Genomic DNA, 142,599 nt, shown 5'->3' with positions numbered 1-142,599 from the left:
CCCCGATGTCGCTGGTGATGTCCGAGCACCGAGGAGCGAGGAGTCCCCGGCATCGCTGGCGATGACCGAGCACCGAGAAGTGAGAAGTCCTCGGCGTTGCTGGCGATGTCCGAGCACCGAGGAGCGAGGAGTCTCTGGCGTAGGCGGCGAGGTCCGAGCATCGAGGAGCCCGCGGTGTAGGCGGCGATGTCTGAGCACCGAGGAGTGCCTGGCGTAGGCGGCGAGGTCTGAGCACCGACGTAGCTGACAACGTCCGTGCGGTGAAGTGTGCCCACTTAGTCCTCGAGCACGAAGAATCCGAGGGCCAAGGAGTAACCGGTGTCGCTGGCGATGAAGCACGAGCGACGAACAATCTGGTCGACTGGTCGGCGGCGAAGTGAACATTGAGTAGAAACGACCGGCGAATAGTCTGATCAACTGGTCGGCGACAGAGTCCATGAAACAAGCAGTCCGACCAGTTGATCGGTGGAGAAGTCTGAGCACCAGGTGGTCCGATCACCTGGACGATGATCCTACAATACAAACATGTAGAACAGGTAGTACATGATGTACAAATAAATAAACTCCAGAGAAAAATCAGCAATGGTGATGAAACGGCGTATGCAATTCAGCGATCAGTTGGCGTGAAAATATATTTATGTTTAATATAAACCGCCTGAACAGTTAGTGTGTAGCTGAGTCTCCAGCCCTAGCTAGCCCATAGTCCATAACATCGAGCGTGGAGCCCGTGCATGTGTAGGAGAAATAGGCGTGACCAAGGAGCCGCTGCCGACCACCCATAACGCAGAGCGTAGAGCCCGTAGCACGTGTAGGGAGGAGCCGGAGATAGGGCCGTCTCTGGAGGCGTCCGAGCATCAACAGGACTGTTCAGGGGTTCGGAAAATCATTTGAAGAGAAAATATGGAGAAAACAGTTCGGAGAAACATTATGGCGATATACAGAGATTGGAGAATATTTAGAAGAATATTAAAGCGTGACTTAGCTTTAGACGGAGCATCTGGTCGGCGACGTATGGCGTTATCTGGTCGACGTTGACGGCGAACACCTGGTGGGCGGTGAGTTGTTGGTGAAGGCGACCTCGGAGGTGGTTCTGAGATTGGATCTGCTATCATAGGGGCTGGTATAGCAGCGATAAATCATCGTCGTGGACTAGCATGGATCTCCACGAGATTGACGATGAGAACACGTTGTTGATTTGAGGTCCATCTGGCTCGCCATGGATCAAGCGCACACCCCTACCTAGCGCGCCAACTGTCGATAGAATATGCTCGGTAGTCCACCGAGGGGGTATCCCGCGATGGAAGATTTGTCGGTGGGGGTGTGCATAATCAGGAACCAGATGGTGACACAAGGCGCAGAGACAACGATTTAGACAGGTTCGGGCCGTCTGATCGACGTAATACCCTACGTCCTGTGTCTTTGGTGTATTGTATTAATATGTATATAGATCCGATCTGATAGATCCTATCTGCTAGGGGACTCCTACCTCTCCTTATATACTCTAGAGGAGGTAGGGTTACAAGTAAAGTAGCCTATTTGGTACTATACAATGTCTTGCGGTGCACACCGAGTAGTGCCGTGCACACCTTAACCTTGTGGGCTGGGCCACCCCTGGGGGCACAGCCCATGTCTTGGGGGCCATACCCCCATAGTGACACAAGCACATGATGTTGATGCTCCACAACCTCCCCCTCAAGTGGTTGATAGAAGAAATTCACCTCTAGTACAAGCTCATCCATAAGATCTCATCATAGGGAGTCCATCAAAGGGAGTAATGACTCGCTCTCAAAAGCTTGCTTTATTTATTGAACATCACTCTTTTGTCTCTTGCTTTGAGCCTACTAAGGTAGAAAAAGCTCTTCAAGATCCAGATTGAATAAATGTCATGCATGAAGAGTTGAACAACTTCACCCGCAATGAAGTTTAGACTCTTGAAGAGCGACCACAAGGTGCAAGAGTCATTAGAACCAAGTGGGTGTTCCACAACAAGCAAGATGATCAAGGTGTTGTTGTGAGAAACAATGCAAGACTAGTTGCAAATGGGTTCTCTCAAGTTGAAGGGTTGGATTTTGGAGAGACTTTGCACCAGTTGCAAGACTAGAAGCCATTCGTATCCTCCTCGCATATGCATCACATCATGAAATGAAATTATATCAAATGGATATGAAAAGTGCATTTTTAAATGGTTTTATAAATAAACTAGTCTATGTTGATCAACCTTTCGGATTTGAAGACCCTAGATATCCTAATCATGTTTATAGGTTGTCCAAGGCGCTATATGGGCTTAAGCAAGCCCCAAGAGCATGGTATAAATGCCTTTGGGATTTCCTCATTAAGAAGGGCTTCGCCATTGGAAAGGTCGACATCATACTATTCACCAAGAAGCTTGATGGATATATCTTCATTTGTCAAGTATATGTTGATGATATCATCTTCGGATCATCAAATGAAGATTCTTGCAAAGAGTTTGGTGAATTGATGTCGAAGGAGTTCGAGATGTCAATGATTGGAGAGCTTACATTCTTTCTTGGTTTTCAAGTCAAGCAAATGAGAGAAGGGATTTTCATCTCTCAAGAGAAATATACTAATGATCTTCTCAAGAGATTTAAAATGGATGAATGTAATCCAATCAAGACATCAATGCCAACTAATGGACATCTCGACCTAGATGAGGGAGGTAACATGGTTGATCAAACTCTCTATCGCTCTATAATTGGTAGCTTGTTATATTTAACCGCATCTAGGCCCGACATCATGTTTAGTGTGTGTATGTATGCTAGATTTCAAGCTAATCCTAAGGAAACTCATTTGATTGTCGTTAAAAGAATCCTTAGATATCTTAAGCACAGACCAAGCATTGGCCTTTGGTATCCCAAAGGAGCTATATTTGAATTAGTTGTCTATTCCGATTCGGATTATGCCGGTTGCAAAGTTGATAAAAAAAAGCACATCCGGAGGGTGCCATTTGCTTGGTAGATCACTTGTGTCTTGGTCCTCCAAGAAGCAAAATAGTGTGGCTTTGTCCACCACCGAAGCGGAATACATTGCCGTGGGTGTTTGTTGTGCACAAATACTTTATATGAAGCAAACTTTGCTAGACTATGATGTAGTTCTAGAAAAAGTATCTCTTTTATGTGACAATAAGAGTGTAGTAAAATTTGCTAATAATCCGGTTCAACACTCTCGCACCAAACACATAGATATCCACCATCACTTTCTTAGAGATCATGTTGCTAAGAATGATATTTTACTAGAAGGTGTAAGGACCGAGGATCAATTGGCGAATATCTTTACTAAATCGCTAGATGATGCAACATTTTGTAGGTTGAGGAATGAGCTCAATGTGCTTGATTTTAGCAACTTCACTAGAAAATGAGCTTGTGTTGTCCCTTGCATTGCATTGTAATATACAACATGCTTACTTTATAGTAATGCAATTAGGGCTTGTCTAACATGGTTAAGATAACCGCCGAAAAGCGTGTGAAGAAGCTTAACCTTGGATCAAACTTGACAGGCATCTAGAATTACTTTCAAGTATTGCATTGAATATGCATAAATATTGTTCTATCGTTACTCTTTAAACACCCTTTTATTGCCTATTTTCTTAAAAGGAATTATAGCCTAAGGCAAAATACTTTGAAAATTTTGAGGGTTTGAGAGAGGTGACTCACATCAGTCCCAATTGGTGTTTATTTGGATCTTATTGAAGTTGGGACTCGATTGAGAACAGGCAGCTCGAAGGACTTTGAAAAATTGCTGAAAAGGAGCGACCGGACGCTGGATCGGACTCTGCTCCCCTGCGTCCGGTTAGTTCACAGGTGGTGAACCGCTGCTGCGAAGGAGTGACCGGACGCTAGAATAGTGTTCTCCTTGCGTTCGGTCAGAAGGTGATCCTGCGTCCGGTCAAGCGAAGAAGACAAAGACGGGATCGACCGGACTCTGACTTGTGTCCGGTCAGTGGTGATCAGACGCGTTCGATCGCGACTCTAGGGGATTTGGACCTCTTTGGAGTCGATCGGACTCTGGGTGGCAGCGTCCGGTCGTTGCCACCAAAGCGTCCGGTCAATAGTAATCGTGCGGGATTCCAACTCTTTTCCATTTTCATATCTATTCCGTCGGGGGACCCCATATAACCGTAGCGCCGCACCATGACCTAGCCCGTATCAACCCACACTGACTTTGCCACTCTTGCCTGCGTTGTACTCGTGCCCTAATTGTCACCTCCAGTGCCGCCGTGTTCCTCCACCGCGCCCGCACTGCACCTCGCCGCGCCAACGCCGCTCCCGCGCCATCTGCCCGTGCACGCGCCCCGCTCCCGCGCCGCCGTTGTGGGTCCACCAAATAATCAAAGTAGCACTACAATTCAAGCTAACTAGAAACTACCAAATAATCAAAGTAGCACTACAATTCAAGCTAACTAAGTACCTACATTGCATATTCAAAAATTTTACCTGTCCAAGTCAATGCAACGATGAGACATGGACGCGAACGCCGAGACCAGAGCAGGACAGGGACGCGGTGGACAGGATCAACGATGAGGTCATGGCGCGTTGGGAGCAGGGGCCGTGTCACGACCGGGGTCATCGGAGGGAGCGCCTATGCGCGCAGCGAGCCAGGATGGACGAGGCGACGCGAGCCGGGAGGGGCGGCGCGCGGCCGGCACGGTGGGGGCCAGCGGACCCATTGGTGGGGAAAACCCAGAAGGATGGGATCAACTAACACCCAACGCACAACCACGTCCAAACTTTGGAACTGGCACTTCATAGCTGATCTCACATAGTTCTCCCACTGGTCTGCACACCCAATTGGGATCATCTTCCTTAGGATATTGAGAGGGGAACCTAGGTGAAGTACACCCTCCACTACGATGCCATCATCATCATCATCAACTCCATGGCAATATAGCTCCTCCCGAGCCCTTGCAACCAACTCACTAAATAAAGGCTTCTCATTGAATAACACAGGCACGCTTTACATCTCAACAAACTCGACATATCCATAGCAATCTCTTTCCACGGTGCCTCCATGATATATGCTCACTAGGTTGTCCATCTAGTAGTTCAAACATAAATTGAAATACGATTCGTTTAGTCCAAAGTAGCTGCTATATAGTAACTCTCTAATAGATACTAACCAACTACGCCCTAAATAACTATGTCAATAGCTATCTAACTATATTTATCTCACTAACTAAACCAACTAGCTATCTAATAACTATATCTATATACCTATGTCACTAGCTATCTAACTATTTTTATCTAACTATATCTATCTCACTAACTAAATCAACTACCTACATCATCAAATTTACTAGAAACTACCAAATAATCAAAGTAGCACTACAATTCAAGCTAACTAAGTACCTACATTGCGTATTCAAAAATTTTACATGTCCAGGTTAATGCAATGATGCGATGCGGACACGAACGCCGAGACCGGAGCAGGATGGGGACGCAGTGGACAGGATTGACGGTGAGGTCGTGGCGCGCTGGGAGCAGGGGCCGTGTCGCGGCTGGGGTCACCGGAGGAAGCGCCTATGCGCGTGGCAAGCCAGGATGGATGAGGCGGCACAGGCCAGGAGGGGCGGCCGGCACAGTGGGGGCCAGCGGACCCATTGGTGGGGAAAACCCAGAAGGATGGGATCAACTAACACCCAACGCACAACCACGTCCAAACTTTGGAACTGACACTTCATAGCTGATCTCACATAGTTCTCCCACTAGTCTGCACACCCAATTGGGATCATCTTCCTTAGGATATTGGGAGGGGAACCTAGGTGAAGTACACCCTCCACTGTGATGCCATCATCATCATCAACTCCATGGCAATGTAGCTCCTCCCGAGCTCTTGCAACCAACTCACTAAATAAAGGCTTCTCATTGAATAACATAGACACGCTTTGCATCTCAACAAACTCGACATATCCATAGCAATCTCTTTCCACGGTGCCTCCATGATATATGCTCACTAGGTTGTCCATCTAGTAGTTCAAACATAAATTGAAATACAGTTCGTTTAGTCCAAAATAGCTGCTATATAGTACCTCTCTAATAGATACTAACCAACTACACCCTAAATAACTATGTCAATAGCTATCTAACTATATTTATCTCACTAACTAAATCAACTAGCTATCTAATAACTATATCTATATACCTATGTCACTAGCTATCTAACTATATTTATCTAACTATATCTATCTCACTAACTAAATCAACTACCTATATCATCAAATTTACTAGAAACTACCAAATAATCAAAGTAGCACTACAATTCAAGCTAACTAAGTACCTACATTGCGCATTCAAAAATTTTACATGTCCAAGTCAATGCAACGATGCGACGCGGACGCGAACGCCGGGACCGGAGCAGGACAAGGACGCGGTGGACGGGATCGACGGCGAGGTCGTGGCGCGCTGGGAGCAGGGGCCGTGTCGCGCCCGGGGTCACCGGAGGGAGTGCCTATGCGCGCGGCGAGCCGAGATGGACGAGGCGGCGCGTGCCGAAAGGGGCGGCGCGCGGCCGGCATGGCGGGGACCAGCGCGGGCGTGGGCTGAGAGGGGCGGCGCGTGGGACGTCCAGCGCTTCGCTCGGCGAGGCAGTGCGAGCGGGCGCCGACGCGAGCGCAGCTACGCGCGGCGGTGGGCGCTGGCGGCGCTAGCTCGGGAGCGGTAGAGAGAGAGCAAGAGAGAAAGGAAGGGAAGGCCCATACGTAAGAGTGTAAGACATGGCTTGGCGCCAATAACCACGGCGCCAAGATCTACGACGCCAAGCTCGACGCTAAGATCTACGGCGCTAAGCTCGGCGCCAAGATCTATGACGTCAAGGTGGCTGCCAAGTCACCGCCATGTCTGCGCCGAGCCCAAGACCTAGGCGCCAAAATCTATGACGCTGAGACGTGTAAGCTCGGCGCCACCAACGATGGCGCCGAGCTAGGGGTCCAGATTTTGAAAGCATACCTCTACGGGCATATTTGTAAAAAATTTTCAAAAAAAGGGCTAAAAAAAAAATCGGTAGAGGATGCGACGCGTCCTGATGTCCGTGGGTCCATCCCTCAGTGGCAGCTGCGGTAATTTTCAACGAAACAGAGCAGATGGGGTCGGAAGGGAGAACGAATCGGTGTGAAACCACCCATCTCCGTTTTTAGACTTTACAAAGGTATATATATAAGGGGAACGGTTCCCCTCCGATTCTTTGCGCTGGAAACCGTTTGCAACCGTTTCCACCGATTCTTCCTAGAAACGGATCCGATTCCTCCTTCCAAACGCACCCTTAACCAATTCAACCCGTTTTCATCAAACTGGAACCACCAATTCAGTCTATATCAGGGTTATTAGACGCTTACCACAATATACCCCCTACACCTTTTAGATATTCCACCAAAAGAATCACCGATAAGAGCTTAAACATTGTCACCCTGATTTTTGCTACTTCCATAAAATGTTCACGACAACATGATGATTAAACTCAATCCTAGCACTTTAAACAAACTGGGCCTCTCATGGCTCTACATATAAAAAAACAAAATTAATTAAGTGTGGTGGGGCGTTTTTTCATCAAAGCTAAGCAGGGGTGGACGAAGCAGCAAAACAGACTTATGGGGGAAATCTCAAACTCCAAGCGACATACGAGTGGTCTTAGAAAAATTCCTTAATATAGGCTGTTCAAGTGCTCATCATATGGAAGACACTATTATCTCTCCCAAAATAAATAAATTAAAAACTTTATTGCTCAAACGACATCATGCGTCCTCTCACCAAAAAAGAAAAGGGTAAATATCTGTTATACTATACACATCACAAAAACATTAATCCATTTCCATCTCGATATTCATTCACTTTATAATCTCTAGATACAATAATCGAGGGTTTATGCTCGTTCAAAACTGCAAACTGCTTAACAAAGCCCAGAATTTCCATACAAGGAAAACTGGAGGGCCATGTTCCACGACAGACATTATGATAGGCTTGGTGCCAGTTCAGATGCACTGCTAGCAGAGCCAATGGGCTCTTGTAGGGCAAGGTTCAGCGGAAACATCTCACACTGAGCAATATGCGCCATGAGCTGGTCCATCAGGACCAGCGCAGCCATGGATTCCACCATAGGAACAGCTACAGAAGTAACAGAATAAAAAAACATCCGATCATAGGGACCAAAAGTGATGATAAAAGGTAGGAAATTTTTGGTGGAGCCATTACCTCGAGGGACAACACACGGGTCATGGCGCCCCCTTGCCAAAAGTTCAAGATCCTCATGCTCCCTTGACACAGTATTTTGTTTCTTCTGGAAAAGTGAAATCAATATATCAGACAACTGGCTATAACTTTTCACAAGTAACAGAAGTGTAGCTGGAATCATGTAAAAGATAACTATACCATACTGCCATTATTGAATACAAAAGAAATTGCAGATGTTGAGCCGAGTAAATATTCTAACATTCATGGTAGTCACAAAAAAATCTGTTTTTGATAAATTAGTGGTTCCAACTGTATTCACAGCATTACTCTGTATTATCATTCAAAAGGCATTATATGGTAATTATGCCACTGCTAACATTTTAAGGAAGCAAAGAAAGGAAGTTTTGAACTGAGATGCCTTACTCCGATAGTTGCTGTTGGCTTAAAAGCCACTTTGAAGTAAATAATTTCACCGTTCGATATCCCTCCCTGCATGCACATACAAGTAAAAAATAGTAAGTCCACAATTTCATACGAACTGCAACTATATCACACAAAAATGTAGAAGTAGAGTAATAGGATTTTAGGATAAAAACCTGAACACCGCCTGAGCGATTAGTTCGTGTCCTCACATTTCCAGCCTCATCCATATAGAACTCATCGTTATGCTCACTTCCAGTAAAGTCCGTACCTGGGCACAAGTTATTAGGAATTAGTCAAGCTGTAGAGTACGCTGCATAGCCCATAACCTATTTGCAAACAACGCCAACTAGTCCTGTGCAAAATGTACATGATTCCTTTTGTATTCAAGGAAACAAAATGATTCCTTTTTCCTAGAACATAAATGAAAATGATTCCTTACCAGCAAACCCACTGCCAATCTCAAACCCCTTGCTTGCAGGAAGAGAAAGCATAGCTTTTGCCAGTTCAGCTTCAAGTTTGTCAAAAACAGGAGAGCCAAGACCCTACAAATTGTTGTTGCCCCAAACAAACCAGTTATCAGATTCAAAATAAAATTTGAAATGGATGATCAACCTTAATGGATACGATGCAATCAAATCTAAAGCAAAATAAAAATAACCATAGAGCTTCAACACTTACACGAGGAACGTTTCTTGCAATGCATGTGACGACCCCACCAATCGAATCTCCTCTAACTCGTACTTTATCAATGGCAGCAATCATCTTCTCTGCATATTCTGGATCAGGACATCTAACGATGTTGCTCTCTATCTGAAATTTACAAGAATAAGATAGAATTCAGCAAATAACCGCAAAGACTATCCCTGTAATGCTTTGGAGGGGGAGGTAGTGAAAAGAAAATACCTTTTCCAAGGTTACAGTCTCATAATCAACTGCATCTTCTGGAAGTACGACTTGATGCACTTTAGAAACAAATGCCAAGATCTGCATGTAGATGATGTTCTTCCATCAGGATTATATATAAAAGGGAGAGGGAGGGACTGCATTTTTGCAGTGGAAATGAAAACGCAGAAGGAAAGTTTATTACTCTAGGTCAAGCAAGATCTGAACTACACATAACAACATGCTTGCCATATTTAGGTCAAGCAAGAACCAGGATCCAAGTCCAAGCAATCTGAGGAGTGCTGTTTAACCAGGGTCTAACAATGTTTGCTCTTATAGATTTTACATATAAAAAATTCCAAAAAATTAAGCTTCTGTTTTTTTAGTGTTGCATTTTTCTATGGCGAAGTAACCAGGCTAACTACAATGGTTGATCACAAGAGTATAATGGTTCAAGAAAAAGGTTGCCAAGTAGGGCACACCTCCACTCCTGATTTGAGCTTCAGAATTTTCTTTGCAAGAGCTCCTGCAGCCACCCTGCCAATGGTTTCTCTGGCCGATGACCTTCCGCCTCCCTACCATTCATCAAGCACAAATATTTTAATTCAAATATTAAAGTCTGAGAGTCATTACTTACATAAGTTCCAGCACAAAATGTATAAGAACTGGTTGTACAGTGCAATAACTACATTATACTTATATGTGCATAAAAAAAAGGTACCTGCACAGCTCTAACACCATACTTGAAGTCATAGGTTGCATCTGCATGGGATGGTCTGTACGCCTTAGCCATTTCACTGTAATCCTGTAGAAGCGAATATGTTTATGAAACAAAATATAGTACTGACACTCTCCCTTCTAAATGTTCAGCTTCCATAGCTTCCATTCATAAAGAAAATATATATCCAGAAAATTAGATACTTACACCGCCTCTTTGATCTGTGTTCGGGACAAAGACGTGAATTGGTGTACCAGTGGTCATCCCTGGAGAGAAAAAAACCCACCAGAATTATCATGCTACTGAGAGAAGCTAATGCATTCTTAGTTCCAGAAATTTTGTCCTCTATTCTAGAGGTACCATACCTTCATGTGTCCCAGATAGAATTTTGCATGTATCAGTCTCCTTTCTTGGGGTGGTTATTCTACTTTGACCCGGACGTCTGTATAAATCAACCTTTGGTATCAGTGAACCTTATAGAAATGGTTTAGCAATATATCGAGGAAAAATCATCCTTTGGCATTGGTGAACAACAAAGAAATAATCTAGAAATGTATATAAGGGTATGCTACAACCGAAGCACACCAGTATGAGTTTGAATACATGGCATTCCACATGTTACTAACATTTTAGTGAAATGGTAGTGATATTATCCCAAAAAATTCTATATGAGAACTGTATTCTGCTAGAATATAGCAAACATACATACTTATGAAATAGTAACTCCAGAAGAGACACACCTTCTATCGAGTTCTACTTGCATGTCTGCCTCAGTGAGAGGAATTCTGGGTGGGCAGCCACTGATCACACAACCAACGCCCCCTCCATGGGATTCGCCATAGGTTGCAACCTGGAAGTAGTTCCCGAACACATTTCCGGACGCCTTCACCTCTGTTCTCAAAAGCGCACGGTGTTAAGTGTCGGCACTTTTTCCATTCTTGTTCTAATAAAATGCCAATCATGTACTAGTAGCAGGTTCATAAGCCATTTGCTAGAGTATCATAAGAATTGCAGCATGAAAATCAATGATGAAAAATGACAAAGATAGCAAACTTTAGAACCAGTTGGGATACCCACTAGATCTAAAACACTAATTAATTGAATACTGAACTAAGCCAACTAGCACCAGAATCTTGGAATCCTATATTCATTTGGGATCATTCCTAAATGAATGACAACAACAAAACATGTCCATGCCGTCATCATAAGGCAGGTTATTCTCTCTCCAGAGACCAGAGGGGAAGATTTTCAGAACCCCTCTTACCACCAACGAACGGACACGCTGCAATCCACCGAGTTGCAATTAAGCAACCCCCAGGTCCCGCCCGGGATTCCCAGCACTCTCCAGCCCCATTGCACCACAAAACGCGCCGTGCCTATCCGCTCAACGCCGTGTATACGAAACAAATTCCAGTAAGTAATATACGAGGTGAAGGGGAGCATCCACGCGGACCTAGGCGAGCGGCGCGGCGGCGGCGGCCGACGGAGAACCGGAGGGACGCGGGGGCGGACTCCGGAAGCGCGCCTATCCCGCGGGGGAGGAACCGCGTGGACGCCCTGGCGGCCACCGGCGGCTGCGACACGGGCGCGGCCATTGGAGACGAGAAGGTTTGGTTGCCTGGTTGGTGAGGGAGAAAGAAACGGTGAAGTGGAGGGAAGGTTGCAGGGAGTGGTTTAATACACGGCGCGGAGTCGCCACCTACCCCGTCGTCGGGGCCTCCGGTCCGATCCACCCGCCCGGGCTGCAGCCCCAGCACGGCAGCACCACCTACTACGACTACGAGCTCCGGTTCCGCTCCGCCCGGAATCGCCACAGCCACACCTGCCCGTGCCAGGGGTTGCAATTTTTTGACTTGGATGCTGACCCCACCGGTCAGCGGGATCGGATCGGATCTGGTAACAACAACCAACCGTCTTGCAATTGCAATTGCAAAGACCTGGGATAGAAAACAAGGATCAGTCTGAAAACAAAATTGCTTCCACGGTCTGATGCTCCACTCAAATTGGTTGAATTTATTTAATTCATACCAGCAGTAGTCAGTAGACATAGCGATAGCACACGCAGTCCTACAAAAAAAGGTTTAACACATGCCTAATTTGACCGACGAAACAAGTAAAGAAACGTGACGCCAGCAGCAGATTGGGGCACGCCACTGCAGAAGTGCAGAGCGATGGCCATCTTGCGTGTTCTTTTTCTTGGATAGCGATACAGATCCATCCATCCGGACGCCACTCTCACGCGTTTGTTCGTCCAACGACCCTCTCCGTTATCCGCTCATCTGTTCTAAAAAAATCACTCCCAACATGCCACACTCCGCTCCGCTCCCACATGTGGCGCTCGACGGCCAGCCCTACGCGGCTCGCGGTGCTCGGCGCTGCCTCCCTGCCGCATCACGCAGCAGGAGTCGCCCACCCGCCGCTTACCAGTGCCGCCAAACCGCTGCCTACAAGCACCGCCGGGCTGCTGCCTTCAACGAACCCCACACGTCGACGAGCCTCCATTCGTCCATGCAACAAAGAGATGTTGTGATTTGCTGAAAACACCTGTTGCAAGCGTATGTTTTAAGTGTTTCAGATATTTTAAAAGTATGTTGCAAGTGTTTAAGATGAATGTTGCAAAAGTAAATCAAAATGTTGCATATGTAGCCATGGTTGTACACGTATGATGCAAAGGTCTATTCCCAATGTTTCATCTGTGTTTTCGGACGTATGTTGCAAGTGTGTTTATTTTGGTGTTGCATACGTTTCACAAATATGTTGCAAGTGTTTTATCGGGATAATGCGTATGTTTGTAATGATTTTCAAGTGTTTTCATGTGTTTTTGTATGTGCTTCAGAAGCATGTTTCAAATGTTTTATCGATCTTTTTTTTTATGTTGCAAGTGTTGCATCTGGATGTTTTAAAAGTAAATCGGGCAAGTACAGCGGATCTCCATCTGGTCAATGTGGATCAAATTTTCCGGCGGTGTTTCTCGCCTCCATGGTGGTGGGCAGACCACGCTCCTGCAGCAATGGTCAGCGGCGACTTGAGGCAGGATGGTGCCTCCGGGCGGCGTGGGCCTCGCGTGGGAGCGCGAAAATGGAGCAGGAAGTGGACTGCAGGTGCGATCGTCAGGACGCCCCGTCCGTCCGGACGTTCGGGCGCTAGCGAGACCGATTTTTTAAACAAACGCCACCTTGCATGCTCTACCCTGCAGAATAATTCTCATTCTCGCCACCAGCCTCGTTGTTGCAATTGAATGTTTGGAATTTTCTTTCTCTTGTTTCCCCCACATGGTGACGCCAAATTAAATTACACACTAGTAAGGGATAGCACGGCCGAGGTTAGAATGAACCTTGATCGCACGAAGAACACAACAAATTGATGAAATCAACCGAGGGGTCGGTTAGGTCGATTTTGAGCCCGTTCTTCACGTGGCAGACGCCTATAGCATTTGTGCAAACAAATTTCGTCCCCTTGCACTGGACATGGTGTCTAAAAGAAGTTCAATCCATCGCACTGGACGTGCTACCTAGTTTAAATTAATCCTTGACCTGCTGAGAATCAACGGAGCTTGAGGGAAAGCGTGGAAACGAGGACCAATCCAATGACACGATCCAGTGTCTAGATTTCTTCATTGAAACTCGACGATATACACGTCGGAACTCGGAACTACGACTTGCGAGGCTGCGACCAATCAGTTTCAGCAGTCACCACTCGCCACAAATTGAAATTGGGGAGGCAGGCCGCGGGCAAGATTGGCAGCGCCGGTGCCCCTGCGCTAGCTTCACCTTCACAGCATTTGTTTAGGCCGGACAGCAAACGGCTGCCTAGGCCACGCATTCCTCTGGGCCTGTGGGCATCACCTCACTGCGTCTGGCTCTGGCCTGAAAATGGAAATCCACGGCGTAGGCCTTGATTTGCGGCCCGCCATCGGCCCGTTAGATAGTATAGACAGCGAGCGTAGCGCGCACGGCACGCACGGCCAGCGCTTCAACTTTTAATGCCCAGAAAGTTTCCCAAAAAGTGTTACAGTAGTTATTACATCGAATCTTGCGATACGTGCATGGAGTATTAAATGTAGACGAAAAAAACTAATTGCACAGTTTTGTTGAAAATTACGAGACGAACGTTTTGAGCCTAATTAATCTATAATTGAATACTAATTACCAAATAAAAACGAAAGTGCTACAGTAGCCAAATTACCAAAATTCGCGACTAAACACAGCCGGACAAAGTGCTTGCTGAAGTTAAACAGAAGCGGAGAGCGCTGATATTTACGAGGGCCCTCGGCTCCGTGGGAAGAGCACTGCGCATTGGACACAGAGAGAATTATTCTTTCGCCAGGCAGCTGGGGATTTATCATACGTGACAACGATGGCGATGTGGTGCTCACACGCCAAGAGAGGATCAATCATTTGCTCAGCGCTTTTCACGCGGAAGTTATTGCAGGGCTGCAGAGTGTCCAACTGCGCTGAACTTGAGCATCAGTAGATTAATCCTGCTAACTGGTGCCCTTATGCTCCAGCAATTCGGTGATGCCCTGTGCAAGACCGGAGGGAGGGCTGGTAAATGAAATGAAGTCTTTAGTTGCTTAAATTTTTTCTGCTTTTGGGTGCGTATTCAAGAGAAGAAGAGAATGTAATAGTCCTGCCCATGTATTGGCAGAGCTGGGTTTCGAGTGTGTTGAGGGACAAGAGCTGATCACTAGCTCCATCCAAAACAATGCTGATCACTAGCTCCATCCCAAACAATATAAATGTTCTTGTTGCTGCTGATCGTTTGGCAGACGAGTAATGGATATCCCAGTTTTTTTTTAAAAAAAAAGGATACCGTGTGCCCGCTGCAAAAGCAGCATACGCCTATTTTTGGAGGGTTCTTCCTCTGTGAAGAGGGGCCCAACAATTCAATGTAAAATTTTATGTTAGCCCATTTAAAAAGATCTATTCTTTCTGTGAGGAGGGGCAAGTTCTATGTTAGCCCATCTAAAAAGATCCATTTTTGGAGGGTTCTTTCTCCTTAAGTAGCAGAGCAGCCCAACAATTCAATACAAGTTTTGTGTCAGTCCATCTAAAAAAATTCTAAAATAATGTGTGCAAGATTGGAGTTCGTCCTGGTATGTATTACAACAGTTACGTTCTTTCTCCTTGAGTAGCAGCCCAACAATTCAATACAAGTTTTGTGTCAGCCCATCTAAAAAAATCTAAAATCATGAGTGTAAGATTGGAGTTCGTCCTGGTATGTATTACACAGTTACGATCTGAAATTTTGTAAATTTATTTAAAAAAATTCACTGCAATTAGCACTTAGCAGCATACGTGGCGTTTGGATATAGGAGGTTTGATAAGGAAACGAGGGCTAGGATAGACTTGACCCATAGATAGGGAAATACCCATGTTTGGATAATGGAAAAGGGAAATGAAGTGGCTTGAGATAGGAAATGCAGTTGCCATATCCCAGTGATCTATAGTGTGCATTTTAGAGGACCCATGTAACCAATAGTTTGTCTATATTTGTTTTGCCTATGGAGATTTGTACAAGGCAATCGGTACATCAAAAATCAAATATTACCACTTTCCATACCTCTACTAAAAACATATACATACAACAAAATAATCAATGAAATGGAATTAAATGTGGCTTGCCTATGCAAAACAAGTAAATAACCAAACACTGAGAAACTGCATATTATGCTAATTTGGGTTGTGCTACATAAAGCCTAATACAGGCTAAGGCTAATACAAACAACCAATCAAACTCTTAGCAACCTGGTAGACGCCATATTAGACTCCATTTAAATCCAACTTACTAATAGTTAGTTGGTAAACATTAATTGGGATCTAAATAGATACAGCTAATAGGCCAGCTAATTGTTAGTTAGACAGTCAAGTGCCAACCATTTTACTGCTACTCTGTTCCAAATTATAAGTCGCTTTGACTTTTTTGGTACATCAAATAAAAAATTGGATGAACTAAAAAAGTCAAATCGACTTATAATTTGGAAGGGAGGGAGTAGTTGCCATAATCTAGCATGTAACAGATTGAAAGACACTTTTACCCTGTCACATATCTACATCTACATGCTATATCAATAGCCTCTAAAAGGTGAAGGACATAATAGACACAATCAATAATACATGTATCTTCTAGCTCTAGATCCAAACATCTAGTTAATAGGTAACTAGCTAATATTTGCTACAAGTTATTAGCTACTAGTGGATCCAAATAGGCCTTTAGTCTTGGATCAATTTTGGAAAGTTGGTTGGCTTTTAGGTTATAGTCCCTAAAAATAAGATTGGCAGAAGAAGAAAAATATAGCTAGAGAGAGATGGATCTCGGAGTTATTACAATCCGAGATTCAGAGCTTAAATTGCTAGTTGATTTGTACGATCTAATAGATTAGAATCAACTAAAGCTTTCAAAGTTACGATTTACATGCTCGAATTGATGCAAAAATATATAACCCACGAGGTACGATGCCACCTCTTCTTATACTGTGATAGTGGGTTGGGAGTTCTGCCAACCTAATCCAAAAGTATGCTCGCTAGTTCAGGCCTTGTTTAGCACGTCTCTAAACGATTTCGTCGCATTGCTACAATGCATGAAGCAAAAAAAAAGATTCTACTGACTTCTAGTTAATTTTGAGAGGAGAAAAAAAAACTCTAACAAGCCAAAGAAGTAATCCTTTATATATATTATAATATTTTTAGTAAAAGAGGGGACCATTTGGACGGACCTAGGCGAGCGGTGCGGCAGCGGTGCATGGCGAAGCGGAGGGAGGAGGCAGGGGCAAACTCGAGGAAGGCGCCGATCCCGCGCGGTGCGAGCCGTGGGAATGCCCTCTGGGACACCGGCTGCAACATGGGCGCGGTCATTGGATTGGATGGTGGCTACTTTAGCCCATGTGCTGATGATAGTTGCCGCGCCAGTGTGGAGTGTGGACGGGGAGAGGAGCCGTGGAAGCACAGAGGGCGTCTTACGCCCGTCGCGGGGTGGCAAACTTGCCCCTCGTTACATTCAGCTTCACTATCGACCGTGTTAGGTGCACATGTGCCTTGTCCGCAGGGACGGAGCTAACGGCAGGGCAGGGCGGGCTCCAGCCCCTCCTACGGCTCCCAGGCACGTGGAGCCCCCCTGAAGCCCCCCTAAAAATTTTACGTATATATATGTATAGAATAGGAGGGGCTGATATAGGAGGGGCTGATATGTTTTGGGCCCAATTTTAGGAGGGGCTGATATATGTTGGGCCTAATTTTATAGAGAATAGGGTATTATTAAGTCAAATCCCAAGGCCCAGTAGCCAATAGTGAATAGTGAAAGAAGGTAAGAAACCCTATCAATCCCACATTCCCACCGTAACCCCTGCCCTTCCCCCGATAGCCGTCGCGAGCCTCCCATCCCCGACCCCAAACGGACGGCGGCAGCTTCCCTGTTCCCTGGTTCTACCGGTGACCGGTCTACCCCGACTCCCCAGTCCCCACACCACGAGGACAGACAACGGCAGGCGAGCGGACACCACTACGGTGCGGGCGTAGGCCGCGCAGCCCGGCGGCCTGCAACGGCGCAAGCAGGCACGCCGCTCTCGGGGACGCGGCGGTCGGCGGAGCAGCTGAGCAGGACATCAGGTGATTTTTCAATTTTAACTGTGAATGTGAGACCAGGAGTCTGTGATTGAAAGGTTGAATGTTTGATTCATGATAGATTTCAATTTTTAGTTTTTCAGTATGTCAAAAAGAACTTTGCGCAACTACTATTCAAGTTCAAGTGGCAGCGGCTCAACTGCACATACTAATGAGAGCACAAATCAACCCAAGAAACCTAGGGAAGAGTTTAGTCATTCAAACCTAATTGCTGACCCTAGAAAGCACAAACCAATCAATTCTTATGAACCAGATATTAGAGACCAAGTAAAGAGAGCATATGCTTTAAGTGGTCCAACCCAACCTCATGAATTTCCATTTCCTCGCAAATGTATGGGTGGTGAATGGAGATCATTTCAAAAGACTTGGTTTGATGAATTTGATTGGCTAGAGTATAGTGAGTCCAAAGATGCTGCTTATTGCTTATATTGCTATCTCTTCTTTAATTCGGCAAAGGCTGAAAAATTTGGAAGTACTGTCTTTGCACATCAAGGTTAGGTGAATTGGAAGAACGCTAAGGATACTTTTCATAAGCACGGTGTTTGCAAGACTCATGCATAGGCTAGACTGAAGTGTGACGACAAGAATCAAAGGACAAGTGTTGGTCGAAAATTAGTTGAGGTAAGCACGGAGGAAGAAAAACGATGTGAGATTCGTTTGACATCTTTAGATGTTGCAAGATTTCTCATATCGCAAGGGGAACCTTTTCGTGGAGATGATGAGAGTTCTACTTCTCTCAACAAAGGTACATTTAGAGAGATGGTTGACTGGTATAAAGATAAGGTAGATATAGTGAAGGACGCATATGACAAAGGTTCTAAAAATTGCCAGATGGTATCTCCTGATATACAAAAGGATCTTGCAAAAGCTTGTGCAGAGGAAGTCACAACTGTCGTTATGGATGATATTCGAGGTAGAAAATTCTCGGTGCTTATTGGTGAGTCTAGAGATATATCAATAAAAGAGCAAATGGCAGTGATTCTAAGGTTAGTACTCCACAATTACAATTTATGCATATATTTTATTATAATTATTTCTACAATTATACTAACACATAAACAAATGTGCCGTGCAGGTTTGTGAATGATAAAGAGCAAGTGGTGGAGAGATTTCTTGGACTTCAGCATGTTCAGAGTTGTACAGCTATTGCATTGAAAGAAGCTTTGGTTAGTATGCTTTCAAGTTACAATTTGTCTATCTCTATGCTTCGTGGGCAAGGGTATGATGGAGCTTCTAATATGAGAGGTGAATTTAATGGGGTGCAGAAATTGATTCGTGATGAAAATCCTTATGCTTTCTATGTGCATTGTTTTGCCCATCAATTGCAACTAGTGATTGTTACTGTTTCGACTTCTAGTGTAGACATTGCAGATTTCTTTAACTATGTTCCTTTAATAGTCAGCAATGTGGGTGCATTTTATATGAGAAAAGATGCCTTGCTTGCAAAGCATCATGATGTGTTGCTAGAAAAGATTGAGAAGGGTGAGATTATGACTGGAAGAGGTTTAAATCAAGAAAGTAGCCTAGCTAGGCCAGAATATACTAGATGGGGTTCACATCTTAAAACTTTGCTTCGTATTTTGGTGATGTGGGAGGCTATCATAGATGTGGTTGAGATAGTGAAGAAAGATTCCATTAAACCAACAAATAATGGTGGAGCTTTAGGTTTAATTGGAAAAATGGAGAACTTTGATTTTGTGTTCATCCTGCATTTGATGATAGAATTGTTGAGCATGACAGATATTTTGTCACATGCTTTGCAAATGAAGGATCAAGACATAGTTGAAGCAATGCATTTGATCATGGGTGTGAAAGATAGCTTACAGGATATGAGGGAAAATGGATGGGAGCCATTACTCAAAAAAGTGAAAACATTCTGTGAGAAGAATGAGATTGAAGTGCAAGATATGGATAAGGAAATAAATGTTAGAGGTACATCTAGAAGAAGAAAACAAAAAGTAACAAACATGCATTACTATCATGTTGAGATTTTTCTTGTCGCCATTGATGCCATCTTGACTGAGCTGAATCATCGGTTCAGTGAGCTTTTAACCCAAGGAACTCCTTCTCTAATTTTGATGTGGACAAACTTGTGAGGCTTGCTGAAATTTATGCCGAGGATTTTGATATTGGTGAGCTTGTTGTTTTGCCTAGCCATCTTAGACAGTTTGTCAACCGTGTTAGAAGAACTCTAGAATTTCTTGGATGCAATGAACTTGGAAAAGTTGCTGAAATTATGGTCAAGACTAATATGAACACATCTTATAAATTGGTTTATCGTCTCATTGAGCTAATCTTGATACTACCGGTGGCAACGGTTTCAATTGAGAGGATATTTTGAAGTTATTTAGAAAGATTGATAATGAAAAGATCAAAAAGCGGTTTAAAGAGATGAAAAAGTGTCTTATGTTATTGCCTAAAAAATTAGTGGTACGATCTATTATCTTCTAAATTCATAATTTAGAGGTCCATATATATGTTTGACTAATCAATTTTGTCTATCTCTGTAGATTGCTACTTTGGATGAATAATATGTCAACATCAGGAGCCGTTTATTAGCTTCGTAATTGGACCTTTTGGTACGAATGAACTGCATCCTTTATTTTTTATGATGTACTTTGTGAATTTCATCGTTAATCGATGTTTTAAATATAAGATTACTTTAAGCTATTATATATTTGTTCATTGTGAGTGGTTATAATAGAGCTAAGTTGTTGTAGAACTTTTCTTTAGTTCCCCTAAATTTTTTTCTGTCCGTGCGGGCTAGGGATGCGTCCGGTCCCTCGCCGTCTCCGTGCGCAACCCCAAGTGGGTCGTGCGCGCCGAGCATGCTGCGCTGCTAGCTCCAGGCCTTGACGACCTTCGATTCACCAGGCGCCCCGCCGCGCGCTTCGACGACGCACAACTAGCCAAGAGCCCGAGGAGGCGTTGGGGAGCAATGGCAAGGCGGAGCTGCTCAGGGACACCGTTTCACGATTCACGGCAAATTTTGGTGTAAATTTCGTCGATCTCCACTCGCTGCCGGGGTGGATGCTGTAGGGGCACGTACAGTACGTCTCGTCTCACGGAGGCCGTGGTCGGGCATGTCACGGCGCCGTATGGCGTGCATGCGCTCCGCGCCTCGGCAGTCGCTTGCAGGCGTCACAGAACGGGACGGTGTGTGTGACCGGGCCGCTGTACACGCCGAGGTTCTTGGTGACGCAGACGTGGCGCACACCACGCACCACGCAGGACGAGACCCTGCGCGTGGCGGTTTCGTCATCGGCTCATCGCTCTCGGCCCCCGCGACGTGGACTGAGAGCTAGTATGGGATATCTATTCGAGTAATCGAGTCTGAGTGTATGCTTGTCATGATAGCAAGGATAAATTATCATTTCTGTCATCAACTAACTGCTGTAGGCCTTCAATGGCACATAATAAGAGATATAAAAATGCAATTCAATGAAAGTGACGATAATTTCCAGTGGCATGTAGTAGGGGATAGGTATAAGTCCCAATGGCGTTGAAGGAATTTTCTCAATTTTCTTTGGACACATCATCAGGTATCTAAGATTTTCAGTCCTCGTGCCCTGTCACCGTCCCATTAGTAGCACATGGGGGAATGGGTACCGCACCTACTGTCACTACAAGGCTCCCAACATCTATAACGACGTCCTGTAGTCCCCCGGCATGATTTGGAGCATCTTTGGAGACACGATTTGGTGCAGTCGAGCCAAGTTATCAACAAAAGGATTTTTAGAATCCAAAAAAACGGGTTGTCATTTGTAGTCGCCCAGCATGGATATTACTAATAATACCCACCGTCTATCACAAATTCACAACCCTAGTTTGACAGCAGATCGGCACAAGATAGCGCGCAGCTGAAAGGACTTGGCGGTCTGGCCACACAAATCTCTCACCACCAGGCGAGCTATCGCACTTGGAATGTTTTGACTCGCACGCAAGTAATACTCGTCGACTTTTCAGGGCATAACAGAGAAGGTACGGAATCAAGGTGAAATACAGTCATTTTTTGTACAAATTCAAGAGACCACCTTCTCTTCCCCCTTTTCCCCTGGAGGAAGTCAACCAGGCATGAGGAATCCTCCTCGCTACGCTTCTTCAGGTAGCCATGGCACACGCATGCATGATATATATGGGTACACACTCGCCTTGGCATCTCGATCTCCGACCTCCAGATAGGCAGGGCAGCAGAGGTCGGCAAAGCCATGCGATGCCAGAAGCTTACATAGGCTAAAGGTAAAGTACCGGTTACATTCCCCGTTGCTCAGATGAGAGAACAAACCTTTAGGGAAAGGCCTGAAGGCCGCAAACTAGAGCCATATAACGTCTTGGAACTGACTTTGATCACGGCTACACCTCTTCCTGCTGCGGAGCTGGGGCTGGGAGCGGTGGCAATTGGGGCGTCTGCTGCTGCTCTTCAGATTTGTTGTTCACTTTGATCTCCAGGAGACGCTCAACAGGCTGCCTGCAGATGGGGCACCGAGTGGTTTGGTACCTCAGGACCTTGGCGCATTCACTGCACATGCACTGCAGTAAAGACGGAAATAAAATGTCAGGGTTTAGCACATATGCTAATGCAACATTAAATCAGTTCTGAGAAAATGGAAGTTGCTTAGACATCAGTATGGTACTGCCCGCTTTTCTGGACCCATATTCCGAATATGGAATACTGTAGATCATATAGTTGGGACTTTGGGAAGCATATATTATCAAAAGATAACTCTGTGTTCAATCTGGAATACAGTCAAATAATGAAAACTTATACCATGTTACTTCAATAATAGACCGCTAGTTTCTAAAAAAAAGTGCAGTCCTTGAATAGATTGCCAGCAGACTTACCATATGCCTACATGGGAGGACAGTAGTATCCCTTGGCTCTGAGAGGCAAATAACACATTCTTTCCCTGGATCATTTGCATCAGCATCACCTTCCATGGAGTTCCCTATGCCATATATTTCTTGCAGTTCATACCTAGTTCCATTGACCCAAAGGATCTGGCAAACAACTCTTACTTGACAATCCCCATTTTCTTTCTTTTCAAACACGGCCTGAGTGATCTGTGAGTTAGGAGTTTTCATCTTTTGGTCATCCCCTTCTGATGGGTGATCAACAGACAATGCTGTTTCAGCTTTAACTGCAAGTGGATATACATCCATGTCCCCCTGCTTTAATAAATCTGATTCTTCAAACACTGAAAAGTCAATTCCTGTTCCTGAAGGTTGCCTGAATTTTTGACCAAGACCCTCTTTGAAGCTAACAGTAACGGGCTTAATTAGGTCTTCTTTCACTGCTGTTAGATTGCAGTTGAGCTCTTCCTTTGCAAAGAAGTAAACAGTCATGCTGTTCAAGGAAGCAAACAAAACAAATTGGTCACCTTACACAACAGCAAGAATATAACTTCTTTTGTTAGTAATAAGAAATTCAAGCAGCAAGGTTTGTCTCATGCTATAAAGATTGCAAATATCCTATATAGTAAATAGCTGTGCAGCTTTAGCACAAAGCGCTACAACCAAAAACTACGTAGAAGTATACTATGGCCTTGTTTAGTTGCTCCCACCTCTCAACTTTGGCACTATGCAAAAAGAAGATTCCCCGTCACATCAAACTTGTGGTACATGCATAGAGTACTAAATGTAGACGAAATAAAAAACTAATTGCACAGTTAGGTTGTACTTTGCGAGACGAACGTTTCGAGCCTAATTAGTCAACGATTGGACAATTAGTACTAAATACAAACGAATGCTACAGTGCACTACAGTGGCGCACAGTGAATCCGGCGGCGCCGAATTCGGCCACCTAAACGTGGCCTATGTTTGAACAAAGGGTTAAGTTAGTTGAGTAGGGAGTTGTGATCATATTATTATGAAAACTATGATTCAAGAAATATTGCAATCCATACAAATGCACAGATTCTTCCGCCGTTAAAAATTTAGGACCCCGTTACACTGTAAGATTTAGGATAAATTAAAACATCCAGGTGGCAACAACAATAAGTACCAACTTCTAACAAACAACCAACATGTTGCAAAAATGGTTGGGCTCAAAATGTTCCAAAATGGTCATGGAAGATTAGAATTAATACTAAAGCAAGGCTTATATCTTTGACCCTATAGTAACTAGTAATGCTGCTCTACAACAACTGAGGCTGCTGAAAGCTTAAGTATTTAGTACATGCCTGGTAATGAACGAAATATTTAAATGCAGGGCCAATCAAGTTAAGAATCAATGAACAGGAAATGATACACGAGAACAAAAGTGGTAGACATTAGGGCATACAGAATCTCTAGTGTTAACTGCTGACAATTCATTTGACAGCAGGGCGTCTAGTGTAAACTTGACAATTGACATCAAATTTCATTTTTTTAACCGAGAAAAGTGTGTTATATCTCCAATCAAGTTTCAAGGCACGATCACCCTACAGGTCTAGACTCTAGAGCGAAGAACTTATGCAGAAGGTCGTAGCTAGGGCTAGCATACTGCAGTGTCCTTTGCAAGGGCTAGCGCTAATCTACTAACAAGGATAAATAGATACTCGGATTGGGAAAAGAGGAGAAGCTAAACATTAAGGCAATACTGTGATAGGTTAATGCATAATGGAGAACTTATTGTTGGCTTGTATGCTTCCATAAAGAACAGGTCTCTAGACGGGGACAGGGTGCTCCCTTTGTATAGTTCTATTTAGTTTCTTTTATTAGTTACAAATTGAATTTTCAGTCAACAAATAAACGAAGGTCAACGATAACTAAAAAAGGTCCCCAACCTCAAGGACTGAAAGCATCAGCATCACAAGAGGCTGATTCCTCAAAACATCAACATCAATACACAAAGCAAAACAATATAGACAATAACAAAACAAAACAATATAGATTGCAGCAATTTCATACATGTACACATGAAATGAGAAAATTGCAAATTTATGACTCCAAACAACGTGATTCGCAAATATAGGACTCCAAACATCGTCTTCGTAAAAATAACCCTCGAAACGTTGGCTTCTTGATTTCCATGACATTTGGTGTATTAAGACTCTTTTCTCATCGAAATACATGTATTTGTTCCCAAAGTGACCCTTTTACCCTTTTGGTCTATACGGCTCTCTCATTCCAGCCCCCGACCTGTGGGCAGATAGAGTTGCTCGACTCTTGCAACGGGCTCCTCCTCCTGCTCTGCTGGGGTGCTCCACCACCTGTTGTCTGCAATCCTGTAACCAGCGAGTGGCTTGCTTTGCCCCAACCGAGCGAGGCCCCTGGGCAGTATGGTGCTCCAATGAGAGAGAACAAGTGGATCCGCTCTGCTGTGCTAGGCTTCGATCCCTCCTCGAATTTCCATGTTTTTCAGCTACTGGAGACAGAATTCGGCATAAGTGATTATAAAGTTGAGGCAGTGGAGATTTACTCATCTGAAACTGGAAGATGGATTTTTAGTGAATGTGGTTGGGGTGCGGATGAATGCCATCTCTTTGATGGCAGCATGACGTATTTAAATAGTGTCATACACTTCACTGTCCAAGGCGGTGCAATTGCTGCGGTGGACACCCAGGGAGAGGCATGGAGGGTCAACCGTGTGCGCCCGCAATTCAGTGAATGCTATGGCAATGGCTTCACTGGCCACTCTCAGGGGCGCTTGCTTTACATGTTTGATGACGACAAAGGGGATTTTTTGTCAGTCTATGTTCTTGAGGATAGAGGCAGCGAGGAGTGGACTTTCAAGCACAACATCAGCAAGGCTGATCTTTTTGGACCAAGAAAGTGGACCTGGGGGCCATACTACAAGGTAGTTGCATTTCATCCAGATGCTGAATTGATCTTCTTCTATGACTGGCAACGCAATAGACTGATCTCCTAAGGAAATACACGTATTTAGATGAGAAAAGAGTCTTAATACACCAAATGTCATGGAAATTAAGAAGCCAACGTTTCGAGGGTTATTTTTACGAAGACGATGTTTGGAGTCCTATATTTGCAAAGCACGTTGTTTGGAGTCCTAAATTTGCAATTTCTCCACATGAAATACAAATTAGATTAGAATACAACATATGTTTAATGTTAAGTGGACTGAATAAGTGAATAAGCACCTGCCGGCGACGGTGGCATCAAAGGTGAAGGCGACGAGGAAGCGGCCAGGGCACTCTTCATCAGGCTCGATCCGAAGCGTCTCCTTCTTAAGGTTGACATCGTTGCGGATAGTGACGGCCTTCTGGTGCTCAACGTAGGGCGTCGGCATAGGCAGATGCGGTCCGCAGGAGGGATACCGCCCAGCCCAGCCGGGGTAGTGGTGGGGGTGGGCGGGGGGCGGGGGCGGGGGCGGGAACTCGCCGGGGGCGGCGGTGGGTGGCCTGTGGTGGTGGTCGTACGGCGCCGGAAGGGGCACCGGCACGGATGGCGGGGGAGGCGGGTAGTAGTTCCCGTACTGCGGGTAGTACTGCGGCGGGTTGGGGTTAGGGTACTGGGGCGGGTACGGCGTGGCGGCCGCGAACACGTAGCGGTTGGGCGCAGTCTCCTGCGGCTGGGGAGGCGGCGGCGCCTGGTGGTGGTGGCCGTGGCCGTGGCCGGAGCTCCGACGGCGGTGACCAGCGGCAGCGCCTCCACCGTTGCTACCCGCGTTACCCATCCTCTCGCGCAGATCGATGCGGATAGCTCGGAAAAGGCCTCAGAATTGGATCTTGAGGCCTGGGTGCATCGGAATTGCAAACTGCCTCTTCTGCTCTTGAGAAAGCTCGCACAAATAAGCCAAAAAAGAAATCAGGGGAAAAAAGACTCGCGAAGAACTCCTCCGACTCCGAGGATCACAAGCTCAAAGGGGAGCGGGGTGGAATTGGATCCTGGCGCAAGCCTAGATCGATGCACAAACCTGGGAATGGTTCGAGCGATTCGATCGGGGTTGCGGGGGAGGAAAGGAGGAGACGATAAGGGAAGTGCTCACGCTTCTTGCTATTCCGCGTGTATTTTGGGCGTTATAATGGAGGGTTGCGCGGAAAGCACCACCACTGTCCTCCGTTGCTTTTCCGGTGGTTAAGGTTTGGCACACGCAAAGAAAATATAATTACCATGAGGTCCTCATCATTTTCTCCAAGTGCGCGCCCCGGACCTAGCTGAGGTTGCGACTAGCCATCCGAGGTCTGGTGTGGATGTCGAGACGCGCAAAAGGCCCTTACCTGGCGTGCTAACTGTCGGTGTTTCGAGTTGCCACCGACAAGTAAATTTCTAATATTGCACGTCTGGCTCGGATGATGTGCTTAGAGGACACGAGGTTTATACTGGTTCGGGCAGAATGTCCCTACGTCCAATTCGTTGCTGTTGCTCATGTTACTAGCACTGAAAGTTCATAGTAGGGGTTACAAACAGACGAGAGAGGGACAGGTCCCAAGTCTCTGGTGAAAGAAGTAAACGGATGCTGAGAGAGCTCGATTACTACTCAGTCGTATGTTCGGGGTTCGATGGGTTCATGATGGTTCGATCGGATCTAGCCTGAATCGATATGATGTGTTGCGATGCCCTTTATGGGACGTCCCGCTTTCTATTTTATAGGCCAAGAAAAAGCATGGGTTACAGCGGAGGAAAAAGAAGAACGAGAGAGAGAGCCGAAGGCCTTCAGGATCGCCGGGTCCTTTTTCTCCTTCATGCGGGTCCCGCCGACCTTGTAGATGTCAACAGGGACAACTTTGCGTCGCGGTCCTGTCCGTCACGAGCGCCATGCGCAGACGTCATATGCCGGTCATGGAAAATCCACTCCGTCCTGGCGAACGTCGTGGTGAACTGACGCACCCGTTAGTGCTCGTATGGAGGTTAGGCAGAACATCACAGTTACGCCCGACGTTGTTCTTGATGTGAATCCTCCGGTATGGCCCGCCAAGGCCACGAGTTACATCGGGGCGTGCCGGTCTCTTCCCTGGTGTCAGAGCTTTGACTCAGGCCCATACGCTTAGACCTGGAGTGGTTGGCGATGGTATGGGTCTCCGTCGGGCGAGGCAGAACCGGTGGCCTCGGGGTCGGGCGAGGTGGAAACCTCTCCCAGAGGCCAGGCGAGGCGGAGCGCAGACCCAAGGGTCGGGCGAGGCGGAGTCCTCCCCCAGAGGTCGGACGAGGCGGAGCGCAAACCCGAGGGTCGGGCGAGGCGGAGCCTGTGGCCTTGGGGTCGGGCGAGGCGGAGTCCTCCTCCAGAATCCGGGCGAGGCGAAGCGCAGGCCCAAGGGTCGGGCGAGGCGGAGCCCGCGGCCTCGGGGTCAGGCGAGGCGGAGTCCTCCCCCAGAGGCCGGGCGAGGCGAAGCACATACCCAAAAGGTCGGGCGAGGCAGTCCCTCTCCCAGAGACCGGCGAAGCAGAGCTTGCGCGCCGTGGGGGGCAGTTGGAGCCATAGTCGCGCTCTTGACTGCTCGGATGAGTTAATGTTGATGGTCATTAGCTCCTCCTCTTCGGGTACCTAGTATTGGTCCCCGACAATATGTTAATGTTGCTATGGCTGGCCACATGTCATCCGAGATTTATCTTTTAGGCTTACAATAATAGAATTTTAAATTTTAATCCCAGCAGCGTCTAAGTTTCATCCTATTTCTAACCATGTAGAGACATAGCACCATGAAGTGTACTATGAATTGGTTCATCTAATAATTGACACGGATCGTTGGAGGGATTAGCATTTATCACTAGAGAGGTTTGAATACAACTTGTTGACATCAAACTTTTATAGAACAGCGAGCTTGCTATTGGTTGTTTATGTTTCTCATGGTGAAACATGTTTACCTAGGATTGAGTTTCTGACTTGTATGGTTGTGCCCATCGACAACACCAAAGCGAGATATTTATGGTGACTTTGACAATCTTTCATAAGATGTGCACACTTCGTTGTGTTTAATTAATTAAAAGAAAAAAGCGAAAGATTAAAATAAATCTATTTCAAGGTGTATGCTAACTAAATTCCACATATTTCTAGAGTGGAACCGAAACCTCCAAGTTCAAATAGGCTGAATGGAAACTTTACTGCACAACAAATAATATCTGCAATTGAAAAAGAATGACAAAATGCCTTAAACTTGTGCTTACTATAAGCCTTCACGTAAGTTTTGATATAGTCAATATTGGAGGTGCTACTTGCATACTGTCATGTTTTTGTTTTCCATTCAAGCTTTATGAAAAGACATTTCTAGTGGGAAGTGGCAGGGTCAGGTTTGAGGCTTTGAGCCAAACCAAAGGTGTCCCTGTTCTGCTTTATACAGGTACTAGTGGCATTCGAATTATGATTAAATACACCACTTTGTTTCAGAATAAAGCTTTTGTGCAAATGCTAATGATTCATGGTTGAACAAAAGTTCGATCGAAGCCACTAGCTAGTGCAATACAGTGTTGTTGTTGTGCTTGATAGGTGAAACGAGGATGGTGACTAGACCTGCTGAGGATGCTCGTAGTATTGCATGATTAACATGCATGTACTTGGGCATAATTATTAGCATCTAAACTACGTTTTGTGCATGCCCTAAATAGGATAACTACGGATCCAGGAAACCATGGGTCCAGCCATCCTGTCAGCAAGACTTGTAGGCTAGTTCGTAGCTATTTTCCCCCCGACAAAGCATAAACAAAAACACTCACATACAGGTAAGCAACTCACTACTACGGAGGCTCAAAAAACTCACTACTACGGATACACGTACAGTCATACACTGTACCTACACCCTATGTTTATGAGCACTTCTCGAATGATAAGTTTGAAACTTGAGATTGATAAAATCATTAGTTCTCGTTGTCAATATACATATCGCCATACACTGAGTCGATAATGCTATTTCTTCATAAAATAGACAAGAAAAATACGAGAACGCAAGCCAAGCCTAGTGAAAGGACCACAGGTCTCAAGAGTGTGGTGAATTGGACACAAATTTTACTCATCCACTTGCATAGTGAACTCTTAGGACAAAAAAGATCACGCATAGCCAACAAGCTAATTATGTCCTTATTGAAGATTCACATTAAGAAGTGGATCTTTAGTTATAAAAATAAACCTATAACTAAGCACACTCATCATGAAAGAAATTATAGTTGTTACACATTATTTTAGCACACAAACAAGAGCAAAGCACTATGCTAAGACATGAAAGTGATGCAATAATGAAACAAAGGACAAGAGGCAACCGGATTTTTCCTGTTGTATCGAGTAGTATCACTTTCCCTAGTTCGCGTTGGAGCACCAAAGAGCTGCCAAGAGACTTGTGTTTGCTCCCTTGAATCACCAAGGCTCAAGTCGCCATTAGTGAATACCTCTTCTCCACTCCGGATCACCAGATATCCAACCGTGCACACCCAATAGGAGCTTCCCCCAAGAAACTCCACTACAAAGGTCATCTAGTCCTCCACTAGTCCGCTTAGGTGCTAGCAAATACCAAGAGTAATGTAACACCCTCGGTGTTACGCCCTAAACAAATTACCAAATCATGTCATGAGCATCATAGTTTATGTGATAATGCATTTGATGGAATGTGTAGATAACATTTTTGTAACTTAAGATGATCAACAAAAATGTTAAATGAGAAGCTATTCCATAACTCATATGTATCAAGTAGGATTTAAAATTAATTTTTATTGAACAAAAAACACTATCTCCTATACTTTTTGGTGCGACATTCGTCCATCGTCCTGCCTACCAGTCCAGTGCTATCTTTCTCCACGCCCCCTATGCCGTCTCCCTAAGGAAAGAAACGTCGACCCGCTCCCGTGATTCTGGCCACGCTACCACCGCGCCCCCATCGCGCCCACCCTGCGCCCGTGCCCGCCCGCATCCACGTCCTCCTCGCCACGCGTGCCCCATGCAGTAGTAAGGAGGAGGACGTCGTATCCACATCCTCCCGCCTGCAGTAAGGAGGACGGCGCCACCCGGATCCGTCGGAACCCAGAAGTGGCCGACGCAGCCGGTTCTGCCCCTCTCCCCGGCTGCTTCCCCTCCCATGCGGCACTTGGATCTGCTCACAACGGGCGTCATCCTTCGTCATCGTGCTCGGCAGCAGCAGCAACATCATCTATGCTCACAGAGTCCGGTGCTGCATCTCTGCTCGCGAGCAGGACCCGCCATCCCCGCCCGCACGCTCAGCAACAGCAACAACAGCAGCGGTACGTGCTTCCCCTAGATATGCATTGGATTCCTTGCATTGGATTGGTTGGACAGTGTACAACTCCAGATTAGGCCGGCGGCGGCGGGTTCCTTCGCCAGCCTGAATTAGGGGATGCTTGTTTTGTTCTCAAGCAGATCGTGCTGCACTTTTCTTTATGTCAGCTTGAAAGAAATACAATATTTCTGAATTGGGGATCTAAGGAATGAAAATTAATCAGCATGGCCTTTTCTTTTTGTTACTTCACATAGATCTATACAATAGTGATGGAGGCAGCACGTTCATATTAGGCTAGCTATGTTTACCATGCTTATAGACCTTAGGTAGTATTTTTTTCCCATGTTTTCTCTTGAGTGTGAATTGTTCACCAACCTGCTAACATGTGATTGTTTAGCTTGATCCACCTAGTAGGATGTATATTTCAGGTACATCATGTTACTACTAAATTGACCTAACCATGCGTGCTTGGTTGTTTCATGAACATGCTTTTACCATCTCAACTATTATATGGAATAATGAAATGATCAAAGAAAGGACTTGCCCTGGCTTTTGGATTTGTTTTCCTACTTGTACTGATTCATGTTAAGTCGTGTGATGGAATCAAGGCTTCAGACTTAGTCATGTGGTCATGTCTATCTGGTTGGAATATCGATTATAAATTTATTAGATGCAAATCAAGCTTTCTGGAATAATTCAATACAAATAGGTACTGTCAGTATGCCAACAATCAGTTTCCCTCTTGTGTAAATTGTATTATGTTTTACTATATTCCATTTTAACCTTTTCAGATTCAGATTCGAACGATTAAAGCTTAGATGGAAGGAGGAGGTGTACGACGAGCCGATGCCATGGAGGCCTGCCGCTACATCATCAACGAGCTCAAGGCGTCTGTGCCCATCTGGAAGAAGGAGGTGTACGACGACGGTGAGGTCTGGAAGGAGAACCGCGAGTTTTACAACTTCTACAGAATTACTAGAATCTTCGGTTGCATATCAGTATCATAATCATGATAGCTTCTCCTTATAAAACACGATAATACATAAGCATGTGATATCCAGATAATATGGCTAACTATTGATTGCTAAATGTGATAGCTTTTACCTGTGACATTTTCTATCAGTCAAGTGAAAATTAGGTGTAGTTATGGTTTTTGAACATCACTGAATGTTTAGCTGCAATTTGAAGAATTTTTAATCCTCTATTTGTTTGTCTTTGTAGGCCCGTAGTTTCACTTGTGTATCATTTGTAAGTTGATCCTATAAACTTTTAGATAAACATATAGACGCTAACTGCCTTCTATTTGATGGTTATTGTTTTTGTTTTACCTCATTAGACGTTTTTCACAGGTATGCCTCTGTTAAAGCAATTTAAAAAAAATCTACTGTGGATGATCAGCAATGGCTCACGTACTGGGTGTTGTACTCATTCATCACTCTATTCGGGCTCACCTTCGCTCAAGTACTCAAATGGATAAAAACAACAAACTTTCTACACAAGTGCATATTTCATCATAGCTTTAGTTTTATGTGCACATTCCATCTTACCTTCATTTCTTTGCTATTGACCATCTCTGGTTTAGTACTGCACTTCATCGTTCAATGCTATAGTGCTCTCTCATGATTTGGCTGATAAGTTTTTTGGATACATCATGAGATGAATGGAAATGCTCATCACAGGCATAACTTTTGCACTTTGTAGGCTCCCTTTCTGGTCTTACGCAAAACCGTTTCTCAATTACTGGTTAGTATTGCCATGGTTTAATGGAGGTGCACATGTATTTGAGCATTTTGTGAGGCCAATGATTGTAAATCAGCAAGTTTGTGTGCTTCTGGTATATTCCAATGAAGGATGAATCAAGTAGGCATGATGATGTAATTTCAGCTGCACAAAGATACATTGAGTAAAATGGATCAAAAGTGTTTGAGAATCTTGTTAACAAGGTATTGTATGTTTCCTGTTAAATGTACCATTCTCATTTGTGAAAATGGTGGCCACTTGGCACAGTTAGTTTGCTTGTGCTGTGAGAAGCACAACAAAGTGCCTCTATAGTCTACAGTGATGATGATGGCCTAATGATTAATGATATTGCAGTGTGGTTTTTTCTATGCATACTACGGAATTTTAATTATCAACTATCATTGCTTTGCACATTTTCCACATTCTAGGCCCTTATTCCTTAATGAAAGGGTTATTACCAGAATGAACTTTAATTTGGGGTGAAATAGCTGGGCTTTATCTTCAGAAATTTTGTAAGGACTCTATGCAACAAAGCTGAGGGCAAATGAGGGTGATCTGGAGTTTGACAGCTTGTGGTGCTCTTATGACATAGGTTCACTATTGTAGCTTTTAGGCATTATTCATAAAGTTTGCTTGTTGAGCTTAACACAAAATTGAACAATAGTTGGCTTGTTGAGCTTAACATAAAACTGAATCAGAGATTTTTTTTAGATGCAGGAAGCCTAATTTCCGGCCTTGGCATCAAAACTGAATAAGTTAGTTTATGAAAATCCAAGGGACACAATCTATTAGATTAGCAGGTGTTTTTTTATCCCATTGCCCAAAAGGTGGAAACATCATATTATTGTTCATAGAATCACAAGGATTTTGGCTATCACAGAGCTCAGTGAAAAAATATTCTATTTTATTTTTTATAAATTTTATCTTGTTTTGTATTTTACTCTTTTGTGTTTTGTTCTTTTTAATCAAATTCCTCGAATGATAGGATCGTGGAATGAGGATCGAGGAATGTGGTACGCTCCGAAACGCTCCTTGAGAAAGGGTTTTCCACTGTCGGGATGAAACTGATCCCTTTCCCGGAATGGAAACGCACGTTCCCGGGACGTGGAACGTGGCATCCGTACCACGTTCTCAATGACTGGCGCAGAGTGGCAGCGTGGAAAAGCACAAAGCAACCCAACAAGTTGTCCCTTCTACAACTTTTAGAGTTGCAGCGTGGGAAGCACTAATGGGACTACACATGGAGGCAGGGCAGGAGACGTCCTACTTGATTTCCCCAAATGATTCAGTTGATCTATTAAGATGATAGCAAATGGTCTAACGAGGACCATCTTAAATTTCGGGTTAATTCTATCAGAGGACTTGTTCCACTTCTGAATGGAGAAACATAATCTATTAAAGTGCATCTATCTATTGAATCACACACATGGATGACCTAGATATGAATGTTTGGGTTGTGCTAGATATAGTTGATTTATTTTTTAGTTTTATGATTTATCTTTGTTTCAATACTTAGATTCATGGAATCATATTATCCGTTCCGTTCGTTAAAGAAATATCTGAGTGGCCATGGACAAAGCATGGTTGCTTTTCTAGATAACGATTTCAGTAACTGTTCCCATTTGTCACTGAAATCACATGAATCAAGATTGTGGACTCACTAAAACTATTCTACAGGTGATCTGTTCTCTCTGCTCCAAAGAACAGGATGTAAGTTGTCTACCAAAAAGTACTCCTACGATATTGTTTTTCGGGAGCATTCGTCTATGGCTGTACTAACTGCATGAAAATTGTTCATTTCCAATGGAACTGCTCCAATAGTGTGGTAGAACCAGCCTAATCCAATGCCTCCCAGGAGTGCTCGTTTCCATTAGACAATAAGCACCCAAGGGAGAACACCAAATTACTCGGTTCTGTCGGGCACACCCCTAGGGGAGAACCCGAAAATCCACATTTTTCCATCAGGATCACAAATGAGAGAATAAAGCTTACAACATTATTAATAATTTCTTACATCACTTTTAATACAACATCAGAGAGTAATATGTATTGTTATAACAACGGAAAGTAATCATATTATCAGAGTTATGAACAATTTAAGTTAACAACAAAATATAATCAGATGATCAGAATTGTAGCGGAAATAAATATCAATTCATGACATGATAAAGCATTAATATATAAACTATGGCAACAGATTATAAAACTTTCATTTATAAAAACAATTCATAAGAGTTATAAATAGAGATTATGATCGCGGCATAAAGGAAATCCTCTCTGAGCCTACTAGGAGGAATCCACACACAAGAGTCATCTCTAGCATCCACCTATTACCTGCAACAGGGAGAAATAAAACCCTAAGTACTCAATTGTACTAAGCAAGACTTACCCGATAGAAGGAAAGAAAAGACTCCAAGGATATACAAGGCTATCTGGCTTATGGGTTTATTGCATTTGCAGGAAGCATTACTAAGCGTGCGTCCTTATATTCGATTTTTTTATTAATAGCCGCATTGGTTCATTAACTAACCATTCTATGTAAGCACCTATGCTACTTTCAAGCAGGTGGTAAGCAATCGGATTTCCTTTTTTCATCTTTCATCTTTCCTTTCTTACTACGATGTTAAACCGTATACAAGTCGTACCGCAACATCGGCGATTCGTGAATCAATGTCCCCAGCTGGGTACCCCAAAAACACACACCCTACTTGTACCCAAGGCACAAGCAGGACCAACCCACTACCCTCCTATCATGGGGTCTAGGTCCTCGTCCAAACTGGGACTCCAAGCCTCCGCCCCTGAGTCCCAAACTCAGTGCGGTGCAAGGACCTCCTAACCCAAAAACCACCATGACAGTCAGTCCAGAAAGAGCCAAAACCCATGACAAGAGAGTAACAAGTCTTCTAAGCGCCCATACCCAAGTATGTGCTTGGGATAATAAGTTTGTGACTTGCCTAGAGCCTTATACAACAGTCAGTCCTTAACCGACATGGATAGGGAAAGCAGTGTAACCAAGCTATGCCCCACGACCGCGGCGACACAACCTCTTACACCCATCAATACCCAAAGCATATCCCTGCCCGGTCACCATTTTTCCTTTCCACCATTTATATTTTCCAAGTAATAATAATACAGTAATATATTTTCTATCTCTCACGAGTGACAGGCAATCACTCGACTTCTACCGAAGTCCTATAGCATAGCAATCTACACGATCCTATAATACTGGTAAGACTCATAGGATAAAGATATATATGCAAGTGGGTTTCATTTAACTCCTTAAAACTTAATGCACAAATATAATTTAAACTGTAGAAAAGTAGGGGTTATGCACCAGGGCTTGCCTGGGTAAGATATATATTAAAAAGTTAGTATCTGCATCTTCAGATCATCCACCATCAACTGAATAGCAAGCCCATTGCATCATCTCTTGGAGAGAATACCATTACACCATATTCAGATTCCTAATCATCCTTCAATTGATCCGTTGATCCATCATCGTACCTATATGATATGCATTGATACAAATGCATAGATGTAAATAATCAACGACAGCTGAAGTGCTTAGAAACCCGATCACGCCTCACAAGCTAACGAGCTAGTTCTAACGATGACCGCACTTGGGCTACATATCCATGTTGTCGAAAAAGACGTTATTTCCCAATAATTATTTTAGTTATATAAACCCAAGTTGTTTCTTTATTCCATTCTATCGATTTAATCATTATTCGAAATAGGGCATCATTATTAATCTAGTAAGCTAATTATTCTGGAGCCACAAAAATTATAGTGAGTACCTAATATTGCTAGGAGCTTACTGTAAACATTTCAGATCCAACACTATTACCAATTTATCACAATAATTCCTATTAATTTATATTTTTATAATATTAAGTACCTTAAATTAATTATATAACTTCCAAGAATATTATCAAACTATATGAATAAAATATACTAACAGGTAGATCATGATTTTTGAAACTTAACAAAATTAGTTTCATCATTCTTGGGCAACTACACAAATTTATATTGATTTCACAAGTCCATTCCCGAAACTAAATTAGCTAATTGTTATATAAAACCGAAGGGACTAGCAGCCACCAAATTGGCCTAGTGGAGACCGGTGGTACCACGCCGGCCCAGCGGGAGCGCGGCAGCAGCCTAGGCGCGGCAATGACCGGCTGGCCCAGTGGGCGAGCGCAAACGATAGCCCTGGCGGCAGGCAGGCCAATGGCCCAACACAGGGACGGCGCGAGCGGCCCAGCCAGGACAGTCGATGGCCCACGCACGGCGCAGGCACGACGGCGGTAGGCCGGCCCAGCACGGATGAGCCCATAGGCATGATGCACATTTTGTAGAAAGAACCTCGTGCTTTTCTCTATTCACCCTGAGATCCACAAAAACTATTCATTCGAGTCACGTATTTTGCAATAAGCACCCTGTAATTGTTTATATTTACAAATCACGGTCCCCGAGTGACTCCAAAGTAGAGTAGCGTAGCAAGTCATGGCTGGCCAGCACCGGTTCTGGCTGAGGGACTCGCTGGCGACGCAGGGTGAGCGACGAGGCGCGCAGGCCCCCACGTGGAGACAACACGGCCGTGGAGAGCGACCCAGGGGCCAAGTCACCCGACAGTGGGTAGGGCGTGACTGCCTGCGTCGGCGTGATGCACCAATGGCGGCGCACACACTCCGGCATGGGTGCGGCAACACTGGGTAAATGGAGGGGTAGGGAATGAAGTAGAAACTAGCTAGGGTCGATCGTGATGATCGTTTGGGTTGGAGGAAGTTGGGATAGTGCCAGTCATGGTTAGCGACCATGACAGCCCAGTTAATCACCGGCAACAAAGGCGTTTGGGCATTCCTAGGGCTCAACTAGTTAAACCGGATGCCTTAAGAGTATAAGGGGCTCACCATAAGCTAGAAGGAAGGGCTGGATGAGACCATGGAGCTTGGTGATATGGTTGGCCACGTGCGGGGTGGATCCGAGCTGGCGCAACGGCGGCATCATCATCGTTCCGACGAACCACGGGAGCTCCGACGAACCTGTGTCGCAGACGAGTCCGAGGCATTAATACAGGGCAATAACACCGAGAAGATCAAAGAAAAAGAGAAGGGATAGGAGGGTTCATGGCCGAGCTTGGTGCGGCGCCCATGGTGGCTAGCGGCGACGGCGAGGCTTCGGGCGAGCTCACCGGTGGACGACTTACCCCACGATCGACTGCACTGGCAAGCTATGGACCTTAGACACCAGTGAGTGCAAGGGATTAGAGGGGGGCTCTTCGTGGATGACAAATTTGGAGAAGAGGGAGGGTGGCGCTGTGGGACACGGCAAGGCGAGGCGAAGCCATGGAGGTTTGCTCGCTTACATAAGCGGTAGCCAGCGATGGGGGCACGGCCACGACGGCGCTACGGCACGAGGAGTGGGGAAGGGAGGAAACTATAGGACTAGCATGGGAGTGAGGCGTGCAAGGGGCTCAGCATGGCCAGCAGAGGGAGCGAGAGCGCGGCTGCGCTAGTGCGCAGAGCGCGTGTACACGAGGGTAGGGGGCAAGGCCGACGACGGAGGCACTGCGGCTGCTGCAGGGATAAGCACCATGAACACGTCGCCTAGCTCGGGTGGGTGGCCTCAATTCGACGAAAACATGGCGTGAGGTACCAAGATGGGACGACACGTCCATGGTGCAACACGACAGCGGTAGAGGAAATGGTGGCATGGCGTGAATGCGAAAGGATAGCAGAGGCAGACAAGCTCAAGAGGAAAAGCAAGGAGACGCGTGCGTGCTCGCCACCAATTTCAAGCACAACAAGGGAAGCAGGATGGGACAGCACAACGTGGCTAGTAGCGGCGAGCACAGGAAAATGGGTAGGACCACGTGCACCTATTTCAGTCGCCCGGCGTAGTGGACTAGTTTAGATACGGTCGGATGGGGAGGCTTTGCAATGCCGAGCCGCGATGGCTGGACGGTGCATAATTGCAATGCTAGGCGAGTACGCTGCACACCATGCCAAAAAAAGTAAATGAAGCATGCAGAGCTGTTGCGCTATCTCTCGTCTGCTACGCGCTTTCACACCAATCACGTGAATTATGAAGCGGCTAGATGGACAACTGTGTCGCGGGTACGTTACCAATTATCACAAGGACTAAAACGAGTCTATACGTAAACATAAACATGTCACTAGACCAAAGCTTTTCAATTGAGCGTGCTTATCAAAATAAACACGTGAGTATATATATATATATATATATATATATATATATATATATATATATATATATATATATATATATATATATATATATATATATATATATATATATATATATATATATATATATATATATATATATATATATATATATATATATATATATACCTACAAATATTTCTATCGGTTTACTAATTTTGACAATTAGCAACATTTAGGCACAAGGAGATTTTCAACAAGTTTGAATTTAAATTAGATTCAAAAGCTATATATATTGTTCTATTTATTAATGGATTTTATTTTATTTATAAAAGTTGCTTTTCATGCTTAATCTAATAGAACAAACCGTTCGCTATCCATTGGCTAGGATTGTCGTTCGACATCCCTCAACACCTTTACGCACTGAGCAATTAACTTGAGCGTTTATTGGAGTCCACGGAACTAAGCCACACAGGATTCACTTATCACATTAAGTACATTTTAAATAAAAAATCCAAGAAACTCGCTTTCGGAAATTTTACTTAGGCCTAACTCGCGACGCTAAATGACCTCGTAACACCAGATTTGTTACAAATAGAACTGTTTATTTTTGGATGGATCTTCACTATGTTTCTATTTCTCGATTATTAGGTAATGAAAACATTTTTTCTGCAAAAACTTATAATTACAAAGCTGTGGATATCATTGGGGACTAATTGCCGGCAATGGTTTTCCGATGATAGATGCAGGAGTTACACCTATGTGAATATTAATGTTGTGTTGTCAATATTTTGAGACTGCAGTTAGGCTATTGGTGTAGAGAACATTAAATGGTTATCATGCAAAGTTTGATAAGTTTAAGATTGTAGAAATTTATTTAAACTTTCCATCAAAGCGGCATTGGGAGTTATGCTCATGCGAGGTACCGGAATGGTTTGCTTTCTCAAATTGAGTGTTTCTTATTCTTGCAAGCCTCGATCTCTCACCACTAAAAAGACTAAAAGTGGGCACCATTTTGGTGCGACAATCCAATGTTGGGTCATCGATCTGCCTACGTACGATCCCACGCTCCTGGCTGCATCCCACGCGCAGCATGCCATCCCCACGCACAACTGATAATTCAAAGAAATTGTTAGTTCTAAAAGGCTGAGGAATCAATTAATCTTGTTAGGGTGATATGAACTTTTATGTGCGTTTGCACAAATGTACAATACTATAAATACATACCTTAATGATTGCAAACCATCGATGATAATTTGAGCCATGCACAAAATTCATTTTGAAATATTGACATTCTGAACATCATGCTCGTATTATCATTTTTTTAACCATATAACACGTTCATGCTCAAATTATCAGGGCATTATTTGTTCCCGTTGCAACGTATGAAAAGGTCTATACAGTAGAATTGGTGAGCCTGCGATGCCACGCTCTCCGTGACTATGTTAATTTCATGAACTTTGTTTTTTTGGATTAAATGTTACTTTAACGTCGGTATTTAATTTCACATTATTGTTATCTTATCGTGCGATCTGTGTGTTTTTAGTATAAAAATTTAGTTATCCCGTAGCAACTCACGGGCAGGCTACCTAGTAGAACATATATGTAGCACTTAAATAAAGTTTGGAATATGAACTTGTAGATGATAATGAAATACTTGCCGTGGAAAAATAACATTGCTATCCAACATTTCTAATAGCCTAGAAATTCAACTTGGAATCAGGTTCAGCTCAAAGATTTAGAATATTTTCAAGTTTATAAGCAGCAAGACAATACAAAGTTTGGTGGTTTATTTTGTGAAATTGAGTTAGGAGGTGGTGTCGTGTTTTAGCTCGGGTTGGTACCCTCATATGCCATCTTGAGCATGGTGAAGATAGTTTGGTTCCTAAAGCAACCGTTAAGTTGTTATTAGCGCTTTAAATTGCATGCACGACACGTTCTCAGGTTGGCTCACCAGGTGGACGTGGTCACCAAGCTCGGGCGCTTGGTGTCACCACGCTGGTCGCGTGTGTGCACGCTGCCGTGCGTGGCCGGCCATGGCTGCCTCTGGCCTGGCTATGGCCCGGCCGCCGCTAACCCCACCGCATCGAGCTGCTGCTGCCGCCTGCCCCGCCCCGCACCGCGACGAAGCCACTGCCAGCGCCATCACCTTGTCGTTGTGTTCATGCACTGCTACCCTGCGCTGCTGCCGCTCGCTCTACCATTGTGGGCACATGGGCTGTCCTGGCTACGCTCGCGCCGTCGCCTCGCCTTAATGGCGCTGCGGCCGCGCAGGTCGCACCCCCACTTGCCTCCCTGCACGCGCACGTGGTCTAGTCACATGTCGCGTAGCGAGTGCACAGGCACGGTCGCGAGTCTGGTTGACCGCTAGCTGCCAAGGTGAGGATGGCCAAAGTTCAGACCCGTCCCTCTTTCCCTCTGCTACCGCCGTCAGAGCCGCGCTAGCATGTTAGACAGCAAGAGGTCATCTCCAATCAATTCTGTCCATCTACGGCCCCGCCAGTGAGTTCTCCAACTGTCCAACCCCACCCAGCCATGAAGCACGCACTGCCAAGCTCTAATTTAGAGCTTTCCCCGTCGTCGGGCCGATAAGGCCGTGATCGGCAGGTGTCGATGGCAACCCTCCTACCGCCACCTCGAACCAATTCACCTGCACTACTAGCTTCGCCTTGCCTTCCTATCCACTGTAACACCCTCGGTGTTACACCGTAAATCACTTACTAAAACATATCATAAGCATCATGTTTAAATGTTATTATATGTGATAATATGAACACGTGAAGCAGTGTATTTTAAATGAACCATAAAAACTTAAAATGAAATGTTGTTCGCGACTTATGAAATTATCAAGTAAGGATATTTGTGAATTTTTATTGAATGAAAACACTATAGAACATACATGAGACCTAAATAAAGTTGGAAGTCTAAGGATCGTAGTTGATAGTGAAATAATTTGTGTAGAGAAATAATTGGGTTAAGTACAAATTTCAATAGCTTGAAAATGCAACTAGAAATAGAAATCCAATTAGAACTTAGAAAATTTCTTGAACTTTAGAAAGAGTAGACATTGCTTTGTTCATCAATTTTTGTAGAAAAATATAATTAAGAAGTAGAGTAGTGTCATGGCCTATTTTAGTAGCCTAATGTACACTCTAAAGTATGGTGAAGATGGTTTGGGTGTTTGACCAACCGATTAGTTGTTTTGGACGCGTTAAAAAGCGTGCATGGCACGCCTCGGTCGGTTTCCTCGCGTAGGCACGGTCATCGCGTCCCAGAGCCAAGTCGTCGACACGTCGACCACCCGTGCACACGTGCCTAGCCGCGCTCGGCTAGCTGCTGTGACCAATAGCCCTAGCACACAACTACCCCGCTTTACTGCCACACAACTACCCCGCCGCTAGCTCCTAAACATGCACCATCACGTCGTCGCTCCTCTGTCCTGCTCCGCCAGCCGCTATCGCCGTTCACACCGCTACACGCACACCGCCACACACATGGTTGCCATGACTGGCGCTTGCCCCCTCCCTCTGCTCCGGTGGTGCTACATCGGTACGGGATCGAGGTCGCTGCCTTTCGCACGCGCACATGTCCCCGCTAGCGGTCGACCGTGCCCTGTCGAGGTGACGTGGAGCTCCCGCACGTGGCACAACGTACCAAGCCGCTACCGGCCTTGCCCTGCGCTGCACGTGTAGTTGTCCACCCTCTCACCTTGTTCTTTTCTATTGAATGGCTACGCAACACACCAAGCTATCCCCACTCTTCATCTCTGGTGCGCGCCTTTACTGACGCCAAGGATGAGTTGTGCCAAAGCCAAATCCACAGCGCCTGGTCATTTTCAATGCAATTTCTCTCGCCAGGTGCTAGTATGGGAGTCCTGCTATCACCCAGTCCTCTTTGGCCTTTAATTGAGCCTGACCAAACTCCAATTGGCTGTTTCCCTCGCCACTAAGCCGTTAAGGCCACCTTCGACCGAGGCGGATGGCAAACTCGTCCCCTAGTGTTGATTGAGCCAGCCAGCCATCCACACCATTAGCTTCGTCTCCACCTCCACGTCACCCTGCGCACCGCACTTGCACCACCACTGCCCTTCCGGCATCGCTGACGTGGCCACACCATGGCAGTCCATCGCTGGGCTTGCCATGCGCACGTGGCCAGACGCGCCTGGTCCGTTCCTAGCCAAGCCACCACCACGGGTAGCTGCGGGGTGAGTTGCAGATGCTCACCCATTGTTTCTATCACCTCTGTTGTTCCTAGGCTCATCGAAACGCGGCTACTGCCGCCGTAGGGTGTCTGCCACCGTGGAGGGAGCACCCGAACGTGTCCCCGCCCATTCTACCTCCGCTCGGTGACTCACGTCAACCCCTAGGCGAGCGTCGGTCTCTTATTTTGGGCAAGGGAGGTCCCGGTGGCCGATGGGAGCACCAATTCTACTATCGCCATGCTGGTGCTCGCGGAGGTGACCACGGGGACCTGGCCGATGCAAAGAGGGAAGACTGAGAGGGCCTTGTTGCAAAGTTTCTCTATCTAGAAATAGTCGTGTGGAGTGTGGATTGATTTGCTGGTAGCTCAAGGGTGTTTTGCAAGAGTACTAGTGCGCGCGTGGCCACCCCACGTGGGTCGGCTGCTGGCCGTGGGACGAGCTTGGCTGTTTGCGTTTTCCTTTTTCTTACCAAATTAGTAAATGCTTTTCTAAATAAGTTTTGATCTGATCTTTGATAATTAATATAAAATCTTGTGGGTGTCCAAAAATTATGAAACCAATTTTGTTAGGTTCCTAAAATTGTGCTCTATCTGTTAGTGTATTTAGTTCATATATATAATTGTTGATAGCAGCGCCTATTAAATCATTTATGAGTGTTTGGTATTATTTAGGTTAGTATTTATAGGAATTTTTGTGGCAAATTGGTAATAGCTTTGACCATAAAATTTTTATAGTAGATTCATTGTATTATTATGTGCTTGCTGTAATTTTTGTAGCCTTATAATTGGTTGAGAAATATGATAGCTAAGTACTCCTTGTTGTAGTATATAGGAAATCATTAATAAAAGTAAGAATATATTTTAGTTGCTAAGTAGCACTTGTAGGTGAAACCCTGCTGGTTTGATGGGAATGATGATTAGCTTGGTATCTTAGTCATTAGAGCTACCTTAGTGGATTAGTAGATGTATTCTTATTTTAAGAACTCATGTTGCCTTAATATTGAGCGTTGCATTGTCATTGCATGCATATAGAAAGTGAGTTTCTTGGAGTTCGTGATCGAGGGCGAGCAGGAGTATGAAGAGGTGATTGAAGAGTACAAGGAGGAGGTCCTCGTGCAGGAGGAGGTCCTAGAGCCACCACAGACTGACTGAGCTGACACCGCGCCTGCCCAAGGCAAGCCCCGGTACATAACCTTTATTTTGATTAAGCACTGAATATATATATGTGATGTGCATTTACGTTACAGGCATTTTATGAAAACCACCTGCATAATTATATCTATCCTATGAAGTCATACTAGCATAGGTCGAGTAGCTGCTATGCTTAGGCTATCGGTAGCACGAGTAGTGAAATTTTTGTATTTTGGTCCCTTTTGAAAACATTTTTTACAAAAAGACCTATGCCAAAACGTTTGCTGAAAATAGACCATTTTTAGGCGTCTTAGAACATGACACCAAGGTATGAGGGTCGGCGTCGACTGACACGACGCCGAGGTCTTGCCACGTCACGGACGACCCCGGTCGACGGCAACATGGTGGCGCATGGGGTCTGAAACGTCGGCGTTGTGTCAGCCAACACCACAGGCCGAACCTCGGCGCTATGGGACTACACGCCAAGCTATTGGCACCATCTGGCGTGTGGCCTAGGCGGCCCAACAACGCTTCATGGCCCAATAGCTCGGCGTGGGGTCACTTAACGCCGAGCCACCAGACTCGGCGCGGCCCGACTCAACGCCGAGGTCTGGACTCTTGAAGCCACGCCGCGGCCCCCTTCTTCTTCCTCCCTCCATTCTGAAACCATTGGCTCTCTGTCTCCCAAATCCCCCCACGGCCTCCACAAAACTCTAACCCCCAAATGCGACCCTAGGTGCTCGGATCTCGTCTCCCGAAGCTTCCTCGAGATAATGGTCCCTCCCCTCCTCTAATCTATCCGCGTAGATGTGCTTTCATTGTCTCTAATCATATGGAATCATGGGTGTATGGTGTTTTGGTATATGTGTATTTGCATTTGCAAAATGTATGGCTTAGGTTGATTGAGTGCATTGTTGTTTAACTATTTTATATGCTGAACATGTTAGGTTAGTTTGGTTTCTAGTTATTTTGGTCATTAGGGTTCTTTGTTTATTGTAGGTGTCATTAGGGTTAGTATGTATTTTAGTTATTTGTTGGTCATTAGATTTCAATTTTTTATGACTAGAACGTTTTGCCAAGGTACTCCTCTTTCCCCTCATTCATTTCATCCATTTAGATTCGGTTGTTTGTGTTTTTTTTTAAACTTGGCATTATAGGTTTGGTTCATGTTCATGTCATTCGTGCAATGTATGGTGGTTCAAATGATTTGGGTCATTCAATCATTTGAACCACCATACATTGCATGAATGACATGAACATGAACCAAACCTATAATGCCAAGTTCAAAAAAAAACACAAACAACCGAATCTAAATAGATGAAATGAAGGAGGGGAAAGAGGAGTACCTTGGCAAAACGTTCTAGTCATAAAAAATTGAAATCTACTGACCAACAAATAACTAAAATACATACTAACCCTAATGACCAACAAATAACTAACCCTCATGACACCTACAATAAACAAAGAACCCTAATGACCAAAATAACTAGAAACCAAACTAACCTAACATGTTCAGCACATAAAATAATTAAACAACAATGCACTCAATCAACCTAAGCTATACATTTTGCAAATGCAAATACACATATACAAAACACCATACACCCATGATTCCACATGATTAGAGACAATGCAAGTACATCTACGTGGATAGATTGGAGGAGGGGAGGGACCATTACCTCGAGGAAGCTTCGGGAGATGAAATCTGGGCACCTAGGGTCGCATTTGGGGGCTAGGGTTTCATGGGGGCGTGGGGGAGAAGAACAGAGAGGAGAGCCAGCGGTTTCAAAATGGAGGGAGGAAGAAGAAGGGGGCCGCGGCGCAGCATCAAGAGTCTAGACCTCGGTGTTGGTCAGGCCGTGCCGAGTCTGGTGGCTCGGCGTTAAGTGACCCCACGCCGAGCTATTGGGCCCCGAAGCATTGTTGGGCCGCGCGCCGGATGGTGCCAATAGCTCGACGTGTAGTCCCACAGCGCCGAGGTTCGGCCTGTGGCGTTGGCTGACACAACGCCGACGTTTTGGACCCCATGCGCCACCGTGTCGCCGTCGACCGGGGTCGTCTGTGACGTGGCAAGACCTCAGCGTCGTGTCAGTCGATGCCGACCCTTATACCTTGGCGTCATGTTCTAAGACGCCTAAAATGGTCTATTTTCAGCAAACGTTTTGACATAGGTCTTTTTGTAAAAAATGTTTTCAAAAGGGACCAAAATACAAAAATTTCACGCATGAGTAACATGTCGTTACTCACAATAGGTGATTATTATTATCACTCATGATAAAATGGTGAAAAGAAATAAAGACCGGGCAGGGATATTAGTAGGTATTAGTGGGTGTAAGAGGTTATGTCCCGTGGCTAACGGGGCATAGCTTGGTTACACTATTTTCCCTGTCCGTGTTGGTTAAGGACCGGCCGTTGCATTAGATTCTAGTCAGGTCACAGACTTATTATCTTGAGCACATACTTATTTATAGGAGCAGGGAAGGCTCGTTGCTCTCTTATCGTGGGTTTTGGCTCTTTTCAGATCGACTGATTGGGGCCGGGGATGGTGGAGGTCTAAGCACCACACTAAGTCCAGGACTCAGGTGTGGGGGCTTGGAGTCCAAGTTTGGACGGGGACCTAGACCCCTTGACAGGAGAGTGATGAGTTGGTCCTACTTGTGCCTAGGGTACAAGTAGGGCATGTGTTTCGGGATACCCAGCTGGGCACATTGATTTGTGAATCGCCAGGTAATCCGGTATGACTTGTCTATAATCTAGCACCGTAGTAAGAACTAAAAGATAAAAGATGGTGAAATGGATTTGTTTGCTCAACTCTTGCTTAAAAGTAGAATAGGTGCTTACCTAGAAAGGTTAGATAATGAACTAATCAAGATTGCTAATAAGAAACATACATACAGATTCACTACTACTATTGCTTTTCGCAAAAAGAAAACCCAGCAAACCATAAAGCTCATCATATCATTTGGAGTCAGGAAATTATTCCCACTAGTCAAGTAAGTCTTGCGAGTACATTGTGTACCCAGGGTTTATTTACCCTGTTGCAGGTGTAGCTTAAAGGATAGATGTTGTGTGGAGGATTCTTCTAGTGGGCACAGACGAATCCTTATATTCTACCGTTAGATGTTTATTGTAATTCCACTATTTAAATTCTGCACTCTGAATTTGGTACTGTAATAATGTATTTCTAAGAACTCTGGTTGTATAAAATGGACAAAGTATTATAAATTCGTTCTCATTATTGGATCCTGGAGGAAAAACGTGGATTATTCGAGTTCTCCCTTAGGGTGTGCTCGACAGAATTCGTCCAATGTAGCGTGCTTTTGGGGTGCTTAGTGTCTGGTGGAAGACGAGCCTCCGAAGGTGTCGGTGTTTTGGAACCGGGGGTCCCTCAACCAACGAGTGAATTTGTGCTGCGTGCCCCTAATCCCGGATGGTGATGCAAAGAGACACAAGGTTTATACTGGTTCGGGCAATCGAGGCCCTACGTCCAGTCTGAGAGATCGATCTTATATTCCTTGCACCGGAGTGCTCGTAGTAGGGGGTTACAAGCTAGGTGAGAGAGGGGGTTAGCCCCAGGTCTCGGCGAGGGTGGTGCGGGCTGTTTGAGGCGTTGTTCTCAAACAGCGTAGAAGTGTGTAGTTCTATCGGTGTGTTCGTCTTTCTGCTCGTTCCTCTGTCCTTAGAAATGGCCCCAGTCCCTCCCTTTTATACTCTAAGGGAGAAACTGGGACGTACACATATTGCTACCTAACGCTTTATTAATAGAGGTGGCGTGTTCGAGCCCTGTAGCCGGCCACTGTTCATGGCATGGTTGATGGAGTGCCCCCGTCCTTGTCATGCAGAAGTGATGCGCCTGTCGTACTCGGTTTTGGGCATAGTGAGGCTCCCGTACAGCTTGACGCAGGACATGGCGGGCGATGTGCTGGTCATCGTGTGATGATGTCGTAGGGGGCTACGGCTCTGCAAGTGCCGAGGCCGAGCCATCGCGGGGGGCCTGACGGACATGGATCCTTAGGCTGCTGAGCCCCCGCAGCAGACTGCCGAGGCCCTGGAGAGAATTATAGGTCCTGGGTACTGATTCCGAGGCCACAGTAGCCCAGACGTGGCTCCCCATGCTGCGTTGTTCTCGGGGCAGGAGTCGGCAGCACAGTGAGGCATGGGCGGCAACCACGCGTATAGTGGTTGGCACAGTGGCGGGTAACCCCTGCCCAGTCCTGCCTCCTGTCCCGTCAGTCGTTCTGCTGTACTGTGCCGAGCATGCGGCTGATGTCAGGGGCAGCAGTCGGCTAAGTTAATGCGACACGACGTTTTGTCAGAGGGACGGGAGGAGGAAGAGGCAGCGGAGTGCTGCCATGCCCGCCTCGCGCGAGACGGAGGATCGGTGGCCCGGCCGAGGCCTACGACGAGAGAAGGGGTCGGCCGAGGCCTTTGGTGGGGGGGTCGCCCGAGGTCAGCGGCGAGGGGGCCTCGGGCGAGTCGGAGAATTGCAGACCTCGGCGAGGAGGCCTCGGGCGAGTCGGAGAATCAGTACTTCTTCTGAGGCCTTGGCGAGGGGGCCTCGGGTGAAGCGGCCTCGGCGAGGGGGCCTCGGGCGAATCGGAGGGTTTCTCTAGTGGGTGCCGAGGCCGTTCGCTGGGCCTCGGTGGCTCGGTGCCTCCCTATGGTGGGATCCCATTCAGAGACCTCCCTGCCGGTCTCAGACACGACACAGGGCGTCCCAAGCGTTTCGCTTGCTTGGGCCTCGGCCTCGTATAGGCTCGCCCGTAGTCGTCCCTGACTCTTTTGCCCTGGGGCGGCTGTCGAAACCCCTGGGGGCCCAGCCTTCGAACCCCTGGACCGTAACGGGCTTGGTTCGCTTGTCTTTATCTCGGGTGCAGGAAGAGCCCCCGAGCCTCCGTACGGAGCGAGAGGGCGGTCAGGGGTCTTCCCGGCTTTTTGTCCGTCTCCCTCACGTCCTTTTCGCTCGGACGGGGGCTGTTTGCCGAGCCCACTCGTGTGCGAGCCTGAGCCGCTGGGTCTCGGCAAAGTTGCAGGAGGAGCCCCCGAGTCTCTCGCACGGAGCGAGAGAGCGGTCAGAGGTCCCCCTGGCTTTTGGTTCGCCCCTCGCGCGTGAGGGTCTGTCGGCCGAGGCCCCCTCGGGTGCGAGCCTAGGTCGTGGGGCCTCGGTGTCTTTTGCGGAAGGAGCTCCCTAGCCTCTGCACGGAGCAAGAGGGCCGTCAGGAGTTCTCCCGGCTTTTTGAACGACCCTCGCGCTTCCTTTTCGCTTGGAAGGAGGGTTTGTATTGCCGAGCCCCCTCGTGTGCGAGCCCAAGTCGCTGGGACTCGGCAATGTTTCGCAGGAAGAGTCCCTTAGCCTCTGCGCGGAGCAAGAGGGCCGTCAGGGATTCTCCTGACTTTTTGTTCGACCCTCGCGCTTCCTTTTCGCTCGGAAGGAGGGGTGGAATGTGCCACGCTACCCTCGGTGGGCGCGAGCGACGGCATTTCCGGTGAGCTGTTATCGGGTAAGTCCGAGTGGAGGCCCGTACCCCGTTCGCTGGGGGTCGGCTAGCGGTCCGGAGACGCGCTCCAAGAGTACCGGAGGGTTTCTCTAGTGGGTGCCGAGGCCGTTCGCTGGGCCTCGGTGGCTCGGTGCCTCCCTATGGTGGGATCCCATTCAGAGACCTCCCTGCCGGTCTCGGACACGACACAGGGCGTCCCAAGCGTTTCGCTTGCTTGGGCCTCGGCCTCGTATAGGCTCGCCCGTAGTCGTCCCTGACTCTTTTGCCTTGGGGCGGCTGTCGAAACCCCTGGGGGCCCAGCCTTCGAACCCCTGGACCGTAGTAGGCTCGGTGCCCAGTTCCTTTGCCTGAAAGGAATCGGGTGGGGGTTACCTCTCTCCCTGCCGTTAGCAACGGCAGGTGCGCCTTTTGAGGCAGCTTTTTCGGGGAGGTGAAACGGCGCCTGCTGCCGCTGCGGTTGGGCGCGACGTGGCGTCAGTCGACGGGACGTAACTGCATGCGCAATTAATGAGGAGGGAGTGGGCGCGTGGGCGGTAAGACCGGATCTGGGTAACCGCAGCGGATTTTTTGGGAAAACTTACCCGATTTCGTCGCCTGTCGGTTTCGGCTCGTCCCTACATAAATACGCAAACAGCCTCGCCCTCCCCCTCCTTACCTTTTCTGCATTCGCTTTTGCTGCCTCCGTGCCGTCGTTGAGAGCATAGAGCGGGGAGGAGAAGGGCGAGAGAGAGAGACCGAACGAAAGAGAGAGAGATTACCGCTGTAGCAGCGTCCCCCGCCGCGCAATGGCAGGTGGTCCCGTCATCCTTCCGGCGGATCCCTGGGAGCGGTCTGACGTCACCGAGGAGAAGCTGGAGTCGCTCGTGGAGGCCGGTCTTCTTCGCCCGATCACCGATCCTGACGAGCCGGAGTGGATTGCTCCGGGGAGCGAGTCGGAGCCGAGGCCGCGCGACGGCTACGTGGTGAGCTTCACCGTCTTCCACGAGCGAGGCCTCGGGTCGCCGGCGGATAGCTTCATGCGGGCGCTCCCGCACTACTATGGCGTGGAGCTCCAGAATTTTAGCCCCAACTCCATCACGCAGGCGGCCATCTTTGTCGCCGTCTGTGAGGGGTACTTGGGGATCGCTCCCCACTGGGAGTTGTGGCTCCACTTGTTCCGGGCGACGTTCACCACCAAGCCGGGGGGAACGAGGGGGCCCGGAAAGCGCAGAGGGCCGGCGGCTGTACCCTTCACGTGCGCCAAGACCGGCAGTCCCTCTATATCCCGGCCCAGCTGTCAACGTCCAATCGTCGTTGGTATGACGGCTGGTTCTACCTCCGCAACGACGGCGGAGGACTTCCCCCTTATACCGGGCGGGTTGTGGAGAGCCAACCGGAGAAATGGGGATACGGCGTCGTCAAGGCCGATCAGCCTAGGCTGGAACCGCTCTTGAGGGCCTTGGGGAAGCTGCGTGACCACGGCCTTTCGGCGGCCGTGGTCGTGGCGGATTTTCACCGCCGGAGGGTGTTGCCTCTGATGGCCCGGCGGCGGCGGCTGTTCGAGATGACCCCGGGCGATTCGATCGCCGGTGTCAAGATGTCCGCCCTCGCCCTTACCGATGACGAGACCCTGCGTCAGGGTGAGAGAGGCGGTAGACGGGAAGCCGAAGATCGACGATTTGACGCCGTTCCCGATGCGCCCGTCGCGGGGGTATGTCTCGCTGGTAAGTTGGATGTTGTCGAGGCTCTCGCGGCCTTCTTGTTTTTCGCCTTTTTTGTCTGTTGTCTTACTTTGTCATTCCTGCAGGGGATGAGAGACGTGCGGGGCTCCCCGCCGCCCGTTCCCGAGGACGCCCGGCGGCGATCCGTGAACAGGGCGCGTGCCGAGGAGGAGAAGAAGAAGAAAGATGCCAAGGAGGCGAAGCGCACGAAGAAGATCCTTGCGCGCGAAAAGCTGGACGCCCGTCGCCAGCGTCAGAGGCTCGACGGTCTCCCGTTGGAACCGTCTCCCTCGTCGTCGGTGTCAGGATTCTTCGAGCGACGGCGGCGGGCGTGAGGTGGGGACGGCCTGCCTGGAACACCTCCCTGACATTAGGGAGCTGTTGCCTGGGGCACCGGCAAGGAGCCCGACGCCCCTGGGAGGAGGAGGAGGTGTCCCTGGGGCCAGTGGCGGCCCGTCCCAGGGCCGAGGCCGACACAGCCCGAGGTGCGGGTGTCGGAGGAGCGTGCCGTCAGCCCGATGGGTTCGACAGGTGGAGGTGGAGCGGGTGACGGTGGGGGTGACCCCATTATCTCCGCGAAGGGTCGAGGAGGTGCCGGGGTCCGACGGAGGCCAGCTGGCACTGGTGGACACTGAGGCCGCGCTGCTGCCACCACCGCCGCCGTTGCAGAGGAGGCTGGCGGTGTCGAAGCGGCTGCATCCTCGTTCGCGGTAAGCGTCTTCCGTAGTACTTCTTGTTTGCCCCTTGGTTGCATGCTGACCTTGGGAGTGTCTTTTCTTCCAGCCAGACGCTTCTGGTGGAAGATCCTCCCTTGGCGCCCCGTAAGGCGCTCAAGGTGAACGTTGGCTCCTCCGCCCATCAGGCAGCGGAAGGCGCAGGCTGGCGTGCGACGTGGCAGCGGCGTCGGGCGAAGCCGTTTCGAGGAGGCGGCTGCCCAGGAAAAGGAGGCTGGGGCGTCTGCTATTGCCGAGGCCATTGAGGGCGAGGCCGGAGCCCCCGAGACCTCCAACGTCAGGGCGGTGGACACCGGGGCCATCGAGGTAGAGATGGCGGAGGCCAGAGCCCCCGGGTCCGTCGAGACCGAGGCGATGGAGATGGAGACGGGGCAAGTTTTGGCGCCGCCCCTGGTTCAGGCAATCTCGTCTGATGATTTCTCCCATGGGAAGGAGGCGGCGGACGTCGAGGCGGCTGGTACCGTGGAGCAGCCAGCCCCAGATCCCGCCGAGGGGAGTTCGGCTCTTGTCCGGCTACGGCCCGAGCCTCGTGGGTGGAACTTCCCGCGTGTTTTCTGGCGGAACCGGGCTGACCCCGAGGGGGAGCCCGTGTTCGCTCTTGAAGATACCGCAGAGGGGGGGCATTGGGACACCCTCGAGCAGTACCGCCAATTGGCAGTGCAGTCGCTGCAGACAGCGATGACTATTATGGGTCAGGACTTGCCCGGTGTCACGCGGGTAAGTACTTTCCTCTCTCAGTGCCGCGTTGTTTTCTCTCCGAGCCCCCTCGCAGTGTTTGACGTGCGTTTTTTGTTTTGCCTCCTTAGGAGCTCGAGACCCGATCCCTTGGGAAATCAGTGTTCCTGCGAAATGAGAGGGATATCTGGGACCAGCTCCGGCGCCAAAAGGGCCTGCTTGCCGATGCCCTAGGGGCTATTGTCAGCGCGGAGTGTGGAAGTGGAGGACCTCCGCCTTCGTTGTGCTGATATTCAGGCTGGAGTTGGCCGCGGCTAAGGAGCAGTCCGCCCCTCTGGTGGCCAAGATCAAGGAACTGGAGGAGGAGCGAGACTCCTTCAGGCTTTGGGCCCAAGAAGCGACGGCCTCTGCTAAGGTCACAGCCGGGCAGCTGGGTGCGGAGCAGAGCGAGCATCAGGCGACGAAAGTCGCCCTGGCAGAGGCTACCAAGGCGGCCGAGGCCTCTCGGGTCGAGGTCTCAGCCTGGAAGAGCAAGGCCGAGGGTAAGTTCCGCTGAACCATGTTCCTTCGCTCCATTTGCTCTTTTTGTCCTAGGTTCGCGCTTGACTCCTGACCCCTTGTTGCGGCGTAGATCTGGGGAAAGAAGCCTCCCAGGCGGCTGAGGCCTCCAGTCGCGGCGCAAGCGGCGCTGGATGTCGAGGTCCGGGAGCACGAGGCGCTGCGCAGCGCTGTCCGATCCGCCTGCGAGGCTCTGGACGTCGAGGAGGTCCAATCAGCTAGCTCCCTTGGGAGCCGCCTGATTAGCGTTGAGCGGCTACGTCCGCGAGAGACTCCGAGGGGCGTTGCACACGGGTGTCAAGCGCGCCCTGGCCGTCGTCTCCTCGCACTACGCCATCAACCTCGAGGCCGTCAGCGACGGCTATGTGTTGCCAGAAGATGACGAGGAGGCTGATGCAGAGGTTGTGAGGCTGTTGGAGGCGGCCGAGGCGCCTGGCACTGCGTTGGCCAAGCTGTTCGAAGAAGAGGTGGTCCCTCCCGCGCCAGCCGCCGATCCTTGAGCTTTGACCTGGGCCAAAAGGGGCCATGTAACCGGATTGAGTTAGTTGCCGAATCGTGACGTTTTTTTGTGGCCGTCGAGGCCCTTAAAGTATTTGCGTATGTGTGTTTCTTAACCGTTTTCCATTCTATTTCTAAGTCTGTGCCCTCTGTCTCGATCGCGAAGAAATCCCTCGGAACCTAAGCCGTCCTTCGGCGAAGGGTGGCGAGGGAGCTGCCGTAGCCCTAGAGGCGTGGGCTGTTCTCACGACTCGGCCGGCCCTTTGGCCTCCAGACAAGCTTTTGGTCTCTGGGTTTCTTGCGAAGGTCCCGTCGGAGCGCGAGAGAGTTTGGCGTGGAAATTTTCGGAAAACGGTTGAGAAATGGTGTCCGGGACTTAGGGGGGTTCCCCCTTTTTAGCCCCCGAGGGAGGCTCGACTTTGCAGAGGCAGAGCCGAGTCTCCCTTATTGCGTTATAGTGACGTCGAGCCCCTATCGATAGACAACCTCTCTGCAAAGAACTTCCTCGGAACCTAAGCTGTCCTTTGGGCGAAACGGTGGTGAGGGAGCTGCCGTAGCCCAGAGGCATAGGCCGTTCTCACGGCTCGGCCGGCCTTTTCGCCTTTGAGACGATCTTTCGGTCCTTAGGTTCTATACAATCGATTTGTCTATAAGGGGGTTCCTCGAAAGATTATAACAACTAAAGAACGCTTCTTTATTGTATTTCGAGAAACAATGTAAACAACGTTTGGAAATTCAAGGGTAGAAACGACGTAGCTGTTCTATGTTCCAAGCGTTGGTGAAGATTTCGCCCTTCTCGTTGGCTAACTTGTAGGTCCTGGGCTTCAGCACTTGAGCGACGATATACGGCCCTTCCCAGGGTGGGGTCAGCTTGTGGCGGCCCTTGTTGCTCTGCCTCAGTCTCAGCACCAGGTCGCCCACTTTCAGGTCCCGGCTTTGGACGCGCTGGGCTTGGTAGCGTCGTAGGGCTGGGTAGCTCGGTGCACTGTTTGGAGAAGCGCCGGATGAAGTCTCGGAGAGACTCGTCCGGCTTCTGGCGGCAGCTCTTAAGATCCCAGGAATTCCCAGGGCGCACGTAAGTGCCCTGGAAGTTCCCGACGAAGATCATAACCAAGTCGCGCCAGTCGTGGATTTGCGAGGGGGGGAGATGCTCAAGCCAGGCTCGCGCCGAGTCCGTCAAGAGCAAAGGGAGATTGCGGATGATGAGCAGATCGTCATCCGCGCCACCCAGTTGGCAGGCCAGATGGTAATCGGCGAGCCAAAGTTCCGGGTTGGTCTCGCCACTGTACTTCGCGAGGTTGGCCGGCTGTCGGAACCGGGCGGGGAAAGGAGCAACGCGGATGGCCCTGCTGAAGACCCGAGGTCCTGGCGGCTCAGGGGAAGGACTGCGGTCCTCTCCACTGTCGTAGCGACCGCCTCGGTGTGGGTGGTAGCCTCGGGCGGCTCCGTCGTCGTGGCGTCATCGCCTGCCAACTACTTCGTGGTTGCCCCATGCCTCGCGTTGGTCCCTAAGTCGATCGCGGACCGAGGGGGCCCTGTTGACCGTCGGTGCGCGAGCGGCCTCGGGACGGACCGAGGCATCCTGGCCCCCTCGAGGTTGCGCTGTGGGTTGCTCCGAAGTGCCTCCGCGCCGGCGGGAGGCGGAACTCTCGGCCTGCTGCACTGCTGCGGTCTCGAGGAGGTCGCGGAGCTCTCCTGCGGACCCGTCGCCCTTCGGTGGTGGAGGGCTCGGGCATTGCTCGGACCAGCATCGCAGCAGCTGCGACATTCTGGCTAGCGCGGTTAAAGATCGGGGGTGGCTCTCCCCCCTCGTTGTCGTTGATGCGGTGATGGACGTCGCGGGCCCTCCCTCGGGCTCCTCCGCCCTCACCGCGCCATCGCTGCTCCTGCTCGAGAGTGTCCCGAAGCTGTTGCAGAAGGAGTCGGTCCTGTTCGACCTTGGCCTGAAGCTCGCGGAGCTGCTCCAGGTCTGGGCGACGATACCCACCGCGAACGGGATCCTCGTTCCGTGCCGCCGGAGCTACGAGACGCGGAGGTGTGGCATCACCCGCCCCCGCCCGGGGCGGTGAATGGTTGCCTGTCCTTTCTTCCTCTTCGCCCGCCGTTGGCATCCCGAGCCCGACGTGGAAGCACTCACGGGATGGATCGTAAGTCCCTTCATCGTCGGAGTCGGAATAGCCGAGGACAGTAGTCGCTTGCGGCCAAGAATTGGCGCAAAGCCCCAGGGTTGTGGAGTTCGGAGAAATCCACCCCGGGCCACGCCTCGTCCTCGTCCCGAGGGGTCGGAGTGGGTGCTCAGGTCGAGAGCGAAGCGCTGGCGGCGTTCCGAGGGGTGCTCGTGAGCGGCAGTGTAAGCGTAGGCGTAAGAGGCGGTGGCATTTTCAACCCAAAGGGGTATGGGGACGGTGCCGTCTCCATATTCTGCCCCGCCGGGGTCGGCTTTTCAGGGAGTGGTGGAGCGGAGCTAGATGACTGGGCATCGGCGCAAGCCACCGGCGATTTTCCTTTGTCCAGGCTCAGGTCAGACAGGTCCCCAGCCAGGGACCCCGTACCAACAGCTGGTCGTAGGATATCAGCGTGGAGTGGCAGTGCAGCCCCGGGCTCGTGTAGCGTCGGGGTGGCACTTGCTCGCGCCGTGCCTGGCGAGCGCGGCGAGAGCGGCCACCCGGACGCCGCCTGCGCCTGGGCTGCCGGAGCGTGACTTCATCGTCGGACGGTGGGGCTCGAGGAGTGAGGAGCACCATGTCGTATTCATGCCCTAGAGACATGAACTCCAGGCTCCCGAACCAAACTACGGTGCCGAGACGCAATGGTCGTACGGGGTCTGCCATCCGGGACTTGCTAGGATGACAAGGCTGACACGCAGAGTCCCCTACCTGGCGCGCCAACTGTCGGTGTTTTGGAACCGGGGGTCCCTCAACCAACGAGTGAATTTGTGCTGCGTGCCCCTAATCCCGGATGGTGATGCAAAGAGACACAAGGTTTATACTGGTTCGGGCAATCGAGGCCCTACGTCTAGTCTGAGAGATCGATCTTGTATTCCTTGCACCGAAGTGCTCGTAGTAGGGGGTTACAAGCTAGGTGAGAGAGGGGGTTAGCCCCAGGTCTCGGCGAGGGTGGTGCGGGCTGTTTGAGGCGTTGTTCTCAAACAGCGTAGAAGTGTGTAGTTCTATCGGTGTGTTCGTCTTTCTGCTCGTTCCTCTGCCCTTAGAAATGGCCCCAGTCCCTCCCTTTTATACTCTAAGGGAGAAACTGGGACGTACACATATTGCTACCTAACGCTTTATTAATAGAGGTGGCGTGTTCGAGCCCTGTAGCCGGCCACTGTTCGTGGCATGGTTCGATGGAGTGCCCCCATCCTTGTCATGCAGAAGTGATGCGCCTGTCGTACTCGGTTTTGGGCATAGTGAGGCTCCCGTACAGCTTGACGCAGGACATGGCGGGCGACGTGCTAGTCATCGTGTGATGACGTCGTAGGGGGCTACGGCTCTGCAAGTGCCGAGGCCGAGCCATCGCGGGGGGCCTGACGGACATGGATCCTCAGGCTGCCGAGCCCCCGCAGCAGACTGCCGAGGCCCTGGAGAGAATTATAGGTCTTGGGTACTGATTCGAGGCCACAGTAGCCTAGACGTGGCTCCCCATGCTGCGTTGTTCTCGGGGCAGGAGTCGGCAGCACAGTGAGGCATGGGCGGCAACCACGCGCATAGTGGTTGGCACAGTGGCGGGTAACCCCTGCCCAGTCCTGCCTCCTGTCCCGTCAGTCGTTCTGCTGTACTGTGCCGAGCATGCGGCTGATGTCAGGGGCAGCAGTCGGCTAAGTTAATGCGACACGACGTTTTGTCAGAGGGACGGGAGGAGGAAGAGGTAGCGGAGTGCTGCCGTGCCCGCCTCGTGCGAGACGGAGGATCGGTGGCCCGGCCGAGGCCTGCGATGAGAGAAGGGGGTCGGCCGAGGCCTTTGGTGGGGGGTCGCCCGAGGTCAGCGGCGAGGGGGCCTCGGGCGAGTCGGAGAATTGCAGACCTCGGCGAGGAGGCCTCGGGCGAGTCGGAGAATCGGTACTTCTTCTGAGGCCTTGGCGAGGGGGCCTCGGGTGAAGCGGCCTCGGCGAGGGGGCCTCGGGCGAATCGGAGATTTTGGCTGAGACCCCGTTTGTCTTGCTAGTTTTTGTTTAGGGTCTGAGCCGTTTTTTGGTTTCTGCTTAGGGTACCCCTTTTTACGGTATCCGACAGAAGGTGTGTTATTTTGATTGGTTCTGCCACATCCACCTTGCGCACGCTAGAGGAACCGCTACTGCCTCCCCATCACTGTTGACGCGACTGTGCTACCATGGTGCACCGCCGCATGGCTCGACCGCACGTGGCCACCCCTTCCTCACCATCCTCCACCCCGAACCATCACCTTGTCCTAGTTTACTGGTAGTCTCCTGATGCTCACTCGCTAGCCAATTAGGTCCGTAGCAGCCCCAGCTCATCAGAGTGGTTGCGCCGCGGCTGCGGACGGCCACGCGTTGCTGCAACTCGCTCTAGCGCATCCCGCCGCCCCACATTGCTGCTTGATGTAGGCGGTTGGGACTGTAGTTGAAGGTCGGTCCGACCAACGGGCCAGCACGAGCCTCTGGTGGCCGGCGCGGTCACGCCGTGTCACCGCTCGCCGCGCCATCGTGCGCTGAGTCGCTGGGGTGCGTGCGGGTGAATTAGGGAAAGGTCAGGGGGTTAAGTGAGAAGGCCTGTGAGAGAGGGAAATAGTGTTAGTACTTAGTTGTGATTTGGAAAGAAGTTTGAGGCCTCTTTTGTATAAAGCACCAGCGCACGGGCGGCTCAGCACGTGGGCCGCGGAAGCGGGCCACTGCGCGCGCGCTGTGTCGCATGGGCCGCATGTGGCCGTGCGGGAGATTCACTTTTTATTTTCCTAAGGAATTAGAAATAGTTTTCTAATTTAATTTACTGAGCCGATCTTTGATAATTAATATAAAATCATGTAGGTGTTCCTAAAATTGTGAAACAAATTTTGTTAGGTTCATAAAATTGTGTTCTATCTGCTGGTATATTATTTCATTGTTTATATATGTTGACACTAGGAGCTATTAAATAGTATGAGAATGCTTAATATTATTAAGTTGATTATTGTCAGAATTTTTATGGTGAATTGGTGATAGCTTTGATCCTAGAATTTTTACAGCAGTTTCATTGTATTATTATGTGTTCATTGTAAGTTTTTGTAGCTTTAGAATAGACTAAGCATTAGGGTAGTTAAATGCTCTTTGTTTCAATATACATTAAATCACTAGTAGAAATAAAGATATATCCTTAAATTGCCAAGCTAAGGGTTTGTTAGTTGAACCCAACACTTTGCTTGATGAAGATGGATAGTTAGCTTAGTACCTTAGTCATTAGAGCTAGCTTAGTATGTGTATTCTTATTTTAAGAGTTATTGTTGCCTAAGTACTAAGTGTTGTATCATCATCGCATGTATGTAGAGAATGAGTTGGTGGAGATAGAGACCACAGACGATCATGAGTTCGAGGAGATCGTCGAGAGTATGAGGAGATTCTCATGTAGGAGGAGGTACCAGAGCCACTGACGACTGATTCAGCTGACACCGCGCCTACCCAAGGCAAGCTCCGGTGCATAACCCTTATTTTTTATAATGACTGAATATATATGTGATGTGCATTTACGTTATAGGAATTTTATGGAAACCACATGCATAGATATATATGTCATATGAGTCTTACTAGTGCAGGTTCGAGTAGTTGCTATGCTTAGGTTTTTGGTAGCATGAGTAACCTGACGTTACTTACAATAGGTGATTATTATAATTACTCTCATGATAAAAATGATGAAAGAAAAATGGAGATCGGGATAGGGATATGGTATGGGTTATGGTGGGTGTGACGAGTTGTGTCCCGCGGTCATAGGGCTTAGCTTGGTTACACTGTTTTCTCTGTCCGTGTCGATTGAGGACCGTCCTGTTGCTATGGATGGTAGTCAGGTCACAGACTTATTATCCTGAGCACATACTTGCTTATAGAAGCGGGAAGGCTCGCTACTGCTCTTGTCGTGGGTTCTGACTCTTTCCGGACCGACTGATTGGAGGCGGAGAAAGGTAGAGGTCTAAGCACCATACTGAGACTGGGTCTCAAGTGTGAGGGCTTGGAGTCTAAGTTTGGATGAGGACCTGGACCCCGTGACAGGAGTGGAATGGGTTGATCTTATTTATGCCTAGGGTACAAACGGGACATGTGTTTTGGGGTACCCTGCTGGGATACATTGGTTCATGAATCGCCGTTTCTGTAAGACGGTACGACTTGGCTATGGTCTAGCACCGTAGTAAGAACTAAAAGATGAAAGATGGTGAAATGGTTTTAATTGCTCAACCCTTGCTTGAAAGTAGAACATGTGTTTACCTAGAATGGTTAGTTAATAAAGTAATCACGACTGCTAATTGAACTTGATCTTAAGGACGTACTTCTAGTAATGTTTTTTGCAAACAAAAAGAAAACAACAAACCCATATTACCTATCATACCTCTTAGAGTCGGAAAACTATTCCCACTAGTCGGGTAAGTCCTGCTAGTACATTGCGTACTCAAGGTTTATTTTACCCTGTTGCAGGTGCAGCTTGAGGAGTAGCTCTTGTGTGGAGGATTTTTCTAGTGGGCACAGATAGATCCTTGTATCGTTTCCGCTAGATGTTATTTTAAATTCTGTTATTTAATTATCGCACTCTGAACTCTGATATTGTAATCTCAAGAATTCTTGTTATATGAAATGGACTAAGTATTGTAACCTCGTACTTATTATTGGGTTCTAGATGTAAAACGTGGATTATTTCGAGTTCTCACGTGGGGTGTGCTCGATGAAACTGTACGATGTACCTAACTTTCGAGATGTTTAGTGTCTAGTGGAAGACAAGTGCCTCCGAAAACGTGTTATTTTGGACGATTCTGTCACAAGTAACAAGCCTTCAGCAACAGTGTGATGAAATCCAAGGCAAGAACACCCGATGCACAATAAGTACATACACCCACCCAACTATGAATATTGACTTGGATGACCTTCAAACACAATGGAGGATCCTTACGGAGGCGATACTGGGCTCCTTTCGCACACACCCCTATTAGTTATATGAAAGGAAATTTTAATACGAGTGCCCACCCATCAATCTCCAAGCTATCCTATCCTATCCTATCCTATCCTATCAATCTTCTCGAGAATCCCCTTGAAAAGTTGATTTGAAAGAAAATTTTAGTACTTGTGGCCATCCATCAATCTTCAAGCTCTTCTGTCCCATCAATCTTCTCTTAAGAAGCTAAAAGTGTAACTCTCTTCAACAACTCTATCCTTGTTTGCACCTTGAATTGGATGCTCCACTTTGTATTTTACCATATATAGTTGCTCCCCTTGATTTTACCTCACGATCCACCACCGCTCACACACTTCATAGACTCTCTCTGCATGTTTCTAGCTTCTAGGTTCAAACAGTAGCTCAAAATAAGCCAGTGAATGCACATGTATAGTTTGTGAAGGCTTCGCTAGTCACTGGAATAGATCTACAGACGCATATATCATTAGATGGTCCTTCGTGCTCCACCTAGGTGCACCAGATCACATGGTCATAAGGGAATATGCCTCACCGGATGATTAGTCGTGGGTCGCACTAGCACCACTGGACATATGGCACAATCCAATAACTTGGCCACTCAACACAAAGACACTGGATGATCTGTTAGGCTCCATGTAGGTGTGCCAAAACATACGGTAGAACATATTACCTTGACCACCTGACACACAATAAAGTCATAGCTCTACCGGATGGTCTATTGTGAGCAGCGGCGGATCCAGGAAATATTTTAGGGGGGACTGAACAACACTGTTGCTCGATCTTAAGTCTCAGCCCTCCTACATTATAAAACTTTGCCTAAAAATTCATAGGGGCTCTACAGTAATTTGCACTGATTCGGTTTGGGTAGGGGGGCTTGAGCCCCCCGCCCCACCGCTGGATCCGCCCCTGATTGTGAGCCACCCGACCTCATTGGATCGTGCGATGCAACACAGTGTCATGGCCAAGTTCAAATAGAGCTATGAACATTGCCATCAGATGATTTGTGCATCCATACTTGAAGTCTAATCGTTAGGGCTAGAAACAAACCATGTGGCTGCAGTATGAATAATCCCTACAAAAGACATGTTAGTCACAAGCACCTGTATTCATTAATTACTAAGAAACCAAAAACACAATTTTGGGCTTAGATGTCGAAAGGTCCTTGTTTGGTTTTGATAATTAAGTGACAACCTTATGTAGACTAATATATGTTTGAGTGAGATACACATGTGATTAGTCCATAAATATATGTGTGTGAGCAATACTTGCCATAAAGGTGAAATGGCTTGGACTTGTTGCAAAGCTTACACATGTAGTGATGAAGGAGCTCATTGTATATGAGTCATGCCATTGAGTCATGTAACCTAAGGTGGAGAAGATCAAGACAAGACTTGGTTTGATGGACCGGTTGCAAGTGTGAATGACAAGTTAAGATGACTTGATGCCGATGGACCGAGACAACGATGAAGAGCAAGTGAAGTCAAGATCAATGAACCAATACAGTCATGTGATGATATGAAGTGGACCATATCATTTGTGATCACGTTGGTGCATGTGTTGCATCAACATCGGAGGAGATAGAATGGAATGCACAAGGTAATGGTATAACCTAGGGCATTTCATTTCACCGGTCATCGGAGTGTAGAGAAGTTTATGACCGGGTTTAGTATAGATGGCCGTACTATCAAGAAGAACAAACTTATTTACATATCGATCATCTAGCGACACTCGAGTGATCTAACTTTGCATTCTTGCTAGAATCGAGTGACATGATAAATTGAGTAATTAACCTTTGAAAAATGTTTAGAAAAATGCTAACATATGTGCACTATAATAAGACACTTTGTTGTTAACAATTGAGAATCAAAGGTGAGGTAGTTGAGGTGTTAGAAAATGAAAAGAGGAAGAAGGGGATCGGACTCAGGTCCCTTAGAAGTACTGGACCCCAGGCCAGCTGAGTCCGGTCATCCCTCCGCGATGGCAGGAGCGCGGCCCTGGGTGTTCGGACCCTGGCGCACAGCCTTTCCGGACCAGGTGGCGCTGAGTCCGGCTCGCAGGCAGGCAAGCGCGCAGGCTCGCGGCAGACGCTAGCGCACGACAACGCGGCTTCGGACCGAAGAGCCTAGCGGGTCCGCTACCACGCTCGCGGGTCCGATAGGCCCGTTTCTGTGGCGCGCGGCACAGCGAGCTGCGGCATCGGCCTTGGGCGCGCGTGTCGGACCGTGAAGGCTTAGCGGGGCTCTTCGTTCCCAGGCTCGCGGTGGAGTCCAACGTAGGGCGCGGCATCGGCAGGACTCGGCTCTGCGGCCTCGGTCCCAGCGGCTGGAGTCGCGACGCTGGGCGAGCTGCAGCGTGGATGTTGCGCGGCGCGGCGCTGAGGGCTCGGCCCCGTGGCCACGTCCCGCGGGCGGCTGCTGGGCGCGCGGGTTCGTCACGAGGGAGGCAGGCGGCGCGTGGGTTTCTTCGGACTCGGTGGCGCTGCGTCCTCGGACCAAGTGGCGAGCGAGTCCGGCTCTGCGGAGGGCGAGCGGCAGCGGGACGCGCGACGCGCGCGTGGCCTCGGACCGCGGTCACGCGGGTCCGGTTTGGCGGCGCGACGGCAGTGAATGTACGCGGCGCCAGGCGAGAGCGGAGCTCCGGACCCAGAGCTTGCGGTCCGGTTCTGACTCGTCGCGCGCAGGGAAGGAGCGGAGCGACGTGGCGCCTCACGGTAGGCGCTGGAGAAAACGTCGGACCCTGGTGCGGTCCGGAAGCAGGGTCCGGATCGTTTTTCCTCCTCCGGGAGCTCTGTGTTGATGCGGATCCGGAGTTGAATTGGTCCGAATCAGGGCCCAGTTGTGGGGTCCGGTTCCACACAGACAGCACGGTAAAATCATGACCGTTGGGATCGAAGCGTCGCGGTTAAATGTGGAGACAGGTAACGACATCCTAGGGCCCGGGCCTTCACTGTAGCGGTCCCGTTCCTGGGCCCGGACCCCTGAGTCCAAACCTTCTCCAAGTCTATTTTCTTGCAACGGCTCTTTTAGCCCTTGAGGCTATAAGTAATTACCTTAGCTGGCTTTGGGCTGGTTGCTAAGCACTCACACACTTATGTGGCTTGTGTAGGAGTGTCTGGATGCTCTTTAATTTACTTGTGCTTGCAAGAGTGCGAATCCATTGAGTGAGTGATTCTAATGCGTTGCTTTGTGAGATTGCATCGAGTGGCACTAGGTGTTCGAGCTACAAGCTGATGGTGCTTGTTACTCTTGGAGGTTGTCATCTTCTAGACGGCTTGGTGGCGAGTTCTCCGTCGTGAAGCACGCAAGAAGATTGTGCGGTGCTCCGGAGAAGGATTTATGAGGGATACCGTGCTCACCCCGCGGGAGCCGCGAAGAGCAATACTAGTAGAGCGTGTCATGGAGCTACCCTCACTTGTGGGTCGGTTCTTGCGGTGCCCAATGTGTAGGCTTAGCGGGTGATGCCAATTAGCCGCCGAACCACCAAGTGAGCGGTCGACGCAACGGGGACTGGCTTGGTGGCAACCAAGTGAACCTCGGAGAGAAAAATCACCGTGTCAACATTGTTCTTCTCGTTGGTTTGCATTTCCTATACATAAGCTTGTATTTACTGTCATACATATTGTGCTTGTGTAGTTGTTCTTGTAATTGCTTAGTTTGTGTAGCTAAGTAATTTGAGCTCTCTAATTTGACTTGTGTAGCCTTGTTATTGAGCATCGCTAGTGAGCTTAAGCTTTGTGCGCTTTACATCACTAGATTGTGTAGGAGCTCCTCGGTTGCCAAAGTACTAGTGCAGAGGTTTGTGTGACCTTACTCTAAAACTGACTAGGTGAGCTCCAGTTAGCCCGACACCTTTGTTGCCTAATTAGGATCTTTATAAGGTGCTCGTAAATTTAGATAGAGAGGTGTAGTCTTGGCTAGATCGATAAGTTTTAATTCCACATTTGTTTCGGTTAGCCGACGCAGTTAATTTTAAAAAAGGACTATTCATCTTTCCTTTAGTCTATCATCTCAACCCTACAGATGTGTTCACCTAAGTTTAAAACCGGATGGACAAATTATTTAGATCACAAGGAATCTACGTAGTAAAGGCATTACCGCCATGTATATCAATGGTTTCGAAGTCTGCAGATGCAAGCTAGCTTACTTATTAGCAAGTTTAATAGTTGAGCTAAGGTTGACAAGACATGTAAGCAATCAGTAGCCAAGCTTTACAGTTGCAGGCTTTAAAACTTGGCTCATCCCATCTTCTATATGTTTTTTTATTTCCTCATGCCCCCACTTTCTTTTCTGTAATTTTCTCTCCTTCTATCACCTTGTGCCACCTCATTACGTATTAGGTCATCGCACTGGACAAATGCATGCCCATGGTGCAAAAGCTGCAGAGTTGCATTGGCATTTGTGCTGCGTCGGCCGACACATGTAGCGCCGAGGTCGCTTCTCTGTCCTTGCCTCTCTTTCATGCCATCCGAAGTGTTGAGCTGTGGAGCCGTCGTTTAGGATTGTAAGTTTTTTCGTTCTCTTTCTCTGTCACGTATCAAATCTTTGGACACTATGTATAGAGTATTAAATGTAGATAAAAAAATAACTAATTACATAGTTTGATTGTAAATTACGAGACGAATCTTTTAAGCCTAGTTAGGCCATGATTGGACAATAATTGTCAAATACAAACGAAAGTGCTACAGTAGTCAAATATTGATTCCCAACCCCAATCTAAACAAGGCCTTGGTCGATATGCCAGTTACTGTACCTGCTCCAAGCATCATCGCCATCCTAGATTTCACTAGTACAAACCGCGCGCCCCTGCGCGCGAGCGCAAGTGAGTATCTTTAGGTTTATACAGGTAGGATACACATGTTACATACACTACTGATATAAATAATCAGGGTACATTAATGGATACACACTTATAGGAGCCATATTTTTCCCAGCACATATAATATCAGTAGCGAGTCTATGACTGTATCTCGTAGTATCACATGGCTAAATGAGGTGTCGTCGTCGGGCAACATCAATGCACCAAGATGCACACAGAATATATACAGACCTAATGACAATGCTGGCTAAACTAAGGAGTTCTTCATGCCTAAATGGCCATATACGGCTCGAGTCTCTTTTTCCTGGGAATCCTTGCATGTCAGCTGTGTCTATCAGCAAATTAAGAAAATAAACATAGGGCGATGCAGGCATGCAGCTGCTGGCCATGACCTGCCTCTCCCTGGCTGCCAAAATGGAGACCCTCGTGGCCTCCCTCATGGACCTACAGGAAAGGCAATTAGGAGGCCCTATTAGTAAGCAGTGATCAGCAGGTTGGCTAATCTAAAATAGTGTGAACCCACTGATCATTGAAGTGGCCTTGTTAATAAGCTGTGAAACTGGTAAAATTATTGATGAAAGGGTGACAATTCTGAAATGCTCAAAGAGGCATAGGTATTATTGAATTGTTGCAAACTAAACTGAAGAAACGTGAGTGCAAGCTAATCCTAGATTGTAATCAAATATCATATTGGGGGGAATCATGTAAGCAGCGGCTGAACATGGGAGCAGTTAAGTGCCTATTTAGTTCTCAAAATTTTACAAATTTTTCAAGATTTCCCGTCACATCGAATCTTTGGACGCATACATGAAGCATTAAATATGAATAAAAAATAAAACTAATTACACAGTTTAGACGAGATTCACGAGAAGAATCCTTTTAAGCCTAATTAGACTATGATTGGACAGTTAATTGTCAAATAACAACGAAAGTGCTACAGTACCATTTTCAAAAAAAATCGCCAACTAAACAAGGCCTAAATATACCTATAATATAAATTTAATTGATATATACTTCTCTTAAATCTAAAAATAGAACATGAGGAAGAGCGTCGAATTTTAAAATATAGGCTTCAAATCCACACACAAAACATGATATATTCCTCCCAAGTCTAAATTTGATTGATATATTCCTCCCAAGTCTAAATTTGATTGATATATTACTCTCAAATCTCAAGGTGGTTGTATCAACTCGATGTACATAACTTAGGTACAAAATTTTATTGGATGGGGCAGTCCAAAATTGTGACAGAGCATGTTTCTGGAATAACTATTTAAATGCTAAAACTGAGACAGCCTTGGCATAACACGTGATACTGTGCTCATGTAAGTATTATGATATTGTTAGTTGGCACACTGACAAAGTGATAAACCTTAAAAACAGAAACCCATGCTTGCACATTCAGGTAAAGAAAACTATGATACACCAGCAGCGTTGGACAATACAACTGCATCAGACATCTTTCAACATTTTAATAGTATTCTGTTTTTTTTTCTGGAAAAGGCCGCAAATTAGTTTTGGCTGCATCAGACATCTCTCAGCCCTGTTTTCATAATATTATTTGAATGGAAGCTAAAATGAAATATCATGTAAAAGGTGAGGCACAGGTGGTACCTTGAGCTGTAAATGGTGGTGGACCGCAAGCAACCACTTTCGACGCCGCATCGCATAGGCGTTGGAGTGCTTGGTATTACGTAGTTCCTTCATGCATAGAATATATGTCCTTTTAGGAGAGTAATTTTGACACTTTGCAACAGGATATATGTCCTTTTGTATTCATGTGTAATCTGAGAGAAGAATGTAAAATTTGCCACCATGAATAAGACAATCATATACAATGTGTTATCCAGACATGTGACTAAAGAGCACATTAGGTACAGGAAAGTATGTATTCAGGTTAGAAACTAATAAACTGGACATTAGCTACTAAAACTACAGTAGGAACTATTGAAACTGCAAAGGTAGACCATGGAAGTGATGGAACACATAATCTGGCTGTAGTGGGGATTTTGAAGAGAAGCTAAATAAATATGCATTGACACAAATTCAATCTATGTTTAGGAATCTGAAACCTGCATAGCACACCATTGGTTGTTGGATACTATTGTTCTTGCATCAAATGCCAACACATAAGAATAAGCAGCCTGTTCGTTTGGCTTGTGGCTTGTCGTAAACGATCGTAAATTTCTAGCCTGAAATAGTATTTTTCTCTCACACAAACCTAGTCAGCAGGTACTTTTTCACGAACCAGCAACGATACGAACCAGCCAACCGAACAGGCCTGAAGGCTTGCACTAAATCAGAAGATCAGAATAGATATTTAGCAACCACACAACTGTAGTGCGAGCTTACAGGTGCCATGTAATCACTGCAATAGAAACTAACATGATTTTCAATTGGTTCAACTATGAATAATTTCAGGTTTTCTTGCTGCTAGAACACTAAACTTGGGCCAAAAAAGGAAACTAAATTTCACACTAAACCCTATTTGGCTGGTATTAAAGCCGGCTGATAAATCGGCTGAAGCTGTTTTTCTGTGAGAGAAAAATACAGTAGATTCTAGCTGATAAGCCGGTTGATAAGTTCAAGCGAATAGGGATGGGTGTTTTACCATCAATTTCATACTTCCACTTTCTTCTGTGCTCCTCTTTCGTAGAGATCACCTGGTGACCAACAAAAAATTTTGGATGACAAGGCTGCATACATAGATCACTATTATGTGAACGATGAGCAAACTGGAAGGAGATATCATGAAGTATTAGTTCTGGTTATATTAGCAATTAGGGATAGAAGTGTACGACGAATCATCGTAACACACAACTATGGAAGGGGCGAAACAAATCATTAGGCACGTGTATTATCTCTGTGTCTCCGCATCCAATTCGTTTTATGTGATATATGGATGTAGTATGAAACAAAACAACAACAACCTACAGCAGTAGAAATGGAAAGGCTGTGATCCAAATATATCTAAATTTCGTGCACACTGATTTTGCTTTATAGAACATAATATTCTGATTAACTGTCAGCATAATTTAAATGGGAAAAAGTTTGGAATAGCTATGGAGTTATTTATTTAACTGAAAACTGGAACTGTCTTAAGAAAGCCTGCGCGACATCTTTCTTTCATATAGAATGAGTCATTTCATTAACCTACGATAGCAAGTTAATACTGAGATAGCAAACAACATCGGATATGTTCATGCCAAATGTGTTGAGGTGCGCAAAAAGTCTCGGTACAGCCGGGACAGAATAGTGGTTTAGAAAATGAAACGAAATGAATCAAGAGGGAAAAAATTGAACACAGTTTGGTCTCCTAGCAGAGTTCCTTTTTCCTAAGCGCAAGTGGGACTTGTGACAGGGTAAGAGGTAAGTCAGGTTTCTATCAGATCATTACCTATAAGATTGTAGGGAAATTCTGAACACGTGGTTGTTTGGCTGACCTGTTGGCTCGCTGAATAGCAGAGGCAAAATTCTTCTGAAAACTGGATGAATTAGATTGCGGATGAAGCTGCGTCCCAAGTGTGCATCTTCATCTATGACATAGTGGCAGGCGAATAGCATAGTTTATAGGTAGGTTACGAAATAAGCGAAATATTAGTGGATCGAGGAGGAATATCAATCACCTAGAATTAGAAGGTGTATAAGGAGAAATCTAGCTGAAGGCCTGTGGCTCTGGCCGTTGCAGGAACTGGACACCTTGTCACCTAAAAAAAGAAAGGAAAACATAGTACACACTCGATAATTTAGAATTTTTTAAAAAAATTGTGTTACCACCGAATATATTCTATGGACTAATCATTCAATGTGCTTGCAAGATAAAACCCAGATAACCAAGTTTTGAAACACACACCATCTTCAGTACAATATAAGGTAAACTTAGAGCTTAAAATCTGAGATGGACTGAATGGGAGAAGATAGATTCATGTCACTTCCTAATTTAGCTGGCCTACCTTATCGATCTATTTGTCGAACTTGAACGCAGATCCAATGAGCTTGAACCTAAATATAAACTGTCTAAAGGCCTCTGCACATATGTATGCAACATAGAACAGACCTGACATGGACAAAGACGATGACAAATAAAGTGTACACGTAGAGCCGTTGTTGATATGGTACCACTAACTCTGAATAAGAAGAAATTGTATTCCATTAGAGTAGCATGTGTGTGTGGTAGAGGTGGAGTAGATAACAGCAATATCATATGTTTAAGTGTTTTTACATGCTGGGAAAGCTATATAAACTCGGTATTTATAGATGCCTAGTTAGTGAACAAGAGAAAGATCTATCTGCTGTTGTGGATAGGTTGTGCACTGAAGGAGCCTTTGCTATAGACCAATGCTGGACATCTATTTTCTATATGAAGAAACCAGATTTCACAAAGCATTTAAGTCTGAATTCATAGCACATTCTTGAGGCAAATTATTATACAAATCTATTCGGTAACATTAGCACACTTAGAATACGAACATCTATTTTAATTCATAGAAACATACCCGCTGGATGAAACCATTGTATGAAAAAAGAATCTTGCAGCAACAGGTCGTTGTAAGGACGTGGCAATAAAGAAACAAGAAGAATTTTGGGAAGAAGAAAAGTGAGAGTAACCTCAGGAGTAAACCAAATGTCAAGGTTGTTGTAAGGGTAGGACAGCTTTAAAAATAGAAAGAATCTAGGCAATAAGAGTGGCTTCAGAAATAAACAAAATTGCATCATTTGATTTGTCGTCGCAAGGCACAATGGCATGCACTGAGAAATACCGTTGTCTGCAATAATTTAAATTTATGGCACATATAGAAAACATGAATATAAAGAGGAGTTGGGTGTAGTTGCAGATGAAATAGCAAGTTGCAATAGACGTAGCCTAGGGAAGTGATGTGATCCGGTAAATAAATAAATAGCAATACATATATATACATGGGCATGCGTTGGGCCTTTGAAGACCATCAGGCCTATATTCTTGGGCTACATGAGAGTTCATTTCCATCACAAGCTATACGGCCAAAAAAACATATCCACCACCTGCACTGGGCATCAGGGACTAAACAATAGTCTGGTCACCTCCAAATAAGAACAGAAGTGCAGGGCAGTACTCAAATAAAGCTGTGAAGCACAACAGATATAAATATAAAACTGTCAAATATTATGATGGCAAAAAACACTGAAGGATGCAGCTATTGTAAATCGAAAATATTCCACCTGCCATATTTTTTTTAGAAAATCCTTCTATTAGGTTGTGGCTCCTAACAATTGGACAAATTCATTCCGAGCACGGTGCAAACTGCAAGTCCAGATAGCTTGAACCCAAACATCGCAAAACCTAATATGTAAGAAGAAGAAAAGGCAATGCGGAAGATCAACGGTACTGAGGACCTCGCACTTTAAAAAAATACTGAAGCACCAAATCATCATGAGCAATGGGAAAACAATGGAAAATAAACAAATATAAGCATGGAAGGTAACTGCAGGCTTGACGCATCAAAGGTAAAATCTGGGAGGCCTAAATGTGCACGGATGCAAATATGCTTGTGATAAGATGGAAATCCAGGTAATTGCAGCAACAGCTATGGAAGGCAAAACTGGGAGGCCGAAATGTGCACAGATGGAAATATTGTTGTGATAAGATGAAAAGCAAGGTAATTGCAACAAAGGGAAATCACCATGCCTGTGCTAAGCTGAAAAGGCTTCGTCCTATTTTTGTAGCCTTGTTAACATGCATTAGAGGGAATAAGCAATAGTAAGCATAGGTTAAACGACAAGATATGAGAATCAAGGTTTGTCAAAGCATAGGGGCATAGTATAGCAGTCACAAAAAAGCATAAAACCTGAACAACAACCAATTTTTCCAGGTAGCAGTGAAGTGCAGGAAACAATACATGATTGTTGGTAGGTAAAAGTAGGCCATCATTGCATATGCCAAAGCGCCTCAGTGCATCAAGAATACAAGAAAGGAGCATATATATGTAATGGTTCGTATCACCCCATATGCCAAATGCCTTAGTTCAATAAAAGCGGAAATAGATAGAAATATCATAAAAGACCTTTGGCCACCCCACCCCTGACACGGCGGCGCAACATCAGGAGAGAGAGAGAGAGAGTAGAGTCAGAGGGGAGAGAGGATGGAATTCGAGGCGACATGGATAGGTCGGGTGAATTTCGGGCAATGTGGTCTGGTTACCTACGCGGGGAGAACCTGCGCTTGGTAAGGGGTAACAATGTCATTTAACTTTACAAAGGAGCTAGAACTCATGGAAGGAGACAACGCTGATGTTATCAAAAATCACTTCTTCTCATATGCTATGTTTTGTAAAAAGATATTTGTTTGCAACATCATCATTGGCTTTAACATATGGTCGACACAAAATGCAAAATAGCAATGGCATATGCTCAGGTTTATCAGAAGCGCGCCTCACAGGTGTTGTCGTCTGCTAAAATTGGGATAGCTACATCATCAGCAATGGCATATGCTCAGACCTAATAAAATAAATAAAGCAGCACCATAGACACACGGCCTATATATACTGAAAAGATTATAAGAGCAGCACAATGCATTCAGACATGGTCTTTTTTTGCCTGAACAAGTGACCCTATGTATAATCAAAATAAATACGTACACACAGAAAATGAATTCAAGGGATCAGAGGCATAATCAAAATGAATACCGTACGAAGACCAAGCAAGCTCAGGGAGGAAGGAATGGAGCAGAGCATGTATTTACAGAAGCGCTATCCATTCACAGATGTATGGATACGCTAAACTAATATGGAGATGGGGATGGGGATTAATGGGGAGAATCATGTGTACCATCATAAACAAGAAGCAGATTTGGGGAAAAGAACAATCTTTTGCAAATCCAAGGCACAGAGGTGTTCCCGTTGCAAGAAAACGAATGGATCTATATTCATCTGTGCATCAGTACGTAATAAATGGAGAGATGGGGATGGAGGGAAGCACCTGAATCCCTCAACCCGCAGTATAAATGAGAGGAGGGAAATAGAGGAGACTGCAATGGGACCAAGATAGAGGAGAGGAATGACCTTGCTTCACCTGGGAGACGCCACGAATGGAGCAGGGGGCGCCACTGTGTACGAACGGAGGGGACTGTAGGAGACGGCCGATGACGGAGAGGCGAAACCTGAGGTCGACACCGCTGACGAGCTGGGGCCCACCGTCTCCCCGCCTGTGCGGCACGAGGGGACGTGGACGAGGAGAAAGGCGGCTGCCGCCGCGCGAAGGCCGGCCACTGCGGAGGTCTGCCCGCACTGCCGCCCTGCCCGCGTTGGGGGAGATGGGGAGAGAGGGAGGGGAAGAGAAGAGACTGCCTGGACTAACCCGTGCGGGGGATGGAGGGGGAGGAGCCGCCGGTGCGCCGCTCGCTGGGGGGCGTCGTCGCCTCGCCTGACGCCGGCTCAGGAGAGACCGAGAGAGAGATGATGGGAAGAGTTGCGTGTGCGTGTGTGTTTTTTCTGTTTTTTTCGATGACGAGGGAAGAGAGGGCCAGATATTTTCTATGGATAGAGATTTTCGGACGACGTGGCCCGCTGCTGGCCAAGGGAAGGAATTCTGGGAGACGTGGCCACCGTAGCTGAATTCCGGGTGACATGGCCGGTGCGAGCGACGGGGCAACAACATAGGATTGAAGAGGTTAATTCTAATATTGCCCTGATCGTTTGGCTGATAAGCCACGGCTGAAAGTACTGTTAGCTGATTTGTTGTGAGAGAAAAATATTATTCGTTGACTGAAAAAATACGGCTTATAAGTCAAACGAACAGGGCAACTACCCACCATCCTAGTCCTAGATATAAAGAAGTAGTGCATGGTCTAGTGGTATCGGTGTGTGTGCGCGTGATGAAGGTTGACCAAATTCTTGACATCCTTCTTTTATGTATTTTGGGCTAGGTTTTGCCATCACCAGATATGCTCTTTCACTTAAAAAAACAAAACTAACAAAATAATTACATTGATACATTTATATCACGTAGAGTTTCGCTTTCACAAGTGGGAACAACTTAAATTCGGAGCTTGACTTTTATGGAAAAACATGTATGTTTAGGCGCCAAAAGGATTCTACCTTTTGTTCTATTTAATATGTGAAAACGATGAAGATGGATTTCTATAAATAACTCGCTCAATTCCCTCTTTCATTTTTGCGTGTAAACCATTTTGATTTTACAAGGGCAGACACAAGCACTATATTTCAGTCCATTTTCATATTTTTACATATATGATAAAAAGAGTTGGGAAACAAGCGGATTAATGTATATAGTTAGCATTATATGGCTAATAGCTATATTTATAATTCTCACTAGCAATAACATGATTTTATAGATCATTGTACATAAGCTACTCTCTCTCTTTAATATACAAATTGTTGGGTTCTTAGGCCCTTGTTCGCTTATCTTATAATTCCGTCTTTTTCAGCTTAGTTTTTTCAAGCTGGAATGATGTTTTTCTCTCACAACAAATCAGCCGGAACAATATTTCGGCTTGTTTTTCAGCGAAGCGAACGGGGACCTTAAACCCGGGGCCCCAATGAACCCACTTCCCTATAAAACCCTGGCCCAGGAGGCGGCGCAACGACAATGCGCGTCTGGGCCGGCCCAAATACATAATGACAGGCTAGGACAACGATTCGGTCCCCGACCGGAAGGCCTGGCCAAGGTGGGACCGAAGTCCGGCTCCGACCTCCTTCTCCGACCGAGGATACGCCAGACCCCTGTTCGCTGCTCTTTCCCGACCGACACGGTCAGGGACCAACTGGGAACAAATGACCAGGGGACGCCCGCTCGGTGAGGGCCCAGGGATCTGGCGGAGCAGATAAGGTAAGGCGCTCAAGTCAACCGCAATACCAAGAATCGTACCCTGCCATGCCCTGCGCATCTGCAGGACGGTGCCACCAGGCCATGCCAGACGGGCACTACAACGTTCGAGACACGTCAGAGCACAAACAGTATTGTAGGCACCGACGTTTGCCGTACCAGACGAACACGGTAGAGCCTGCCAGATGTGTCCGAACATAAATAGTATTGTGGGCGCCGACGACCGTCTCGTACCCTGACAGCGTAGGCAACAAGACTAGGTAGCACACGTACACACTTTCTCTCTTTCTCTCTGACTTGTAAGACCATCTCTTTCAACTATAAAAGGGGATGCGCTCTCTCGGGAAAAAGAAGCTAGCCGATTCGAGGACTCAACGACCTGAGGACCAGAACAACTCAATAGCTCTAGAACTCGACAGCTACACAGAGCATACGCTCCAATACTTAGCGCACGTTAGAGCACCCGTTACTCTGGCCCATTCGGTTCAGAGTCCGACCGGGCCTCTGACACCTCCCTTCTCATTCCTACTCAGTTTGTAACCCCACAGCAAACTTCGAGCACCTAGGGCTCAGGAATAAAGTCACCGACCAACTGAAACAGGACGTAGGGCACGTTGCCTGAATCAGTATAAATCCCGTGTCATTGAGTGCTAGGCCACATCCGATCACAACGCACGGCAAAACTACAAATATTTACTTGTTGGTCACTTTTCGCACCAACACAAATCTTCATAAACAAAAGAGCCCATCAATCTCTTATTTGGATAGAGTCACACATGACAAATTGAAAAGGGTAAGAAGATAATCAAATTTTCATAGGTTTCATAACCTAAAAACTATAAACCTAAAAAGGAACATATTAGTAGTCACGTCGTTTATCGTCACTTGATTGAAATCTAACAGTTCAACTAGCAGCAATATTCATCGTTTTCTTTATGACCTCTTCGATAACGTCACAAGTTCACAACCCTCTTTTCTACACACGTTAGGCTTGTTTCCTCTCATCGTTGGTGGCGAGGCTACTGCTGGATCTACAGATGCCATTTTCTCCATACAAACATGGCATTGTCATTATAAGTTTCAAAATATTGGATTAGAAGGAAGTAGTGCAACAAAATGTAACTAATTCGATAAGTTCGGAAGAAAGCCCCTATTGTTAATGATAATTATCGCTATTGCTCTACTTTGACATAGGATCACATCACCATTCTTCCATTGAGTTCAGAATGCTTGCCCTAGGGCCTCCTTACTTGGAGGTAGGAAAAGTTAGCCTATAATCAGCCTGTTCGCTTGTTGGTTTCAGCCAGCCCAAATCAGCCAGCCAACAGTGTTTTTCTCTCACAATAAACCAACACCAACCAGTCCAAACCAGCCCAAAAACCAACCAACGAACAGGCCAAATACCAGTCACCATGATAATGCTTGTCCTAGGGCCTCCTTACTTGGAGGTAGGAAAAGTTCGTCATAGCAGAAAAAGTGTTTCTCTAAAATCCTAAGTAAAGCTTTGCAAAAGTAGGAATTTCTAAAGAAATAAGTCTTGCTTAGAAGAAAAGGCAATTTGATTGTTGTAAAGCTAGAGGAAAACTCATTCTCAAGTATCCATCTGATATATGTCTACTATCCATAGCTGGTTGCATCTCTCTATTATCTCGTCAGTCGTCACTCTACTATCCATAGCTGGTTGCTCCTAGAACCTCATTCTATACTTGTCGGGATCGAATTCTCCACGATCACGAAATGCAAAATGTCATGGAGCTAGAAGCTCCTAAATCGCAGCCGAATCTAGGAGACGCGCATAAAAATCATGACAACTCTAACAAAATCCTGCGTCATTGCGTGAACACAGCATCACGTGTTCGGCTACAAAAGGCCAAAGGGCCCAGGTGTCAGACTCATCCACCCGCCGATCCACGGCATCACTCATCCGCCACATCCGCACAGGCGCAAATCCTTAAGCTCACCCAGGAACGAGCTCCCCGTCTTCCTCCCCACCACATCCCCTCCGCTCCGCTCCGCCCACCAAAGCAAAAGCAACCCACAGCCCGAGTCCCCCCAATTTCCCTTCTCATCCCCGGCGACGTCCCCACGCCCGCCGCCCCGCCGAGATCGACGTCCTCTGCGCCGCTACGCTGCCCCTCCCGTGCCCCACGCCACCTCCCCAGCTCCCCCGTACCGTCGCCCGCGCCGAACCCTCGCCATTCCGCGCCGCGAGGTATCCGCCCCACTGTACCTCTAGTGTTAATGCTTTTCGGGGGTGCGGTGGTGTGGCGCACGCGCGCGCAAGAGGGTGTGTGTAAATAGTCTACTAGGGGCAGAGCATGGGGGCGGGTTCGAAGAGGCGGGCCACCGGGGCTCAAAACCCTAGCCTCGAGTCCGACGAGGAGGAGGCGCGGCGGGTCAAGGAGGAGCTTGCCGACGACCTCAACGGATACCCTGCGGAGGAGGAGGAGGAGGACGAGGTTGTCGTGGAGGACGATGAGGTGGTCATCCCCTCCGACGACGAGGAGGACGGTGGCGGCGGGGACATCGTCTTCGTCCCCAACACGCTGGAGGAGGCCCTCGTGCCGCGGGTGGGCATGGTGTTCGACTTCTGTCGACGAGGCCTTCGCGCTATACAAGGCCTACGCCTACCGCACGGGGTTCCATGCCGTGCGCCGCACTTGCCACAACTACGAGGGGCAACGCTACCGCTCCACCTTCACCTGCACTTACGGCGGCAAATCTGGGACGGGCGCTGCCCCATCTGACGTCACAGGTACCCGCTACCCACTCCGCAGCAAGCGGGGGTCGGCTGCCAAGGAGAAGAAGTCTCGCCGTGGCACCACCACCGAGAAGACGGGATGTAAGGCGATGCTGATCATCCGGGACAAGCGGGTGGATGGAAGGTGGAAGGTGGAGTCTGTCGAATTGGAGCATAACCATCCTTGTACTCCAGATATGGTGAGGTTCTTAAAGGCGTACAGGGAGATGCCTGAGTCAGCAAAGAAGAAGGCCAAGATTACCGATGAGATGGATGAGATGGTGGAGAAGTCGCTGAGCGAGATTGCTGAGACAAGGAAGTTCCCGACACGACCCAAGAGGGGTGCTAGCGTTGGGGCTGCTGTTGGTAGCCAGAGGTTTAGTAGGCTCGAGAGTTTTGTGCAGCGTTTTGGGGAGGATGACCTCAATTTACTCAAGAAGTTCATTGAGAAGATGCAACACAGGAAACCGAACTTTATCCACAGCTGGGATCTTGATCGGGAAAGTCATGTGAAGAATTTCTTTTGGACTGATTCTAGGGCCCAGGCGCAATACCGCTACTTTGGCGATGTCATTACACTTGACGTGATGTATTTACAGCACTCACGCGCCAGCCTCCCATTAGCCACACTCCTTGGGGTGAACAACCATGGCCACCTTGTGCTTCTTGGCTGTGGTCTCCTGTCCGGCGACAGCAGGGAGAACTATGTTTGGTTGTTGAAGAGGTGGTTGAGCTGTATGAATGGCAAATCGCCAGAAGCGATCACAACCGGCTATTCAGATGTCATCGCAGAGGCCGTGGCTGAGGTGTTTCCAAATGCAAGGCACCGCTTCTGCTTTTGGCATATCTTGAAGAAGCTACATGAAAACGTGGGACGCACACATGAGAAAGAGGCAATTTCCTCAAGGTTCAAGGAGGTTGTATATGATAGCGTCACTCTTACCGACTTTGAAAAAGAGTGGGGAGCAATGGTCGACCAGTATAATCTCAAAGACAACGAGTGGTTCTCTGCTTTGTACAGCTGTCGGAAGCAGTGGGCACCTGGGTATGTCAATCATTCATTCTGGGCTGGCACCTCTGCTATCAGGAAGGCTGAAAAAACTGATCCATACTTTGATAGTGTTGTGAGTAAAACCACCCTTTCAGTTTTCCTTGAGCAATACGAGACTACTCTGAAAGAGAAGTTGGAAAGGGAAGCATATGATGATTTGCGCTCATACTATTCTAGACTCATTTTGTTGTCGGGATTGCCCTTTGAGGAGCAGCTTGTGGAGCTCTACACAGTAACCATGTTTCAAACGTTCCAAGATGAGATTAAGCAATTGATGCATGTTATTTGTAAAGAGGTAGACAGAAGTGGGAACTCAATTACTTACATGGTCAGTGAGTTAATACAGGGAAAGAAGGTTGACTATACAGTTGTTTACGACAATTCTGACAAGGATGTTTGGTGCATTTGTCGCTCCTTTCCCTCGAGGGGTATTCTTTGCAGCCATGCTCTGGCTGTTCTGAAGCAAGAGAATGTACTGATGCTGCCGTCAAAGTACATCCTGAACCGCTGGAGGAAGGATTTTAGGATACTTAATTCATCTGCAAATGCTAATTTTATGGAATCAGATAGGAATCTGGGTATTTATGATGACCTCTATTTTCGTGGCCATGAGTATTTTGAAGATGTCATTGACATTGGAGCAAGAGAACCTGAGCTGAAGGAGTTTGTGTTGTCAGCCATGAAGGAAGCAAAGGACAGACTGATTAGGCCTGATCACAGCCAGCAAGTTGATCAACGGGTTGATGTAAATATGACTGTGACTGGTCAGGTGTCTGCAGATACAAGAGTTGATATGAACATGGCATCACACACCTCAGCTCTGATTCAGGGGGATAGAAGGGTTGATGTGGACATAGCACCAAATGCGCCAGCCTTAGTCCATGGTGATACCACGACATCAAATGCCACTGCCCTGATTCATAGGGACAGAAGAGTAGAGATGAAAATGCCAACGACTCACCTTATTCATGGAGAGGGAAGACTTGACATGAACATGGCATCTCCTCACTTGATGCAGAGGGAAAGGAGAGTGGACATGAACATGGCGTCACCTCACCTGATACAGGGGGACAGAAGAGTTGATATGAACTTGGCATCACCCCATTTTATACACAGTGACAGAAGAGTTGATATGAACCTGGCATCTCCGCATTTGATACATGTGGACAGAAGGGTTGATATGAACATGGCATCCCCTCACCTGATGCAGGGCGACGCCAGAGTGGATATGAATATGGTATCAACTTCTCAGAATGGGATGCACACTTTTGATTTGGTGAATATAAACCTGGAGAGTGGCTCTTTGCCGATGGCCGCAACAGATTTTATGCAAATGCATCCACACCCAGCAGTTTACCATCCCAAACAACTTCTTGATATGAGAGATCAGGTGATGGATGCAAATAAGAGACCAAATATGGAAACTAACACTTATTTTATAGGAGGTGGCATGCATGTGGGGTAGTTTGATTGTCTACTTCTGTAATCCTTTATGTTCGGAATTCAGAGAGGGCATCCTTCCTTTACATCAACATGTAATCATGTATGTTCTTAGAGCTGGCAGTACAACTAAACAGCTAGGCTTTAGTATTGCAGATCAGACTTGACTGTTGATAGCTCTATTGTAACCTGTTACCTTTTTAGCAGTTGTAGCAAGCTGGATGCCCATTATCTTGTGCATAATGAATTACCCGTCTTATCATCTTGTTAGCAATTTGGAAGTGAGACGCCTTTAGTTGCAAGATTCTGCTGACATTTCTTGTTTCTTTTGTTGACTGATGATATATTTTTGCTGCATGCCTATCTTGCAACCTGTTTCTTATGGTTAGTGCATGTGTAATTTGATCTGCCATTTTACATTTATTGAGCCCATAATCTGTGCATGGGAAATGAAATATTATTTTTTGTTTACTATGATTATGCAACTTGATAGTCTGTTGGCAGTCTGTTATAAGTTGACTGGCTTCTCTCTCTCTTTCTTGGTAATGTGTTTCTTTTGAGACAATTGGTGAAAGATCAGGAAAGGGAAATTTTGGCTGTAGCTGTGTTACAACAAGATGTACCTTGTTAATTTTTATTGTTCAGAGATGGTGATTTTTACAGCTCTCCGTTGCACATAAAGGCTCTAGATCATCAGTGGACATGTCCTATTATTGCTTGTTGCTGATTGCTTTCTTTTTAATGAGCTGTGAGGCAATAGTTGCCCTGTTTATATTGACATACCACTTTTGATCCATTTCCAGTTAATATCGACTGCAGTTTTCCATGTTTGGTTAAAACTATTGTCCTGGACTCCTTTGGTTTAAACAAGTTGAATGTATTATGATGTACTTGATCTCTTGTTGGTTCCTTTTGGGATTTTTTCGAAATCCCATTGAAACTTTCTTGTCAATTTGTGTTCTTCTATCGATTGAGGTTGCAGCAAGATAGAAATGGATGATCATCGTTGTGACATGCACTGCTAAGGGCTAATTTGGAAGCAAGGGGAGGCACACCCAGGGATGGAAAACCCCCTCCATGAAGAACTAAATTCCATGAAGAACTAATATTATTCAAATTATTTCCTCATGGATTTCTCACTCTAGAAAAAGTCAGGGATCCCAAGGGGATTTGAGTTTCCAAATTAGCCCTAAACGGGCTCCATCAATCTGTGAAAGTATTCCCATTCCAAGTGGGCTGTCCCTTGAGGTAAGCCACTTAGAGGCTGAAGCAAGGTACTGCGAGCTGAACCATTATGCCACAAAGATTATGGGAACCTAGAAGTCTTCGTAAGTTTTTTTTTTCCTGCAGTACAAAACCAACTACATGCGAGTGCTGACTCCAATGTTGCTTGGTATTCAGGATTCCAGGTGTCTCTTGGTATGACAAAACTGTCCATTCATTGAGAAGTGTAATTCAAACATCCTTTTTTGCAAGTATGTATCATTAAACTTGATTGAAATTCAAACCATTCTATTTTTTCAAGAAGGATTACAAAAGGATCACCTTCTTTGTCATGATGGATGAATTTACATCTTAACAAGAACAATACTTTCTAAGGCTCTAAGCATACCATCTAATAGCTTGGATGTAGCAATTTTGGGAATATTTTTATTCTTTTTATTAGGACGGGAACATTTATTCCTTTTTGCCTGCTTGCCTACACAGAGAAGGTTTCACCTTCTCCCAACTGATCTTACTTCCTATGAACCAATATTAATCAGATCAGACATGTCACGAACATGCAGCTTCAACCGCAAGGCTTTTTGTGACCCCTGTGCATGGATTTCCAAAGTAAGTCGATGACACTGGCACGCTGCAGCTGCTCACTCCGATGCAAGCCTGCAGAGTCCCAGTAACACTATCAGCAACCCATAAGAATCAGTTGATACATTGAGACATGAGAATGGAGCAGCTTGTAGTTACCTCCTGAACAACTGAGAGAGCCTGAGTGCTGCTGCATTCGCCGTGGCTGTAGCTTCCACATGTGCCGCTCGGTGTCCCAAAGCTTGCAAACTTGATGCTGCTGATGACCTTGGCCATCTTTTGGGCATTCCAGGCGAAGTGCAGGTCCATATCTCTGCATCGTCTGTTGAGAAGAATTCCAACTATCAATTTGGGCTGGATGTGCCTCTGATACTTGTGCGCACACACTTCCTGTCTGCCTTATCACAAAGGATATCTTGCTTGGGTCACCACCAAATTGCTCGAAAAGGACTAGATCATTGCTGCCTGGTTGGAGAAACGAACGGGGAACATGGTACCTGTTTAACAAGGTAAAAATCCAATTAATCAATAGTCATTCAGTTCCTGCAGTTGCTATATTGTTGTGCAACATCAGAACACGCTGCTAAAGTGCTCAGCGTCACAGTGTGCACGCTTTATGTGCCATAGTTTAAAGGGCGTACCCAGTGCTGGAGAAGGGTGTTAGTGGCAAGCCTTATCCTCACCTGTGCATTGCGAGGAGACCGCGACTCGAACCCGGGACCTTTTGGTCACAGGCGGTAAGACTCTACCGCTTGCACCAGGTCCGCCCTTCCTTATGTGCCATAGTTTCAGTACTTAAAATCTAGCAGGGTGTAAATCTTCAGAAATGTAAATTGCTATTAAGACCTATATGTTACAGACAGATCTGGACATATAAAATTGGATGAAATACTAGGACTGGCTTTGCATGTAGGGAACAAAAGGAACTAATGAAAATATTATAGAGCATACTGGGGGGTGGGGTGGGGTGGGGATGTGGAAGTCTTACAAAGTCTGTGATGGCTGGCCACACTTCTTGAGGCATTTGTTTGAATTGTAGTTTCCTCTGTAGTTGCACGAGTTGACACAGCCACTCTGTGGAGCCAGATTTGTTGGCCAGTATCGACCAATGCTCTGTCCGTTCACCCATGCTTCGCCTTTCCCCATTCCCGTGAAGTCAATTGCAACAGGATCATCACCAGCAGGAGGCGTGAACTTGGTCTGTGTTTGGAGACTTGCAGTGAGCACATCAACCCAAGGCAATTCTAGGGAAATGGGTTAGCCAAACAAATAGAATGTATATATCTTGTCTTTTAAGCCCATACTGGGTATGTTCAAATGCCGTATATGGATTGGTTCCTTGGTCAGATGATCATACATTCATACTGACCTTGTACCAAATCAGTGGTTGATTGATTGGATAAGCATTGGCTGAGACCCATTCTGGTGAGGCTTCTGAAGGATCATATAGGTGCAAATCTTCTCCTCTGAGTCCAATCTGATCAAATTATGATTAATAAATGTGAATCACGATGCATCTTTGGTCAAATGGAGCTCAAAGTAGAGTTTAGGCTACCTGGTATGTCCATTCTGCAGAAGACAGATCAAGCGCACCATTTGTTCCACTCAGCTTTACTGGCCCAGTAATTCCAGCACCTACCAGGTCGAAGAATGCACCATAATTCTGTATGAACAGTGAAGGCGAGGGTAAATTTATGTTATAAATCTGTTACAGCAAGTCACATATTGCAAAATGGAGTGGCATATTTCATGTTTTCCATAGTGAAGGTTATTTACCGACAGCCCAACTGTTGCACTTAGAAGATCTATTTTGTTCTTCCCAGGTACAAGTTCAATTGGTTTCTGCCATGAGATGAGTGAGCTGCTTGCACTACCTTGTGCACTTCCTGGCAAGATTTTAGCACATATATCTCAGAACACAAATTTGATTTATGCATGAAAGACCCATGTTAAGAAAATCAGAACCACAATTAAATGACAGATGAAGGAATTGGTGCTATCTTCTCGAGCAGTACCTGCAATTTTACCATTGATGTAGACCTGAAGAACATGTCCAAGTGAGTTGACAACCAGATTGGACTGGCTGCCATTTAGATAGGGTTCATCACCTTTAACTGTGAAGCTGCACAAATTACATTAGTAGCACAACGGTTAGTAAAAATTTGTTTTGTCAGTGTACATTACCATATGCATAATTGCAATAAGGCATGTACCTTGTTGAGTACCAGAGGAAATCACTGGCATCGGCTGTGGTGTTTATCTGCTCCATCAGTCCAGCCTTTGTCAGTGCATTGTCCTTTGTGATACCTACAGGCTCTATGGCATAGCTCCAGCCAGATACGGCCAGTTCTGGCGTGATGAATGAGCCATCTGATGCCAGGTTGCTCGATTCCAAGTATCTCATTTCTAAACTCGTCACTTGAGAATTGATCTGCAATTTGTAGCCACGTATATCTGAATCAGATTAATGGTCAATCTTTCTTTCCCAACACAAGTGCAAGGAACTTATGTGTAAATTGTAATTATATGTACCTGAGCTGTGTTAAGTACCACATTCTTGCAGTCAGGAAGGATGCTGACAGACCACGCAGGGAGCCTGTACATCCTCCCATTGAAGGTGACGGTTTTATCAGATTGACCATCTATGTTGGCAAGGAATGCTGCGCAAACTGAACCAGTCTTGTATACCGCTGCCTGAAGATAGAAGAATGCAGACATCGTTTTATAGGGACCAGACAATGAAGGTAAATATTTTCTTCAGAACAAAATTTGCTACATTTCTGCAATGCTGCTGAACGTTTACTTGTTTTGTCGTCTCAAAGACACTTTTTGTTGAAAAATGAAGATGCTTTTTGTAAAGGAGGACATACCTCAGCATTTGGACCTAGAGAAGTGTATGACGGATCAGTTGCTATGAGCGCTGGTTCGCAGAGCTTTATGGCCTTGTGCACATCCCTCAAGTGCCCCCACTTTGGCTGCCTGACTAGTCCTGAATCATCACAATATTGAAATGGGGGGCAAATAAATCAACAGCGATTTTTTGTGTGGGGTGGAGTGATAAAATATGTCTCCTTGATCCTTCATCCATGCTAACGTGACATACTGACATGTCGTGATCGCCTAACATAAAAATTTGTTACGGTATTGTTATGGCCAAACATTTATTTTGCCCCGTGAAAATGTCTTCCTCACGTGGGTGGGTGGGTGGGAGTAGTTAAGGCATCGTACACAAGGATTTCAACAAGACCTTTTTTAGTATATAGATGATGAAATATTCTACCTGAAGTGTCATAACACTGCTGCAGCAGTAGCGTCAAAGGGACCATACATGTTGAAAGAGGTTCACGAGCTCAAAACAAAGGCAGGCCTGCCGAGGCAAACCGAAAGCTTCTTTAGTTCTTACCATACTCGTCGATGGGGGCATCGTAGTCGTAGCTCGTAGCGATGAAGGGTCCCCCTGAGCTGCGGTCGAGGTTGGTCCCTCCATGGTACTGCAACGACAAGATTCAGAGTTAGAAATGCTGCAGCAGGAGTGCAGGGCCGACTGGCAGCATCGATGGACGATGTGTGCCTCGTGCATTTTGGAGCCAAGCAGGCTGGCACAGCAGCTGTCATGCTGAAATGGGAGGGCAAATATCTTGCACGGTGCAGCGCAGGAGAAAAAAAGGTTACCATGTAGTAGTTCTGGAAGGTGCCGCCGCGCTGGTAGAACCTGGCGACGGCGAAGGCCAGGTCCTCGACGGGGCGGTAGGGGACGGCGCCGCCAAACGAGAGGAACCAGCCGCTCCAGTTCTCGGTCCACATCTTGGGCTTGGCGGCGGAGTTGGGCGTGAACTGGTCGCAGTAGAAGCCGTTGCAGGTGTTGATCTGCATTCACACCCCCGGCGGTGGTCAGGCGGGCCAATCCATCCATCTCAAAAAGAGGAGGCGGTCGGTGACTGAAGCAGAGGCATGATCGGGCGAGGCGAGGGGTGAAGAAGTCACGTACGAGGGGGTCCGGCGCGTCGGTCTGCTGGCACATGACCCAGGGCACGCCGGTGTCGAGCGAGACGGCCATCCCGGCCGCCCACCGCATGTACGCCTTCCCGGGCGCCCCGTACGCCGAGTCGATGTTGCCGTACTCGTTCTCGATCTGCCACGCCGTGCCGAGGGGCCGGGTCAGGACTCACTCAGGACACACACGGCAGGCAATGCAATCAAGCACGGGACGACCTGGGACAGGATGATGGGCCCGCCCTGCGACGCGTAGAGCCCCGCCCCCTTCATGGTGTCCACCACCTTGGCGGTGAAGCGCTGCATCTCCGTCTTGAAAGGCTCGTTGTCGGTGCGGAACTTGATGCCGGGGATGAAGTGCAGCCACAGCGGGAAGCCTCTGCAGCAAGCACGCACGCATCCATGGGTTTTTTTTCAGTTCATTTTCATGAAGATGATGAGGTGAAGACCTGACAGCTGCTGACCCGTAGTTCCACTCGGCGCAGACGTAGGGCCCGATGCGGAGGTGCACGTAGAGGCCGGCGTCGGCGACGGCCTTGACGAACGCGGCCAGGTCCTTGCGGCCCTCGAAGTCGTACTGCCATGTCGGTAACCTCTTTGCCGTCAGACTTGGTGTAGTGTAGGTAATACTAACCCTTTGTAAAAGAAAGCAATAACAGCACGACACGAGAAGCAAAGACGCCAGGAGGAGCAGGTAATAGTAGAAGAGAATAAAGCATAGATAGGGTGCAGAGGAAGCAAACGCCAACACCGCCCGCCCTTTGACAGACGGCGATGATGGCATGGCAGTACGGCAGGAGCATAATAAGATGATTAGGAAAAGTAAATAGACTGATGGAGAAGATATTACTGTAGAGAAGAATAAAAGCACTGAGACTAATTTGTACGTGCCTGTCCCCGGACGGGCTCGTGGATGTCCCAGAAGACGTAGGTCTCGATGACGTCCAGGCCGCCGTCCTTGGCCTTCTGGATGATCCCCGGCCACATCTGCCGACGACATGCCATGCCAGCGTCAGTACGTATCTCGCTTGCCAAGAACAGAGGAAGGAGCGTGCTTGCTGGCGCTGGGAGGAGAGCGTGAAATAAAGAGAGGAGGAAGAATGCGCACGTCGGGTGTGCTCCGTGGATAGTGGATGGAGCCGGAGACGAGCACGCGCCGCACGCCGTCGATGACCAGCGCGCGGTGGTCGTACGTCACGTTGGTCGCCCGCGTGCCGCCCGCGAGGCAGAGCAGCAGCAGCAGCGCCGGCGCCGCCGCGCCCGCAGGAAGAAGCCTCGCGGTGGCCGCCATTGCCTTGCCGCCCGCGGGACAAGGGAAGGAGAGGAGAGGTGAGGAAACGAACAAAGACCACCGCCTCCGCCGGGACTTGGCGCGTTCGGTGTACTAGCTAAAGGCAAAGCTCGCACCGCCCGGGTATTAGTAGTAGCTGGAGCCTGGAGGTGGAGTGAGCGCGGGGAGGAGTTGCTCGCGCTCGGTGGTGACTGGTGGGGGGGCGGCACGCCAGGGAAAGGAAAAAAAGAAAACTCCCCGCGCGGGGGCCTGGCCTGGATGGACGGAGTGACCGGCCGGCCACGGGACGGAGCACTGTACTGCTAGCTCCTGCTGCCGCAGCGACCGATCCGGATCCGGATCCGATCCGATCGCTTTCTGGCGTTGTTTCTTTGCCGCGCGGCGTGTTGTGGCGGTGGACGACGTGGAAGATGGGCTGGAGCTGGATGCTATATGGCTATGCTTCTCTTGAGCGTGCCTAGCCGCTGCGCCGGCGCCGCGGTTAAAAACGGGTTGTTTGTTTGGGGCTTGGGGGTCGAGATCTCTCCCGGCTTTCAGCTTTCCTTCTCCTGCCCCGGCGTCTGGGCTGGGCAAGCAAAAAGAGGGCCTGCAGCTGCTACTTGCAAGCAACAGCAAATGGAGGCTGCCGCTGTATGGGATGGAGCAAGGCGAAATCACTCACTCCGCTGCTGCGCCGGCGAGAAGAAATGGAGCGAGGCTGCCAGCCAAGGAGGGGCAGTACAAAGTTAACGGTGGCGCGTGCGATGGTTGGGTGGTACACACGGCGTGGGTGCCCCAGTAATGCTGCCACATTGGCCGCTCCCCGCCCGCATGTGCCGTCCGCATTGGTGTGGCCAGTGGCCGCCTCGCGCGTTCGCAAGAATAAACAAATTGGTTTGAAAATGGGAAGAGAAAAGGCTACTACCCCTCGCGGTCGCGCTCTCGGCTCGGTGTGCCTGCCGCCGGCCGCGAGTGGTCGACGACAGACAGGGTCGTGAGCCGTGACCGACCGGCGTTGTCGCTTGTCTCTATACCTTGCTCTGCTCTGCAGAGGTCTACTGCGCTAGCACTAGCTGTGGCCCTGTGCTCTTAAATCCGGCTTAATCCGTATCTTTTTTTTATTCGGAACAGTATTTTTCTCTCACAAATTCCCTTCAAATCATCCAAATTCCTTCAGAATTCCTCCTCCGAGCGAACAGACCCTGTATTTGAGGAGTAAAGTAAATAAATGGTTAGAGAACCGGACGGCGCTGTCGCTTCCGGCTCGCTCTCGCCTAGCTACTACTAGCAGTAGTGACGCGTATCATACGCTGCACCGCTGCTAGTGTTGACAGACAGCTGTGGCACGACGACCCCGGCCTCATCTTTGTCTGCCCTGCCTGCCTCATCGCAGTAGCTTTCGTCTGGGGTCTGAACTTGGCCGGAGTAAACGACCCCGGAGTAAAAAGGAGGGTAGGTTGTTATTAGGGCGATGGCAAATGGTGGCCGCGACGTACGAAAGCAAGGGCACACCGCAAGCACTCCTGCCGTCAAGTCAGGTCAGGGGAAAGAAAGAAACGAAACGAAACGAAAGTGGCCTCTGAATTGTGGCACGTCCACAGGCCCGGGCAGTGACGGATCCAGGATGAGATCAGGAGGGGGCTAAGTAATGGACATGTTGATTGATAATGAAGATTTAATGATAATTTATGCTTGATGCTACAGTAATTTAACAAGGAATTAAGGTTCCCAGGGGGGGCTGCAGCCCCCCCCCCCCAGCCCCCCCCCTGGATCCGCCAATGGGCCCGGGGGAAGAAGAATGATAGCGGAAGGTCCGACACGAGAGTACGACTTGGTGCTTTCATTGTCCGTACCCACGCAAATTACTTGCCCTACAATATTACTCGTAGTATATAGGAGTACTATGTACTAATTGTGGATGTGGATTTGGCTATCTGGGCCACTGCACCTTTGGGATGCTTCTTTTGTACCAAAGGTTCTTCTTTCACACACAAAACGGTTTAACAGTTCTCTTAACTTCTTAAGATAGAAAGTTGCGTCGTCATATCGCAAACATGTATATAAAAGAGAAAAGTGTGACCGACTTTGAAATAAATAGACGGTTTTTTTCTATTAAGGAGATAGTAGACATCTAAATTAAATTTGAGTTGGAGAGGACTCAAACCAAGATAGTTAGATGACACAGCTCGTACTTATTTGATGCTTTTTCCGTCGGCACTTGTGTCTCTTTTCATGGGAATCCTATGATGCAACTGCTACTCTCACCAAAGCAGTACTTGAATTTCAAGACGCTGCGTATCATAAACCGAAAACGCGAACTTCCATGAACTTCTGTGACGTACTACACACACCTGGTTCGCTGATTCAGAGTACAAATGTGAGTGTGCTACGATATTCGATTGCACTAGGAAAGGAAATGCTCCAACTTTCTGATCTCTTATCTAACTATAAATTGAAAGAAAAACGAAAAGGTACTCGCTCGATCTCACTACTCATCACTAGTCAAAAGCATGCCTTGTATTGTAGGAGTGGTATTGATCAGTGGCTATGTGTATCTTGTCCCCGTCCATCGCGTTGACCTGTCCGGAACTAGCTCTGACCCGTCCATCACGTTCACGGTGGCCACAGGACGTGTCTGCCTGCCTGTCTGTCTGTCTGTCTGTCCGAGAACTGAGAATGGCGGCACCGAATCCTAACCCACTGAAGCTCTGCTTGGCTCCAGGGTCAAATGGCACCACGTCCTCGTGCCAGAAACCGAGGAACGGCCGCGAACCGTGGTGGTTGCAGCCGCAGCTCCCAACGAAAGTTACTAGTGATGGCGGTCGGTGCTCGTTGCTGCCAGTAATAGACACATTCCATTCCATAAGTACGTCTGAAACACCACACGCTGAACCGTATCCACGTCTCTTCTTCTCTTGATTGTTTACCAACGCGTTTAATTTAGTTTTCTGATTAGCCTTATCATCAACTAGACTAGATAGCTGGGCTGGGTACGGAGGTTCGGGCGTACGTGGAAGCTGGGGCAAGACTCGATTAGTCGCGTGGGTTGGATCAGACTATCAGAGTAGACACCACACCACAGGGCTTTTGCTTGGAAGGGTTAGCAAGCCAAGCACGGACAGGGCTTAGCCACCAGGTCGGTCGAAAACACTCCCTTTCTCGGCAGGTCGTTTCGCACGATTGCACGAACGAGAGCAGCATCTATCCGCATCCCAGACGAATCCGGCAAAAGCGGATGAGCACGGCGAGCGCGCGGGTGACGCGGACACATGCATGCTTGTTTGCAAGATCATCCGGGGCGCCGCGACGCCGACACGGATGGGGCCGCCCGGGGGACCGTGACGGCCGATGGCAGGCAGTGCCGTAGCACGGCACGGGGCTGAGGGCTGAGGCTTAGCGTCCCTTGGAGGCCGCGCGACAGGACCAGCGCCGCACGGGCACGCCCCACGCCCGTTCCACTGCGTGACGGATTCGCAGCGCCGTGCGCCGAAATGGCGACCGTGACGGCATCTGACTCGCGATCGACCACCTCTCTCTTTTCGCGATGAAATGGGACGCCGAAAGGCTTATAGGCCACATTCGTTGCGTCCTCGTGTTCTTCAGTGGGCGTCGCTGAAAACACTGCCGCTGCCGCTGCCGCACCACCACTGCTGCCTGATGAGGCCACGAGCGGACGAATGAATGGATGACCAGAGAAGAAAGAGAGAGAGAGAGAGAGAGGAGAGAGAAAAAGGCATGGCCAGATCATTGAAGGCGACAGACGAGATCGCTTTGGTGGCCATGTCGCAGAAGGTATCAGAACGATATCTGAATCTGAAGGGGAGAAAAAAAAAAGAGGGACAAAACATCCGGTGTCATTGCAATTTGCACATATACATTAGAGACATTATTACCTCCGTCCGTCGCTTTTACTAGTATATTTATCTAGTTTTGGAGTGCAAGAGATGCAGTCTTCTAGACAAGAAAGCAATGTGCGAGCATATGCCTATCGTTGAGCTATCTTGTCGCTGAAGATGCCACTGTTCCTAAAGCCGAATTCCACGATGATAAGGACAACAGTGACACTCGTCAAACGCAATCTGCATTCGACGAAGCGCTGGAGATTCGAGCACAGATCACAGAGGATCACAGTGCCCAAGCAGACGTAGTTAACACAAATTGCAACGATCAACGAAAGGAAACCACTCCTTTGTGACTTATCATTGGTGGGTAGGCGCGAAAAGTAGCTGACCAAAACGGACACCATTTGCGTGGCAACTACTATTGTCTATCCTCTAGCATCCACAGTGCCTGCTTGTTAGTAAAATACAAGATGCTCTCAGAGGGCAGATGATTTGGGGGAGGACATCCTTCCCTGTGACCGAAGCCTGTGCAATGTACCTACTGCAACTAGGCGTCAACATCGGCATCAGGACATGCTACACATGCAGCACGACTGCCTGCCACAACGCGTGTTTAGTTCGCACCCTAAATCTTAAAAAAGTGCTACAGTAGTCATCACATCAAATTTTGCGATACATGCATAGAGCATTAAATGTAGACGAAAAAAAACTAATTGCACAGTTTGGTTGGAAATTGCGAGACGAACGTTTTGAGCCTAATTAGTCCATGATTGAACACTGTTTACCAAATAAAAACGAAAATACTATCGTAGCCAAATTTCCAACTTTCACCCAACTAAACACGCGCTGACTGTGCCCTCGGTGAGTACGGTACTAAATTATAATTCATTTGACTACTCGTCTTATTCAAAAAAATTATGCAAAAGATCACTTCTTTTGACATGGCTTGCTTTATTAACAAAAGTTCTTCAAGAATGATTTAAATTTGACTATGTTTATACAAAATTTTTGAATAAGACGAGCGGTCAAACTTAGATAAAAAAAAGTCAAACAAATTATAATTTAGAACGGAGGGAGTAGACCAGCAGTAGGCCATTAGCAGTCGAGTACCACCAGCGATATTAATATTATTATCACTCACACCAAATCAAGTGATGTACTATAATCTAATGAGTACAATAGTGATCTTATATATAGGCAGACCAGGCAATTTAATAGTCCAATGACAAAAGCCCCACTAGCAAAGTTATTAGGACCAGGCCGGAGATCGAACCGGTGGAGCCATCGGTTCACTGGTCCAACCGTTTAGAACCGGTTAAACCGTCGGTTCAATTGTTTTGAACCGGACGAATTGAACCGGCCACAAAAACTTTAGATATATGCTATAATTAATAATTAACAAATGATAAACAACATAAATTTAATTGCACAACTCACAATAACTTAAGTTTCATCTTCATACATAGTCCATACTTCATACATCATAGAAATATCAAATCACAGCACACTATCATTGTCACGGCTCACACTTAGTGCTCACAGCATACAACAACAGCAACACAGGCTCGCAGGTTCTTTAGTACATAATATCAAGTGTGTGATAACATACTGACATGCTAAAAGTTCCAAACAAGTTCATGCTAAAAAGATACAAAGTCACAGGCACAACACATGGTAGATGGTACTCAATAAAAAATCAAGGGATCCCATTCATCTTCAGGTGCAGCATCACAACTTGGTCCACCAACATCAAATGAAATACCATAGTAATTAAATAGATCTTCCTCCCTTTCATGGTTCCGATTATCCATAATCTCCTCACTTTCTTCTATGTCATCAGCCTCAACAACATCCAAGTCTAGCGTCAATTCTGAATTTTTTAATCAATATAGATACGATGTTAAATAAGCAAAAATTTGTACGTACGTTGAACTGATTTCACAATTGACAAGAGACATTACCATCACTGCATTGTATACTCAGTGCGGACAGCTCACTGCGAAAGGCATTCAACTCTTCAGAGTTAAGGCGAGGTGGATTGTCTTCTAAGATTCAAGCTTTATTTCCCTTTTTAATTTCTTCCAAACTTATTAGGTCATAATTTCTAGTACGAAATTTGGACCTAATGTTGAAATAGTTCAAACAAGAAGACAATATATTATTTATCAAATAGTTCAAACAAGAACACATGCTAGCAGCTAGCTGTGCAAGTGAATGAATGTTACAGAACAGGCTAGCAGCTAGTTGTGAATGAATTTAAGGAACTAGAGAAGGCCAGAAGGGGTACCTTTGACGCAGTCTCATGTTACAATGAACATTCACAATATCATTTAGCATTTGATGCTCTAATCTATTTCTTTTTTTGGAGTGCACATGCTCAAAGTAGCTCTAGCTCCTCTCACATCCAGAAGCACTACAAGTTTGGCTCAACACACGCAGGGCAAGCTTCTATAAATTTGGTGTGTTACAGCCATAAGTTTACCACCACTCATCTATGTGACAAAACAGAAGTTAGTGATGCTGAAATGAACTGGAAAAGTAAAAAACAACAATCTAGAAGTAGTGAAGTTACCAGCAAGCATGCCCGAGCAATCATTTATAGCAGTTGAACGCCCAAAATCACCTTCTTCATTCCTAAAAATCTTCATTTCTTTTGTCAAAGCACTTCTAAGGGCAATATCTTTGCCAACATATCTCTCTATGACATCAAAAACTCTAGAAGTAGTGAAGTTGTACTTCTCTCTTAGTTCAATATTATACTAGTTATTAGGATTGAACCAAAAGCCAGAAACATGGAGATTCTTATCAAAGTGCTTATCCCACCGTGCATCTATGTATTCCAAGAAAGGTTTTGCTAACTCTTTCTTTCGCTGAAATCTCTTCATAATTTCGTCTCTTGCAGCATGGAATGCTGCAAATAGATAGCCTATTGTAGTCATCGATGTTCACTATTCTTAGCACCCCGAACTAGTGGTTTTGATAATTGTCAAATAATAGCACAATTTTTCTAGAACTTTTGATCTACCATAGCTTTGGTGAACTTTTTGGCTTGTGGTTCCTTATAATATGCATAGGTTGTCCACTCATTGGAGATAACCATTGCATGCAGATCAGCCTTGTGCTTATATATGCTTTGCAAAGCAATAAAATTAGTAGCAAAACGAGTTTGGGCTGGGTGGAGAATCTCATGACCTTTAGTGAACTTCCTCATTAGATATAATGTGAAGCAATGGTTATAGATATATTTTGTAATTCCTGATGCATGAGCTACAGTAGTCTTCACTATATCCTCCTTACCAAAGTCAGACAATATCAAATTCACACAATGGGCAGCACAAGGGGACCAATAAATGGATGGGAACTCATCTTCTAACCTTCTACCAGCAGCAACCATGTTTGAGGCATTATCAGTGACAAAATGAACCACATGTTCAAGCCCAACAAAATTTCCTACATCTTTGAATAATCTAAACAAGAAATCTACAGTTCTGGAGCTATCAGTAGCATCAACTGACTTGAGAAAAACAGTACCTTTGGGACAGTAGACCAAGAAGTTAATGAGGGTCCTTCTCTTTCTGTTAGTCCACCTATCAGCCATAATAGTGCAACCAATTTTCCTCCAAGTTCTGCGGAAACCATCAACAAAATTCCTAGTTTCTGCAACACATTTTGCAAGCAATGGACCACGCAACTGATTAAAGTTTGGCCCCTTGTATCTAGAACCATATGCACACATAGCATCAATCATCGGCTGGTAAAAAATGAATTACTTGCATTAAATGGTATAGATGCATCAAGAAATCATCTTGTCATGCGCAAATCTGTCTTGTCCTTGACTACTTCTCCTTGAAGAACACTCTTAATTGTTGGTTGATCCCCTAGGCCAGTTCTAGGCTTGAAGTACTTGCCAACGCTAGGAGTAGCGGCGGGTCTTTTTTTTCCTTTGTTTGCTGCAGGTGCAGCAACAGCACGCTAGGAAGGGGCTGCAGGTGCATTAGTAGCAGAGACTTCAACAACATTATCTTGTTCTCTGGGTTCTGGCCCATATGCATTCCCTTCCTCATAGTCCTGTTGTGCCTTCTTTTTCTTCTCATTCCAATCTTCAATGTTTTGAAACATTGCATGCTCAACCTCAGGATCAACCTTTTTACATGTTGCCACATTACCTGGGTATTTGGCTAAATGCTCCTTGAAATGATGGATCCCTCCTCCTGCAAATACATCATTACAGAACATGCATTTGATCTTCTTTTTTCCTCCTTCAGTGAACTATGTACAATATCCCCATGATGGATCAGATTTCTTTCTTATCTTTACTTCTATGGTTGCCTATTGAGTAGGAGGTGTGGAATTCTGGTTACTGTTAGTGTCAACCGAAGTTGGAGTCTCTAAAGAATCCACTGTGTGTAAAAGAAAATACATATCAGTGCATGTATAACCTGATGTTTCTATCACATTATTCAATAATCAGAGCCATGTTTCAGGGAGCTGAATATAGTCTTAACAATTTAACCGTTTAACAAATCCTACTAAAGCCATATAGCCATATATAGTCATAATAATCTTATTGAATATATCAGTGCATTGACAGATAGCAATTCTCCTAATATTGACACTTTGATAGATAGCAGCCAAAGAACTCGATTTTGGACTCAATTTGATAGATACACAGATCCACAGTTGTCAACACTTTCATCATCCAATTTGACAGTTACTCAGATGCACAATTGCCTAATATCTTAACTAGAAACTAGAAAGCACTTGATCCGGTCACTACTCAGGCATAATATGCATATAGAACACAAGCTCACCATTTGCCATGTCATGGAACCGTGGATGGAACTTGAAGATGAAGCACAGTAGCAGCCGTCGGGATCTAGTTTTTGCCTTTCTAGACTCTGGGATCAGACTATCGGAGAGGCTTGGGGCAGAGAAGCAGGTAGCACCATAGCAGTCCCCCCACGCGCTACTGGCCTGAGTTTGTAGATCAGTGCGCCTGCCCCCATCGGCCGTCGTTGCCTCAGCCACCGCCGCAGCCGCCTGCACGCGACGCCGGTTGAGTAGAGCCGCCGCTGCCAGTGCTTGCCTACCCAGAGCATAGACGCCGTCATCGCACACACGAGCAAGAAGAGCTGCGAAAAGGAAAAAAATTCCCTCGCTTCAGCCGTTCAGCGTTCAGCCAGCAAACAAAACAACCCTAAAGGATCCAATTTGACTAAATTCCAATAGTGCCCCTAAGTAGATAAGGTCGTCCTCAGTTCAACGAGGGGCAAATTTGGAAAAAAATCAAAAACCGGTTCGCATAGAATCGGCTGGTTCACCGGTTCGATAAAAATCGGCCTGTTCAACCAGTTTATAGCGGTTCAATTGCACAGATGGTCTGTTAGCTGAACTGGACCGGTCTAGGCTCTGGTTCGGTCTTTTATCGGTCTACCCGCCGGTTCGGTCCGGTCCGGTCCTAATAACATGGCCCACTAGTGCAAAGCTACACCAATTGTTCCATACACTAGTGGCTTTGGGTCACGGACTTTCACACTCCTTAGATAATGGATAGCCGTGTAAGGAAAATGGACCCTTGGCCCATTTACTTTGGATTTTGGTGTTTGATGATCAACACAACTAAAGTGGACTAATAAATTTACAAGTGATTGTTTTATAGTTTAATAGGATGCAAGACGTGACTTGGACGAAGGCAACGTGATGATATGATGATCAACACCATAGGCAAGACCTTAGAAGCACAAGAGAAGACCCAAGATATCAAGCAAAGTCCAAGCATGAAGATAGGAACCAAGCCGTACGCAAGATCGTAAAGAAACGAGCTCATAGAAGTGACCGGACGCTGGAGGAAAGTGACCGGATGCTCCAATCAAGAGGCTCGACAACAGCAGCGATCGGATGCTGGACCGGACGCTGGCGGCAAACCGACCAGACGCGGGACAGTAGAGTCCGATCGAGTATAGAGAGGTTCTAGAGCGACAAAAATGTGATCGGACGTGTCCAGTGGCATGTGACCAGACGCTGGCAGCGTCCGATCAGTTGATCACAGCTCTAACGGTTGGGACGACCGAACACGTCCGATTAGGACATGATCAGCGTCCGATCAGTAGCAGAAAAGCAGAATTTTGTCCCCAACGACTACTTTCTCAGTGGGGCTTATAAATACAACCCTCAATCGGCCATTTGAGTGTGGTAGAGATAAGAAAACATATCAAGGGTGTTGATACACCATTTTAGTGATCTCCACTTGCATAGTGCTTAGTGATTCATTAGGTGATTAGCGTAGGTGCTTTGCGAAGTGCTTAGGTTGATTAGACCACCGCTTATGCACTTGCTCTAGGTTTAGGCCTAGTGTTTAGTGAGGTTTGCATACCTCTTACCACTTGGTGCTTGCGCGCACCATTGTTGTACATCAGAGAGGCTTGTAGTCTTGCGAGATCACACCAACCGTATTTGTGGTATGGCCGCCACTGTGTACCAGAGGGAACAAGACCCGTGGCGTTTCGACCGGAAGCTTGATAGTGAAGACGGCGGGGAGCATCTGGGAGAGCTTACCGGAAGGCACGTCGGAGACCCACTTGCGCGTGGGGAAGGCCCGAGGCTATCCACGGAGTTACCCAACTAGGAGCTTGGCCCTTGCGAGGGATTCCTTGCGAGGGGCTCCAACGAGGACTAGGGGAAAGCTTGCGTGCTTCTCGATACCTCGGTAAAAATACCAGAGTCGTCGACGGGAGTTTGCATATCTCTACCTTGCTCTTTAGCTTCTGCATTTATATTGATTGTATTACTCCTTTTGCGGTAGAGATAGCAACACACTAGCAAAACCGTAGTTGCACATTTAGATAGTTTATTTTTTGCATAGGTTTTGCTAATGTTAGAAAAAGAGGTCATAGTTTAGAGTTAGAATTTTAAGTTGCCTAATTCACCCACCCCCCGTATCGGAACCGGTTGGCTCAATTTGGACCTTTGGCTTAACCGCCGTTGAGCCGACGCTATTTAGAGTGGTTGTGATTGATACCTCTAGGCCTTCGCACTTTGACGGCACTAACTTAACCTATTATAAAGCTAGAATGGCTTGCTACGATGAGGCAATTGATTTTGGTGTTTGGAGAGTCACTCATAATGGGATGAAACCCATTAAGAATCCTAAAAAATCCACAAAGAATGATGAAAAAGAAATGTACTTCAATGCTAGAGCTAAAAATTGCTTGTTTGAATCTTTTAGTATGGATGTGTTTAACCAAGTGTTCACTTTAGATACGATATATGAAATTTGGTTAAAACTTTAAGAGCTCCATGATGGCACATCTAATGTCCGTGAGCAAAAACATTGTCTAACTAAATAAAATTATGATTCCTTTACAATGAATAATGATGAGCTTGTTCATGATATGTATTCTTATTTGAATCTAATTATCAATGAGCTCCATTCAATAGGATTAACAAAGCTAGATGATGCGGACATCGTGAGGAAGATCATCTCCGTGCTACCACAAAAGAAATATGCAAGCATCATCACCATCCTTCACAACATGGAGAACTTGAGCGCCATGACCCCGGGCATAGTCATTGGCAAGATAGTGGCATTTAAAATATCATGTAAGATGGGTCAAGACGAAGCCTCTTCATCGAGCAAAGGCAAAGCTCTCGCATGTAGCGAGAAAAAGAAGATGAAGGGCAAGCAAGTTGAGACAAGCTCAAGCTCAAGCTCCGCAAGTGAAGATGAAGAAGAAGATGAGAATGATGATGATGATGAAGATTCAAGTGAAGATGATCAATCCTCCTCCTCCACCTCCGACCTTGATGAAGAATCAATTAAACTAATCAACAAGGTAGAAAAGATAATCCAAAGGCTCAATGTTAAGGGTGTGCTCATCCAAATCCAAGATCTCATTTTTACCAATCAAAGAAATGAGCAAAGAAAGAGAGGATGCTATGGATGCGGTGAGTTAAGGCACTTTGTGAAAGTTTGTCCAAACAAGCCCACACCAAGACAAAGAAGAAGACATACAAGAACCAAGCCCTCACATCAATAAGGTCATGGGATGATTCTTCAAGTGAAGAAGAACACCATCACAAGAGGCGAGGGTGCAAGCACTCATCATCAAGCTCTTCTCGTATGTGCCTTATGACATAAGGTAACGAAAGCTCATCCTCTAGTGAGAGTGATAATGATAATGAAATGCCTTCTTATGATGAAATTGTGCAACAAAATCTTAATTATGCTAAAGTTTGCACTAGCCAAAAAAAAGCTCAAAAATTTAAAAGAAAAGCTAAATAGTTCACAAGAAGCATACAAAACTTTGCTTGAACAATATGAGAACTTTGCTAATCTCAATGTTGAACTATCTACTAAAATTGAGCAACTCAAGGCTAGTGCAACAACAAATGCATGCACAATCAATGATGAGCAACTTATAAAGAAAAATGAAAGATTAAAAGAAAAGTTAGCTAGCTCACAAGATGCTTAGAAAAGTTTGTTTGCTAAAATGGAAACCATGTGCAAACATTGTGATGAGCTAACTAATAAAGTTGCTAATCTTGAAGCCATTAGTACTACCCCCACCAAGACATCTAAAAAGAAAAGTTCTATCATTAACATGTCTAAAAAGGTTGCCTCTACTTCTTGTAATGATTTATGTTTAGACTCATCTTTGTGCAACCAAGTTTGTGTTGAGAAAGTTATTATAGATACATGCACACAAGAGGTTGCAAACGAGAATGAGCAACTCAAGTAAGAAATAGCTTGCTAAAAGGTCCTAATGGCTAGAGGGGGGTGAATAGCCTAATAAAAATTTCTACAACAACACTTAACAAAATGGTTAGACAATTATGAGGCGAAGCAAGTGTTGCGCTAGCCTACTCAAAATGTAAGCCACCTACCACAATTCTAGTTTAGATAGTATCTATTCACATAATAGCTATGACACTACCCTATGTTAGTGTGCTCTCAAAGGCTAACTAAAGAGCCACACCAACCAAGTAAGCAAGCTCTCACAACTAGCTATACTAAAGAGCCTAACAATTAGTTTGCGGTAATATAAAGAGAGTGATCAAGAAGGTTATACCACCGTGTAGATGAAGGAACCAATCAATCACAAGGATAAATAACAATGAAGACCAATCACCTCGAAATCAAATGATGAACACAATGATTTTTTACCGACGTTCACTTGCTAGCTGGCAAGCTACTCCTCGTTGTGGCGATTCACTCACTTGGAGGTTCACGTGCTAATTGGCATCACACGCCAAACCCTCAATAGGGTGCCGCACAACCAACACAAGATGAGGATCACACAAGCCACGAGCAATCCACTAGAGTACCTTTTGGCTCTCCGCCGGGGAAAGGTCAAGAACCCCTCACAATCACCACAATCGGAGCCAGAGACAATCACCACCCTCCGCTCAATGATCCTCGCTGCTCCAAGCCATCTAGGTGGCGGCAACCACCAAGAGTAACAAGCGAATCCCACAGCGAAACACGAACACCAAGTGCCTCTAGATGCAAACACTCAAGCAATGCACTTGGATTCTCTCCCAATCTCACAAAGATGATGAATCAATGATGGAGATGAGTGGGAGCACTTTGGCTAAGCTCACAAGATTGCTATGTCAATGTAAATGGCTAAGAGAGTGAGCTTGAATCGGCCATGGGGCTTAAATAGAAGCCCCCATGAAATAGAGTCGTTGTACCCCTTCACTGGGTACAACGCGGGGTGACCGGACGCTCTGGTCCGATCGACCAGACGCTGACCCTTAGCGTCCGGTCACGTGATTCACGCCATGTGTCCCCTGCTTCAAATACTATTCATCAGATTTCAACGGTCATCAATTGACTGAACGCTGGACCTCAGCGTCCGGTTATTTCCAGTAAGGTTCCAAACATGAATTTTTACGACCGGACGCATCCGGTCATGCCCGATCGGACTCACCCAGCATCCGGTCATTCAACGTCTCCTCTGTGCGCCTCACGTCAGCGTACGTCAGCACTGACCGGACGCACCCTGCCAGCGTTCGGTCGCAGAGCGACCCAGCGTCTAGTCATTTGACCGACGCTAGCGTCTTCGCTGATACATCTGACCGAACGCGCCGGTCCAACCGTGGCCAGCGTCCGGTCACTCCCAGTGACCTCCATCTTTTCTGTCTAGGGCGCCGGTGGAGTTTTTTACCCTTGCTCCTAAACTTCACCACCCTTGATCAAATGTGCCAACCACCAAGTGTATCACCTTGTGCACATGTGTTAGCATATTTTCACAAACATTTTCAAGGGTGTTAGCATTCTACTAGATCCTAAATGCATATGCAATGAGTTAGAGCATCTAGTGGCACTTTGATAACCGCATTCCGATATGAGATTCACCCCTCTTAATAGTATGGCTATCAAACCTAAATGTGATCACAGTCTCTAAGTGTCTTGATCACCAAAACAAAATAGCTCCTATGGTTTATACCTTTGCCTTGAGCTTTTTGTTTTTCTCTTTCTTCTTTCTAAGTCGAAGCACTTGATCATTACCATGGCAACATCTTCATCATGCTATGATCTTTATTTGCTTCACGACTTGGAGTGTGCTACCTATCTCATGATCACTTGATAAACTAGGTTAGCATTTAGGGTTTCATCAATTCACCAAAACCAAACTAGAGCTTTCACTCGCCTCACCAAGGACCTGACTCAAATGAAAGGCAAGGCAAAGCAATCCCAACTTCATCAAGATAACACCATCAAGGGAGTGAAGAAGCTTGATGAAGGACAAACCATGGTTTGCTACGTGTGCCACAAGGAAGGTCACAAGTCCTATGAGTGCAAGGTGAATAATGGGAGAGGAGCAAAGAAGAAAGAGAAGAAGCAAACAAGCAAGCTCTCCAACACCTACAACAATAAGGTGGACAAGAAGGCCTCCACTCTATACTTGTTAAAGAAGAAAAATAACAAGGTGGTGGCCATCAAGGTGAACAAGCAAGCCAACAATAGGGTCAAATGTTTTTTGGTGCCAAAGGAAATCATTTCCAACATGAAGAGCACCAAAATTGTTTGGATCCATAAAGGGAAGTGAGAAGTCCAATGGACTTCAGGGAATTTGGAGCCTTGGCAAAGTATGGGTGTATTTCATGGGGTGCATCATGATGAACAAAATCATTACCAAGTGGGTTAGTGAATACTATAGACCCAAATTTCCTTTCCCATGTTAGGTAACTAGATTCAATTTCCTTCAAGTAGTATCAATTTGCATTTCCTACAAGTGTTATTTCTTACAAATTGGTATCTTTAAGCATCTAGTTACTTATTATGCCTATGTTTGCATTTGCATACTTATATCTTTTGTCATGCATACACTAGGTATATCTTATGGTAGGCTTGCTCGGTTTTATTCTTAACCCTTGGAGCAAACCTACATGGTTTAAAATTATTTAGGAGCACGACATATAGCTTGTCTTTTGATTGTTCATCTAATATGTGCCAAAGTCTAAATTATAGATAATTTCTCCCGAATATCATCTTCGAAAATGATTCTCACATTCATGAGATATCATCTTTCAAGTGGTATTATTGATTCTAAAATCAATGTGCATGATTTCTACAAGTATCCCACACTTGTGTGCACAAATTTAGGGAGAGGTTACTCTACAAGTTGGATGCTTTGAGACTAACACCTTTTCAAGCATATCATGTGTGTAGTAGTCTCATTGTAAGGAAAATGGAGTCCCCGGAGTTAAGCATCATACTTTAAATATCCACCACCTATTGCAAGTGGTAGAAATCAAATTGGTTTCCACATGTGGTATTTCTAAACCGATATCATTATGTTGATTTTATTTTGATATTTATATGCTTTCTCCATGCATTATATAGATTAAATTCCCTTGAGCAATAATTTGTCAATTATGCATATGCTTTGCCTTCTACCATATGTATGCATATATTTAGGGGGAGCTTAATCTATATAATGTGATAGTCAAATTTTATGACCTATTCCACCCTCCACATAAAGGATCACAAAGTTTGACCCTCCCTTGTGCTACTAATGTCTTTCTTTTCGGTGTTTGATTCCAAAGGGGCAGAATTTAGAGGACCAAAAGCAAACATTAATAATTTACAAGTGGTAATGGTCCGAGAAAGGGAGGATAGTGGATTATGGATTGCCTATGTAATTGGGAGAATTTATAGGAAGCAAGGCTTAAATCCATAATGCCACATGGGGACATTTGCAAGGGCAAGATAAGTTTTTATGTAGTATCTTTAAGTCCTACAAGTAATATCTTTTAGCATCAAATAATCTTGCCCCTTGCATTGCATCCTAGCAAGTAGGTAGTTTTCAAATTTTAATTTTTTATTATTTGCTTGCTTTGGTCGTGTTGTCATCAATCACCAAAAAGGAGAGATTGTAAGGAAAATGAACCACTGGTCCATTTACTTTGGATTTTGATGTTTGATGATCAACACAACCAAATTAGAGTAATGAATTTGTAAGTGATTGTTTTGTAGTTCAATAGGATGCAAGACGTGACTTGAACGAAGGCAACATGACGATTCGATGATCAACACCATAGGCAAGACCTTAGAAGCACAAGAGAAGACCTAAGATATCAAGCAAAGTCCAAGCATGAAGATAGAAACCAAGCCGTACGCAAGATCGCAAAGAAACAAGCTCACAGAAGTGACCGGACGCTGGAGGAAAGTGACCGGACGCTTCGATCAAGAGGCTCGGCAACAGCAGCGACCGGACGCTGGACCGAACGATGGCGGCAAACCGACCGGACGTAGGACAGCAGAATCCGATCGAGTACAGAGAGGTTCCAGAGCGACGAAAATGCGACTGAACGCGTCCGGTGGCATGTGACCGGATGCTGGCAGCGTCCGATTAGTTGATCACGGCTCTAACGGTCGGGACGACTGGACGCGTCCGATCAGGACGTTATCAGCGTCCATTCAGTAGCAGAAAAGCGGGATTTCGTCCCCAACGACTACTTTCTCAGTGGGGCTTATAAATACAACTCCAACTGGCCATTTAAGTGTGGTGGAGTTGAGGAAACATATCAAGGATATTGATACACCATTTTAGTGATCTCCACTTGCATATTGCTTAGTGATTCATTAGGTGATTAGCGTAGGTGCTTTGCGAAGTATTTAGATTGATTAGACCACCGCTTATGCGCTTGCTCTAGGTTTAGGCATAGTGTTTAGTGAGGTTTGCATACCTCTTACCACTCGATGCTTGCGCGCACCATTGTTGTACATCGGAGGGGCTTGTAGTCTTGCGAGATCACACCAACCGCGTTTGTGGTGTGGCCGCCACCGTGTACCGGAGGAAACAAGGCCCGCGGCGTTTCGGCCGGAAGCTTGATAGTGAAGACGGCGGGGAGCATCCGGGAGAGGCTTGTCGGAAGGCACGTCGGGGACCCACTTGCGCGTGGGGAAGGCCCGAGGCTATCCACGGAGTTACCCGACCGGGAGCTTAGCCCTTGCGAGGGATTCCTTGCGAGGGGCTCCTACGAGGACTATGAGGAAGCTTGCGTGCTTCTCGATACCTCGATAAAAATACCGGAGTCTTCGACGAAAGTTTGCATATCTCTACCTTTCTCTTTAGCTTCTATATTTACATTGATTATATTACTCCTTTTACGGTGGAGATAGCAACACACTAGCAAAACCGTAGTTACACATTTAGATAGTTTATCTTTTACATAGGTTTTACTAAGATTAAAAAAAGAGACCATAGTTTAGAGTTAGAATTTTAAATTACCTAATCCACTCCCTTTTTTATACGTCACGGTCCAATTTTAAGTTACCTAATCCACTCCCTTTTTTATGCGTCACGGTCCCTTCAAGCCGAAACAAATGACGATTCGCCAATCACCAATGCACTCATGGGCTGCACATTATGAGACGACAAAGCCGGCGCAACAACTCGAGCGATACGAAGATCAGATCAGGCGTAGCAACCTAAGATATTCTTCTCCAGTTCCTATCTTGCAAACGCGATCAGAACAGTTGAGCCGCAGCATTCAGGGAGAACGGATTGTAATGTTCCGAGGTGACGTGATGTCCATCCAAAAGACGACCGATGACTTCAGCAGTTCAATCGCATGGATATTATCTTATATATGATCTATTCGAAAAACAAACTGTATTTAATACATCAACCGAGAATGCCTACAAGAGGTGTTAGACTCTGCTTAAGACCTCACGGTTCAAGGCAAAAAAACGTTCTACATCTCACATTGCAACCTGAACACTACTATCAACTCACCAAGGAACTAGCATTTCCAACTCAACGAACGTGAAACAAACAAAGAAAAAGCCGATGGATTGTACAAGCTATTTGAAGCAGGATACCATGTTTATAATAACTTCTGCAACACTTTGGGCTAACATGGAAACACGAAGATCTCTTACTTCAAGAAGGTCGACGATATGAAAAGGAGTACATAAGTAACACACGCGGTGCTCACTTCCAAGTTTCTTGGACCGGGGAGTATAGGAGGAATTACAGATACCATCAAGAAGGTGCCAAGGAACCAGGAAGCAAAGAAAGAACCAAACCTGAAAGATCACATAAATCTCAGTGTCAGAAACCACCTAAAGCAGAAAACAATATTAAAAAAATCAACTACAGTTTTCTTTCAAAACAATCACCTAAAGCAATGTACACAAAGGTTAATATTCACAAATTAAGATGCCAAAGACTGCTTACTTTAAAAAAAAAATACTAAGGCAAGCACTGAGAATAATGTATGTTAATCTCAGCAATTGCAGTTACTGTGAATTGACAGGAAATGTTGGTGGGCCCACTTAGAAGATGCTATTCAGCCAAAACCGTTATACTCTGCTTATTATTATCATGAACCCAAAAGATTATAATAAGCTCAAAATGATCCCAAACCAAACTAATCAAATTCTAAAAATGCCAGCTATTGCAGTGTTCAATCACAAATATCTACCCTCTGGACCGATCTGGTGTGTCTGCCTAAGAACACACGGCCTACATCCACAAGCATTTGCACACAACTTTTGTATGCTTATGCATCAGAAAAGTGACTTACTAATTCAAATATGGACTGGCATTATTGGCATCAACAAGTTGACAGGCCTCCACACAACTCCTAAGCAACTAGGCATGAGGTTAATCTATCAGTGAACACCAAGGAACAGGGCTAGAAATGGCTTCCAACCAGGCCTGTGCTAGTGGACAGGTGCTGCATTACCATAATTTGGACCAAACTCTAGTGTTTTGGGTCTAAACCTACAAATATTTACCAAAGATAAACTTGGCTGGACCCATGCTGCAGCACACTCAGCATTGGCCCTCTCTCCGCCCCTGTGACACCATAAGTTATACCAGCAAAGAGATTGTTTGGAAGCATGCTGATAAGAACAGGTCCTCTTGAATATTCTGGTTAAGAAAACTTTCATAAAAGAATATGATTACACGGAAAAGTTGTCAAGTCTGTGGTTTGCTCCTAGCATGGAAAAATATAGTACTGTATTAGGAAAAAACCTATTTCCCAATCCATGGAGTGAAAATTTAGGATTTGCAACTACTGCCGCTGTAATTTACGAGTAAAATGCACCAAGAGTCCTTAAACTTTTCATGGATTCTCACTTGGGTCCTCGAACTAAACAAGTGACCATATGGGTCATCAATCTACTGTAGATTCTTACCTAGGTCCTCCAACTAAAAAGGTGACCATTTAGGTCCTTCAACTAATGTCGTGCCTCAGTAGAGGTCCAAATCCCATCCCATCACCTCTATATGCCTACGTGGATGTGCCAGCATGGATGAGGACAGGTGAAACTTGAAAAAAAAAACCCTCCCTCCCCCATCTCCTCCACGTCCACTCCCTCCTCTGTCTCCTGTTGGTCCCACACCTGCCTCGCGGCTGTGCTTGCGTGACTCGCCTACACCGCCCGCCGGCCTTACAGTTACGTCTGCACTCTGGAGGCACACTCAGTGGCCATGGAACATACAAAGAGAGGTGAACTGCAAGAGAGATGGAGATTGTAAGGGGAGAGATGGAGAGGGAGGGTTTTTTTGCAGCTTTAATCGGCACGACCACGTAGGCAGCTAACGGTGGCTTGGACCTTTAGCGAACGCTACAGTAGATTTATGACCCAGATGATCACTTTTTTAGTTCGAGGACCCAAGTGAGAATTAGCAGTACATTGAGGACCCAGATAGTCACTTTTTTGGTTCAAGCACCCAACTGAGAATCCATAAAAAGTTAAGGACCTAGGGTGCATTTTCTACTCCATTCAGTAGCCTCATAACTTCTATCACACAGCTAAAATCTTAACTTGTAAATACCATAACAACCATATATCTGCAGGCTAACCTACAATGCTAAAATATATATGTTTACAATAATCTTTACTTCCAAACTAAAGTGCTAAGTTGTTAAGTCCAAGCTCTACCATTGACCACTGCAATACAGTCACAGGAACATAAATACATCTCCCAGCATATTTTGAAATAACGGACCTATCAGTGGAAGAAGTTCATGACTACCAGATAAGGATTAGATAAGGAGATCACATATTTTGCATTTGCTTGCTTGCAGGATATGAGAATGCAAAGGTTCTTTTATGTACCATACATATGCAAAGGTTCTTTTATGTACCACATATCTGGCTTGTACAGCCTGAAGACAGTGGCGGACAAACCATTGTCACCACAACAGATATACTTAGCACCGCTGCCAGGAGCTAGAAAATATTCTTCTGGTGGGATGTCCTACTGTGCTAGAATTGTAGGTTGTCAGGCTCAAGTACCACGATAGGATTTATTGATGAAAAAATACCTTTCTCAATGGGAAGAAAATGCTACAGACTAAAGGCGGTGGCGCCATATCTAATATACAGAGTAAATGAATCCAAAACAAATGCAATCATACTAAGAGCAAATCATAGGCCAGTGCAGATGTATACTCAATAAACTAAAATCCTACAATAAGAAGAAAGCATACCCATAAAAGAATGCTCGCCATCCACTTTTGACCCTCTGATAAATGAAATAGATATTTGCTGCACAAGAGATGGCCACCTGGAGGGTTGGCCCTTCTTCAGTAGGGAAAGCAAGGGTAAGCACTCCAAGCAAGACAAAAGCAATAGCTGTCTGCCAAATGACTTTGCTACGTGGTGTTTGAAATCTGCCTTGAATAGCCTTCACTGCACGTGACTGACTAAGTTCCCTAAATTTTTCTTGAGATTCATTTTTGGTTTTTTCCTATCAAAGAAACTCTGCATGATAATCCTGTCATGGGCAGACTCAATTGCATCAACACTTAGCTTGTGGCCTGCATACTTGCTTATCAGATAGTTCCTAGCAGCTCGAATTTCTTCTTCCGATGCTTCCCTGCTGATTCCAAGACGCTGATATGGATCCTTTACATGGATTCTGGGAAAGATAGCTGAAATAAAATCAAGCAGTCAAAAAGGATGCTCAAGGATTATTATACAGAAGAACTGTTACAAACAACAAAATCAAAAGGTCAATCACAGGTACATGTAATCTATAAAACAAGGTTGGGACAGAAACAGGTGATACTGATTACCGAAATTACTCATTCCCTACATACATGAATGTCAAATGCGGTGCACTTGGCAATGAAAACAATCAATGTTTATGTAAGATCAATTATTCTGGAGAACAAGTTACTACTTTGTTCCTTAGAAAACCATACCTCAGGTTTACTGAAATTCAATATGAAAAAAGTCCCACACAATCTCAAGTATATATAAACTAATTATGTAAGATTCTCTTGTCATAGACATGGGTAGCAAATACTCACGAGTTGAAGAATCAGCCATATCCCCAAACGATGCAGTTGCCAGTGGTGTGATTCTGGCATTTCTTGGTGCATAACAGAAAGAAGTACTGTACTTCGTGTATCTGCATTGCAGGATTTGGATGAGAAATTGTATTTCTCAATCACAGCAGGAACTAGATGAAAGCTTTGAGGCTGAGTCGCAAGAAGTGTAAGAAACCATACCTATCCACATTGATGAAGATTTTGTTCTTTTCCTTGCATCCCCTGTTGAAACACAACGAAGAAACAAGCCCCAAGGGTGCACTAGATACCCTTGAAGTAACTGGACATCGTAAGGTTCTTGAGGGATCAGTTGCTAGACCATGACCCAACATCTCTAGCAATATCTGAATATTTTAGACTCGAGTTGCGCTCCCTACGAAGCAAAACAACACTATATCAAGAACAAGTAAACAAGAAAGGAAAATGGACAACACCACTTGGAAAAAAATGCATATATATGGTGTATTTCTCTGCGGTCAAATGTCCATGCCTTAGAGATCATCCATTAAACAAATGCACCTCCGTTGTCTTCAATCCTAAGGAGACTGGGGGACTTAAATGACCACAAACCTTTTTTTTTTTTGTGAGAATATGCACCTTTGTATTTATAAGAAGGATAAAGTTCCAAATCGGAATACAATGCGGGCCATGAAGGGCACCCTTACAGGATCATTGGCAGGAGACTTATGCTAACACAGTTACAACCATGACTAAGAAACAAGTGCTAGCAGCAAAACCTTCACACTACCACTAGACCACTCCTGAATGTATAGCTACTACCCAATACCCAATACGATATCTAGACCATTTCACTCAATGCAACAAACAAACCATTGATTCAAAGTAATTCGAAATGAACAGGGGAATAGGGGTTCAGTTGAACCCCATTTTTTTTCTTATCTGGAACTTAAACCGGACCCGCACCCAAAGCTCTACGCCACCAACTGAGATGGACCTAGCGCGTGTTCAAGAGGTTAATCTAGCCCAACAGAACCGAATGGATTGACTACCAGATCAGTACTCCACCAAACAACAAACAAACCCCGAGGAACCGATGGAGAGAAACAAAAGTTTGGATTTAATTGCTCGTTTCAACGAATAATCTCGCTCGAGAAAATGAAACTCTGAGAAAAAATCCATCGAGGCAAGTTAGGGTTTCCTACCATCTAACGAAACCAGTCTCTGAGTGCGGGCGGGTTCTCTTCCGCTCCAAGCCGGGAGAGGAGGTGGACGGCGACGATGGCGATGAGCGGAGTCCCTCCGGGGCGGCTCAGCGGATTGCGTGCAGGGTCGCTCGCGGAGATGAGGTAAGGGGCAGCGGTTGGCGGGGACGGGCCGGCGCATCCTCGGGCACACTCGTTGGAAACAAAAAGGCCCAATTTGAGACCCAGTCCGCACTTGGACAAGCCCACGTAAAACTGAATTGCAGCATTTTCAGCGGATGACAAGGACGGGATTGCACGATGACGCGGCCGTCCGTTTCCTGTCCCTCTCGCTGCAGGCGGGGCCCGGTAGGCCCACGTCAGCGTCATGGCCCGCCTCACCACGACTCGTTTATCCACTTGGGCAGCCGCGCCACTTGACACGAGCGTGACGGCTACACGTACCTCCCGCGCCTCCCTCCGCCTCCTTGGCATCCCCGCCCTCCGCCCGCGCCCGCGCCCGCGCGCGCGGTTCTCCGCCGTCCGTTTCGTGGCTCCGGAGATCCGGTCTCATCCTCCCCGCCCGCCCGCCCGCCCTCGTCGTCTCCTCCTCCCCCCACTCCCGTCTCGTCCGCTTTCTTTAATCAATCCCCCGCGCCCCACAACCCCAAGCAACCCCCACCAATCGTCGTCCCCTTCCCTTTCCTTTCCTCGCGGTGGCAACAATGGAAGGTGGCGGCGATCTCACCGCGCCGGGTTGCTGCACCGGCGTTTCTTGCGGCGCCGTGCGGGTTTCTCGGTAGCATGTGAGTTCGATTTGACCTCCCCGACCTGGCGTCGTGCTGGTTCCTGGTTCTGTTCTCGGTGTTCTTGGCGCTGGCCTGGGCTCTGGGGCGATCAGGACACACCTCGGCTCTGCTTGTCGAGGTACCCGACGATCTTCTCCGGAAAAGGTAGGTGTTGTTCGTTTCTGCTTGCTCCCTTGGTTTTCAACAGATATCGCCTTTTTCTGATATCTGCTCATAAAGCTCGTTGCTTTCTCGCTTTAAGCGTGATATCTTCGTTCCATACTTCCATGCATGGCAATAAATATTTGTTTTGGATGGTCGATGTTCTTTTTTACTGTCGTTCACATACTCGAACCTAATACAACAGTTTACAGTCGAGTATTTTGATCGATTCTATGCTTCTTGATAAGAACTCTGGAGGAACGGAGACAGGAGGATCTTCTGCGGTTTTAGGTAGCACCGGAATAACGTACATGTCAGACAAGTGGCAAGTTCACCCTTATGGAATCATGCAGCTACTGCAATCTGATGAATAGTACCCACCGGTAGCAGTCTTTCAGAAAAAGTAACAGAAAAGGGTGCAACTTCAATAGTAAGGATGTTTCCTCTGTATCTTTCCTAGAAAAGCCACCCGGAAGACATGAAATGGCCTTTGACTAGACGCTGTCCCGTTGAAACAGAAGCATGATGCTTAAACTGAAGCCATTGAACAGACGTTTTGCACATCTCCAGTAAAACTGGCGAGTGAAATTGATGGCCATGTAGTAAAATAAAGATGTGGTATTTAATTGACACTGCTTTGTTGTGCCTCTGGGGCTCTGAAAGCACAAAAAGGTGATTTAACTTCACCTGTAGTAGCCAGTAGGACCTTCATCTTCAATGTGTACGCTAGCACTTCATGGTAGTCATGTTTAGAGTAGTTCTCAATTCGGCAGTAGTCACAATGTGCCTTCTCTTTATGAAATACTGTCATCGGATGTGCTTTAACTCCCCAGTCTAACCTCTCTGTAGTTTGTGGCAAATTAATAAAGAGTTCAGTTGCATCTGAGCTCTCCACCTGATAAAATTAATCTCTATTTTCCGTTCTTGGATCGGATCCCCCAAATAGACTTTATGCATACCTTTTTGGCATGCTGCCTGAGGAACTGAATTACCTTTGCTACTTCAATTTGTTTGAGCAAATTTGTTGGTTTATGTCTATTCAGTTGTTTCCCTTTACTTTGCAAGGCTTGATTCCATTTGGCACTTGCTCCAACATCTGATCGATACCATTTACTTTTTGAATCTTGTTACAGTGCCTCACTCCTCATACCATCGGGTAGGGCCATATCTGAACAACCTCTGAACACAATGAGTGTCCTGATGTGTAGCTAAGATGCTGTTTTGGTGATTTTGTGCTTGCATTCTTTTTCTGAAAGTTCATGAGAGATGTTTAAAAAATCTACATAGTTCTGTGACGGTGGATGGTGGTCATGGAAGGGACAGTAATGGGAACAGCTAGTGAGTCAAAACCAGGCAGTGAGCAAAAGCACTCTTTAACAGAGGTGCCTAGAGCTACTGAGACTTCACTAGCACATGATTGTGAAGTAGAAAAAATAATTGGACTTGAAGATGACACAGAATTAACACCTTATGAAGGAATGGAATTTGAGTCTGAAGATGCTGCAAGGGATTTCTACAGCACATATGCAAGAAGTACAGGTTTTCGAATTCGGATAAGCAGGTATACTCGCTCCAGACGTGATAATTCAGTTATTTCTCGTCGAATTGTGTGTTCAAAAGAGGGATTTCATGAAACCCGTGCTTGTGATGGCCTCCATTCTGAACAAAAACATCAAGAACGGGCAGGTACTAGAGTTGGTTGCAAGGCAATGATATTAATTAAAAAGTTTGATCCTGGCAAATGGATGGTTACCAAATTCGTAAAGAACCACAATCATGGACCAGTTCCACCAAGAAGACTTGATTCTAGGCCAGCTGATCAGGACTGCGATCAAATCGAGAAGCCACATTCTATTGAGGCGGACCCTGTTGAGGAGCCATTTGAGGGTATGGAATTTGAATCGGAAGAAGCTGCAAAATTTTTCTATGTAAACTATGCAAGGCTAAATGGTTTTCGTGCACGTATTAGTAGATACTGCCGTTCAAGGCGTGATAATTCAATTATTTCTCGCCAGATTGTGTGTTCCAAGGAAGGCTTCCGTGAAGTTCGGACCAAGAAAGTGATGACAGATGAAGGGAAAACAAAGCGCCCGAGAATGATAACTAGAGTTGGTTGCAAAGCTATGATTGTAGTGAAAAAGATGAACTCTGGAAAATGGATGGTTTCTAAATTTGAGAAGGAGCATAACCATTCACTATCACATTCTAAAATGGTCCCTAGTACCTCAAACATTACTTCTAGAGAAGTTGCTGATTTTGCTGCAAAGAGTGCAGCTCCTAATGAAGTAAAAAATGAAGGATTTGGTGCAGGAACACAATGTAATCCTGCAGATTCCCTCACTGTCCTTTATAACAATTTATGTCAGGAGGCCATAAAATTTGCAAAAGAAGGTTCAGTCACAGAAGAAATTTACCATGTGGCAGTTTCTGCCTTGAAGGAGGCTGCAGAAAAGGTTGCTGAAGTCAAAAGGAGTCGTCCAACATTGCCACACTGTGGTTTTATTAGTGAAAGCAAACATGATGTCTTACAGGTGAAAACAACGAGTGCTTTGCAATGTTCAAATCAGGTTGAACTGACAATAACATCTCCCGGGTCCAGGCCTGTTCAAGATTCTGCCTCCAATCTTCTGCTGATACCAACCAACATTTTGACTGATTCAAAATTATATAATGGTGTCGATACTGTTCCTCTATCAAGAGGTTTTCCCAAAAATGGTAAATCTGCTATGGTAATGATCAATTAATCCAAGGCCTTTCCACAGCTATTGTTTTCTTTATGACTGTTGCTTGTTCCATCAACAGGGAGACAAGGCACACATACATCAGAAAGTTCTGTTATGCATTTTGAGACCACAAAGAAGACCTCTTCACAAAAATCTCAGGTAACTTGTTACATGCTTACCTATCTCCTTTCCATGGATGCAGCAGTTTTTAGTATTTCATTTTGAACCAGAAGATGCTTATTTGTTGCTGTGACCGCAGAACACTTGTTCTAATAAACTCATCCATGGAAAGGAGCAAGTTATCCATGGAACTTCCGAAGATTCCATGGTTGCTATTCCTGCGATACCTCTTGCCCTGTGCATGCCTGTGACGCAGAACTTACCTGGATCTTCTGCAGGTACCTCTAATTAACTCAAACTTCTCGCCCCCGCCGCCCCCCCCCCCCCCCCCCCCCCCCCCCCCCCCCCCCCAACCCCCCCAAAGAAAAACCTCAATCTTCCTGATAGCACCATGTCAATAGCTCAATTCCTTCTGCATTGATGTATATTGCAAAAAAAAAAAAACATTTTCCCCCCACTCGAGAAACCTTCCCATTTCCATTACTTATCATAACGGAAAGTTTGGAAGATTAACAGAAAGGGGATAAAAAGTTTGGGCCCTGCACCCAGGTAAGCTAGATGGGTAACCGAAACTCTGGATCAGAGTTAAGGCACCCAAAGACAGAACCTACCGAAAGTTTCCAGCAGTGACATAAAACCAGCGACACAGGCTTAGGCAAGAATGCCAGATACAAGGCAGAAATCAGAAAGAACAAGCTAACTACCAACGCTAAAAGGACCGTTTTCCATCTCCATGAGGTGACTTTCCAACAAAAGCACATCTACGCTGAAGGTCTTGCTCATCAGGATCTCCGCCTTGAAGTTGCTTTGTAGCTTCCTTGTCTTCCTTCTGGCGCTTCAAAATCCTTGTTGCCACGCGCAGCATCGTGTTGATTCCTTCAATGAGCTGCTCCCTGTCTGGTTCAGCATACAGACCTGCCCAATACTTCATAAGTGCGCATATATGACAGATAATGTCCAAAGGACTCTTAATAATGATTTTATCAAAACAAGCTTTGTTACGGGATTTCTAAATAGCCCAGCAAATTGCAGAGACTCCCAAAACATGATATTTCAAAAAAAAAATGAACATATTACCATGGAAGGTTTAAAATGGTTTGTTATATATACCAGTGGTTATATTCAGCATCTTTTGTGACCAAACGATATATGATCTGTCCCCTTAAGCCACCGAACTTTCCAAATTTTAGTCCAATATAGACCTATGCATGCAGTGGTGCTTGATAGTAGCCCATTATTTCAGATTTGTGTTGACATTCCCTTTGTGCACATTTTTTTGAACCATTGACGCATTGACCATCTGGACCACAATTTATTTTTTGTTCAATTCAGATCACAGCAGTTTTATTTGTTTGGCAAGCATAGGATTAAGGTTAATACAAGATGGTCAGTGGAAAATTTAGCACCTTGATGGACACTATTCTGATACCTGTTCATTTTCCTGGACCACAGGGGGGCCATACAGATTGCTGGCTGCACCTATTGAAGCAGTTCCAATCTCTTACTGTCCTGCAGAACCCATAAGACAACCACAAAAGGGTATTTGTGCTTTAGGTCCATTTGGAGGTGTTCTGTCTGAACTGAACAACCAAGGAACAGGTCCCAAATCTCTGGTTCATGCTACTGCTCTTGCTTGTGGTGCTCGTGTTGTTCCTCTTGAGGAGGCAGCTTCGCTTATTAATGCCATTGAATCCAAGATCAGATCTGGAGGGGCCATAATAGCAAAACTGCCTTCAAGCAACCTGACAGCTCCAGTTCCTCCGTCTATCGCTATGTCATCTTCTAGTGAAGACGAGGAGGAGCATGACCACAGTGAGCCCTTGATGGTGGACGTGGATCACAATTTTAATCAGCAGAGCTCCGACGAAATGAAGCTCCAAAGCGAGCCATCAGAGTCGGAAACTGAAGCTGACAACTGACCTGTGTGGTCTGAAGATGAAAACTATGATCATATTGATTGCTAACAGATACGAAGTGAAGGACTGAAGTTGCTCTAAAGATCAAAGCTTCCCTGCAATGTGGCAGATTTATTCTATGATTTAAGACATTTTTGTAAGATTGAATTAGGATTCTAGTCACTTATTTCTGTTGAGTTTATATTGTAACTAGATTAACTCAAGTAAATACCTCCAGTGGAGAATTCTTAGAAAGGAGGAACCGTGCTATGTACATGTCCTACTTATGTCATAAGTAAAAGAAAGGCGAGAGTTTAAAATCCAGTTGAGTGTTTAAAACCCAGCTGTACTAAACATTACGTATATAACCTGGGGCACCCGTGTAAGAATAAAACTACTAGTGCTTATCATATTGGGATTCAGTATTCAGACAGGTCGTTTTCAATCCTCTCATCAACAAAAATATATTAATCCAAGAAAAAAAAAGTCAGAAATAGTTGTGCCGTCGTACACTTACATATCTACTATCTTGAAGGCTGCGGATATGAAAACAAAAAGGTTTGTAGTTGTCAAAGTCAAAACCCCGCAGGCTGTAGAGTCACCTGTTAAACTGACATTATCGCTGACATTGAGCTCTTTAGACCAACAGCCGCCCAGGTATGCTCGTGCCATGGCATCACATTGAAAAGGAAAGCTCACATAGCACCATATTGTCAAAGGTTTATCGTACCAAAATGGTACTGTTGTACGGTTCTTGTTGTTTAGTCAAGTCTGGCCGCCATTTGTTGGCAAATTTTCAATTCGTTCATGATTCAACTGATCTTTAATGGAGTTACACAGCGTCATGTCTCAACTTGTCAATGTGGAACGATGCGTTTAGCAAGACGTGTGCATGCCGTGTAGCTTTGCACTTCCATGTTGTGTTCGAGAAGAGGCATGAGATATTGAGCTTGGGTCAAATCTGGAGCTTCCGTGGCAGAATCAACTGCTATGTGTTGGTGCGATACTGCGAGAAATTGGAGAATCACTGGCCACAACATGATCCCGATCAAGCAGTTTCGTACGTATATTCAAATTCTAAAACCAGAGAGAGTACAGGGGCAAGATGCAAGCACGCGCAAACTGTTCTGAACAAGCTGATGGAACAAACCAACCTTATAGGTAACAACACCAGACGCACCCATGACAATATACCGAGCTAGTCTATACTATGTTGGCTCATCGACCCAACACTTTTTTCGTCATCATCATCTTCACACATCACACGCACACACGCACACCACTGTTTTATTCATGCGGATCCATTGCTGTGGTTCAGAAGTTGGGGCCTGCGGCGAGGATCTCGTCAGTCAGGCTGCTGTCGTCCCCGATCTTGTAGCTGGCGAACACCTCGAAGTTCTTCTTGAAGAGCCCGGCAAGCCTCAGGAGAGTCTCCTTGTACGCCGCCTTGTCCGTCCACTGCACAAAGCATTTGTCAAGTTCGAAATTGGTCAATGTTCTGTTCTAAACAGGCTGTTTAGTTCAAAGATGACTGATTTTTTTTTTTATGAAACTTCAAAGATGACTGATGAAGCGAGCTGGTTAGTGTCAGAGGAGCATACGGTGTTGATCGGGTCGAGGATTTCTGACGGCACGCCCTTGATCTCAGTGGGGATCTCCAGGCCAAAGACGTCGGTCTTCTGGTAGTTGGCGGTGAGAAGCTCGCCGGAGTGGATGGCGTCGATGATCTTTCTGGTGTAGGGAAGCCTGATCCTCTTGCCCACACCGTACCTGACAAGCGACGGTCCACAGTGAACCTACGGCTACGGTTTCCATAACGAACGAACACAAGCTTTGCAACTGCAGGACGGAAGCAAAGCATGACGTCGTCGTACGTACCTGCCACCAGACCAGCCGGTGTTGACGAGCCACCCGGTGGCGCCGTACTTCTGCATCTTCTCGGCGAGCATGGCGGCGTACTTGGTCGGGTGGAGCATGATGAAGGCCGCGCCGAAGCAGGCGGAGAAGGTGGCCTGTGGCTCCTTGATGCCGTCCTCCGTGCCGGCGACCAGGGCAGTGTAGCCACTGATGAAGTGGTACATGGTCTGCGCCAGGTTCAGCTTGCTCACTGGCGGGAGCACGCCGAAGGCGTCGCACGCCAGGAGGATCACGTTCTTGGGGTGCGGCCCGACGCATGGTATCTTGGCGTTGGGGATGTACTCGATCGGGTAAGCAGCCCGAGTGTTCTCTGCAATGCAAGAACAGCAGCGCCATGAGAATTGAGAACGCAGATGCATTGTGATGCTTGTGACTGAAAAACAATTGAGCCCGTGTACTAGGGACATGGCATTTACCGGTGACAGATTTGTCGGCGTAGTCAACTTCACGAGTATGCTCATCAAAGACCACGTTCTCCAGCACTGCAGCAGAGTACACATTCAGTTACCCAATTCAGCTTCAGCCGGCGCAACGACAGAGCATGGTTAGGTTTGAAATGCCACTTGACGAAGAAACCGAAAGTTGAGACAAGTACCAGTTCCAAACTTGATGGCATTCCAAATATCAGGTTCTTTCTCCTGGGAGAGGTCTATGCACTTGGCATAGCAGCCGCCCTCAATGTTGGACACGCCATTGTCGCTCCAGCAGTGCTCGTCGTCGCCGATCAGAAGCCTATTGTGATCCGTCGATAGCGTCGTCTTCCCGGTACCTGTTGTACGTGAGAAATCCAGAGTTCCAAAATCAGCAGATAGATATACATGGCAACCCATTCAGAACACATATAGCAAGTTGGTCAGTGACGCTGACATCACATAACAGCAAATCTGAGGCATCTACTGCTATGTGGAGTACGTCACAGTCTCACAGATAAGATAAGACAGGAAGAAGGATAAGCTAAGCGGAGGACGTCAGATGCGACATGGGCAGGTGACGGCACCACAATCCTCTTGGGATCCATCCAGGACATGTTACCTGAGAGCCCAAAGAAGAAGGCGACGTCACCGTCCTTGCCCATATTGCAGCCGGAGTGCAGCGAGAGGATGCCTCGCTTGGGCATGAGGTAGTGCATGACGCCGAAGAGCCCCTTCTTCATCTCGCCGGCGTACTGCGTGCCCAGGATCACCATCTCCCTCCTAGCGAGGTTGATGTCTACGCTCGTGGACGACGTCATGTAGTGCGTGTAACGGTTACAGGGGAACTGCCCGGCGTTGTAAATGGTGAAGTCCGGCGTGCCGAAGCTCTCCAGCTCCTCGTCCGTGGGCCGGATGCACCTGCGACCCCCATGCCCATCCAGTTACTTACTTACTTCTACAGCTTGCTTTCTTCGCTAGGGACTCGCTCCCCAGGCCAATTGTGAGCAACAGGATTTGATTATTACATAGAACAAGACATATTTATTTATATATATATATATATGTAAGTTTCATGGGTCGTCGTCGAGATGAACTTATCTGGGCGTTGGAGGAGTGTGTCACGAGCAACGACCTACTGCAACAAAACTATAGATAGTATTGACAGAGTGGCAGCGTGTCGGCAGGTTGGCTTACATGTTGTGCATGAAGAGGGAGTGGTACGCCCTGGCGGAGATGATGCGGACCTTGGTGCGGTTCTCGGGGTCCCAGTTGAGGAACTGGTCGTTCACGAACACCTTGTCCAGGGAGTTGAGGTAGTCCACGGCCCTCTCCCTGTTGGTCAGGAACGTGTGCTCGTCCATCTCGATGTTGGGCGAGCCCCTGCGATGCGATCATCAGGGTGTCAGCAGCGAACCAGAGGCTAGCAAAAGGAAGGGTGTGCGGCGCGGCGGCGGAGCAGAGAGAGCACTCACTTGCCCCACCACAGCTCCTGCGCGGCGGCCTCGTCCTTGACGACGCGCTTGTCCCTGGGCGACCGCCCGGTCTTGGCGCCCGACAGCGTCGCCAGTGCGCCGGTGGACGTGATGAACGACCCCTTCTCGTACTTGATCGCCTGCTCGTACAGCTCTGTTTTTTGTTTTGTTTTTTAATAAGTTTTTGATTGACAAACACAGGGGCAAAGCATCATCCATCAACAGCTAGTCTCTCGCATGGCAACGCAACGTGCCTCTCTGAAGAAGAAGAAGTTGTGCACACATGCATGCGATGCGATGCTTACCGGCAGGCGAGAGGTTGTAGAGGACATGGGTGAACTTGAGGGAGCTGTCGCTGACGGCGATGGTGGGTGCGGCGGGGTGGTGGTGCTGGTGGTGCGCCTGCGGCGTCGGCGGCGCGCCCTTCGCGGCGGCCTCGCCCTTCCTGGCCGGGTCGCCCTTCACCACTTTCGGCCCGGTTTCACGTGTCAGAGACGCCAACGACGCACTGCATCCATCACCAAATCGGGAAAAAAATTGTTAATGCTCAAGTATACTTGCTACTAGCAGCCCGGCATGTTAATTACGCTCCCGATTATCAGCACCAAACCACAAAGCGATGCGCGAGACGTCAAATTATTTTGTTTTTTTTCCTCTCCAAAAAGGGAAGGGAAATAATCTCCTCTCACAGTCTCACCTTTCTTGTTCCTGGGTTGGCCATTGTCGTTAAGCTCTTTTTAGTAACGAACGAACCAAACCCATCCAATGAATAAATCGTTTTCACCAATTCGTTTATAGCTAGTAGCTGCAGAACAATACGGCTAAGGGGGAAAAAGCGAGAAGAAAGGCTGGCGCGGGTCGTCACCTGATGGACTGCAGCTGCTGCCTGTGGCGCTCCTCCTCGGAGAGCGCGGCGGCGAAGGGCGAGGCGGCGCCGTCCTTGATGGGCGTGGTGGGCGCCGACCGCTTCCGCTGCAGCGAGTGCAGCTCGTCGATGGTCTGCGCGCGCACCGGCGCCGAGCTGTCGTCGTGGCACACGCCGTTGTCGTGCTTCTTCTTCCCGTTCGTCTCGATCCGCGCAAGCCCGTTCGGCGTCGCCATCTTTCTCGCTCGAGGTCGTGCGTGAACCCGCCTGCAAATTAAAGAGAGAAACAGCAGCGAGCGCGCATTAGCGACATGGCGACGAAACCCTGCCATTGATGCTCTCTGCTCCCGGAGAGCATCATCATGGCGTTTGCTGCGTGCAAAGATTAAACAATGGAGTTAAGAGACACAATCACACGAGGAGGAGAGACGGGCACGTACGGGACGAACGACGTACGTGCGCGGGGTCGGAGGAGGTGTATGTATCGAAAGGAAACGAGTGAAGCGGTGTGGGGCGGATGGAACGAGCCGGGCTCGGCTTTTAAAGGGGCCTGGAGTTAACCATGGTTACGTCCTCTACCCGACCATTCAACGCCGGCGGTGGTCTGGTTGCGGGTTGGGTTTGGGTTTGGGTTTTTGCACTCTGGAGCTTATCTTTTTTTGAAATCCCCCCCTTTTTTTATAACATTTTTTATAACAAAATTCCCCCCTTTCGTTCTCCTTCTCTGCGCAGGACCTTACATTTTTTTCTGTTTATTATCAGTTAATACCATCGGCGGCTTAACATAATATTTGCATTATTGCAGTACTTGTTCGAAGTATCAACTACAATAATGTTGGATCTTCACCACTTCGGGCCTGTTCGGCTGATATTAAAGCCGGCTGAAGCTATTTTGTTGTGAGAAAAAAAACTGTAAATTCTAGCTGATAAACTGGCTGATAAGTTCAAGCGAACAGGCCCTTCGTCCCCTCACAAAGAAACTAAAGTTACTCTTGTATGCTTGATAATAAATTGCTAACTGGAGGCTACCCAAATCGGTGCGATTGCGACAGCTGTGTCTTTCGAAGTTTTTTCAGGGAGAGAAAGTAGTTAAGAAGACCAGTGAGCATTGGCTTTTCTAAAGCAAAAGCTCCATTGATTTGTCCACTCGCTGTGAATTGTACCCTGCTCACGTGTTATTACGTAGAAAAGTGAATTGCAAGTAGAAATAGGGTAGATTGATCAGGTTGCGAGGGATCCGACTATTTGGTCATTTTGGTGACGTGGTCCTTTGGAAAGAACGAAAACTGTGGATATTCGATGGATCGTCGAAAATTACCATCAAATTAGTTTTCAAATCAAGGAGTAACCTTGTTGATGTGTATAAGAGGGTACCATGGGTTGAGGTCGTTTTTTGTTGGTTTCATTATGTAATGTTGCTCTTGTGTAATAGATCTTTCCAAACTTGGTGCCGTTCAAGCCCTTTTCTAGCTTTGATGTAGGTATGGTTGCATTTTCTTCTTCTCTTAATGAAATACTTACTCAGACATGTTTGTGAGAAAAGTGGATTGATGCCAAAAGCCTTGATAAAAGTTATTGGAATTGAAACTCAACATATACGGGGTTGTTTGGAAGACTGAATCGGTTCCAAAATAACAGGTGTACTACATAATTCATGGAAATAATAGTGTTTTTGTTATAAAAAAAAGCAATGCCATTAGCATTACCATCACAGTAGCTCGTTTGACCTTGAGCATTATCATCACAGATAATGCGACCATACCGGGTCGGCGCAGGTCGGCGTTCATCTTAATTAGTCCTAGCTAGTTCTCCAACACCTGGATGGATAACCCAGCAAACAAGGCATACACAGTTGAGCAGCTCAGCATGCCATTTTTTAAAAAGATATATATGTTACCAGCTGGAGCAGTGTCAACGTTTGATCGAGTCCCAGGTAACATGCATGAGCCGTGCCCGTGTGTTGCTTATTTGCAATTGCGTATGTGTGTATGAGATGGATGGATAGGGACGACAACCTATTGCCCCTTCGCAAATTTAAATTCCCCTTTTCATTTTCTGCAGTTGATCTGTCATCAGCTGGAGTACTATGCAGTACTACTCCATGGTACAAGTGTACAACGAGCAGTATAAAAGCGATGAACTTGCTGTGCATAATCAAGTCAACCAACTTTGGATAGTATATTTAATTTAATTAACTCGACAGGTGTTTGTCAATCAGCCTAGCTCTCGTTTCTTCCCTTTTCATTTATTATGATCTATCGTTTTCATCGATCAATTGCACAGCTAATGGCCGATAAAATTTTAGTTTATTGACGAATTTGAGATGAATGGACAAGGATGCTACCGGGAAAGCAGGGGCTCAACTATGGTGTTCACGGGAAAGAGGTAAACAGGTTGATTGGCTCCAAGCCTCCATTAATCCAGCTCAATCCGGTGAATGACAATTGACAATGCATTGTTGGGTCCGATTTTTCTTAATATCTCTGTATGTTTGGATGCAGAAGCGAAACGGAAGTATGTAAACTATTTTGACTTTTCGACAAGCAGACTCTTCTCAAGTAGCAACTTTTTTTTTGAACATTTTGATCAATCATAACTCTTAGTATAGCCTGAAGGATCATTTCTTTGTGATTAATTATAACTGCGACGTCACCTACGCATAACTTGCGGCTCGAGCAGTATGGCATGCTATCGCACAAGTTGTTGTGTACACACAAGGGCCCAGGGCTGGCGTGACAGCCTTTATAAAAAAAAGAACAAGAGCAACTGGAGGGTGATGCTCCAACCACGGCTATCCCATCAGGCCGAGAGGGAGCTTGCTCAACTGAGTCACCTCCTTCAAGACATGACTCTGGAGGACTCCGCTGACGACAGAGTCTGTGCGTTCGCCACTGGGATGATTTGTAGGGCTCCGGTGAACTTCCCAAGGAAGTTTGGAGGCTGTGGGAGACCAGAGCTCCAAGCCGGATGCCCAAAGAGGCGGCATCAACCTTTCTTCTCTTATGCTGCTGGGAACCGTGGAAACACCGACATGTTGTGGTGTTTAGAGGAATGGCGCCCAGCGTGGACAGATTAATGGCTACATGTAGAGCCACTGCGGCACTGTGGCAGTGTCGATTGTCTGCCTCTTCTGCTTTCTGGAGATCAATCAGCTCTATGCAACTAGCTGTTTCTTTTCCCTCTTGCTGCGATTTGTAACTTGGCGCAATGCCAAACTGAGCACAGGGCTACAAGCTACATACAGTCCCACTCCCACAGTACAGTACATAGGCCCTGTTTGGATCCATGGGTTAGAGCTAGTTTGGGCTAGTTGGAGCTCAACTAGCCCTAAAGTAGCCAAACAGGAGGGCTAGAGTGGGTTATTTGCAACTAGCCCACCCTAAAAAACTATCCCCCCAAAGAGGTGATTATTTGGGTTAGTTGGGGCTATTTGAGGTGGGGTCCACTGTTTTCTCTCTACTTTCATCCGCACCAATGATTTGGAAAGCACATTTATTATCATTTTAACCCTTGTATCCAAACATCTCTTAGGCTAGAGTTAGTTCAGGGCTAGTCCTGAGCTAGAAACTAACTCTAACCTCTAGCTATGCTAGAATATCCAAACAGGGCCATAGTAGGCGGATCTAGCATTAGCTGCCCAGCGCCTCGGCCCACTCAGCCTTAGCCGGAACTAGTACCGGTACCAAATCTCGGAAGATCGGCAAAGGCTCTTTTCAAGCTCCGTCTTGGATACGTTACTACCAGACCAAGCGAGCGAGCACGGGCGTCAGCTCGGCACGCCCTTTTCGTTTTGCAGGGTTGGTTTTGCCCTTTAGGCCGGGAGGCGCCATCTACCAACCAAGGCAAAGAAAGCTCTGCGTTCGCAGCTTGCGCCAACGGATTCAACAGCAAAAGCGATAACTCTCGGTACGTGCTGCCTCAATATTTTTTTTTCTTGGGGAGGTTGTACGTGTCGCGGACTCGCGGGCCATGAGAGACGCAGCGGCTTTTTGGCTATTTCAGTAAACGAACAGGGACACGCACTTGACTGAATGATAAAGATTTTCAAGTGTAATAAAGGAGGCGCCATATTTCTCTCCTGTGTTAATGTGCTGATGGCACGGCGAGAAATAAACTGCACAAGGCACACGGCAGGGACCTCGTCCTCGAGCAGAGGCAGAGCAGGGCAATCCGGCCGGTGGCGCCTCCCCCGGGCGGGGCCTCTTGCGAGTTTCCAGACCGAATCGATTCGTTCACACGCATCGAAATATCGAATCGCGCGAGGTACTTGCCTGCGTTGTTTCGGGTCGCGGGAGCTGCGGGGTCACTCTGCCAGCGACCGCGAGTGATCCCGCCGCCCGGTGAAAGGGACAGGCGTGACGGCAGAGCAGCAGAGGGCGTAACCAAGGGAGGCCCCGAATAGCCGAGGAAAAAGGCCCAGCCCGATGCGACCGCTTTGCGGTGCAGCGCCCAGTACTTCAGTTATCGACTGGCTGGTGATCTCGTGGAAAAAGTGGAAGGCAGTGGCGCGACCTGGCACCTGCACTCAGCGTGCAAAGGCAAAAGCACATAAAGCATCGATCTGCTCCAGGTTTTACCAAACCAGGGCACTCGCCGTTGTTCCCCGGATTTGGCCGTCGACGCGTTGCATGGTATGGTTCTTCGTAGAAACGTCAGGCACGGCAGGTCTGCTTCTTCTTGCCTTTGTTATCGTGTACGAGTAGCACAGTACATGAGTACAAAGTTAGTGGCCACGCTGCCCACGCATAGAAGAAACGGCATACCGAACCTGAGCGGAGGCAGACCGGGGGAGGTGAAATGCCTTCGTTTGCTCGCTGTCGCTGTCCGCGTTGATCAGTTGCTCAACTCCGCCGGGACCGGGAATGGTTGTCTGGAGTCCATCAAATCCCGGCGATCGATGCTTCGTCTGTAGTTTTCCATCACCTGACTACTACAGCCTGAGTATCATCAAACGATACCCGATCACAGAAACGTGATAGCAAAGTGGTAGGAATAGGATCACGGAAGATCTGTAGCCTGTAGGTACTCCATGCCTGTCAACACTGGTCCGTGTAGAAGATGGCTTCTAGTGCTGGGGAAAAAAGCAGAGTCAATAAAATCAATGTAGTGTAATTTCTCTGCTGCACCAAACACGAAAGTTACATGACACGACTGTCTTTCGTCATGTTCGGCTGGCTGGAAAAACGGCCGATATGGATGTTGATGCTAATTTATTATAAGAGAAAAATATTGTTATTTTGTTGTGCCCTGTTCGCTTGGCTGATAAGCCATAGTTAAAAGTACTGTTGACTGATTTGTTGTGAGAGAAAAATACTGTTCGATGACTAAAAAAATACGGCTATAAGCCGAGCGAACAGGACACCGGTAAGTTGAAGCGAACAGGGCCTTCGTTTGCTGTTGACAACTTCGTTTTCATCATTTTCCTCACTGTTTGGGCAGGAAAACAGAACAAAGGGAAGGTCACCTGTTGGCTGTTGCTCATTTTCTCCGACAGGTCCTCAGTTTCACACGGCATCCTGCGCACTTCGCACGCACTGGTTCAGTCCACAGGCTCTGGACTCCGGAGCCGTCAGGGCAAGTATATTGCTACGTCTCTGCGATCTCATACTCTGTATCAAGCAGTGTCACATAGAAATTTTTGCTGACGTAAAGAAACAAAGAGAAGAGTAAGAAAAAAAAAGTTGTTGTTTCTCGAAACAATCGTCTCTTAAGTTAAAATATAGGAGTATGAAACAAATATTGTACCATTCCATGAGTTGTTATGCAAGATACAATTCACAAATTTATCGGTGCCTACAGTGACTTCGTCAATCTTAAGGATTTCTCGATCAAGTCATCAAAGATGCTCATAGAGGTGGGTTTGTATACCGTAAATCCATAGAGGCGAGTGTGCAATATGACTGTCTACGTTGTACCATGTAATCGAAAAAAAAACTCACAATTTTACTTTTATTCTATATATAAACGGTAATGCTCATCAGGACGTCCGTCCATCCAGATGGGACGGAACCACCCAGCGCCTCAAGCTCCTGCGCCTCCCGCCTCGCGCCGTGCGCCCTGCCTCTCACGCCTCGCACTTTCCTAAAAAAACCTCGCACCTCGCACGGTCGCACCAGACCTACCTCGCACCGTGTGCACCCCGTGCCTCGCCCGCCTATCCGCGGCTCGCGCCGCACACCGCCCACGCCTCGCGTTGCCTCCCCCCGCGCATCGCGTCAACCATCCTCCATTGGGCGGCAGCAAGTACGTGAGCAGATGTTGCAACCATATGTGTCATGCGTTTCAGATGTATATTGCATATGTTTCATCTAGATGTTGCAAAGTAGATCTGGTGTTGCATATGTTGCAATGACTATACACGTATGTTGCAAGTGTATATTTCAAATGTTTCAAACGTATGTTGCAAATATTTTATCTGGATATTGCATATGTTGTAGTGGCTATACATGTATGTTGTAGGTGTATGTTCCAAATGTTCTATTTGTTTTAGACCTATGTTGCAACTATTTCATCTGGATGTTTGCATATGTTTCAGACATATGTTGTAAGCGTCTATTCAAAATGTTTCATCTGTTTTCAGACGTATGTTGCAAATGTGTTTATCTGGATGTTGTAGTTGCTATACACATATGTTGCAAACGTATGTTTGTAAATGTTTCACTTGTTTTAGACATACATTGCATAAATGCTTTTGTGTTGCAACATTAGCACGCTTAGGAAATGGGCACATGCAGATGCGGTCCCCGCAGGCATAGCGGTCCCACCTGCATCAGCAAGCACGAGGCAGGCATCAGGAGGCACTAGGCGGGTATCGCAGGCACGAGGCACACAACCGCATACGTAGGTGCACTAGCATGTAGGGCCGGGTGGGCAGGCGCAACAATTGCACGGGGTGCAGGTGGAACATGCCTTTTTTATAGAAAAGGCCGGACCGGCTTAAATTAAAAAATTACAAGGTATTATAATATAATTTTAAAAAAATAAGTATTATCTATTAAGTCATTTTAAAATTAGATGCACTACGTGAAGCCGTTTAGGAGAACGCCGATATAATTGCCCTGGCCACGGTCACATCTTCGAACCTGTCAGCAGCCAGTCTCTGTGCGCACATGATCGAGGCCGAGCTCTTATAGTCGGCCCAGCCCAAGATTCATCTCAATAGGTCCCCCACTGGTGAGACGTTACAAGGCCTCGTTGCTGCGTTCGGGCCAACAGAAGGTCTTATCATCACATGGTCATGGCCTGCCAAGCCGAGTTTCTCGCTTGGGCCACACCACTCGTAACAAGGGGCCTGTTAGGTTTCTGACCAAAAGAAGCAAATGGGCCACACCACTCGTGACAAGGGGCCTGTTACGAGTGCAGGTTTCTGACCACAATGGCTAAGCCTGCACTGTGGGCCGTGGCGTTGTTGCCGGGCCGGGTTGGGCACAAATATATCTGAATTTTTCCCTACGAGCATTTTCACCCCTGAGACAATGCTCTGCAAATCGACGCGGATCATTGAATAGATAGTCTAGTTCTGAAAAAATGGGAGTACATGCGCGGGCAGTGGACACTGGACAGCTACTAACGGCTTCAGAAAATAATCTAACGCTCGCAGGGAAATTACGTAAACCCTAATCCTAAACTAGACGACAGCTCTCCCGTGCCCGGCGTCCCCCTCCATCGCCGGCCACCGCCCTGGCACCCACTGCCCACCGTGGTGGCGCGGTAGGGTCTCGCCGGAGCTCCGTCGTAGCGGCCACGGCCACGGCCGTGGAGCTCCGGCGAGACCCTACACCATGTCCGCGGTGGTCTCTTTCTTCCCCTCCCCTTCCCCTAACCGCCGCCATCTTCTCCAACTCCAGCGAGCTTAGCCGCCGCCATTTTCTCCAACTCCGGTGAGACTCCCCCGCCCTGACCTGGGCCGACCGCCGCTACCACCGCCAGGGCCCCTAAACCGCCCGACCACCATCCCCACCGCCTGGCCTGCCTGCTCCCGCCCCCCTGGTCGGCCCCTTCTACATGCGCCATAGTTGGAGAAGAAAGAGGGGGAGAGGCTCGTCGGAACTCTAGCCACCGCCGCCGCCATCTTCATCTCTGAGGGCACAGATCCAGGAGGAGGAACAAGCCTACCTCGTCGGAGCCGCTGCCGTCGTCTTCGTCTCCGGTGCGGGTGCGGGCGCGCGGGGGCACTTGGGCGTCCGACTCGACCGTCCAAAGCATTATCAAAACTAAATTCCACCTCAATACACATGGATTAAGGCCTTGTTTGGATGCGCATGTATTCATCTCAATCCACATGTGTTGAAGTGGATTGGAGTGGAATTGAACTAAATTTCATTCTACTCCAACACATGTGGATTGAGGTGGATACACGTGCATCCAAACAAGGCCTAACGTGGATACACGATCATCCAAAGCTAGATATAAACTGGTTCCTACGGATATCATCCAAGTAACTTATTAGTTATCATAGAAGTTCGGGCTGCGGGGGAGCTTGGATGAGTTCCAGCCAAGCCAATAATGGTAGCGTGACGTTGGAGCATTACTTGAGGTGCGTGGTTGGTTGAACATTTTGTCCACCCTTCGCAATCGACACCGTGTCTAGACGTGCAGCAGAGTAGAAAACTACAGGTGGCAAAAGTGGCTGGGGTAGGGGACAAAAAAGATTGACTTGACCTGGAGGCTGGAGCCGGGAGCACTGGCAGAGTGTACACTAGATATATGCGCCCTGAATCTTTTCTTCTCTTCCCTGTTCGCTCCCTGGAAACCAAGCAGCGAGATCTAGCCCATCGACTGTGTCACCACCACTCAGCAGACTCCGCTAGCTTCAGCCAGACCAAAAACCGTCTCTCCGTCGATAGCCGTGTGCCCATGTACCCGCGCGTGAACCCAGACGCGCTGCCGGCCCCGGGCAGCCTTGAGATGGGCCACGCCACCCACGCTGTTGCGTACCCGCCGCCGCCGCCGACGGCGGAGGTCGTGCCCATGCCCGTGATCCAGCAGCGGCACGGCGGGCGCGCCCCGGACAGGAGCAGCTGCGAGGACCATGACCCCAGCACGCTGCTCGTGGGGGCCACGCTGATCACGATGCTCGCCTTCCTGCTCGGCTCTAGCGTCCCCGGCGGCTACTGGCCGCAGGACACGCCGTCGGGGGACGGCAGCGGCAGGCTGTACCGCGCCGGAGACCCCATCATGCGCGACCTGCACCGGCCACGGTACTGGGTGTTCAGAGTGGCGAGCTGGGCGGGGGTCGCGAGCTCCATGGTGCTGACGCTGAGCCTGCTGGTGAGGATGGCCGTGGCCTCGCGCCACGTGCGGTGGTCGTTCGCGGTGGCCTACGCCAGCCTGCTCCTCACCTTCGCGGCGTCGCAGACCAGGACGCACCTGTCGCTGGACATCCTCCTCTGCCTCGCCGTCCTCTTCGTCTCCTGGCTCATCACCAGCGTCCGCGAGGAGAACCGCGCGTGCGTCATGAAGGTGCTCTGCTGCAGCAGCAGCCGGGACAGCTGAACGGAACCTCTTTCCAGCAGCAGCACCGTTCAATCCTCTCTCTTCACTTTTGCTTATTCGTTGGTGATGCGATGCTTGCTTAATTAACTGGCTTTCCTCTGAGCTCAGATATGTGATAGAAATTTTACGTGCAAGCGGTGTGATGTACTCTATCTATCCTTGCTGTGATATATCGAAACTGTATCCTTGCTTGAGCGTTGTACTGCTTCCATATACATAAATTGGCGTGGCTATGTAAATGTAACAAAAGAAGAGCCTGTAGTAATTATCTGGATTTACTATTCTTTGATCGAGCACCGCGTGTCTTGAGGTGCTTTTAATTTGCTGGAGGAGAATCAAAATTGACGCTTGATTGTACGGTACTCTCTCCGTTCTAAATTCTAAGACGTCTTTTTTAAATATATATTAATTTTACTAGGTATTTGATACAGTGTATATCTAATTGCATAATAGAAACTACATACCACATTAGCACAGATGTGTTGGGGTTTTTTCTGGATGACCCTGCACCAGCAATTCAGCACCTGGCCAACAACTGGACAGAACACAGCCGCTGGCCTTGAGTGCCCTCTAGCTCTAGTGCTCTACTATGTTACAGTATTTGGGAATATAACGAACAATGGTTTCAATTATGCCAACATCTTTATGGTCCTAGGCAACATTGGAAAACCGTTATCCCTCGATGAATCGAAGTTGAACAAATGAAGAAGAGACCATAGCGTAAAAAAGAAACAACAATCAAGCATATCCATTGATCATTGGCAAATACCCTCATAACAGGTCATATGGTCAACGAGTCGCCGGTTCATCTATTGGCTGCTTTTTGGCGCATTATCGCGCTGCACTTTGGTTGGGGCGAGTAACATAGTATATAGCAGCAGGATAATCGTATCAACGAGAGTACAGATCAGTACAAAGATTTATGACTTTAAACAAACATAACATAAAATTATATTTCATGATTAATCCAACAATACATACAGTCGTATTTAGGGTCTTCTTGGTTTGCGACTAGAATTTGCCATACCAAAGTTTTGGTAGCCACAAGTCGGACAAAAAATTGTCATAGATTTGGCAAGCCAAATGTGAGAGTTCAGCAAGTTTTGATAGCAAACCAAATACTAGCTAAAATCATGGCTTGCCAAATCTTTGACTTGGTAAATTTTGGAAGTGAACCAAATCAGGCCCTTGATATGGCTTAACTTCGCATTGTGCTAAATCTATATTCTTTCTAGCATGAAGGGAATACATGTTATTGGTTGGATCAAAACGTAAATTGTTGTTCTCAGGCTATGTTTGATTGTGCTGCCAAAAAGCAGAATGCTAACTAAGCGGGTGGAATCTAAATTTACTTTTTCAGAAGCCACTGCTTTCGTGCAGTACAATTTTTGTGGCACTTTGAACCTTACTTTTGGCTTGCTTCTCCAAATAAGTGAAAATAGAGATATGTTTTATAGTTGTTTCAAGGGAGATATATAGAGAGGGTCTATTTGATAGTTGTTTCGACCGAACAATTTTCAACTTATCATACCTCACAATAGCTTTTTTACAGCTCATGACCCACAACAGATTTCCACAATTCACGGCTGAACCAAACAGAACCAAATATAATTAGTCATGTTATTTATTTATTTTTTCTTCTACGTTTCATATCTAAGTTGGTAATTATGATTTGCTAGTTTGCCTAAAAGGTTGCAAGCTCAGGTGAAATTAAGTATTATCCTTATTGTTCTTGCTTGTAAAACAACGGGTCGCCATATTGAAGAATTACCCCTTTGCTAATTTGCATGAGAACGGGTTACTTCTACCTAAATGGAGCAATCTAGTCATCGGTTATGTCTGTGTTGATTTTCGAGGTCAACGTCAAGAAACTAAACACAAGATTTAATGCAATGTACTACACTCATGCAAGTACAGATTTCGGTTTCACACACATTGCATTTCAAACTTCACCGCACATATGGTTGTAAAGTTCACATTGAGTTCACTAGTTGCTGTGAAAAGCCAATCAAACATCGCATCACGGATAAACATCGAAGCTACGGAGTGCTAATACTAGTTTCAGTCCACTGTCCGTACATGATCGAAGACGATAGGAGACAAGCAGGCAAAGCAAGAGGTTTCAGTTGTCGCGGTCGCAGCAGAAGAGCACCCGGATGACGCGCGCCCGGTGGTCCGGGTGGAGGCTGATGACGAGCCAGATCAAGGCGAGGACGGCCACCCAGATGATGATGTCCAGCGACAGGTGCGTCCTGGACTGCGACACGATGAAGGTGAGCACGAGGCTGGAGTAGGCCACCGCGAAGGACCACAGCACGTGGCGCGAGCCCACGGGCATCCGCACCAGCAGGCTCAGCGTCATCACCATGGAGCTCGCCACCCCGACCCAGCTCGCGCCCCTGAACACCCAGTACCTCGGCCGGTGCAGATCGCGCATGATGGGGTCGCCGGCGCGGTACCGGGGCACCATGCTGCCGGCGTCGCTCACGATCTGGTCGGTCTGCCAGTAGCCGCCGGGCATGCTGAGGCCGAGCAGGAAGTTGAGCGCCGTGATCAGCGTCGCCACCACGATCAGCGTGTTGGGGTCGTTGCCCGCCCAGCCGTCCCTGCTGTCCGGCGCCGCCCCGCCGAGCTGCTGCTGCCGCCGCACTGGCAGGCCCGTGGCGACGAGGCCCGCCTCCATGTTGCTGCCCGGGGTCGGCGGTGCGCTTGGGTACATGGTCGGGTACTGCTGCTGATCCTTGGGCTATCGATGGATCGATGGAGGAGCTAACGGCAAATTTGTTGGATGATCTGAAACTAGCTAGGGGATGCGTGCAGTTGAGTGCTGTGGCTATCGATCCTTGTGGTGTCTCGTTGTTGGTTTTCGATGGAGTGATGAAGAGAGCAAATGATCCATGGCACGTATATATACACGACTCCCTCTATCATATCCCAGCTCCAGGTCAAGTTGTCCAAGTCAATATTTTTGTCCCCTACCTCGTAGCCGCTTTTGCCACTTGCGTATCATATTCCTCTGCACTCAATTGCACGTACGGCACGATCTAGAGTAGCAATGGAACACGGTGTGTCGAAATGTTCAACTACTACGCGCCTCAGACAATGCCCATGACAATTGTTGGCGAGTATCTGAAGAAAATGTAGTAAATGTTACAGATGCGTGAGAATTCAACGTTCACCATTTCCCGATATAAAAAAAGTAATTGTACTGCTGTTACAAATTAAAACAGCCCACCCCGTTACCATAGGCAAAATAATAATAAGTTTTTACTTAAAAAATAAGCAAAGAAAAAATTCATTACGGTACGGAAGTCGGAACAAGATTAATATAGTTCTTCTTTTAAATGCAAGCAAGCTTACGTCGAAACGAGGCACATAGACAGAGCACAGATTAGATGATGACCGTACCGCTGCTGAGCGTTGAGGAATTGAGATCTTTTTTCTATTTGCGGGGGAGGAATTGAGATTGAACAGCTCTACTCGCAAGGTTTGTGTCGCCTTAGCAACGCGATAAAAATAATCTTGATTCTAAAGGAACGATGCATAGCCAATGTAATCATGATTCATGGACTGTTTGGTACGTGTGCGATTGACCAAAGGGTGGACTCGGCTGTCCCAGTCCCACACCCTGTGCAGTTTACTATGACTCAAAGCTAGGTCTTCGATGGCTTTATCGCCATGGAATTAAAGCGTTATCAGCAGATCTCCTTCTCCAAGACTTGAGATTTGAGAGCACGCTTTACCCTCGTCTTAACAACTCCAACTGTCGAGTTAACCAGGGGAACAAAGCATAAATTAGACATATCTGATCATACAGCATGTTGACCACTTAACCCCGTTCCTACCTTAATAACCAGACTAGGTAGCGTGCCTGTTATGGGACAACTAAACTTTTGTACTAAAAACATACGGATCGCACGATAAAATAACAATACTGTAAGACATTAAACTGACATTTAATTCAAAAAACAAAGTTTGTAAAATTAACAGTCACTAAGAGCACGGCACCGCAGGCTAACAAACTCTACTATATAGACCTTTCCGTGATACGGCTAAAATAATGTTTTATATCGGCAAGAAGTCTCCGATATTACAAACTAAATGAAGCAATCAAATATGTCAGACAAACATTGCTCAATCCACGTATTTTGAACATATTTGACCAATGAAAATGCACAAAATGACTATTATATTAAACTAAATTCATGTCCATCATCCATTCAAAGTGCATGTCACAAGCGTGTAAATGATTTTAATATTATTTAGTTCTCTAAATCTATGAGACGCGACACGGTGTCCTTAGCAAATTCTTGAACTCGACGACGTCTGGCTTCATCAACAAGCAGACGATTGCGTAGGCTTATAAACAAATAAAAAACTTTTGGGTCAGCGTTGTAGTCAATAAATTAAATCCATGAATTACCCCGAAAGAACCTCACTTTGAAAATTGTGCACCTGATTACAAATAGGACTGAATACCAATTCGCTGAAATCGTCAGTAGTGGTCACTCCGCCTATCACGCACGAGAAAAAAAAAAAAGTAATAACTGATACTTTATTTTGTCAATACATATGAGGACATCAGTGGTGGCGTCGATGGGGGCAACAGCACAGATGGACGCCACTGTGCATCGCTCCAGCTGCCGCCTTCCCTACCTGCAGTCATCATCCTCAACCCCCGATGGTGACCTCTAGATCAGGGAGATGGCCGAGCAGGAAGTGGTGACCGCCATCAGAGCCCGAAATTCGCCCGATCTAGGGTGCGGGTGAGAGGGTACCGACTCTGTTCACGAGCTTAATGTTCCACTTCTGTGTTATCTTGTAATAAGAAAAGAAGAAGACGAAAGCACATGTATCAGCCTGAAGTGCATCTTTCTAACTAATGCTGTGTTGAGCACTCAAATTAATGATGAAATTGTGGTTCCAAAAAATTACCAAAAATGATTGGAACCGCATGTAACCAGGATTGATCGTGAATTCAAAACTGAAGCAGCCGACAAAATTCTGGGAAGGGGAAGTGTGCGTACCTGGACAGGCGTGGGAGCCAGCACCGGGGTGGCCATGGCAGCAAGGGCCGCCGACTGGCAACGGCGGCACGAGGAAGGACAAGGGCTGGCGACGGCGGTGCGAGGGTGACCTCGCGAGGGCAATGGCTGGCGGCGGCGCGAGGCCGAAGGCGAGGGCGTTGTGAGGGCAACAGCACTGGGTGGCGGACAAATCGCAGGGAGCGAGGCGACTGCAGGGGAAGGGATGGATCTTTCCTTTTGTGCTAGAGCGAGACACGGGGAAGACAGATTGATGATTGGAGCCGGGATCTTCCTGCGGTGGAGTGATGGGACCAGGGGCACCGCACATGAGGGAGCGCCGGGGATCGCACGCGAGGCAAGACGATGGACCCACGTTGGAATGTCACATCAAAAGTGTCCGTGCGTTTCTATGGGTAAATATAGTTGAATTCTATGACATAGTACCATCATTAAAATTCGACGAATATTATGCATCAGTTAATTCTCCATAAGATTTACACTTTAAGTCTATGAGGAACTCAACTAAAAGAAACAAACAAACATAAACTGTAGTCTTTTAACCTTGAGAAGGTTGGCTGATCCTCTATACATGTTCCCCTGGCCCTTACATCCTTGTTGCTTGACCAAAGCCTAAATAAATCAATCCTAAAGAACTAAAATACAAAGACATAGATATTAGGAAACAAGTCAAAGCTCACCTATCCGTTAGAGGTAACAATATCTGTGCCTTATCAAGGTGCGAACCTGCACATACTATCCTGGTTTGAACATATAGCTGACAAAACCAATGCTAATCCTAATTGATGAAAAAGCAAGGCTAATCCTAGCTTAACATAGCACATGTTGTCCATGGAAGCCATCAAATATGGGGAAAAAGCTCAAAATCCATAACAGGATGTGATTGATTGTTTGCCTTGCGCGACCAAAATGAATTCATATTCAAAATCACTTTTGGAACGCATAAACAAAAGGAATACATGGATCAAGGTACTGTAGAAGCACACAACATTTCCTGAAAAGTAAAATTATCATAATGCAATCAATTTTATGTCATATTCAAGTACAATGAATTAAGCTTCTTGTATTCCTAAGTTCTATACGACAATCAAGTCCTAATTAGATAGTTAAGGGCGGAATTTCTACCCATCTGATATTTCCTGTCCACGCCACGCTGGGCAAATAAGAAATTACACAACCTGTGTGGCAGTACATTGGGAAGCCTGGGCACCAGCATAACAAGATTCTATACCGGTAAATAACTGAGCACAACAATCTTAAAGTGCAGTGGAAATTGCAAGCCGCTCAGCATCCATGCATAATGACACAAGTGCTTTGTATCCTTTGTGCAGATACTACCACAGACAAACTATTTGCTTAAGCAGACCGAAAATATTTCACATTTTGCAAAACACAGTATGTTAAACTGACCAGCTTTGTTCTGACTTCTGACAACCAAAATCAAGTGTAAAGATGGCCACAATCAATGATGAATTGTTTGCTACAGGCTAAGATATTGTTCTGTAATGCACTTTCTACTCCCTCTTAATGAAATACATGCTAAAAGCAAATCCGTGAAAAAAAAGAGAATTGTTTGCTACAGGTTTTTACAACAGACATGAGCTAATTATGAGCAACAATGTCAATCTGAAACATATGCTAATCATATCAGGCCACATTTCTAGAATTGAGACAAGTCCATATCCAAGAGCATATGTCTGACCACATTTCTAGATCTGAGACAAATCAGTATCCAAGATCATAAGAATTGATCTTTTCTGAGTACTGCTTGAAATTCCAAACTATTTGATGAATGTAAATTTCGGAATAAAATACCTGCCACACTTGAACATCCATGGATACAAGGCTGTGAAATTGAACCCAACCCTGTAGAGAAGCACGAAATAGTTTAGAATGAGCAAAAAATATTTACAGGTTGCTGTCACTTCATAAACTGCGGAGATGGGAAATAAAAAGGAAATTCTAGTAGATATGTCCATCTAAAATCCCATTGATCTGAAATCCCATTGATATAAGTGCCTCATTCACAGTATAAGTAGATATGTCCATTTGAAATAAGCAAACACAAATAAAGGATAGATCAATCAATCCTATTTCACTGTTATACAATAGGAGATATGGACTAAGCTTTCTAGCTTGATACGCCTGAATGGGAAATAACATAATAGAACATACATTGAAATGTTAGATAAAGCAACACTATTTCAGATTTTCAACTGAGGCTGAGTCTAATTTTCCGTTGAGATCCCATGCTGCCCATGCTGCATGGATTGCTTCAAGCCCAAGATTGCCCATTGCCCATATTATCTGAAACCACCGAAGAACATTCACTCAAGGCAGCTTAAACACTCATAAGGATCGAGCTAATGTGCTTGATCAGACAGTGGCAAGATGTCAAAGGAATAGTGACAAATGACTGAATCAGCAAAAATTAGGGTTGCTGAGGCAGTAAAAATGAAACAAAATTGGTGGATGCATACCAGCAGCAACTTGATGAGATAGAAATATGCTGTGACAAAACAAGGCAAAAAAGAATTTTTCCTTGCTGATCAGGGTACTGTTGTTGTTTCACTGGAACCACCTTATCTGATAGTGCATAGTCCTCCCTCTCTGGTGATGTGTATTGACAATCCAGTTCATCGAAACCACCAGAAGATTCATTACCTGAGCTTGCATGTTCCGCATCCACATCTCGTGTCCTAACTTCCTCGAATTTGTTCTTCTTCAATTTGTCTGCATATGACTTTACAACATTTTCTGATTTGAGGTTATCGTTCCCCTCAAACTCTGGTGCCCATCCAGGTGACAGCACTAATTCTCTCCCATGATCATTAGTTGGTGCTGCGGCAGGGGGCATCCAGAAATTGTTGGGGGGAGAAGGAGAAGGAATAAACATATCCATCAAAACACGTGTTTGAGCATGATCCAATTCAAACTTGAAAAAATGGAGCTTCTGGCCAGGGACACCGGGTGTGTTCTGATAGTAATTGGCTATAATAGCATTTCTGAACTGATTCTCTGCTAGCGGGAAACACCACACCCTTACCCGCATTGCAACCTAAACAAATAAAAGGGCATGAATATAGAAGCCATTTTACTAAGAGTGAAAAGGATGACATTCAAAGTACAGACACCAGGGATTGTACCTGTGCAGGATAGCTTGTTTTGCCCTTGCTATCATGTGACCATGCATTTGATTCAGGACAGAACTTGCCATTCCCTGCAGCTTCGTAAATACCATACAATCTGCGATCATCATAATTGAAGAGGAAGAGAGGTAGTCCTTCCTTAATGTTTCGTACATACGAAATATGTCCTTTTGGCAATCCTGAAACATGACACAAACGGTAACTAAGTTAGTGGATCCCTCAACAAGTTGATATGCCCAAATGCATTAAAGGGGTAGCTTAGCTTTGTAAACACAAAGCTTAGAGAAGAGTTGTTGTGATGAAGACGAACCAAGAGCATACCAAAAAGTTGTCGTGAGTGACACTCTGCAATGGTATTGTTAGTGCAACCAAATATCACAACTCCAAGGTCTTGCTGTTGGAGGTTTCTTGCATGAATGGACAGGTTTGTTGGCCTGGTAACTTCAGTGTTGTATGCATTTTTAAATTTCGAGGTGTAAATGATTCATTCAAAGTACTACAATTGCCTAACGAATTATGGAGCAATGCTTGAATGCACCTGCATATCAGGCAATAACAACCTAAGCACAACTGAAATGCTCCAAACCTTAGTATAATGAATAACTGAACATCTCCCCTATATCAGACTAAAACATGTAAAAACAACTGGAATTTGGAACATTCTATTTAATGCACACTTTGTACAAAGCACAATTTGAAATTTAGTATAGCCTAAGGGGCCTGCACTATGGATATAGGATATAAACCCATCCTGAAAATTTAAACACATGTATTGCTATTGATTATGACTACGTCAGGAAAGAAATTCAATTGAATGTGCAGCATGGTTTCAGAAACAATAGAAGGGATGAACAATGGCAGGAATAATTTGACAATTTTTGTTCGTAGTTCAAGAATTAACATAATTAACATTGTCCTGTACCATACCATGAGAAGGTTTTATGGTGGACATTCAGGGAATTACAATAATGACATATAGTAGAAAAAAGACCCTTAATCACAGAGTATGCACAGTGTCCCTAATGAAATAGGAGCAGAATGATTACTTCTCTACAAATTGACATATCAAAGAGGCATTACAGTTCTATAGTTGCATGATGTAACCCCTTCAGTACAACAGCATCAATTAAACCATATATAATATAAGGAAAGAAAAGCAATAGCAATATAGCAGATAATTGAAGCAAAAGGGGTGCCAGGTGTTTCAGATGAGTGCACTTACGTATGAGATAGAGTGTCAATTGGTCCCAGGGATCGACAGAGAAGGCCAACAGCACCGCAGCCCAGGCACGCAAACAAACAAAGAGAAAAGCTTCGTGTATCTGAAGAACATGACGAACATAGGCTAGCCAAAAAATCAAACAGCACGGTAGCATTGGACCCGCCGCGCGATCACGCCTCGTGTCGCGGATACCCGCCCGTGCCTCACTCCGTCCGTGCCTCGCGTAGCGTGCTGCTCGCGTCTCGTGCATCGCGACGTGCCCCGCCCGCGCCTCGCACTACGTCCCCCGCGCCCGCGTCAACCTTCATTGGGCGGAAGCAAATAGACGAGCAAGTGTTGTAACCATATGTTTTATGCGTTTCAGATGTATGTTGCATATGTTTCATTTGGATGTTGCAAAAGTTGATCTGGTGTTGCATATGTTGCAATGGCTATACACGTGTATTGCAAGTGTATGTTTCAAATATTTTAACCGTTTCAAATATATATTGCAAGTGTTTCATCTGGATGTTGTAATGGCTATACACGTATCATGTTGGGTAAGAAATCACACAAGCATCAAAGTTTGAACACAAAACAAAGTTGTATTCATTTTCTGATCGTATTATACATGTCAGAGGGGGTATTTATAGGGGCCCCAGTCTTCGTATTTTACATAAAATGACCATTTTACTCATAACTCAAATAATTACAACCCTTTTTCAACTATAAGGGCGAAGTTGTCTTTTTCCCCTTCTGAGCCTTCATTCTTTAACTTTTGGTCACCAATCTTCTCGATGTCTTCGTCTTCTGGACTTGGTTGATTTTCGTTACCTCTTTTTCCTGCCTTCAAAATTTTAGGCGAAGCCAAAACCTTGCCTTCACCTAATCTTGCTTTCTTCTTTTTTTCAGCGAAGACGAAATCTCTTCAGCGAAGATGAATCTTTTGAGGGAAGTCAGATTTCCATCTTCGCTTTGTTTCTTACTCCTGCAAGTAAACTTTGTTATAGAAATCGCAATTTCAACTCCGAAATTTCAGGGGTTGAGTTTTCTTGGCGAAGTTAAATACCCAATAGCAGCCCCTCGCGGGCGAAGGCCTACTCCAAAGGTCTGGATCCCGTGAAGTTTGGATTTAAAACCAAGACAGAAAATGCCATCCCGAACTTTGGAGTTGGCCGTTTATAGCCGTTAGACTGTGAAGAGTTGTTTTTTAAATTGCAACGGTCGTTTTTGACCGGCGAAAGCTGAACCGTTAGGTTTGACCTGAAGCTGCCTATCTATACTTTGTCCCCTCCCCCTATTTTTGCTACTTCATCAAAGGCGGGAAGGTGTTGCTTAGATTTTCTTTGAAGCGAAGTCGAATTTTTTAACGTAGCCAAACTCTTTTGCGAAGACTATTTGTTCAGAAGGTGAAAGTTTGATTAACTAAGGTTAGTTATTTGTTTGTGTATTTCTATTTCCTTTATTATATTAATTATTAGTTTTAATCTTGCTGATATGTTTCTTGTTTTCTAGATGTCTGATCAAGAGAAGAATGCTTCTGCAAATTCTCTAGTTGAATCTAATCAATCTGATTTGGGTGAGGATCTGTCAGATGTTTCTGCGTCTAAGTTAGAGTTGGTGGGTGATGATACCAAGTCTTTGATTTTTGGGAAAACATTGATGGATGAATCTGAGTTGGATTGGATGGTTACTAATAGGATGGTGGAGAGGGCTGTGTTCGATTGCCTGAGGGTGAAACAACTCCTAAACATGAACCTCATGAATGTGTTGTCTTTCAGGATCAATTTTCTGCTGGTCTTCGCATGCCTTGTCAAGACTTTGTTGAATAGATTTTGAAGGCATATAATATTGAGATGCATCATTTGACTCCGAATGGAATAGCAAAGATTACTCTTTTTGTTTGGGCAGTAAAGTGTTAGGATGCAAACTTAGATATCAGAGCTTTTTGTGCTCTTCATGAGATGCATACTCAATTTAGAAACAAAATGGTTGAAGGAAAAAATATTGTTAAGTATTTTGGTTGTTGCTGTTTCAAGCCTGCTCGTACTGCTAAACAAATTGCACCAGCTTCCAAGAACAAGTGGGTTGAAAATTGGTACCGGTAGTGGTTTTACCATACAGTTCTAATGGTTGAAGAAAGGGATGAGTCAAGGAAGATTGTGAAATGCTATCCATTAGCTGTGAAGATGGGGAAAAATGTTTTTGATTGTAAGCCTGAATTTTCAGCTATGAAGAATTCAAAAATTTATGAAAAGGCCTATAAGTTGACTACTAGTCTGCATAGTGATGTGATCTTTGTGAGGAGTATATTGCAGCTCGAGTTAGGCCTCTCAGAAAGGGTTGGAGTTTTGTTCGTTTTCATAAAAAGGTTGTGAGGGGGAAATATTATTTGTATCCTGACAAAGAAGCTTTATGCCCGAAGAAGTACACAAAAGATAAGGATTTTGTCTCTGCCGTTGAAGCGATGGCAGTTGAGACTCTATGCAAGTTTTTGAAGGAGAAAGATTTGATGGATAAAATTGTGGGAAAAGATTACAAGCGTCTAAATAGGATTTTTGAAATTGCCCAGATCAAATATGATGAAAGATCTGTACCAGCGTATACTCGTGCAGCGAAGTCAAGCGTAGAAAATGTTACAAAGAAGAAAAGAGCTGGTGGTCAACTTGCTAAGAGGACTAGCAAGAAAAAGAAGGTTTCAGCTTCTTTTGATTGAGAAAAAATTGCAGAAGATGAAGTTGATTTGGGTCTTGATGTTGACAGTCAGGAGGTTCTATGGCAGAACCTCCTAAATTATAGGACCCACATACACCTGTCACTGTCCAACGACCTCTGACGACTATGCATATGTTCCTGGTAACTTAAGAAGACTATCGGGTGTCCTCGGGAAACCCCGAATCATCCACGATTTCTGAGCAGGATCCCATTACAGAGTCATTACAGTATTACAACATTTATTCAAATATCTACATCAGAGTAAATTAGCGAAAGTCTTACGATAACTTAGTTTACAAACCAGTTGTTTCAAATCTTACAAACTAAGTTCGATACTTAATACAAACCATAATAGTAGTGGAGTGGCATTATAATATAATACAAACACATAATATAAGTATCCTGTCCAAGGATCACATATTCACTTATCGTCATCGACCTGAACAACAGTCATGCAGCACGGTCCACAACAGACCTGCTCATGAGGCTCACCTGCAACAAGGGTCAACGAACCCTGAGTACAAAAGTACTCAACAAGACTTAACCGAAATAAAACTGAGAAGACTCAGGAATGCAGGCTCAGGGATTCAAGGTATGGCTTTAGCAATAATCAAAGTTCTTTTACGTAAAAGCTCTTTAACAAAATTCTTTACTTCAACGTATAAAACTTTATAAGAACCACATATGAATCTACCATGATCCGTAATGAGATCATGAACTTCATATCAAACTCTTTCTCAAACCTTACTCGAGTTCTAGTTATTAACTACGATGATGAACAGAGAGTTGAGTCTCCATAACCGAGGAGCAACGACGATTCGAACCGATTAAAAACCCAGCTAGGAATTCCAGACCACACGACATATGCAGGTCCCCGACCTACATATACCAACCTACCCTCGAATCCTCTAAAACAAGAACGGGTCCACGCCACCCGAGAATACAGTACTCCACCAATCTAGCCCATTGCC

General features: G+C 46.4%; 9 protein-coding genes and 3 pseudogenes across 10 annotated transcripts; 4 read left to right on the top strand and 8 right to left on the bottom strand.

The window, feature by feature from the left end:
- Positions 1 to 7,796: 7,796 nt before the first annotated feature.
- Positions 7,797 to 12,038, bottom strand: LOC136534381 (chorismate synthase 1, chloroplastic-like). Of its 2 annotated transcripts, XM_066526838.1 has the most exons (14): positions 11,904 to 12,038; positions 11,654 to 11,818; positions 10,941 to 11,091; positions 10,566 to 10,642; positions 10,408 to 10,466; positions 10,204 to 10,287; positions 9,965 to 10,057; positions 9,504 to 9,584; positions 9,279 to 9,410; positions 9,040 to 9,142; positions 8,774 to 8,868; positions 8,601 to 8,666; positions 8,199 to 8,283; positions 7,797 to 8,111 (listed from the first exon to the last, which is right to left on the bottom strand). In XM_066526838.1, exons 2-14 carry the CDS (start codon positions 11,793 to 11,795, stop codon positions 7,957 to 7,959), a joined length of 1,323 nt encoding a protein of 440 aa, XP_066382935.1. In that variant the 5' UTR covers positions 11,796 to 11,818; positions 11,904 to 12,038; the 3' UTR covers positions 7,797 to 7,956. The 2 variants fall into 2 exon arrangements, with proteins under 2 accessions (XP_066382935.1, XP_066382932.1); XM_066526835.1 differs by lacking the exon at positions 11,904 to 12,038 and having other exon boundaries at positions 11,654 to 11,863.
- A 6,540-nt stretch (positions 12,039 to 18,578) lies between these two features.
- On the top strand, positions 18,579 to 20,346 carry LOC136537314 (uncharacterized). Its single transcript, XM_066529329.1, has 3 exons — positions 18,579 to 18,805; positions 18,895 to 19,751; positions 20,330 to 20,346. Exons 1-3 carry the CDS (start codon positions 18,579 to 18,581, stop codon positions 20,344 to 20,346), a joined length of 1,101 nt encoding a protein of 366 aa, XP_066385426.1.
- A 1,421-nt stretch (positions 20,347 to 21,767) lies between these two features.
- On the bottom strand, positions 21,768 to 26,815 carry LOC136534397 (probable E3 ubiquitin-protein ligase LOG2). Its single transcript, XM_066526844.1, has 4 exons — positions 26,674 to 26,815; positions 25,898 to 26,523; positions 22,662 to 23,163; positions 21,768 to 22,349 (listed from the first exon to the last, which is right to left on the bottom strand). Exons 2-4 carry the CDS (start codon positions 26,431 to 26,433, stop codon positions 22,173 to 22,175), a joined length of 1,215 nt encoding a protein of 404 aa, XP_066382941.1. The 5' UTR covers positions 26,434 to 26,523; positions 26,674 to 26,815; the 3' UTR covers positions 21,768 to 22,172.
- A 49,737-nt stretch (positions 26,816 to 76,552) lies between these two features.
- On the top strand, positions 76,553 to 80,109 carry LOC136534335 (protein FAR1-RELATED SEQUENCE 6-like; annotated as a pseudogene).
- A 1,193-nt stretch (positions 80,110 to 81,302) lies between these two features.
- Positions 81,303 to 87,665, bottom strand: LOC136534345 (beta-galactosidase 6-like). The gene is given in 18 exon segments (XM_066526802.1): positions 81,303 to 81,688; positions 81,773 to 81,883; positions 81,885 to 82,110; positions 82,602 to 82,813; positions 82,983 to 83,090; positions 83,169 to 83,276; positions 83,390 to 83,499; positions 83,629 to 83,735; positions 83,827 to 84,044; positions 84,146 to 84,307; positions 84,484 to 84,602; positions 85,017 to 85,104; positions 85,286 to 85,480; positions 85,602 to 85,745; positions 85,826 to 85,985; positions 86,071 to 86,183; positions 86,498 to 86,593; positions 86,715 to 87,665. Coding segments are annotated over 18 exon segments (2,568 nt in total). The 5' UTR covers positions 86,898 to 87,665; the 3' UTR covers positions 81,303 to 81,580.
- A 5,105-nt stretch (positions 87,666 to 92,770) lies between these two features.
- LOC136537313 (uncharacterized) lies at positions 92,771 to 94,466 on the bottom strand (annotated as a pseudogene).
- Positions 94,467 to 104,792: 10,326 nt separating this feature from the next.
- LOC136540244 (protein CHAPERONE-LIKE PROTEIN OF POR1, chloroplastic-like) lies at positions 104,793 to 109,869 on the bottom strand (annotated as a pseudogene).
- A 340-nt stretch (positions 109,870 to 110,209) lies between these two features.
- LOC136534299 (uncharacterized) lies at positions 110,210 to 115,766 on the top strand. The gene is made up of 5 exons (XM_066526760.1): positions 110,210 to 110,621; positions 111,752 to 113,333; positions 113,421 to 113,500; positions 113,601 to 113,739; positions 114,914 to 115,766. Exons 2-5 carry the CDS (start codon positions 111,920 to 111,922, stop codon positions 115,378 to 115,380), a joined length of 2,100 nt encoding a protein of 699 aa, XP_066382857.1. The 5' UTR covers positions 110,210 to 110,621; positions 111,752 to 111,919; the 3' UTR covers positions 115,381 to 115,766.
- Positions 115,767 to 116,395: 629 nt separating this feature from the next.
- On the bottom strand, positions 116,396 to 120,532 carry LOC136540243 (phosphoenolpyruvate carboxykinase (ATP)). The gene is made up of 11 exons (XM_066532246.1): positions 120,464 to 120,532; positions 120,024 to 120,290; positions 119,464 to 119,666; positions 119,159 to 119,312; positions 118,881 to 119,066; positions 118,306 to 118,604; positions 117,869 to 118,042; positions 117,690 to 117,755; positions 117,235 to 117,583; positions 116,958 to 117,126; positions 116,396 to 116,814 (listed from the first exon to the last, which is right to left on the bottom strand). Exons 2-11 carry the CDS (start codon positions 120,257 to 120,259, stop codon positions 116,671 to 116,673), a joined length of 1,980 nt encoding a protein of 659 aa, XP_066388343.1. The 5' UTR covers positions 120,260 to 120,290; positions 120,464 to 120,532; the 3' UTR covers positions 116,396 to 116,670.
- Positions 120,533 to 128,774: 8,242 nt separating this feature from the next.
- On the top strand, positions 128,775 to 129,806 carry LOC136540242 (uncharacterized). The gene has a single exon (XM_066532245.1). It carries the CDS (start codon positions 128,880 to 128,882, stop codon positions 129,516 to 129,518), a length of 639 nt encoding a protein of 212 aa, XP_066388342.1. The 5' UTR covers positions 128,775 to 128,879; the 3' UTR covers positions 129,519 to 129,806.
- A 1,584-nt stretch (positions 129,807 to 131,390) lies between these two features.
- Positions 131,391 to 133,360, bottom strand: LOC136540240 (uncharacterized). The gene is made up of 2 exons (XM_066532244.1): positions 132,879 to 133,360; positions 131,391 to 132,647 (listed from the first exon to the last, which is right to left on the bottom strand). Exon 2 carries the CDS (start codon positions 132,235 to 132,237, stop codon positions 131,641 to 131,643), a length of 597 nt encoding a protein of 198 aa, XP_066388341.1. The 5' UTR covers positions 132,238 to 132,647; positions 132,879 to 133,360; the 3' UTR covers positions 131,391 to 131,640.
- A 1,613-nt stretch (positions 133,361 to 134,973) lies between these two features.
- LOC136537311 (uncharacterized) lies at positions 134,974 to 138,193 on the bottom strand (the record flags this gene model as incomplete). The annotated part of the gene is made up of 5 exons (XM_066529328.1): positions 134,974 to 135,557; positions 136,379 to 136,429; positions 137,044 to 137,621; positions 137,710 to 137,891; positions 138,034 to 138,193. Coding segments are annotated over 5 exons (1,038 nt in total), but the record flags the coding sequence as incomplete, so codon positions are not given.
- Between the last annotated feature and the right edge of the window lie 4,406 nt (positions 138,194 to 142,599).

Source organism: Miscanthus floridulus, chromosome 2 (genome assembly GCF_019320115.1).
Source record: "Miscanthus floridulus cultivar M001 chromosome 2, ASM1932011v1, whole genome shotgun sequence".
In the NCBI taxonomy this organism is placed as follows: domain Eukaryota; kingdom Viridiplantae; phylum Streptophyta; class Magnoliopsida; order Poales; family Poaceae; genus Miscanthus; species Miscanthus floridulus.
Note: the sequence above shows the minus strand (reverse complement) of the source record. Positions and strands in the feature narration are given on the sequence as shown.

Bases quoted from the DNA above. Each gene is read 5' to 3' on its own strand.
- LOC136534381 (XM_066526838.1), bottom strand. From the start codon at position 11,795: ATGGCCGCGCCCGTGTCGCAGCCGCCGGTGGCCGCCAGGGCGTCCACG. The intron at 11,092-11,653 runs GTCCGCGTGGAT...TTTTGAGAACAG, and splicing joins CCGCCGCGCCGCTCGCCTAG to AGGTGAAGGCGTCCGGAAAT. The intron at 10,288-10,407 runs GTAAGTATCTAA...TCGCTTCTACAG, and splicing joins ACACAGATCAAAGAGGCGGT to GATTACAGTGAAATGGCTAA.
- LOC136537314 (XM_066529329.1), top strand. From the start codon at position 18,579: ATGGTTGACTGGTATAAAGATAAGGTAGATATAGTGAAGGACGCATAT. The intron at 18,806-18,894 runs GTTAGTACTCCA...TGTGCCGTGCAG, and splicing joins CAAATGGCAGTGATTCTAAG to GTTTGTGAATGATAAAGAGC.
- LOC136534397 (XM_066526844.1), bottom strand. From the start codon at position 26,433: ATGGGTAACGCGGGTAGCAACGGTGGAGGCGCTGCCGCTGGTCACCGC. The intron at 23,164-25,897 runs GTGCTTATTCAC...TTCCTTGAACAG, and splicing joins GATGCCACCGTCGCCGGCAG to CATGACTGTTTACTTCTTTG. The intron at 22,350-22,661 runs GTAAGTCTGCTG...TCTTTACTGCAG, and splicing joins TCCTCCCATGTAGGCATATG to TGCATGTGCAGTGAATGCGC.
- LOC136534299 (XM_066526760.1), top strand. From the start codon at position 111,920: ATGGTGGTCATGGAAGGGACAGTAATGGGAACAGCTAGTGAGTCAAAA. The intron at 113,334-113,420 runs GTAAATCTGCTA...TTCCATCAACAG, and splicing joins AAGAGGTTTTCCCAAAAATG to GGAGACAAGGCACACATACA. The intron at 113,501-113,600 runs GTAACTTGTTAC...CTGTGACCGCAG, and splicing joins CCTCTTCACAAAAATCTCAG to AACACTTGTTCTAATAAACT.
- LOC136540243 (XM_066532246.1), bottom strand. From the start codon at position 120,259: ATGGCGACGCCGAACGGGCTTGCGCGGATCGAGACGAACGGGAAGAAG. The intron at 119,313-119,463 runs GTAAGCATCGCA...AACAAAAAACAG, and splicing joins CTACAACCTCTCGCCTGCCG to AGCTGTACGAGCAGGCGATC. The intron at 116,815-116,957 runs GTATGCTCCTCT...TGCTTTGTGCAG, and splicing joins TCCTCGACCCGATCAACACC to TGGACGGACAAGGCGGCGTA.
- LOC136540242 (XM_066532245.1), top strand. From the start codon at position 128,880: ATGTACCCGCGCGTGAACCCAGACGCGCTGCCGGCCCCGGGCAGCCTT.
- LOC136540240 (XM_066532244.1), bottom strand. From the start codon at position 132,237: ATGTACCCAAGCGCACCGCCGACCCCGGGCAGCAACATGGAGGCGGGC.